Source organism: Conger conger, chromosome 8 (assembly GCF_963514075.1).
Source record: "Conger conger chromosome 8, fConCon1.1, whole genome shotgun sequence".
Classification (NCBI taxonomy): domain Eukaryota; kingdom Metazoa; phylum Chordata; class Actinopteri; order Anguilliformes; family Congridae; genus Conger; species Conger conger.
The window spans coordinates 10,969,791-11,092,872 of NC_083767.1; the positions used below are offsets into that span (position 1 = coordinate 10,969,791).

Here is a 123,082-nt window from a genome sequence, read left to right on the forward strand (position 1 = left end):
GATGACAGAGGCGAAGTTATGGATTGCCAAAGGGTCGTCCTTTTGCAAATCCTCGTCACTAAACACAGAGACCTGATCACTCCCAAGGCTTTTTTCAGTACTGTTCAGATTTTGTTCTTTGTCATGATCTATCTCTGAACCGCTGAGTTCTTCCTCACTGGAGAAGATGTCGATCACAGCCACTGTTATATCGTGTTCCAAGGCGGCTAGGCTAACAGTAACAATACTGAGCTGTTGTCCATCTCCTAGGCCCCCATTTAGGTTTCCATGGTTACTGGCATCAGATGATTCACTTTGATTGTCTTCCGCAGTGTTAATTTTGGCACCTTCTGCAGAATTCTGGATTAAAGGAAATACGTTTTGAATATATAATATATGAAATATTTTTGATTTCTTAATCAAACATATGATGATTAAATATTTATGACAATATTTAATGAGATGTATGACACATACCTGTTTGCTATCCTCTTCACTCTCAGAGGAATGACTTGCCTCCTCTGACTAAACATGAAAAGCAATGTATTCATTTTGAGTAAGGGCCCTGAGAAGGGTATTCTTCATTACATTGCAATAAATCTTCACTGCAGATCTAGATTTTTAATGACTACATACTGAATTTCCTATGAGCTTTCTAACTGCTGCTTGAAGCAAAAGATGAAGTACTTCTACTATTGTCTACATGCAGGGTCTGCATACACACACAAACATACACACACACACACACACACACACCTGCACATGCACACACACACACACACACACACACACACACACATTTTTAATGAATATATTCTGTACCTGTGTTTCTTCTGAACTTTCCAACTGTCGCTTACTCCGGTAAGTCTGGAAAGAAAGAAGAGGCAGAGCATTTTTACAAGATAAAAAACATCTTTTTATATTAATTTGCAGTATATGGTTTGATTACAAACAAATAAAAAAGGTGTCATATTTGCACTACTTACAGGCAGAGCTGCACCTAGAGCCAAGATGCTAATAAAAAAAACTGCAGACTTCATACTGGTGGCCAACCCTGTGCAAAATAAATGCATGCATGAATAAATATAGTCTATCATATATATATATATATATATATATATATATATATATATATATATATATATAAACAGTCACGCTCAATCTAGAATGCTACATGTAAAATGTTAAAAACCGAAAATGACAGATAATATCTGTATGCCGCTTAAGACATGCCACCAAGACATGCATTTTATAATTAAGATGAAAGTCCTACATTTCATCACCTTTATTGGTAAGAATACTTAACTTTCCCCCAAAAAGGGAAAACCTAATTGCATAATTCCAGAACTTACCCTGAATTGCATATGAATATGTTTGTTCACCACTTCAGAAATTTCCTATACATTAACTTCAGTAATAAAACCAATCAGATAGTAGAGACCATAGCATTACCCATATAAATTCAATTTTCATCATACTGACTGAGAATTGGTTAAGACATGTTACGCAAATGTAAAATCTTCAGATTCAGGAGGTATAGATGTATGGCATCTTATTCTGCAGGTTAAAGTTGTACCATCACTGCTTACAGTATAAAAGCATCACCAAAGACAATCTCACAAGATTACATTTGTTTGAAAATGTTTTGCTGTGTACCGATTTTACTAAATATAACACATTAATCTTATAATATTGAAACTACGCACTAAGAAAAAACCCCACAACAAAGCAATGCATTAGCAAGTACAATGGACACAAAATTACAAAATATAATGAATAACATAGAATACCGTAACTTAAAGATATCTGATATTACAATATCTGCAACATCTCTACCGTCACAGTATTCAAGAACACTCTTACCTTTGATGAATTAGTTCCTTTTATATGTCTGAATATGTATTTCAAAATTCTGTCTTGATGTGATTTCCCCAACATAAAGATATATGCTGTCAGTGAAGAATTCCTCCACAGGCTTTTATACTCTGTTTGTTTGGTGACCCTTTTCTCGTGCCACCTTCATGGTGTAGAACGCCTACATTTCCTGCTGTCATCGGGAAGAATTTAAAAGAAACATATGTGGTTTGAAAATTATTGCTGCCACATACATGTAATTGAATCTTTTCAAAAATGGTAATGTTTAGCTTTCCAAATTTACACACTTGCATGAGTCCTGCCTCTGCTTTGTATAAAATAGCATATACCACTGCTGAAGCTACCACATCATTTTCAAACCTCACACCAGCCCAAAGTATAGCTTCAGTCAATGTACACACAGCTTTGATTATCTTATACTCTTTTCTCATTTTGTTGTATTTGAAAGTGAATTAATTCTCAAGTATCAAGTGTATTTATGTATTACATTCCAAATGACATGAAAGATGTGCACACGATTATTTGAAAGGACAATCTATCAGTCACCGCAATACAAAGACAAGAAGGTCCAACTGAGTGTCACAGCGAACATGTGTCTTTCATTCTGGGCCCATTGTATTGTTAACAGACACTGTACCCTTAATGGGTTCTCCTTAGCTGACATGCTTTGCTGACGGTAAAAGTCACTGATTGTTCATTTGAGTTTCAGTTCCATTTTGAAGAAAGTGACCTCGTGGTTGTAGAACGGATATGGAGACCAGGATATTTTGATCCTTAATCTGGAGTACTGTCATGCCCGTGGCCAAAATTATTGACAATAATGTATATAAATGCAGTTATGTTCAAATGTATATTCCTTCCGTTTTTCAGAAAATGTGTTCAGAAATGTAACACATACACAAGCACACGCACATGCACGCACACACAGTCATACACACGCAGGCATGCACGCACACGCGCGCACACACACACTCCTCTTCTTTTCGCTTCTCGGAAGACCATATTTGGTCCTCTCGGTGACTTCCGTTGACATTTCATGTTCCAGCCTCTCACTTATGTCAGTTCCATGGGATTTATTTATTTCATGCAATTACACGCGACCACACAGTGCTCCGCCTATTTCTACGGAAGTCATTTTCTGCTTATTCTAAGACTGCGTTCGAAAAAGATGCCGGTGAAATGTTGGAAGCTTCGCATCCTTTCCAAACTTATTTGGCGAAGGCCTGATTGCAAAATTTAGTCCAAATCAACAAATATATGGGCTTTTCCAAGATAATTACAAAGCGAGCTGCGTTATATCCTGCAATTTCTCCCGGAGGAAGAATGGAGGAATGTTAGTGGGGTGACTGTGGTTTTGTCTCCGTCGGATGTGGCTGTCGCTGAAAGCCAAAAACATACACAGCTAACGTCAGACTTCATGCAGCACAGACGCTTTGTTACCTAAAAGATGTTCAAATTCAGTCTGAACATACAGATATAAACCTTCTTGTTTATCATTTCTTTAAAAACCATGTTAATAAAAAAGTTAATTTTAGTTTTTGGTCATTTTTAAACCAAAGACTACACACACACAGACTCACAGGCCTATTGTTGAGACCCTGTGCCCTCAAACAAAATAAAATACATTTTGGTGTCCCAGAGCTCTATACAGTATTTCTCTTAACATAAGGGACATTTCAATAAAATGAAACTTTTTTTTGAAAATATTTTCACTGCAACATGTTTTTGTCACCCAAGATGGTAAAAGGTAAAACATTTTTTTTTTTTTCTCCTGGGTCACAGAAGGTTAAAGGCTCAGAGCAGCCCTCTCATCCACGATCCAAAGGCAATATTTCTCAGATGTTTTGTTTTGCAGTTTTTGATTGCTGCCCTGTGGTCTGTGTAGGCCCTGTGGCAAAGCTGTGGGTTGAGAACAGACTGATGCAATATTTTTCAGCGTAGGTCCAAAGACAGCAGAAGAAAAGCACTGAAAGTGATACTAAACTCAGTCTATAGGAACCTACATGTCTTGTTAAGCAATCTGAGACTCAATGTAGTCGCATTCCTCTGCGGTAAATTTAAATTGATTATAGAATGTGCTTGTTTAGATTTTGTTAAGATGTGGATATTAGATGGTAAAAGTAATTTAAAGTTAAAGGAAAATATGATTGTAATTCTCAAGCATGTGGTAATAACTCTTGTCTAGCCGTTTGTATTTCATTAGCCAAGATGTTTCCGGATCCAGACAAACTGTTTTTCCCATTTGAGGTAAACAGTAGGTCTTCAAAGTATCAGTGTTTTACTATGTGTGTGAGTGTGTGTATGTGTTAAGTAGTAAGTACTCCTGTGTTATTGATCCACAGAGCAATACATTATGTCAGTGGTTCTGGGAAATTGTGATACCTACTGTACATAGCCGATATAAATACACTCCCATGGCCTTGGATGAACCTAGAGGCAGCAGTGTATAGCCTGTGTTAGTTCAGTAGTGAGTCCAAATGGACCTTTTTCACTTTCAGCAGAATAGGAGCAAAGTATCATAAGAATAGACCACATGATGACCAGCTATTCAGTTTATCACATTCTGTTCAGCACTGTTTCAACTTTCTATAAAAAATGAATGAATGAGTGATATCAGTGTTGCATTTATCTTTAACTTCTGCCTATGCCCCCTTGTTCTTCTGACAGAGCTGAACCTATAGTTCACATGGTTCATCCATTTAAATTTAATTTAAATTTAAATTTAATTTAGACCACAAACCATTTTGGGGGACATTTGCTGGGCTTAATGTCTTCCTCAGGGTGTTGTTTCCATAATAATAATTGTAGGCCCGATTACAACAGTGTTCTTCCTTATGTCAGTTCAGGAGGACACACGCTATAAACACCTCCTCCAAACCCAGGCTTAACCTGCTTCTGCCTGAAGTCATGGGCATTCTAAAATTATTCAAATGAAATTAAAATAATTTGAATAAAAAAAGGGAATTCAGTTGTTTAAATACTGTATAACATATCGGTTGCCAGTTTCTGTTTTAATATGCAACTATTATTTGCCTGTGACTTAGCAAGGGAGGATTAAACTTGTCGGTTGGCTCTGTAAGAGTTTACTTGTACCTTACTTTATAATATTAACTCAAAAGCCAGGGTCAGCCAGAGACAGAAACAGTGGTATACAAATATAAAATAAGAAATAGTTGATGTTCAAATGAAAGAGATTTTTTTTAAGTTATATAAAGTTATATAAATATCATCCTCCTGGACTGTAATGTAATTCTTCTGCATGATTCAGTCCGCTCCACATGATTTGCACATATTCTTGTTTTTGTCCAGCAGGTGGGGCTAGAATCCAGCACCAGACAACAGTGTAAGTTCAAACGTGAAGTCAGCATCAGCAACTCGTGACATCCGTGCATGACAATTTCAGCTCAATAATTTCACACTAGATTATTACCTCACTGCTTGCTCTCTCCATAGCCACTCACCTCAGGAGCCTGGATATAATCGTGTGTCTGAATGCATTCCATTCTACATCACAGAAATTTTGGAAATGTGAACTTAAACTTGGTGGTAGTGAACTCCAAGGTCAGAGATAATAGACAATGGTCATTTTTTAATATTTTTTTTTAACAAAACTTTACAGTGTCATTTATCTCAAATCTCCAACAAATATGGCTGTCCAGGGAGCTTCACTTCTTGTCCGGCGGTTGACCAGAACATGTCGCTGAATGTGGGTGCCAGTGGTTTGGTGGGCGGCAGTGGTTCGGTGGGTGGCAGTGGTTCGGTGGGCGGCAGTGGTTCGGTGGGTGCCAGTGGTTCACTGTCGCTTCTCAGCAACAAGGTCCTCGGTTTGAAACACAGCCAGGACCTTTCCGCTTGCACATTCCCCACGCACCCACGTGGGATTCCTCTGGCTACTTCCCACAGTCCAGAGAGGCTAATTGTAGAGTCTAAATTGCCCATAGGCATGTGTGTCTGCGTGAATGGTGTGTGTGCCCTGCAAGGGATTGGTGACTGGTACTGGGCATGTTCCTGCATCTTGCCATCAGTGCCCTGACAACTCTGACCAGGAATAAGCCTGTTAGATGATGCTTAGATGGATAATCGATGCATGTCACTGAATGCAACGACCAGTTTATTCTGAACATCCTGTATCAAACAGAAAATGCATCAGATTTCACGCTGATAAGTATGAAGTTAAAGACTCAATGATATATGATCACTAGCACAGTCAAACGTGGCTTGCGCTTGTCATGGATTCCAAACACGTATCCCCAAAATATCTTAATTGAATGAAAACAAGTCCCCGTTAAACCCTTTTTTCACCATTGCATGTACTGTACATTGTTTCACCTACAAGGGAGCTGTGTCCTTGTGCAGTGAAGCGCTATCACTGAGATACCGAACCAGTGTTTTGCAGTTAACTCTCCGTCTTGGCAATTAAGTGTGTTATGTCTGAGCGCAGGCTGGAATAATGAGGACATTAGGAGATGTGTATAATTAACGTTTGAACCAGAAACCTTTCGCTGACTTCACTAACCAAACCACCCGGGACTCTGTAATTATGCACTCTTCCTGGCACCCAAAGTGGTACTTATCTCTGCAGAAATCACTGTATATCCAAACACGACTGCAGACATAAAACCACGTTTGAATGGCTGAGGGAAGGTCGGGACACGCTCGGTCGATCGTACAACAGGAAGAGCCGAGATCCGCAGTTGATTCACGTGCACATCGCAAGCTGAAATCGATGTGCGCTCATTCACACATATGTGGAGCGAATACCTCAGAACGCGGCCCTACCTAGAAACACGCCCGTCTCAGGGAAGCATTGTGTTGGCTAGACAATGCTGTTGACCTCGTAACGACTCACACCTCACTCTGTGCAACACGGATCGCAGTAGGTCCGGTGAGCTCATGGGACTTGTCATACACATGAAAGCTTGAATCTCACTGAGGTGTCCGATGCCTAATGCCCCACATTTACTGCGCCCAGTCATCCTGCATCGACAGCATATCAGACCATATACAATGACCATATTTACTTAACCATATTTACTCCCTGATGAGGAGACTTGCACAGGTGGTAATTTAAAGGAATTAGCAATGAGACAAATGTGATTTCTTCTCAAAGGTGCCTTTGTCTGGACGCAGAGCTACACTTATTGGTTAATCATCAACAGGAAAATGCTAACGTATAAAAGGGCACTATCGTATCACGGACCCAACACATTTCCATCCTGGACTTCAGTAAAGACTGGAAATAAGGTAACTGGACATGTACTTGTGTTTTTATATTCAGTGATGGACTAAGTTATAACTTTACATTCAGATTTCTGACTGGATTAGAATTAGAATAGTGTTAGCAGATGAAAGGAGCTGGAGTACTGACATGTTCATCATTACAGTGTTGTTTTTCCATCAGTCAGCTTGTAACATGAAGTGCATCATCTTCATCGTCTTTGCAGCAGGCATTCTCCATGTGAGTAAAACACCATAGCATTCACACTTATGTGAACTAATATACAGAATAAGTTATAACAAATGACTGAGACACACAACTTTGTCTTTATCCCTGCATCTTTGTAGGTCAACGCTGATAAGGTAAGACAGATATGGATTCAAAGCCCATGTTAGATCCCATCCAGGGAACTCAAAGCTGAATAAATGGCAATCATGACTTTGACTGTAAGAGGATCTAATTGGCCTTCTTTTCACCCTTCAGAAAATAGCACTGATCACAGGCTTGAATGGAGGGCTGGGGTTGGCTGGTCTGAACCCAGGGTTAATAGTGGCTAACCCAGGGCTAGGAGTAGCCGGAATCAACCCCCTGCTTGCCGGTGGAGGTATAATTGCACAGCCCCAGTTTGCCCCGGTAAGCATTCTTAAGTCTACACTTAAGTTTACATTTGGCTTAAGCTTAAGTCTCGGATATTCAAGTGATTTCCCTTCATACTTCATGTGAAAAAACAAACATTTTTTTTAAATATCTGCAAGCTCACCTTGTCTTTCCATATCTGAGATGTCAAACTTTATATACTGTATATTTGGAATAACTAAGCTATTATCTCAAGTCAAACTTTATTTAATTGATATAATATAATAACTAAGTTCTCTTCCTCACAGATGTTTCCTGCGGCCCCCTACTTGCCGCCCGGGGCCTTCCCCTACTTTCCGAGGTTTGGATACCCCCAGATGCAGCAGTTCCTCAGACCTGGTTTCCCTATGAATGGGGTAAAGACAAAACACGTCATATAAAAACAGAGAAAATGTGTCTTTAAAAGAAAATTCATGCTATTCAAGAACACCGTCTCAGCTGCTTAATTTGTCGCATTTTGATTTTGTTCAAATTGATTTAGTAATTAGGGCTCTTAAGAAAAAAAAGTGTTATTTTAAAGGAATATTCTCAATGACCTCTTACAATCTTCTCCTTTTCAGGGATTTGTGCCACCAAATAACTTTGGAGGTCAACAGGGAGTGATGCCTGGCCAGCAACAAGCGGTGGTAGGAGAAAAGCTTTCTTTTTAAGGTTCTTTCTTTGTTTATGGTAACACCTGAGATCTAAGCCCTCCCCCCACTCCTCTCATTGGCAGGGGCAGCCTTACTACATCGGTGTGCAACCACCAAACACCTTTGGCCCTCAACAAGGAGTGAATCCCATCCAGCAGCAAGTCATGGTAAGGTCACCAGCTTTTCCAGTCAGCAGTGATTCAGCACCACCACAAAATCCTCAAATGACCCCACTCAGCTTTCTTTGATTTGGAAACCATGCATGTTGCCATATGTGTCATGAAATGGGTTTGCGCAAAACTTCAGCACAATTGAATATTTTCACACCTCTGCAATGTGCCAAATGCTCCCAGTGCTCATCAACTAGGCTTCCTCACACTACTGTACGTTTTCCTCAGGGAACGACTGGCAGACCTTGGAACGCCAACCAGCAGCAGGGACCTGCTGAGACGGCTCCAGTAAGGAGGTACAGGGTACGTGCTGACCTTTCCCTGCCTAACTCTTTCAAGAGCTCTTTCAAGAGCAGGTTTTCTGGAATGTTCTTTCAAACTCAGGGTTCTAGAACTCCATTACATTTCATCACCAGTAGTGATTGTTACATCAGCATTAGAATCTTCAGTTATGAACATTCCAACTGCATACAGTATTTCCCATCTCAGGCCTTAAAGGGTTATACTGTATTCTGTATTTCTGTTTGCTTTTACTGAAGACTAATACACTCATGCCCTTGTTTCAGCGTACACTACCTGTGAAGCCCTGTGCACATGTAGAAAATAAGGCACAGGTATGATATGTATTATTATTTGCTACATTTATTATTGTTTGCTATAGTTTTGCTTTATTTTCCACCCAGATCGACAGATGATAAATGACTAATTTCACAGGAGGAAGTGAGAATGTTTTAATTTTTCTCATTTCCTCTGTGTAGAATCCCCCAGCCACAGTTCCACCTCCAACTCCAACTGAACTGCTGCCTGTTCCCAAACTGATTAAGATGGATGATTAAGTTTTTACGGTGAGGGTTTCCTGTTGAACGTGGAAAATATTTTGTACAATGTTTTGACTCCTGGTTAAAAACAGGGCAAAGATGTATAAAAATGAAGCAGCTTTTAAGTATCTATGTCAAATATTTCTTTTCTAATTAATAGGAAACTCTTTGAAACAACTTCACAGTTCACTGTACAGAAAGGTTTGCCAGAGGGATGTATTCGTTCTTCACTGGTGCTGAGATGACGGCATGAAGACTGCATTTAATTTAACCATGTAATATCACCGCTTCAAATCCAATGTTCTGAGAAGAATTACCCCCTAATTCTGTTCTTTTTGCAAAAGAAACAAATAACACATATTGTAGTGCATTTGCACATTTTTAAATGCAATAAATTTCATGATGAATTACAAGAAAGGTGTGGCCTCAACTGATAAATGATCTTTTGATGTTTGGTGTCATTGTGTGAAGGCTGCTTCCACACAGCTGAAGAGTTCAAGTTAATAGATCTGACAGTGTCTGAATCCTGTGCTCCCTAGCTCCACATGGTTTCCCACAGGTTTATTTCCACAGTACAAACATCTCCTGTCCAAGTATACCAGTTTCCAACTTCTACCGTGTACATTTTAGATCTGGCCTGAGCTCACTGCTGCCCTCTGCTGGATGATGGAGCTATTGCTAATAAAGTGGACATAAAGTGTTCAGAACAAATTTGCGTTCTTGCAATTTTCACAATCCATCCATCCATCCATTATCTTAACCCGCTTATCCTGAACAGGGTCGCAGGGGCCTCCTTGCTGTGAGGCGGCAGTGCTACCCACTGCACCATCCGTGCCGCCTCAATTTTCACAATGCATATGCATATCATGTATGTGTATAGATTCACCTTTAAACCTAATAACAATTCCATATATAACATAACACTTGTTTTCCGTTGAAAAAGTTCATTGAAAAGTTACAGCAAACGCGTCCTATAAGACGCAAACTATACCTCCATCTAGTGGCAAAGGGAACTGAATAAACATAAACCAAGCAGACAAAAACCATGCTCATGCATTTTGTATGAGCTATTGTGGATGTTTTAGTAGTATTAAAAACATTGTTATGATAGCAATAATAGTGATATTATTTCATTTCCATACCTGTAAAAATAATGAAATAAAAATAGTTAAAATATTAGGTATATGTGCAATGAAGATGGTAATCACAAAAAATAAATAGTGTAAACGTATACAGTAGGAAAAGAAAAATTACATATACTATGTATTCATAAACAAGGACAATGTCACCACAAGATAGATTTCCTCAGCTATCTATTTTGCCGATTTTATTTGCACCTTCATACATTGAAAAACATATGTACAGTATGTTTTTATTGTATACTGCTATGTCACTACTCATAGCTGTCTCAGTATTTGACTCAAATGCTCTCAAATAAAGAATTACTTTTATATATGAAGTGCCATCCTGATCACTGTGCACTGATCAGCGCCTGCCAGAGCCTCAGTTTCCACCCATCAGGTTGTACACCCAGATAAGGCAGCACCCACACTTAGGCCAGTCTCCACCCTGCTCCCAACCGCACATTACTTCAGGAAAACACACGTCACAGCTGCAGCAGACCCTGCCCATATTTCTAATCACATTGCCGTGGGCGACCCTGCTCGCTAGGCTAGGACGGTCTCTCCTCAGCCCAGTCCGGAGGTTATTCACAGCGCACCAACTACCTCTGTTACTACAGAAGGCACAGCACACACAACCTGCTTTTGATGAAACGTGTACTGTCTAACACTCGTGCACAGTATATACACATTAATGAAATTATACTCAAAGGCATCGCCCAGGGTTGTCATTTTATATGTCATATGTTGTAATTTTATGTCTGTGTTTTTTTATTTATTATTATTATTATTATTTATTTTTTTATTTTTTTATTTTTTCAAATACTGGAATCTTTGAGCCACCACTGTGCTTTCGTCAGTCCGCCATCTTTCAAACACTAGGGGAGCGAGCACATATAATCAGAAACGTGTATCACTAAAGACTACTGGAAGCTTGTGGCACCTGGAGTGTTATGCTCCACCTGAAACATGTTTTCTTGCAAGTACGACATATCTGTTTTTATGTATTAAAGACATGCCTTGCCAATTAGAGCAGTACCGTGTGGTATAATGGCTGGGAGACTAGGCTTGTAACCAAAAGTTTCCCAGTTTAATTTCCATTAGGGGCATTTCCAGTGTACCCTTGAGCATCGGAAGTACATGTATCAGGATGGGTAAATGGATACTGTAAAATGTAAAAGTTGCAATGATCAAAGACATCTGCCAAACGGCAGCAATGTAATTTACAGTAGCAGACACCTGGACGATAAATGGTATGATTATGAAAGGGTGTCATTTTGTGAGTAAAACACGGCTGCACTGTGCAGCTGTCTAAATATTTCAGCCACTTCCTGTCTCCTGGGTAACAGACTACTGCATGTTGTACTGTACGACTGACTGTCTGCACGTGTCTGTGTGAACAACTCATAGACTACTGCATGTTGTACTGTACGACTGACTGTCTGCACGTGTCTGTGTGAACAACTCACAGACTACTGCATGTTGTACTGTACGACTGACTGTCTGCACGTGTCTGTGTGAACAACTCACAGACTACTGCATGTTGTACTGTACGACTGACTGTCTGCACGTGTCTGTGTGAACAACTCACAGACTACTGCATGTTGTACTGTACGACTGACTGTCTGCACGTGTCTGTGTGAACAACTCACAGACTACTGCATGTTGTACTGTACGACTGACTGTCTGCACGTGTCTGTGTGAACAACTCACAGACTACTGCATGTTGTACTGTACGACTGACTGTCTGCACGTGTCTGTGTGAACAACTCACAGACTACTGCATGTTGTACTGTACGACTGACTGTCTGCACGTGTCTGTGTGAACAACTCACAGACTACTGCATGTTGTACTGTACGACTGACTGTCTGCACGTGTCTGTGTGAACAACTCACAGACTACTGCATGTTGTACTGTACGACTGACTGTCTGCACGTGTCTGTGTGAACAACTCACAGACTACTGCATGTTGTACTGTACGACTGACTGTCTGCACGTGTCTGTGTGAACAACTCACAGACTACTGCATGTTGTACTGTACGACTGACTGTCTGCACGTGTCTGTGTGAACAACTCACAGACTACTGCATGTTGTACTGTACGACTGACTGTCTGCACGTGTCTGTGTGAACAACTGACAAGTGGCAAATGAACAGTGACAAGAGACAGTTTCTCAAAAGCAGAAAAAAAAACAAAAAACATGTTACATTTCTGTAATGGTTATGAACAAACAAGTAAATAAATAAAATGCCAAACCCAGATTTGATGCAGCTGTTTTAGAGTCATCAATTCACAAATGATTCTCAAATTCTAAAAATGATTGTTATACATTTGTACAATGGTATGATTTGACAGTCATTCCTGCATCATATACTATCAGCTGGCACACAGCTTTTGTTTGTGCTCTTTAATGTCACTGTTACACATACTGTATCTTAGGAAAGAAGCATATTACCTTCATACAAAGGGGGCTCATTCATGACAATGCGTCAAATGTCCACAATGATTATGTGTCAAAGACTTATGTATTACTCCTGAACAATGTACTTTTAGAAACATTGAATATGTATAAAAGCTGCAATCATGACCCTCATTGGGGTGGGGTGAAAGGTTGTGACAAGTCTTGGGGCCCACAGCTAGGGGGGCCCACATCAGGAAAGGGCCCTTAGCAGGAGAGGGCCCACATGTTTTATTAAAAAGGGGGTCCCAGATGAATATTCTTTCAGGGGGCCTGGAATTCCTAGCAACATCCCTGGTTGCTACCCCTCAATATTGAAACCTTTGGCATGACTAAATGTTTGACATATCATAAACTGAAGTGTGAAATATTTCATAAACACAAATACACAAATACATCTTCTGGGAGCTGTCCGTCTGTGAGGTGTTTGAGTCATGTTGCAAGAGAGGCTTAAATGTTGGGAATTAAATGATTTAAAAAGTGTGATCTGTGTTTTAAGAAGCAAACAAGCTGTTGTGGCATTGCTGTCTTAACTGGGATTTAAATGAAGCTGGGATGTGAAATGTGTTTTATTACAGAAGCTACAAGGTTGCCTGGTGTCAGTTTCTGAGATTTTCAATTGTGATAGAAACAGATACTCTACAATTCCAGTACAGTATGAAGCAGAATGATACATCTATTATACAGTGGGGTCCAAAAGTCTCAGACCACATTGCAAATCTGTTTGTTTTTTTCACAGCATCCTGGAAATAGAATAATACATTTTAAAATATATTAAGAAATTAAAGTTACTTTAAAGTTTTGCAAGAACTACTTGTAGACCAAAGAAGAGCAAGGAGTGCTGCACAATCCACAATCACCTGACCTCAACCCCTGTCACTATGAATATACCCTTTAATATGAATGATTACTACTTGCACACATTTTCAATCTAAAATCTATCACAATAATTGTTTACCATGAAATATCATCATCATGCTCTATTTAATAACACAGTATAAGTGCATCAATGAAAAGTAGTTTTTGTGACCTACACTGAAGAGCTTGTACAATTGAGACAAATCGGATTGCATACTTTCCAAGTATGGCATAATAAGTTTTATCAATCAAAATTTGCCACAATAGAAATCTTGTTTAATGCAGATGTGGATAGAGTAATGCTTGTGTTTGAGTAATACTTACGTTTAGCATCAAAAAACAAATGGGCATCACTTTAAACATTACAATTGTTATCAAATTATAGATTATGTGGACTATATGAACATTTCAATACATTTTGTGAATATTTTGCTATACTACAATACTCTACTTGGAAGAATATTGTTTGTTATTTGTCTGTTTTGAAAATTCCAAGTTTCTCTTAATCCATCTTGCGCAATAGGTCACAAATTCACACACTTTTGGTTTCCTAACATTTCACTTCACCTCAAAAAGGAAGGCAGACAAAACACATGAATCCAGAAAAACACTGCATTGTGAAAGTAATGCATCATTCTTTTGTAGCGGCCATGACAAACTGATTCAGTTACAAAACAAAAATAATGCCATTAAGTCGTAGGTATTGTTTTCTGAGCATGGAAGCTGATTGGCTGGTCTTCATCAGAAATAATTTAAAAGGCCGTCACATTTGATTCAAATTCAAAACAAACCTACCTTTGCCAGAAATTACCCTGTGTTGCTGTATCACTTCAGGTAAAAAACCTATGATGTAGCACACTTGAAAACTAAAATGTTTGACTTTGGTCTTTTGGTTTATTGTGGAAATCATTAGTGGGAAAAGACATACTCTGCTTGTTTACTAAATTTTCACTGTTTTAACAGAAAGGAAATCTTTACACCATGAAGGGAACAATCTTGCTGATGTGTCTTGTTGGACTCTGTTCATCTGTTCCGGTAAGTGAGAACAATATCATTTATTTAAATGTTTTCCTGTGCTGGCACTATACAGTAGAGAGGAAATATTGATTACAGCAGGTAATTGAAAGCCAGTGAATTGGAAGCAGAAAGGAAAGCAGTTCCTTCAGCACCTGCGAAACCTACCTGTGTTAAAGTGTATTGGCGTAATGCATAGTCAGTATTGTACAGTGCAGTACTGTGACATTAATATCAGTTTAATGCATATCCTCTTCACAGCTCCCCCCCCCACGAACTGAGCGCTCCTCCAGCAATGAGGTCAGTGAACGCATATCGGCTGGAAGTCTGTCCTGATGCTATAGGTCAACATCATGTGTACCCTCTCAGAAAAAAAAGGTTATTTGGCATTCCCAGGGGGCCGCAGTGTCTGCAGGTTTTCGTGGTTTCCTTTCAACCAGCTGCCAATTAAGGCCTTGAGAACAAGGCGTGTGGATACTTTAACCAATCATTGACTTGCATGAACCACGGGTGCCCAGAACACCCCAAAAACCAGCAGACACTGCGGCCCTCCAGGACTGGAGTTTGACACCTGAGGCATAGAGGAATACTTTTTAGTTATTTATGGAACCCTCTATCATGGGTGTGAAGTCTGAAAGCTTTTTGAACCTTTTTTCTGAATGTGTACTGTATGTTAAAAAGGGACAGCAAATACATTTTGTGAATTACAAGGTTCTATCTGCGTTTTGAGTGCTTTTGAGATCTTGAGCTTCAAAGATACCAAAATGAATGGGCTCCAAGCATATACAACCTTTTAAATACTTGAGACAGTATTTTTGCGTAAAACGATTTGCTGTTGTGTTTGTTTTTTCCTCACAGCTTTATAACAGATTTCTACCGTACCAAGTTCCTTCCCCGGTGCCATCCTACTTCCCCTCTTCAGGCTTCGGGGGCTCTCCCTTCGGGTCCAACCAGGATGATCTGCTCCTGACTCTGTTGCTGCTCACTGCCCTCACCCCAGCAACTACCGGCTAACGCTTCTGCTCAACGTCTCTCTTATCAGACACAGAGACTAGCATGTAGCTGACTGTGATGGTAATAAATAAATGAATAAAATAAGACATTAATAGCAAGCGTGTAGTGTTGTTTTTCTATCCATCTTTCAAAAAAGTGTTTATTGGTTGTTTGCTTATTGTTTATTGTAGCATATTCCTTCCTGTTATATGGTTATAGCAGGACAAACATGCTTGTGTTGAATACTGAGCCTTGTGAACTGAACCTTATATTTTAAAACTGTCAAAAAATACATTGGCTAGTTTGATCAAATACAACTGTCATTTTTAATCTATCATTCAGTACTGGGAAGACAATTGCAAATGTTAGTTTCAAGGAGGACAATATTAAATAGTAAGAAGGTACATGTGTATGAACACGTGATAATTACAGATATTGGATAGTAGAAAATAGGCTGAAATTTTCAAACCTTAAATTAATCTAAAACCCCTAGGTTTCAAACTAATGCTAAAATAAGTGTTTATGCATAGTTTGCTTTATATAGTATGATTCATACTGAACAATTAAAACATTTTTTTTTTTAAAGATTCAAATGTGTTAAAAAGTATTCTATGGATTAAATAATAATTTGAGTGCATTACTGAAAATACAAAGATCTTTGAAAAAGAAATATTGTTAACATATATTAATTTCAAATTAAACATTTCAGCAACTGACTTGTGAATTTCAAACTCATCCAAAATACATAGCATAACAATATACATAACACTGCTGTGGTTATATGTCTGTGTTTATTTGGAACTTGTAGATTTAATACACTCCAGGAAATGTTGCTCCTATTGGCCAAATCCTGCAATATATGAAAGGCCTTTTCCCTCAATAGGTGGTACATTATGTGAGACCAGAATACTGATGTAGATTTTCTTTAAATAGCACAAAGAAAGATTTCACAATGAGACAGTAGAAACAAATACTTTGCACCAGCTTCTCATTGCTGATTGGTGTTATTAACTTATCTGATTCTTATGGTGGATTATGGGATTTGAAGTTCTAGACAATAGACACAATGCCTCTTCTGGCTATTTACAAGGGCAGCTGTTCCACCGCAGGCCTGACTCACGGTCACTCAGACATGACACTGCAGTAAAGTCTCTCATGGCTTTGAGGCTACCAGGGTAGAGCAGCCATCAGCACATGTAGCAAACTTCCACACCACTGTTATGGTGAGGAGGGAGGTTATGTAACCAGGCTGTTTCAGTGTCTTCTTCATTGAAGTACATCTGTCACCCTCACATTAATACATTCAAACAATGGACTGCAATCACCTGGCAAATGATTAACTTTTCAATCACACCAAAGCTTTAATGTCTAATTTGTTCTGTGCAGATCTATTACTGGATTACTGCAGACCAGTTATAGTCATTAATTAATTTGATATTGTGTCTACAAGAGGAACCAAACTGTATATGTTTTTTTATACAATATAAAAATTCTGTCAAAGTCAGGTCACTGACATAGTTTGCTTACTACTGAAGCGGAGACATTTCTGCACTGTAATTGTGACCACACTTCTAATGCATTAAAATGGCTTTGGGCTCAATATCATACCAGAAGACAAAATGTGATTTATATTAAATTAGATATTAAATATGAATTCTATTTCATATTTATGTGGAGTTCAGTGTTTAACCAGAAAAGCTGTTGATTACAGGGGAAATGTAAGTTAATGCAGCCCTTTACATAGCTCATGAAAGATGGGAAAGAACAGTAGCAAATATATAAACAAACACACAAGCACATGCTGACGAAAGCACATTGCTAGATTAATGTTGTTATTTGATGTCACAAGCCTGGTTAAATTGTTTGCCACACCCGAAGTACGCTCAAAAGAGACCAAAGAGGGTGTAGTGTACACCACACACTGATAACAAGCCACATTAACAAGCAGGAGATACACCTGGCATTGAAACTGTGCCGGCCAAGAGAGCGAGATGCCTTATTATTCAGCTGTTACATCTGTTCTGTGAGTTAATCCTGACTGTTCGTTGAGCTGGTATCAAGGCTGGAGTCAGCGACTTGTCTGCTCTTGTTCAAGTTTCTGTTTACAAGCCACTTCATCTAGGGACTGCTATCTTAGTTGAAGCAAAACTCCTCTTCAGTGCAGCATTAAGATGTCAAAGCTTACTTTAAAAAGTGTTTAATCGTATTAACTGTTCCGATAACCCGAAAGTAAAAATAATAGTCTGTTAGGAAATATCTTTTGGATTCCAGTTGCCCAGGAATCACCAGAGGTAAGGAATTGCTGTTTATCTGAACTGTGATGAACCGTCTGGTTTAGTTACTGTTAATTGCTTGATTTAAGATAAACTGTTCCATTGTTCGGTGTTATTTAGATTACAAATAATAACAAGGTACTGATGCTATGATATATGGAGAGCATTTCCATTTAATCTTTAATGTCATTTATTGATTAATACAAATGATTCAAGCCAGCAGTTTTATTCTTCCTGGTGATAAAAATGAAAAAGCACTCAAGACCAGGCTGAGTGTACTATTCTTGAAAATCCATGAAACAGGAGCAATTAGACTTCAGCTTGGATTGATTTTTCAGGTGTTATGAAACTGCAGTCGGCACCATGAGGACCAGTGCTCTTCTCCTCTTATTCCTCTGGATTACTCTTCCTGGAGCTGTGAGTATTTTGCCAACAGCAGATGCATTTGCCAAATAAATAAAAAAAGTTACTTTATATGTAGGCTTTTTTTCATTTTTATTTTTTATTCATGTCTGTACCATAATACAATACAATACAATTTCTGTAAAATAGCAGTATAGCAGAGTTACCTTACCTTAGCTTACGTTAGCTACATTGTCCAACAGCATAGCTAACATAAGATGGAAAACAGCAAAAAACTACTTAGAGCACTGCCAACATATTTAAGGTGTTGATATCCACCCACTTTAATTATAATAAATTTAGTGCCAAATTTAGTTTTAAGAGTGCCTAAACCATTTATCACTGGATAATCTGACTTCAGTCATGTTCAGCACCCACAATGCTGCAAATTGTTTATTCGGCCAAAAAGAGGCAGTTGAAACTGTGTTAAACATTTAATAATTCCAGATGGTATGGTAAAAACTAAAAGACTGCTGGGAGCCCACAGTGTCATAGGGTTCCTTTTAACAGGACAGGGGGTGGGAATTTGGTGCCCTGGGATAAAAAATATTTTCGTATAAACAGCCATGAATCTCGTTCTAAAACTATATACAATAGTGCATTGGGAAGGTACACAAATAGGCATTTGTGGGAAAAATCACTTTCAGAGCTGTGATGTATTAATTCTGCCATATTTCTGTCACTGTTAGCTTCCAGGCCGTGCTCGTCGGAGACACTCCGATAGTGAAGAGGTGAGTAAGAAATGTGCTCTGGAACATAATGGAAGTGTAAGGACTCAGGAACATACAGTAACATCAGAAAGGAGGAATCGTGTCTTTCCAGATGAAAATTTACAATAGCATCACAAGTGCTCTTTGCACTCATTTGTTAAAAAAGAAAAAAATTAGGTACAAGGAGTTGCAACCACTATCCCTCAATTTTGCATTTTTGGTCAAGCAAAAGCTTTTACAATCACTTTTTTGTCTCAGCACAGTATAATTTGAAGACAATTTTGAGTATATACTATATCTATAATTGTATGTTTTTCTGTTTTTCAGAGAGCACACATTCTCCGGCTTTCAGCGTTTTACATTCCGAGGCCTGCACCCCAATATTACGCGGTACCCTGGATGTATTACCCAAGATATATTCCCCAGCCAATACCAGTACCAGTACCAGCACCGATTCCCTTCCCAGAGTTTTTACCAGGACCGATGCCGTTACCAGAGATATTACCGGCACAAGTGACCAGCACCACGGCATCCCCTACGACACCATCTAACGGACGAGGAGACATTTAAAGATCTGCCATCTCAGAGAAGACATCTAATTTTCACATTTATATTAATTAATCTATTTATAGCCCAAGAAGACGGATTTATAAACAAGAACCTGATAATGACATTTTGATGAGTCTACATCACTAAGGTTTAGTAAAGAGCATTTATCTGTTGCAGAGAGCTGGCACACTTGAGTCGCTCTGATATTGTCACATGTGCATACAAGTATATAAATTCTGTTGTCAGGTCCTGAAGGGTAGTTACATGAATATTAATGAGGGATCTTGATTCATGAAAATACATAATAAATATTATTTAATTTGCTACTGCATCATGTTTTCACCCTGGAGCATTAGAAAATGATTAGTGAATCTGAACAAATGAGCATATGAACTTATGTGACAGCGTTTCCTGTGGACATCGACCATTGTGTTTTGTGTGTTGTCTTGTAAATGTAAACATTAAATGTCTGCATTTATATAGCACCTTTATCCAAAGCGATGTACAATTGATGTTTTTCATTCACCCACTCACACACACACTTACACACCAACAGCGATTGGCTGCCATGCAATTGGGGGTTAGGTGTCTTGATCAGAGACACTTCGACACACCCAGGGCAGGATCGAACCAGCAACCTCTGACAGCCAGACTTGTAACAATTTAAAAGGAATACAGTAATACAGTTAATGTAAAAGGAAGACATCTCTCACACACTCCCTCTCAAACTGTGACCCATTATATTTACTATTGCTGAGATAAGATATAAATGAAAAAACAGACCACTTTGGTCACAAACTGGACGTCTCAGTTCCTTGTCAGGATAGGAGGAGGACACAGCAGAATGTAGCATGACACCATACCCTGCTGTGTGATTACATGTCTGATGTGGTCCGCACTTGCATAAATTCATTACTGGATTACTGCAGACCAGGAAGGTGCTGAGTAGTGAGAGTGTAATCCCCCTGCCAGTTCCCAACACAGACAGGGAGCGGGTCATGACTGCTCTCTGCCCAGCCTCATTGCAACACACTTAGGACAGTTCATTGTTCCCAGAATGCTGAATGTATGCATGTAAAACATTTTAAAAATGAGCTTAAAATCTTGATTTTATGGTGAAAATGAGTTGTTCCTTATACTGTGATTTGGGTACCCTGCAAATGAAAAACACTTCATAAATAAAATAAAATATGGTTATAAGAATGGGTTTTATTATATCTTGTGAAAACAACAAATTGCAGTTCAATTGATATGATTACAGTTACATTTCATTAATATTATATATTCTATAAATTACATTGTTACTAGACTTCTGACAAGCTGTTATGGAACAATTGTGAAATATAATTTTCTGATATGTTCATTATAAGCATATTTGCTTTAACATTTTTGTCACTTGCTATTGGTAGGGAATGAGCAAGTACAATGAGTATGTTAGTCAGTTAGTTAGCTAGCTTTCAAGAAGGCCAACACTGATTCAGGAATAACTGAATAAGGATTTTCCCTGCTATTAACACAGATTTATGCCAGTACAGTAAATGAAATAGAACCAAGTTACAGTTTCCGATTGAACTATCTGTATCAATTCCCAGTCATGTTTTATTGTTAATTATAAGGACAAGGCATTCTCGTGAGGAGACTTGAAGAGTAACTGCTGGTGTTAAAATATCATACCTACCAAAATTACTAAATGACTGTCAATGTTGATTTGGCTCTGAACTCCACAGTTATAGATTTGTAATCATGCAATTCACATATGGCTAAATAGTACAGATTCTCAACTTTTATTGAAGGCTATTTTGTCTTTGCTATTTTGATTTCACCATATAGAAAGTTAAGCACTTGATATACACAGCACCTAATTTCAAGGCACCAGAATGTTTGGGACGTATTCATGTTATGTAAATGAAAGTAGCTAGGGTTTAATATTTTGTCACATATCCTTTGCATGCAATATCTGCTTGATGTATGTGACCCACAGACATCACCAGGTCCAGAATATCTTTTCTGATGATGAACTGACTCAGCCAGTCAAGAATTTTTTGACTTTGGAAATTAATTTGTTGCTTTAGCAGTACATTTGGGATTAATGTCTTGCTGTAGGATGACAATGAGTTTGGAGGCACTTCAACTTGAGCAGATACAGTTAGATGTGTCTGTACCCTTCAGAATTAATTCTGCAGCTGCTATCAGTAATGACCTTGTCATGGAAGACATGAGCCAGTACATGTAACAGCCATAAAACCCCATTAACGTAGTTTCATAGATGAGGGACAGGGTGGTTGGATCTCGAACAGCTCCTCTTGGCTGCCACACATTGCTCACGTCATCACTCTGATACAAGTGAAACTTGCTTTCGTCTGTCCACCATTTTCCCAAACTTTTCCCGCAGTCCTTTAGTTACTTCTTAGCGAGCTGTAACCTGGCCATCCTGTTTTTGTGGCCAACTTGTGGTTTGCATTTTGCATCTAGCCTCTATAGTTCCGTTTGTCTTTTGCGGACAGTGGTCAGTGACACATCCACACCTGTCTCCTGAAGAGCGTTTCTGACCTGTCAGGCAGGTGTTTGGGGTTTTTCTTCATTATGGTGAGAATTGTTTTGTCATCAACTGCAGAGGCCTTCCTTGGCCTCCCAGATCCTTTGGGAATACTGAACTCACCAGAGCTCTTGATGTTCCAGATAGTTGAGTTTGGTAGCTAAAGCTTGGCCTATGACAGTTTTTATCTTACTGCTCAGCCTCATAACGGCTTCTTTGACTTTCATTAGCACAACCCGGGTCCTAATATTGACAAAGGCAGACTTCAAAGGGAAGCCTAGAATCAAGACTAGATACTTAATTAAAGCTCTCCCATATAGTACCTGCACTAATGAAGCAATTGAACACACCTAACAATTCAGAAACACCTGTGAAACCATTTGTCCCAAACATTATGGTGCCATGGGATGAAAGGGAATATGCGTAAAAAGTGCTGTCATTTCTACATGGTGAAACCAAAATACATATTCATACCCTTGAATAGAACGAGAATCTGCACTTAAACTGCATGTGAATTGTTTGATCACAAATTTAAAATAGTGGAATACAGAGGCAAATGAAAAAAAATCCTTGGTGTTAATGTATATTTCTTTACATGGTTTTGGATTCAGAAACTGAAACTCAGCAGGAGAGAAATTATGTCTTTTAAATTGTCATAGAATTCAGCAAAATGTGAAAAAAGAGAAAAACCTGCTGGTCCACTGAAGCTAACACTGTCTATTAACTGCACTGTAATGTCTGATAGACTGTCATGGTTGAACCCAGTTCTCTGACCCTCCATTGACCTCAATGTTTGTTTTAAAAGCCCTCTACTGGAGGATGGTAGCAACTGCAGGTTAGCAATAGAGCTGCTTTATTGAGTTTCGAAGGTAACTGTCTGCCCAGTCAGACATAGGAGACACAGATCTAATTTTAAAGCAGAACTCAATTCCAGTACAACATGTTATCTTGTGTCCATTGGGGTGGAGACAAGCTGACATGTAATGCAATTAAATATCCATTTCTGGAACTTAACATACTGCCACAGTTACTGTATATTATGCACTTTGTCTGTCTCCGTGTAGATCCACAGACAAATGAGATGCAAGATTTTTTTTTGCTCTCTACAAAGAATTTGCTGCACATAGGATTAGACTTTCAGGCTGAGTGTCTGAGATTTAAAGACCTGAAATTGTAGTGTTTGCACTGTTGGCCTGTCTTGGGTGGGGGAGGGAAGTGCTTGAGAAGGAGATTGCTCTGTAGACACTTTCAGAAACCATCCAAATCACTTTCCTTTAAGTCAGTAGGGCAGGCTTTATCATGATCTTTTGTAGAAATGTAACTTTTCATTAGATTCTGTAAATAGTTCAGCAACTGTACCATGGGAGAGATGGGTTCCGCTAAAGCAGATGAGCACAAACATACAGGAAAGCCAAATACACAAAGGAATAAGATGCATTTTGGGGAACTTCAAAGTGTGAAAAGCTTAGCATAATGACATGTAGTGTAGTGTGATGACATGTGAATGCGTCTGGATCAGCAGCCATGACACATGGAGGGAAACCTGCAAATGAAAAGCTGTCAGCTTTCAACAGACGTGAGACATTTCCTCAACGGTCACGTGACTGGGCTTTTTCAGAGGGACATGGTTTAAATTCTGACAGAAATGGTACAAGAACTCAAAAGAGAAACTCAGAAAGACACCTAGGCTCTGACACCTGCACTTACATCAGCTGTTGCTATGAGGCTGAAGGATACAGCACAGGTAACAATATGATTTCAGTATATTAGTATATATAGTATATTATTTTATGCAATATGTAGTATGTACGTTCAAATACAATAATTCATATTTCCTTGAATAGGTAGCGTGGACTGCCATGAGGCCCATGGTTTTTATTATGTGTCTTCTTGGACATACTGTTGCGAGGCCGGTAAGTACCTTCTTAATGGGAATAGTAAGGAGTATTTTGTTAATATGGCATCCATGTCTATCTTTGAGTGTGGCCAAGGTGGCCAACTCTCTCAGCTGATCATTCACAATGGGATATAATGGGAAGGAATTAGTTGGATGATATGTTGACAGCACTATATGCTCGAAATGTAGTCAACTATAATTAGTACTGCCATAATAGAAATTAAAATGTGTTTTGAAAATATATTTGTCATGAAATTAGGAGAAAACAGGCTACCTTAAAAAAACCAAATGATATTGTTTTGCTCAATTTATTAATTCATGAATGTATTCATGAATTAATTTGCATATGTTCAGATAACGCTCCAAATGAACACAGCATTGTAATCAACAGACCAGATATATATCCATTGATATTCTGACATTACCACCTATACTATACCTCTATGAATTTCTATATGCTACTGGATATACTGACATCAGCTGTGCAGTCATTTCAGTGAATATATACTGACATACTTGATCAACATAGCCACTCAGGCTGTATGATTGTGAACTGTATGAACTTGTACAGGCAGTAATTAAAATACTGCTATTCTCTGCACATAGGCAAGGACAAAGGCAACACCTGAGAAACCAGCAGCCCAATCTCTTTTTCCAGGTTTTCTCCAGGATCAGTTAGCATACCAAATCCCAATGGAAATGACTCCACAGGTATTCATCACTATGCTGGGTCTCCACTAAAATGTCTTCCTTTCATAAACCTTGTCACAAATGTTTTTTTGTTTTTTTTATCTCTCAAATCTGAATACTTTCACTGGTTACTTTCCAGTTCATCAACTTTGATCCTGTGACTGCTTTATATGACAACTTTCCATTCCTTCTGAATACACCACAACTCCAGTTTCTCCCACCAGACAGACAGACACAGGTAATTCCTGTTGCTTTCTTTCAAAAAGCAAGTTTAATTGTATTGTGTAATGTTCTCTTGGATTATGTGGTCATCACTAACTGTGGCTTTAAATGAAAAATATATATCCATTTTTCACAGATATTACCAGGTTTGAATTTTATGCCATTTCCACCAATAACTCCACAGCAGTATGGAGTGGTAAGTGGCAAAAACAATATATTTCTATATATACATATATTTGTTTTCTTTGTATATACAAAATAAAAAGTAAATGTGTGTCTTGTTCTTACAGATCAGATTTCATTATCTTGTGTATGAGGGTATTTAGATCTTGCAAGTATAACAGAAGAAATGTTGTGGTTACAGACAGGACAAACATTCTTTCCAATGATGACACAAACTGGCCCATTAGCAGAAACAGATGTGCAGACACAGGTAATCATACTGAAATGACAAAATGGATGGATCTGTATCAACGTATGTGCTTTAATCCAGCCCCTCATTCGCTCACTTTCCTCCACAGCTTTTCAGCATAATAATTCAGCCAGGACAAGGAGTAAGTACTCTGCCTCATCGTGACAGACATTTTAAGAAATTATCATTAAATAATGAATTGAGGATACCAGCTTACACATTGATTTGAGTATTATATCAAAAATGTATTTAAAAATACGTATTTTCTTTCAGGCAGGATCAAGTTCTGAGGAAGGACGTCAGACTTCTGTAAGTAAAAATATAAAAAATGTATGCAGTAGAACCTGTCCTCATATTCATAAAACAAGGAAATAATGCTTGACTTTAATTTAAAGGTGAAAAGCAATTATTATATAAATACTGTTATTAAGTGTTTCCAGTTTAGTCATCAGAATAAATTCTGTGTATGGAGATTGAACGCTGTTGTTTTTCCTTTTTGAATTTCAGATTATAATAAACGGCATGCCGGTGATTCCTGGAGGGCCAAACATGGGTATCAAAAACGAGGAGGAGGAGCCTACTGAGGAAGCTCCCGGACCCGAGGGCATCCTGCCAAACCCAGAGAACCCTGAAGTCCCGGGCCCCGCCCACCAGGGGAACGGTCCGCACACTGAAGCACCGGTGTCTGGGACAGAGACCGTCCTCGTGAACGGCCCTGAGGTGGAACTGCCCTCCGGCGTCCTGCAGGACGGACAGCAGACAGCCACCGCGGCCAACATACCGACTGTAGCCGATGCAGCCAATGCAGCTGAAGCAGCCAGCGCAGCTAAGGTCAGAACAGGCAGTCCCTGTGATAGGCTGGACAGCTTTGGGGGCCAGAGGATGCCGCCCACTGCAGCCCCCCCGGTCCTCAATGAGGTCACAACGTATTCACCGCTACCTCTGGGTGGGAGGCGAGGGCTTGGGAGGAAGAGACTCAATGCAAGGCAGCGCAACAACAATAACAACCGCCACAACAACCATAACAATAACCATGACAACAACAACAACAACAATGACAACTACAACAACAAACACAATAACAAGAACCACAACAACAAACACAACAATAACCACGACAACAACAACCACAAAAACAACCACTACAACAACAACGACAACTACAACCACAACAACGACAACTACAACAACAATAATGACAACTACAACAACAACGACAACCACAACAACAACAATGACTACTACCACAACAACCACTTCAACAACAAAAACCATGACAACAACCATGACAACAACAACTACCACAACAACAACCAGGACAACAACAGCTACAACAACCCCAACAACAATGACAACAACAACAGCTACAACAACCACAGCAACAGCAACAATGACAACTACAACAGCAACAACAACAACAATAACAACAACCCTCGTGATGACAGAGGGGCCGCCTCAGTCCCCATTCATCTGTGATGTTTTCGGTTGCACACACCTGTACATTAGTATGATAGTATACTTCATGTGAAAAATGTGGTGAATTTTGTTGTCACTCCTTATTTAAGTTTATCAGTCTTCATATGCTGGATCATATGCTGGGGATACGTAATGTGTTTCTATTTGTTCTTTGTTTAGTTTTTTCCCAATGTTATTGGCCAACTGCAAGTGAATGTCTACAGTTTTAAACGCAGAATTTAATAAAAATAATGTACAAAAGCATCACACTGATGTGGCAATTTTGTAACATGGAGGGATGGGAACTATGCCATTTCCCATTCTCTGCAAATAACCTTAAAAAGCCATAACAAAAATCTAATCAGGCTCACAATCACAATAGTGACACCACAGCCCATTTCAGGTTCATGCTCCAAGTTCAAGCATGTACAGTTGGCCTTGACTAGTGGGCCTTATCATGTGAACACTACTGTACCCATGCAGCTGATTCATTTCTTGTGAGTAATGAGGAGAACATATAGCAACCTGGCCTTATTGCAAACCTGCAAAGTCCAGATTTCCACAGAACATATTGTTACTGACTACTTTTTACTTTTTAAGAAAGATCAATATATGCTGAGGATGAGTGTGGTTATTTGCACATCTATGCATTATAAATTATTTACAGTACCTCATCCCTCCCTTCAGTATTCATTAAACATGTTTCAACTGTTTGTAGAAGTTGCATTAAAGTGACTGCACTAGACGCCCTGTCATATGCAGAAATTCAAACTGTGTCATTGCAAGTGCACTGCAGTTAAGGAGATTGCGTACAGTGCCACTGCTCATTTCTCAAGTGACAGTACAAAGCACCATGTTGATGTTACTTACAGCATGAGGTCAGAAAAGACAAGCAGGAATTGCCTATTTGGTAAAATCAACGCTATTCAAACTCTACCCCATTACCAAAATGCTGAGACCCACTGCACTCGAAATATATATTTTGCAAGAGCAGTTGATGTAAGCTTCCAGGGTGACTTACAGTACAGCTTGTAGTGCAGTACGTACTTACCATTTCATATTTGGATATTAACCGAGATTCAGGTTAGTAACAGTACCTTTTATATGTGTTCATAAACCTGCCTGGTTCTAGTTCAGCTGTACACTGGTGAAGAGGGCCAGCACTGCTATGATTCAGGTTAACCCAGAAGACTCTCTTTAATAGGATTAAGGGATAGGGCACAGTGCTGACAGGACAGAATGAAAGAAAGCTGGGCTAGAGGGAGTAATCCTTGCTGTTCCACTGCTCAGGACTCAAGGTGAACCAGCTCTCAGGAGAGGAACAGCAATGAGGCAGTCTGAAAAGTCTTCAGCAGCCAAAACCTCTGGAAAAATTGCAGATTCTCCACGTCACAAAGTAGATAAGCACCTTTAAGTGAAATATACTCATGTATGTGAGTTTCCTCCCCAGATACCGTTTATTCCGTAGAATATGTTCCCTGCTGTATTTGTAACCACCCAGGCCCAAATACCCCATCAGAACAGTACCGGTATCTGATCTGTCTTCATATTGGAGAAAGGTAAACCCACTGTGGTATCAGGTGTCTAATCCCTGAAAATCCAGACGATGCACGAGCAGTCAGCCATTAGAAATCAGATGTTGTTGTCTGACGGATACTATATGTGACCAAAGTTGGCAATATGAACACATTTGAATGTTGGGGCGGGGCCAAACATCAGGTGATGTCATACATATTTATGAGGGCAAAAGCATCTTCCATGGTACTGACATAATGATGACAAACCGGCACAGCAGGCAGTGAAGGACATTACAGCAGGCATGAAACAACAAAGTGCTGATTACCTTCCTCTATCTGCCAGCCATAAGTCTGTTCACTATAACTCTAAATGGGATAAATCACTCTCATTTGCTACAGACCTGAAATGCCAAGATGGTAGAGGTGATCCCAGTCTTCTCACAACCGTGACATGGCTGTGATACATTAAGTGTAGGTTCAAATGTATACAAACCACCACAGTGACCCTATCATACAACCATTCAACAAAGTGCCTCATTCATATTCATGAGCTCTCACCGAGGTGGGGCTAACGGTGACTTTGCTGCCACCATTTTGATCCATCTCCAAATCCTCAAATCCCACTCAGGGCCAATTAAATCCTCTAACAGACCAACAGAGCTATTCTGAAGCCGGAGAACAATATGGAAAATTATCTACAAATGTGATATTTTTGGGAGACTGAGAAATTCTGTGTGCATCTGTCAGGGAAAATGGTTGTGTATCAAGGTATGTTTGTCTATGGGAATGGATCTTGACATATAGGAGACTGAAAAAACCAGAGAGAACTGGATTACGCTGAGTGCTAGCATTAGGTGAGTGAGCTTTTTATTTATTTAAGTTTGTAAGTATTTATTTGTAAGTATAAATTTCAGTTATTTCACGTCTGATATATTAGAAGCGTTTGCAGGCTTATTTCACTGTTTTTTCTGTAACAACTAAAAGTAAATTATTGTTCGTGATATATGCAGTTAAAAATATGATCAAAATGGTTTAGTAATTGGATTAATGTTTATTTTGATAGTTTGGTAAAAATGATAATTCCTAAAACCAATATACCAATACCAATATTTTATGATAATACTACTAATAGATTGCACTTATATTGCACTTATACTTAAACTTTTCCCATAAACAAAATGAAACTCACGGGTACATTTCGTGCTTTTGCTTCATTAGCAAAAGCTGAAAATTGCAACTAGAATTCATGTGTGATCAAATTATAGAATTACATTCAAGGTTTATAATTAGGTGCCAAAAAAAAAAAAATGGCTCTAGAGGTTTTTTGTATTTAGGAAATTAAGCAAATAATAGAATGAAATCTCAATGATACTCTGTCCTTTTTTTCTGAACAACTTCAATAGCTGTCCAATTTTCCTTAGAAACCTGTGTGCAATATTAATTAGCCACTCAGGCATAGCCACAATTTCATATTGGAATGTCATTGTTTATGCCTCTGAGACAGGCCCTTACCTCCCATGGTACGGCTTGGCTTGGTTTGTATTTGGTAGGAAAGAAGGCGGAAGATGTCCTGGATTAACACACAGCACACTCACCTCATCGCCCCTCGGGTCGTCCTGCCGGCCATGGGTGAAGAAACTGAGGAAGACAGAGCGGACAAAAAGTGAGCGCTGGGCTTTTACAACTAAACTGAACAACTGCAGAATTAGGCCTTATATATATATATATATAATATATTCATGTTATTTGATTTTTTCCCCCCCAGAGATGATCGTCGACCCTGCCCTGGTGCTCTCTTTAATGTGAACAACAGCAATAACAAGGATGAGTAAGTACAAAATCTCCAAAATGGTCCTTTAGATGGTCTATATGTACTGTGTTCTTCATAGGATGACTTCCTGTGGCTATCACAGCAAAGCCAGCAGTGTAGGCTACTCGTGTTGCCTAGTCATGCCAATCACTTTCTGGATTCTGACACTTGGAATTACTGTTTGGCAAAACCCAGTTTTCTACATTAGAAACAACTTCTGGATTCTCATAGCCACATGAATAATGTACAATATATATGGACAGAATTACATACAAATAAAGAACTGGATATTCATTCTTTCTTTTTTTACAGAGATGAGAAGAAAAACAAAAAGGAGAAGAAAGAAAAAAAAGAGTAAGGCATCAGTATCACTGCTCTGAAAATAGTTCCCTTAGCTCCCTCAGCAATCAGTCCAGAATATTGGTAAAAAATATCACAAGCATTCCCTTTTTCTCCCTACAGCAAAAAGGAAAAGAAAGAAAAGAAGGAAAAGAAGAAAAAGAAGGAAGAGGAAGAAAAGGAAAAAGAGAAAGAGAAAGAAAAGGAGAAAGAGAAAGAGAAAGAGAAAGAGAAAGAGAAAGAGAAAGAGAAAGAAAAGACGCAACCGTATGTTGATGAATACACCACTTGTACATCCTTAACTTTGACAGCAATACTTTTAAAGAAGTTCCAACAAAGTACTTGTACAGTTCAGTGAATTATTAAATACTAATCATTTCCCTATGAGAGTCTCATTTACTTTGAAAATGTATGAATAAATCTGTTTGTTTTATTAATTCATTTATTCATGTTTACATGGCAGGCCAAAGGAAATCTTTGTGATTGACCCAGCGGGCAACATGTACTACAACTGGCTGCTGGTCATCACCATGCCTGTATTGTACAACTGGGTCCTGATCATTGCTAGGTAATGTCAAAAAAAAATTTATTATGCGGCCTGCCAAGGCCTTTGATTGAATTAATATGCCAGCTTAGACTTTTTATTTGGAATCCAATTGACCACTAGAAACAATTAGCAGTAAAATATCGCAAAAGGAAACTTACTATGTACAAAGTATATCTGACAAAATGTTTTAGCTCTTCAAGGTATATAATTCACATTCCCAAGAGCACAGATGCAAGAACATATCAGTGATATTCCATATTTATGTGTGTGTATGCAAACACTAAAGCTGCATTGCTGTGTCCATCCAGAGCATGTTATGATGAGCTACAACTAGACTACCTGATCGGGTGGTTCATCGTAGACTTTGCAGCAGATTCACTATATGTGGCTGACATGGTGTTCAGGACCAGAACAGGTGAGTTCATTGGCAGGAGAACTCTGCCAGACCAGACACACTTCCTTCCGGTATAGTTGCATTGGGTTGCCTGTACTACCAGCATAGCCCTCTTTGTTGGGGTAAATTCCAGACAATATCAGACAAATTCAGACAAATCCAGACAAATCTACCAGACAAATGTACTGCAAGTATACATTTCATGGCATACATTTTATTATTATTATTATTATTATTATTATTATTATTATTATAATAATAATAATAATAATAATTATTATTATTATTATTATTAGTAGTAGTAGTAGTAGTAGTATTCTTTGATTTATTAATATTTGTTTATTATTCTTCCTCTTATAATAATAATAATAATAATAATAATAATAGTAGCAGTAGTGGTGATGTAGTCTGAGTTAACTGAATATTGTTGTTTTGCCTGTCCTCTTTCTAGGATATCTGGAGCAAGGCTTGTTGGTCAAAGATGAGAAAAAGCTACGAGACCGATACACAACCAGCCTGCAATTCAAATTAGATCTGGCTTCTATGGTACCAACCGACTTTCTCTACTTCTACTTTGGAATGAAATACCCAGAAATCCGTCTTAACAAGTTGCTTCGAGTGAATCGCATGTTTGAGTTCTTCCAGAGGACAGAGACGAGGACCAACTTCCCCAACGTCTTTCGGATCTCCAACCTCGTCTTGTACATCGTGATCATCATCCACTGGAATGCCTGTTTCTATTTCTCCTTCTCAAAGGCCATTGGGTTTGGAGCAGACCCCTTTGTCTACCCCGATGTTTCGGACCCAGAGTTTGGGCGTCTGATCAGAAAGTATGCATACAGCATGTACTGGTCTACCCTCACCCTGACCACCATCGGTGAAACCCCTCCACCCGCTGAGAACTCTGAGTATTTCTTTGTGGTCGTCGATTTCTTGATGGGTGTGCTGATTTTCGCTACCATTGTCGGTAACGTCGGTTCCATGATCACCAATATGAATGCAGCCAGGGCTGACTTCCAGGCCCGAATCGACGCCATCAAGCAGTACATGAGCTTCCGAAAGGTGAGCAAAGACCTTGAGAAGAGAGTCATCAAGTGGTTTGACTACCTGTGGACCAACAAGAAGGCTCTGGATGAGAGGGAGGTGCTCAAATACCTTCCTGACAAGCTGCGGGCCGAAGTTGCCATCAACGTCCACCTGGACACGCTGAAGAAGGTGCGGATCTTCGCTGACTGCGAGGCGGGCCTCCTGGTGGAGCTGGTGCTGAAGCTGCGTCCGCAGGTCTTCAGCCCGGGGGACTACATCTGCAAGAAGGGTGACATCGGGAGAGAAATGTACATCATCAAGGAAGGGAAGCTGGCGGTGGTGGCGGACGACGGCATTAAGCAGTTTGTGGTCCTCAGTGACGGAAGCTACTTCGGCGAGATTAGCATCCTGAACATCAAGGGCAGCAAGGCCGGCAACCGCAGAACGGCTAACATCCGCAGTACTGGCTACTCAGACCTCTTCTGCCTTTCAAAAGACGACCTGATGGAGGCGCTGACGGAGTACCCCGAAGCCAAGGCCATGCTGGAGGAGAAGGGGAGGCAGATCCTGATGAAGGATGGGCTCCTGGACCTTGAAGTCGCTGCCCAGGGGCCCGACCCTAAGGAGATGGAGGAGAAGGTGATCAAGATGACCAGCACCCTGGACGTCCTCCAGACTAAATTTGCGCGGCTGTTGGCGGAGCATGAAGCCGTGCAGATGAAGCTGAAGCAGCGCGTCAGCAAGCTGGAGAAGAAGATCACCATCCACGGAGGCGTGGTCTTCTCTGAGATGGTGACCCCGGAAGCAGTGACTCACACTGAGGCAGGCGAGAAGAAAACAGAAACAAAAGAGGAAGAGAAAAAAGAGCCAGGAGAGACAAAGGAGGAAGAAAAGAAGTAGTATTCATTTATAACTGAATCTCTTGAGAACTTTTTATTGTGCTGCTCGTAACATGAGAATGTAAAATGTATTCAGTACATCAGTTTGTAAAAAAAAGAGAGAAAAAAATGCTGTAATTGCAACAAGTTAACGGTTTATTTTAAAGGGACCACTGATATGGATGAAGGATGCCTACTCAGTTTATTCACTGAGCTAACAAGAGCTGTCCAAAATAACTGGATACGAGTGAGAATGAATGCATCAATAGCTTGCTATTTGGATTTTTAACTATGGACCTTGAACTGCTTGAGCATCACAGCCAGTGGAGAAGCAAAATGTTGTTTGTATGAAATCATGTATGTATTTAAAATCTTCTATAAGCAAATGAATGCACACAATACACTACTGTAAATTTGTCAAGACAACTTCTTCTTTTTTACTTGTAAAGAGGGTTTAAAAAACATCATTAGATTTATCAAAACATTTACTTAATTTTACAATGTTAATTTAATTCAGCCATTTTCCTTCATATGCCATCCTGTTTTCTGTATAGGTATAGGTGCATCACAATATCTGCCACATTCAGCACCCCAGTACATTTTTGGTCGACTTTTCAAATAAAGTAAATTAATTACTAATCATATGAATGTATATGTAAGCTTTCATTGAATCAAGTGAACATTGTCTTATTAACCACTGTAATTAAAGCTAGAAAAAACGCTAGTGTAAATAAGCGTACCATTAAAAATAAATTGGCCTTTTAATTTCCATTCTAGCACCCCATAAGCATTTGGTAGTTTTTAAAGTTGATCATTTGTATTTTTGATGGCCGACATTTATAAGCAAGACCAATGTTGCATGTATATTATGAATGTGTGTGTTGCACACATGCATTCTTTACCTGTCCATTTATTAAGCTTTATGAAGCTGTATCTAATTAAACAACTTGAAATGGGAAATACAGTGATTTGCAACCCAAACCTAGTCCTCACCAAGTGCCCCCCCCCCCCCCCCACACACACACACACACACACACAAACACAAATTGCACTTTGTCATCTGGCATTCAACCAAAGCATGCCAACATGCAGAAGCCTTCTGAAAAAAACTGAAAAGTTAACGTTGAATCATATCAAAAGATTCTTTTTGGCCTTCAAATTTGTCTAAATCTAACTTATGTACACTTCTGGAGAATGTCGTGAACATGAGCCCCCGTTGAGGAGACTACTCCATCGTAGCTATCTACGTAGTGACATTTGATTTGAGCATTGGCTGGTTAGGTTACGAAAGCGTTTTTCTGAGCAGAAACGTTCCTCAGTCTGACACGTTGCAGGTGTGTGCACATGTGTCTATCGGGACTCGTAGTTTTCAGTATATACTTTTTCAATAGAAGACTTGCTGTAAGGACTCCTCATCCCAGGATTCATCTTCCGCATTTGAAGTCTGCGCATGGGCAAAAGAGGGTTCCACAGATGAGTGTGTAGTAAAGTCTGGTAGGTATTTTCTTGAATGGGAATTTAAATTTGCTAATAATTTGCTGAAATATTGAATGACACCGTCCTCCGGGAAGTGGTGACGATTTACAAAAGTCACGATATATGATATTGTCTCAGTTTAAACACTGTTACTTGGCCGTCATAGCAAATCTGCTTTGCTTGCAGACTAGCTATCTTGTATTGATAACCTAGCATTTGCTAGCTAGCTGTTCAAAATGTTAGTTAGCAGGCTAGTCAATGCGTGCAAGTTTTTACTTTATACCGTGCTAGCTTGATTACTTATCTTATTAACTTCAAGGTATACCGCTGTAAATTGACATGCTAGCTACTGTAAATCACAACCGGTCAGCTGCCGGGCAGGCAAAATTACAGTATACTAGCCAGCTAGTTAGTTAGCTGAACTGGTCAGACTAGTGCTCGATGAGATGCTGAAGTTAACTTAACTCGTTTATTTCATGCAGCAATGCTTTGCTAACATACGCTTTGCCATTGCTGGCTGGCTATTGAAATTGATCTCAGATTATTACACACATTCCCTAGTTAAATTACCTATGACTGAGCATGTGTTCCGAGAAGGTGCACGCTAAGTCAAGTCGCACTGACCAGCATTGACGTTAACTAGGTTAGCCACCACCACCGTATGGTTAACCAGCTGATCTGCTAACTTATAACATGGTTTCTAATGTACGAGTTTGGCATTGACGTGAATGTCAATGTAAACCTGTCCGGCTAACAAGCAAAGAGCATATTGCACGTGCTAAGACCGAGGAATGACGTTAAATTATATTGATCCCCCAAAATTCCTAAAGTCATTTCTGCATTAGACTAGCTACTAGGCAGCTAGATTTGTTACATTTAAGTATAATTTTGCCCAACGTAGTAGCTAAGTAGTTAACGTTGCCCCATAAAATGCAGGTATTCGATAACCAGCATTGGGTTGCAACACGAGTTATTGCAGCAGTTGGAGTCAGCATATTGACATTTGAAGGGGTATGCTGCTGTCATTTTGGTCTAACTGAACCATATTATTAAGTTGAAAACTTACCGGTAGTCCAACTTGCTCTTGTAAAAGTGATGGGGAATTAACTTCCTCTGTATGCTACATAATTGGCAGATGCTGCTGTGATAAGGAGCCTGTGGATGAATTAAACTCGGTACTGTATTCCAGATTCAGCGAGAAAACAACTTTGAGGATTAAACATGTTAAAACGTGACTGCACAATACATCAGTAGGCTCTTTTAAAGCAGTATGTAAGAGGTGGCGGCGACGCAGATACACAACGTCGAAGGAGTTGGAATTTTGCTCTAATATTTGCAGCCACACTCATGGAGCCTGCCTGGCGTCAGCAAGGCAAGGGGAGGGGTCGGGTTCGGGGCAGGGGCCAAGCCCAGGCAGACACTGATGCCAACAGGCTCCAGAGAGAGAGGGGTCCCCAGCAACCTGTCAGATTGGAGAGCGGCCCCTGGCCAGCGAAGAACAGAGGAGTGACCTCACCAAGTGGAGCAGAACTCCCGCAAAATAAAGGTCAGGCTTCCTAATCTTTGTTAATTTCAGAAAATCTCAGGAATTAACTGATATTTGGGATTCTCATGTGCCAATTTTATTAATCTGACAGAGCTTTCGAGCCAGTCCAAGTTTGAGGAGATTCGGAAGTCCAATCAGGCTGCTGCCCAGAGGTTTGCCGGCAGTCAGTTCTCTTCTTCGGATGAAGATGACGAAGAGGGGGACGAAGAACAGAACGGAAAGCATGGAAAGATTGTAGCCTCCACGTTCACCACCTACACTCACCAGACAGGTGCAGTTCGGCCCGTGTTTCCTGTGCTTGAGTGCTAGAGGTGTTATTTTACACTGAGTGTGAAGTTACTGTCCGTAGGCTGTGAACTGTAAGAGATTCCTGCGAAATCTAATAGAATATCCCATCAAAATAAGGAAGTGTACACAACTGGCTTATGAGTCACTCTAAGCTTCACCAGAAATCACCCACCCTTACAATTTCCTGCACTATGTTCAACAACGAACATTTCTTGAGCTTAAGCTCAACTCTAAACCCCAGTCAAGCTTGCAAAATGAAATAGCCAGTGGTGTTACAGACTGTGTTTCTTCACTTAATTCAGGTCAGCTACAAACAATGTGTGTGACAGTGGGCCAGTTTCATGGACGTAGATTAAGTTTAGTCAGTCCTGGACTAAATTGAGTTTTGTCTGGAAAATCTCCATTCAAAATTTAATCAAGTGTAGGACTAGGTGCATTCTGTGTCTGTGAAATTAGCCCAATAAGAGATATCTTTCCTTAAACTGAATAGTGAAAGGATATGTATAAGAGTGAAGAGAGATATTCTGAAAAGATAAAGCATGAATGTTCAATGTTTGTTGTTCTCAGGTGGAGATGCGACAGACTTGGAGCGCACCAGGCAGTACCTGAATGATGCCTTCCAGGCTGGTGCCATTACCTGCCTCATCTGCATAGCTTCTGTGAAGAGGAACCAGGCGGTACGGCCAAGTCTGTGCAGTGTAGCACCTTGCTGCAACACAGATTACATTACATTATGCTTATTTAGCACACTGATTTATCCTGAGCGTGTGTAAGAGTTAGTGGGGAAAGTGGGGACACCAGCCATTGCACACGGAAGCATCCAGAACCCCCAGATTAGGGATCACCAAATCATGGTCCTCGAGGGCCGAGAACTGCTGGTTCTCCACCCTCCCTTTACCTGGGGGTCAGGTGTGAAGACAGTCTGGCCAATCAGAAGCACTAACAATTCAGTTAATTTCCCAGGAGAAATTGAAAAGAAAAGCAGGGCTGAATTTGGATTCCAGGGCCAGATTTAGTTATCCCTGCTCTAGATGTTCATCACATCTAATGTATTTGATTTGGTGTCGGTGGACTTCCACTGCTGCACTGTTTTTGCCTGATTTCTTAACCTGAACTCTCAGGTGTGGAGCTGCTCAGGATGCTACTGCATATTCCACATCACCTGCATTCAGAAGTGGGCCAAGGACAGCGTTTTCCTCGTCTCCTCAGTAACGGACGAGGATTTCGGAACGAAAGAGCATCCCTGGCCGTGGTGAGACCCCTAGTCGCCCCTCAAATGACTGCGGCTCCGTACACTTTAAGAGCAGCTTTGCTAAACTCTTTGTTCTCGTCCCTGTGCCCAGCCCTAAGTGCCGCTATGAGTACAAGCCCCAGCAGACGCCCAGACGGTACTACTGCTACTGTGGGAAGGTGGAGGACCCGCCCTTTGACCCCTGGCTGCTGCCCCACTCCTGCGGCCAGGTGTGCGACAGGGAGTACAAGCCAGTCTGCGGGCACAGGTGTCTGCTGCTGTGTCACCCAGGTAACCAGTAATTATTGACACGTGAGGGCAGGAAAACGTCAGATCACATGCAATTAAAGAACTGGGTGTTAACTCAAGCTATGTGCTACACCTATTGCTTATTAATGGATTATTGCTTATTGTTTGACCTCTCAGGAATGTGATTGCTAGATTTACCCTGGATTAAATGGCAAGTCAGGGTATAGACTGGAATCTCCTCTCGGACCTCATTATAGAAAAAGGAAAGTTCAAAGTATTTTGGCTATTGTCGTTAGTCAACAAAATCTGCTCAAAGTGTTGTGAAAGTATGTTGTTGAGGAGATTTGTCAGTGGTGATTGAACATTGTGATGCCTCAAAATACACCTAATAAAAGGGGTTTAAATGTTTATGAGTCAGGTCTCGAGTGAAGCTCTTAGTCTAGTGGATGGCTATTTGTCCTTGGATGGACCAGCCGGCCCCTGTGCCTGTATTAAGTGTATGTCTTTCTCTCTCTCCCCTGTTTATTAGGCCCTTGCCCACCCTGCCCAAAGATGGTGTCTGTAACGTGTCTGTGTAAGAAGGCCAAGCCGGTGCCACGGCGATGCAGTGCCAAGGCCTGGTCCTGCCAACAGCGCTGTGGGAGGGTTCTGCCCTGTGGCCAGCACCCCTGCCAAAACTCATGCCATGCAGGTAAGAAAGGCAGAGCACCTGCCAAAACTCATGCCACGCAGGTAAGATATGCAGCACCCCTGCCAAAACTCATGCCATGCAGGTAAGAAAGGCAGAACACCTGCCAAAACTCATGCCATGCAGGTAAGAAAGGCAGAGCGCCTGCCAAAACTCGTGCCATGCAGGTAAGATATGCAGCACCCCTGCCAAAACTCATGCCATGCAGGTAAGATATGCAGAACACCTGCCAAAACTCATGCCATGCAGGTAAGAAATGCAGAACACCTACCAAAACTCATCCCACGCAGGTTGGATAGACAGTACCCCTGCCAAAACTAATGCCAAAATTAAGTTTCATTATTGTGTTGCTGTATTTTACCTGAGTGTGTGCTATTTCACAAACACATCCTCTCAATTTCCTGTCTCTTTCTCTCCCTCTCGCTCTTTCTCCACTCTGTTTCCCCCCCTCTCCCCCATCTTTTTTCATGTCTTTCTCTCTATCCCTTACTCTGTGTCTGTCCCTCCCCCTCCTCTCTCTCCTTGTCTCTCTCCCTGTCCTCAGGTGACTGTGAGCCCTGTCCCAGGATCAGTATTCAGCGCTGCGTGTGTGGCAGGGAGGTGTCTGAGAGACTGTGTGCCAGTCCTGTCTGGCACTGCCCGCAGGTGCCAACCGCCCGCCCCCGCATCGCCTCGCCTTTTTAACATCTCCTGCGTGTTCGCATAACTGCCACCAACGTGACGGCTGACTCTCTCTGTCACGGACCTGGAGGAGTGCTTAAATTCACAAATACTATTATTACCCAAAACAAACTGCAGCAGACGTACACAGGCTCTCAAGCATATGCAGACTGTACCGTATGTGTCTCGCAGACCTGTTTCAATATTAGTCTACATTCAGGTCTCAAATTATTTTGCATGGTCTTGTACCTGAAGGTGAACTTTAGAAAAGCATTCTCATCCTGTCAACTGAAGAATATATTATCTGCAGACAGGCTGCTATATTTCATTCCTTCAAATTTGCACAACAAATAGGTGGGTGGGGGAGGGATATCATATGCCAGTTATTTACATTACAGTCACAAATGTGTTTTCATTATCATTACCGGTATTTTACTTTTTCCTTCTCCCAAACTGCTGATATTTGCGGTTGGTCTGTTTGGTCACCTTGCGCTCCCTCTGCAGGTGTGTGGGAGAGCCCTGCCGTGCGGGAACCACACCTGTGAGCAGGTGTGTCACTCCGGGCCCTGTGGAGAGTGTCCTCGCTCAGGAAACCGGGCGTGTCCCTGCGGAAAATGCAGTGAGTGCTGAGCATTCTGGGTATTCTGTCTGCTCTAAAATGCTTTGAAGCTTTATTTAGTCACTCTCACGCTGCATGCAATGCCACTAAACTCTTGTGCTCAATGTAGCCCGTTGTTCAGTTTTAAATTGACTGTCTACATTTCAAGTGGTGGGTTTTATGACAATATTTTACGGGCTGTTTTCATAGACACAGATTAAGCTTCGTCCTACACTAAATTGAGGTTTTTCTGAAGAATCTCCATTCAAAATGTAATTTAGTCTAGGACGAGGCATTATCGAACGTGTAAACGTACGGCCTGATGTGTATGGAGGAAGTGCCTACTGTACATTATCAAACGTGTAAACGTACGGCCTGATGTGTATGGAGGAAGTGCCTACTGTACATTATAAAATGTGTAAACATAAGGCCTGGTGTATTTAGAGTGTTCTCTGCCCGGTATGGAGGAAGTGCCTACTGTACATTATCAAACGTGTAAACGTACGGCCTGGTGTGTATGGAGGAAGTGCCTACTGTACATTATCAAACGTGTAAACGTACGGCCTGATGTGTGTAGGGTGCTCCCTGCCCTGCACGGAGGAAGTGCCTACATGCGGAGACACCTGCGACAGGGACCTGGACTGTGGCCTGCACACCTGCTCCATGCGCTGCCACCGTGGGCCCTGTGAGACGTGCCGGCAGGTCAGACGCCCCGCATGCCGCATGCCGCATGCCGCATGCCGCATAGCGCAGAACCAGCGCTTACAGCACTCATAACATCTGAATATAAGAAACCACCGAAATCCACTTAACTCTGTTGGAGCAAGGGTGTCCATTCTTATCCAAAAAAAGCTGTTGTGAGTGCAGGTTTTTGTTCTAACCCAGTACTAATACTCCTGATTCTGCTCATCAGGGTCTTAATCGAAGACCATGATTAGTTCATCAGTTGTAGTGCTGAGCAAGCTTTTCAGACGAGTTTGGACACCCCTGTGTTAGTGGAATCACAATGAAGATTGTTTCATTCATTTAGCTATCTGCTCTTATGGTATACTGTGACATCTTGCTCACTCATTCACCCACACTGTTTGAGGGGCTTTATATATTTTTCACCCTCTAATACAGGGCTGCCCAAACCTGTTCCTGGAGATCTACCGTCCTGTAGGTTTTCACTTCAACCCTAACAAAGCCACACCTCATCCAACAGCTTCAGATCTCATTGAGCTACTTAGTAGGTATTAGTAGAATCAGGTGTGCCAAATTAGGGTTGAAGTGAAAACCTACAGGACGGCAGATCTCCAGGAACAGGTTTGGGCAGCCCTGCTCTAATACATTTCTGCACATGAAACTCAAGCATCTCTGCTTCTAAGCAGTGCACTTTTTTTCTCGAACCACTAGATGGTGCAATATTACTGAATTCCTGTATTTACTTTTTAAGACATTTTACAATTGTCATTGGTACAAGCTTTTATCCAGTTTGACTTTAATATGGTAATAAAAGCTCTAGAGCTTGTGAGTCTAAGTTACAATCAAATAATTGCCACTTTCAAGATGCCTGCCTCAAGACTGTATATTTAATTGTATCTTTAATCACAGGGATGTTATTCTTGGATCTTCAATTGCAATGAACCGGTAAACACACTGAGTACCAATTCGGCCTCTGTCTTCACTGGATTAAGCAAGTGGTCTGTGGAAGGAATGTTTGGAAAGCCCTGAGATCATACTGTGAAGTGGTTCTTACAGCCGTGTCCTGCAGCTTTGTTGAGTCTTCTAGTCAAGAGTGACTTGTAGCTCCTTGAACCTTCAAAAACTAAGAAGAATTTACAATACAGAATGTGAATACAGTTTACAGTGGAATATAAAGCACTATGGACAGTTTACTGTTAAGTCAGTTGATCAAAATTTGTATTTGAGTTTCACTTCAGCTGCATTATTTTGAGTCCCCCTTTTGCGTGCCGTTTTATTGGGCTATCCAGCCAATGACATATAACCCTGCTGAATGTTGCTACATGGCACCTTTCACTCTGAAGTGATATGAAAGATTCTATGAATGCAGTTTTTTGTTGTTGTACTCACATGCTCATGGGGCTGTGGTTGATGTCCCTGTGTTTACCCTGCAGGAGGTGGAGAAGCAGTGTCGCTGTGGTAGATACACCAGACACATGCCCTGTCATAAGGAATACCTCTGTGAGTCCAAGTGCCCCAAGACCCGCGGCTGCCAGAGACACCAGTGCAAGAGGAAGGTGAGCGCGTGAGACTGAATCCTTCACTAGGAAGTACCCACCCGACTTGAGTCAAACACTTGTTTGATTTGGATTCAAATACTTTTCTATGCTTAACTGAGCTTGCCTGGTGTGTTGAAATGCTCTCAAGTAGTGCAAACCGGTTCTCTTGGTAGGCTTAATTGTACCAGGCCAGGTCAATAAAGTATAGAGAAGTATTTGAAACATGTATTTGGTTTGGTAGCCACTTCTGAAGGGTGGCTGTGTGCATGGTGGTTACAGTGGCTTCGCAGCCTGGAGGTTGATTCCCAGTCGAGGCATTGCTGTTGTAGCCTGAGGCAAGCTGCTGAAGCTGAACCTGTTCAGCAAACACTCGGTTGTATAAACGGATTGTAAATGTGAGCAGGGTAAGATGCTCTGGATAAGAGCGTCTGTTGTCTGTAATATAAAATGTAATCTGCTGGTTTGAAAAGTAAGCTTGCACGGCAAAAAGATACAAATGTGCCACCATTTTGTCATCTATTTTCAGGTACATTAGGTATCTTTTTTAGCTATGCTTTTCATAATGACATAAAATTGTATGCATTTGAATCTCTTTGCCGTGCATGTGTAATTGCGTACCACTTATGTCAGGCCCTGCTCCTCCGCCTGTGTGTATGATCATTATTAACAGGCCTCACTCTCTCAGAGTGCTCTGACAGACCTTGGGTCTGTTGGGTCTGCCTGCTAATTAAATGTGGCATCTCTGCTTTACAATCCCACCTGCACCTGGTACATTGATGGATTGACTTGAGTGGGCTCATTCACTCCTACAGATCCTTCATAGTGATGTCTAGTTATATTTCTGTGCACAATTTAATGTGTAAAGTCTTTAAAAACCTGTACGTGACTTTACAAGGAATTACACTGGTGTTGATGGTGCCAGGCACTCTGAAGGGCATTGTGGTCGGTGTCCTCACAACTGTATTGAAATACCCTGCCTTCCTCACTTTTAAGCTGCTAAAAACTCTGCGGAACCGGTGCAGTGTAGGTGCAGGTGAGTTTGAGGCGTCTCATTGGCCAGTTCCTGTGTGTTTTCACAGTGCTGTCCCGGGAACTGTCCTCCGTGTGACCAGAGCTGCGGGCGCAGCCTGGGATGCAGGAACCACAAGTGCCCGTCTGTGTGTCACCAGGGTAAGATGGCGGCTGCAGCTCTCTGCGTTGTCAGGCCTGAGGAACGCTTTTGTCCGTTTCTTGTTTTTGACCCGTTGAGCTCGCAGTGATGTTCTGAGCCGGTCCGCTGCGGCCCGGCCCAGGCCTGCTGTTCTGACCGGAGGCCCGGAAAGCGCCGGAAGCCGAGCGGTTAAGAGACGGCCGCAACCCGCGGAGCTTCTGCTCTGAGGCCCCGGGCCCCTGCCCTCTGTCCTCCTCCGCCGATCCAGATGAAACCCTGAGGAAGTCTCGGGTCCTGCCAGAGAGCGCCAGCTGGCAGCGCTCACTAATTCAGAACAATTACTGCTGGACGGGGAGCCGGGTTTGGGCCAAAGGGTTTTAGGACGGAAGCTAAGCTGGTTTTCCACTCTCGTGATGGTTAACATCAGGTCATGGATTATCCTGTATCAAAATATTAAAAAGTTATCCAATTTTCCAGGATAGGCGGGATGTGTGTGGCTCGTGAGATTATTCAGGATTCTTAGTTTGAAAAGTTAAAAGTCCAAAGGGTCCGACGCTGAGACTGGTTGAGCGATTCTGATCTGCGCTGTTTTGGTTTGCTGTTGCTTCTCAGACAAAACTGTAAATAATGGATCGGTTCCCAGAGTCCCGATGAATATTCAGTTTGCAGATAAAGGGAAACGTATGAATAGAATCGGCTCATTTATATTTCATGTGATATTTCATTTATTGACCTTTTGCTGTGCTTCCCTGAACTAGATGGGTTCTGCAGCGAAATGAAAAGGATTGTTAATTGTTAGGATGGTAGACCATGGGTCTTTCTCATTCTTTCCTGTGTCAAGTCTGTTGATGTGTAAAGGGCAAACTGTTTTGAAAAAATGTTTTGTTCACAGCTAGACCAAATGTCACATGTACATCAATATTTAATATTCATATTGATGTTGCCTGGGTTGTAATCTTCCACATTGTGTTTCTCTGAATTCAGTGGTTACTCTGGGCATATTTAGAAGGTTATTAATTGTAGGGATAACAAGTGAAAACTACTTTTGTTGTGAATACTTAAATGTAATTAAAAATTGAAAATTAATTGATTTAAAGGAGAAAATAGATATGTGGTTACAATGAAATAACTGGCTCAAGATTAAAGACAAATTGAAACACTGATTATTTCTAATGGTGTGATAAAGGACCCTGGGGTTTATTGGTATTGTGTTTGGGTCACTGATTGTGGCCACTCATATGGTCGAGTGTATCTTGAATGAGCTTTGTTTGACGGGTTGATTAACCCTTTAAAGAGTAGGTTTTCTTTTAGAATGTCTGAATGTCAGTGTTCTAGAACTTGAGCAGTTATTGTTACATCAGTGTTAGAATGTTGGCGTATCTGTGTGACCTCACACGGTAACGGGTTGTTGGTTTGGTTCGTCAGGTAGCTGCTACCCGTGCCCGGAGACGGTGCAGGTGAAGTGCCAGTGTGGATCCACGGCTCTGACGGTGCCCTGCGGGCGGGAGAGGAGCACCAAACCCCCCCGCTGCAAGGAGCTCTGCAGGTGAGGCTCCGGCCTGCCTGGGCCTGACTCCATATCGCCCAGCCCTGGTGTCCCACACTGACCCCTGTCACCTTACATCAGAGAAATATCCTGATCGACAGCTGTGGCATGTACTGACCTGGCTACACCAGGCTTGATACGGTGCTAGATCTTATCTAGCTTTTAGTTAAAGTTAGCATTCTATGTTACGTTATGTTTAAACAGAGCACGGGCGTTTGGATGCTATGCATTCAAATTCCATGGTGTTTTCCCCCTAGCAGTAGTTTGAGTTGAGAGAATGATAAAATCTTTGACCAAGACGAGGCAATGAGAAAGAAATCCAGTATGCATTGATTTTCAGGGACTCAGTCCAGTGCTTCCTCTCGTAATGAAGAGGAGGAGAGACTGCTCTGAAGGTTGCGTTGCCCTCGGCGGCGGAATGCGCAGGGTAATTAGAGGCATTGTGGGCCGGCTCGCGTCTCAAGGGCGGACCTCCAGAACGCACGGCAACGGCGACTTTAAACCTGCCCTTAAAGCGTCCGGAGCGACAGCCTGATTTACCGCTGATTTTAGAGGTTCCGCCTTTATTAGGAGGGAGAGAGGGGCGGGCAGGGGGAGAGCGGGGCCTTGCGGGCAGGCATGGGTTCTGAGGTGTGTAGTTTGGATGGACGGATGTGGGTGAGGTGTCTGAGGTGTGTCGTTTGGGTGGGTGGGGTGTCTGAGGGGTGTCGTTTGGGTGGGTGGGCATGGTGGGGTGTCTGAGGGGTGTCGTTTGGGTGGGTGGGCATGGTGGGGTGTCTGAGGGGTGTCCTTTGGGTTGGTAGGCATGGTGGGGTTTCTGAGGGGTGTCGTTTTGGTGGGTGGGCGTCTGTGGGGTGTCACTGTGTCCTGATGGTGAGGTGCGGGCCTCTGCTTCTTGTTCCTGACAGGAAGCCGCCCACGTGTCACCACCCCAGCCGGGAGAAGCACCGCTGCCACCCCGGGCCCTGCCCGCCCTGTCGACAGCCCTGCCAGTGCACCCTGAAGGCCTGCGGGCACACCTGCCCCGCGCCCTGCCACGACGAGGTCATGGTGAAGACCGCCGATAGGGTGAGAGAGGAGCCGAGTCTCTGTGTCATACTGTATGCCACAGGTTTGGCCTACTCCACTGGCTATGTTCCCATTGAAGGCATGCCAATGAGCCTGCATTTAGCACGTTTACTTAACTTCTCTCGCCCAATAGGTTTCATGTAGGCTAATTCAAGCGGTCTTGTTTCTGGTGAGCTTGTGGCAACACTCTGCTCTGCCTTGCTTGATATTTATGCCGTGTCATTTTTCAGTTTATTATAGCTAACCTGTGCCAGCCAGAGGCAGATGGGCTCCCATTCTGAGCCAGCTTCTGCTCAGGGTTTTGTTACATTACCAGCCAGGGGCTTTTGCCTTGCCACTGTCACCCAAGGCATGCCCTTGGGCGGGTTCAGGCCCGGATTTCTGTAAAGCTTTGTGACAATGCTGTATAAATGGAATGTAATTGAATTGCTAGCGCAGTGTTTTAACGTTAGCTCAGCCAGCGTTGACATGTCCCTGTCAGGCGTGTCCCTGTCATGGAGAGTGAGCTGGGGTTGGCTGTGTTTTAGGCCCAGCTCGCAGGTCCGTGGGAGCAGCCGTCAGAGCCTGCCTTCGTCTGCAAAGCCCTTCCCTGCCCACCCTGCCTGGTCCCCATACCCACGTGAGTGTTTCGTCCGTATCGGCACTGACAGGGCAGCCTTTGCGTTTGCCGTTAGCACTACCGAGCTTTCTAGGCCGACGCAAGTATCTCATCCGTATCGGCACTGACAGGGCAGCTTTAGTGTTAGCCATTAGCACTACCAAGCTTTCTAGGCCAACAACCTACGCAAGTATCTCATCCGTATCTGCACTGAGAGGGCTGCTTTAGTGTTAGCCGCTAGCACTACCGAGCTTTCTAGGCCCACAACCTACGCAAGTATCTCATCCGTATCTGCACTGAGAGGGCTGCTTTAGTGTTAGCCGCTAGCACTACCGAGCTTTCTAGGCCCACAACCTACGCAAGTATCTCATCCGTATCTGCACTGAGAGGGCTGCTTTAGTGTTAGCCGTTAGCACTACCAAGCTTTCTAGGCCGACAACCTACGCAAGTATCTCATCCGTATCTGCACTGAGAGGGCTGCTTTAGTGTTAGCCGTTAGCACTACCAAGCTTTCTAGGCCAACAACCTACGCAAGTATCTCATCCGTATCTGCACTGAGAGGGCTGCTTTAGTGTTAGCCGTTAGCACTACCAAGCTTTCTAGGCCAACAACCTACGCAAGTATCTCATCCGTATCTGCACTGAGAGGGCTGCTTTAGTGTTAGCCGTTAGCACTACCAAGCTTTCTAGGCCGACAACCTACGCAAGTATCTCATCCGTATCTGCACTGAGAGGGCTGCTTTAGTGTTAGCCGTTAGCACTACCAAGCTTTCTAGGCCAACAACCTACGCAAGTATCTCATCCGTATCTGCACTGACAGGGCTGCCTTTGCATTTGCCGTCAGCACTCCAGAGCTTCCTTGGCCCACAACCTATTAAGCCAACGCCATGTTTGAACATGGAATTAAAATGTGTTCCAACATATACTAGAACTACTGTGGCGCAGGTACAAGTGTTTAATTTTACAGCTGTCTTTTTCAATGGAAAGAGTAATATATACATTATAAATAGTTTTGTAACTTCCCAGTTCAGGTACAGTGTGAAAAGCACTACTTTGTCTCAATGTACGCTGATTGTGTTTTTCAACGTGAAGAAGCAAAATTACAGTGCCTTCTCATTATTTTCTTGCAATATGCGGCACCTTAAAAACACACAGCGGGAGCGGTGACATTCCTGTCAGGACCGCGTGCAGTCGAGTGAGTCCAGGCTCGGCCGAGACCACTATGCCTGCGGGTTTGGAAGAAGCATAGTTTTACAGAAGAGGAAAACGGCAAATCAATAAACAAGGCATCCCACATCTCGCTCTGAACTCAAAACAAAATAAATAACTTTTCAGCTTTTTATACAAAAAGCACAATTGCTATTTTTATAAGCTGTTTATATTACGGCATTGCCAAGGCCTGTGTGATAACTCATAGTGTTACTCACAGTATGTATTTCAGTCTTACTCCTCAGTCATCTTCCACTTCCAATGAATTACCTGTTCAAAGCATTAAAAATGGTTAAAAATACATTCCACAAATAGGCTCGATTTTCAAATGGAGATTATTTCATATTTATTTTTCCGCTATTCAGCTCAGGTCATGTATAAATGAAAAACTCTTATGAAACTCTAAGGAACAGGCTTGGGAGGCAGTCTTGTCTGGTGAATTGTTCCTTATCTACCTTGAGGACTGCATTTTTTATGTTACAGTTCAGTGAAATGACACATTTATTCACATATTTACTGACCTGGCTTATTTGTTCTGAGAACATGATGGTAAGATTTTCTGTTGCTGTTTCTGTTGCCCCTTAACTGGATCAAACTAAAGCCATACTGCACTAGAGGCTGCACAATCCAGGCTGCAGACTCTGATTAGCCCAGATTCTCAGATGTGTGTAGTCCCTTTCCTGGGTGATGAAATGATAGTTATATTGAACTTGCCCGTTTATTAGACTGTTTGGCTCAGATTAGCTCATAGTTTTTTGATGCACGCTTTTCAAAATGGCCGTGTCCTTTGCAATTTGGTTGATTATGCAGGAATGAAGGCGAAAGACTGTTTTTCGTTTTTAAGCAGTTCGTCTATCTGTATGTGTTTGTGTCTGTATGTGTCTGTCTGTCTGTCTGTCTGTGTGTGTGCAAGCCTGCCTGTGCTCTTTGTGTGGGCTGTGCAGAAATGCTCCCTCCGTGAGCTGAAACAGCGTTTGTGTTTTGTCTCCACAGGGCCTGTCTTGGGAAACACGAGGTGAGTCCTCGGCCACACGTGTGTTTGCGAGAGCCGTCCAATCGGCACTGTCAAAACAATCCTACCCAGAGGGCACCACTGGGGCATGTAACAGGGTTCTCTTTCAGAACCAGCCCGTACTTACGTTTAACGTAAATATAGCTTTATATACAGCTTTGAGGTAAGTCACTGATGCGTGAAAGGACACAGATCTCCGTAAATGTCAAACATTTAGCCTGTCGGATTTAGCAGCTGACTTTGGAGAATCTTTTTTAGTGCAAGCAGAATCTCTGAACTACAAAACAAAAGCTGCAGTCGTCTGATGTTCTTCTGATCTAATCATAACCAGGCACTGTAGCGTGTGGCTGTGTGGCGTAGCGTTAGCACGACGTAGCGTGTGGCGTAGCGTTAGCACGACGTAGCTCAGCTGAAGGCCAGGTTTGTCTTATCCTTTTGGAATGTTCATCTCCTTCTCTCCCTCACTCGCTCACTCAAGGGCTTAAGCTGTAAAAGTAGTCAGTCTGCCAGACTGTTAAAAGATAATTAAATAAACTCTGCGTTCTCTTGTCTTTTTCTCCACTGGGTATGTGTATTTATAATTAAACCTGGCTGACATTGCATAAACGTCCACTTTTTTTTTTTCTTGACTACTGAAATTTTCAAGATGTTGCAGTTTGCTGTTGAGATTCTTCTTGATTTTAATATGTTTAAAAGCCCATTTTCATTCTAGTATTACCTGGTAACGCTTTATCTAAGCATTTGCATTTTGTACATTCAACTTATTTTCAGAAGGGTGTATTGTAAGGCAAGTTGGCAGAGTAGTTATCAAGTTAATCCTTTAAAATGAAAACCCATGCTATTTATTAAAGTCTTTCAATGACAAATTACCAATTTGCTTGGGAACGGTTTACAAAGACCAGATACCCCAGTGTTCAATCCTAAGTCTTAGTAGAGATGTGAACTTGGCAAACCAATTCTGTCGTTGCTGACCCTCCTTGTACTGTTTGTATTACCCATTTTGGACATGCAGTAGCCAATGCTCATTTATAGGCACTACAATTGAAATGGAAACGCTGCTATGCATAGCCTTGGTCAACATGCTGTGCATAGCCTTGGTCAACAAGGGACAAATGTCAGGGCTAAAGTGCGGCGATGAGAAGACAGGAGAACAGCAGATAAGATCCTGACAGCTGAGGTTGGGAACGCGGACGCGAGCTGTCGCGAGCTGTTCCCGCCGGCTGCAGATAGTGCTACAATGGTGCGCGAGATAACGAGCGATGTCTGTTACATATGCGTCCGATAAGAGAAAGGTCGCTGCCCGCTTTTCATCCACCAGCGGCGGTCGGCATAATAGTTCCGCTTTGTTTTCACTTCTTTTTGATCACATTCGTGTGTCTGAAATGTCATCTCCAGGGGAGGGAGTTTGGCAGCACAAGTGCTTTGCGTTTTGTCAGCTCTGAATCTTTTGCTTTGATGCGTTTTAATTGTAAGCATATGGGTTCTTAGTAAAAGTAAAAGCAGCAAAAACAGGAATTCTTGGGAATAGGGTGCCAGTTTGGTTCTCCAGTCCTCTGTAATGCCATTCCCCACACTTGCAGCAGATCAGAGGAAATCAAACAAAGATGAGTATCTATCAACAAACCAATCTCATATCCAGGAAGTGAAAGCTAACTGGGTTCCTGGCCATTACCTCTGATTAAATAACTTTTGCACTGGATAATTGTCTGTACTTTTAAACTCGTACCAATAGATTGATTGAGTATGAACAAATGTACTTTTCATGTGTGCCTAGCTGTATGTAACAGTCTGCATTTGAGTATTTGTACAGTAGTTGTGAGAAGTGTTTCTACCCTCGTGAGGCTGAGATTTGGTAGGCCCGAATGAGTTTCTTCCTGTCATTGTTTTATACTTTAATGGATATCAGAATTATTCATTAAACTCCATCAAATCCATCTCAGTATCCAGGACAACAAAGCAAACACAATCAGCCTGAAGACTTTCCAGAACATTGAAGTGCTCTTTTATCAGGGGACCTGAAGGGTTGAATTAGAAGTGGTGTTTTCATTTGCGCATGAAATCCCTCAGTGCTTCTTCTGCATATGTGCACACTTAATGTGCCTGAACAAGAAACTTTCCCACAGCAGTGTCCTAGTTTTGGTGCCTGGGCGAGGTCAGCCGGAGGTTTAAAACATTCAAAAGTTAATAAAGTACAAGGGAGGCTTTGTTTTACTTTGCCGGAGACTTAATTAATCAGACGTAGAAGAGCTGCAACAAGCCCTTTTGGTGGGAAGAGCATTAAATGGCTGATTGGTGCTTTTTAATCTCTCGCATTCAAATTTGTTTCCCAAAGGCAACACTTGATAGGCCTAAATGCAGGGTACTCTGAGAAAAGGTATACCTCACCTGCGGCCTGTTGTTAAATGCTGTTATCGTTGCGGAGAAAAGAGAAGAAAAAGCAATTTACAGTAAAAGCTGCTGTCCTCCGTGGAAAAATTCATTTAAATAGAGTCGTGGCCCTTTTAAAGACCCGCTCACCTTCCATGTCCTCTCTCTCTCTGTGCGGCCAGAGTTTGTCCAAGTGTTCTCTGTGTTGTACTGTACACTCAGCTGACTACAGATGTGCTGGGAGGGATGGAGAAGGACATTTTCAGTTTAAGCCAGGATCAGGTCTTGCCTTATTTTTCAGTACGTTTTTTGATTGAAATATTGCTAATGCTAACCTAGCCATCTTTTAATTTCTTTTTGTTTCAACATTGTGTTTTTGCACTGCGGACTTGCTTCAGGTTTTACAGCTGAGAAATCTACAAGTTACTGCCTTATTTAGCTGGTTCTGCAACTGCAATCTACCCAAGCTGTTTTATTGTTTGCTCTATTCGATCCCTCATTACATTTTAGCTACCGTTCATTTTATCCTCAGTACTACACTGGGCCAGTGGAGGATGGTCGATACTCCTATAACTCTGTAGCTGGGTTCCTCCAGAGATTTCTTCCCATTGGGGTGTTTTTCTCCCCAACACTGAGTGTTTTTTCTTCCCACTGAGGAGTTCTTTGTTTTTATCTCCGTTGCTTGTTTTTTGGGGGTTCAGGCCTGTTTTTAGGTTTTTTTGCACAATTCCACTGTAAAGTGCCTTTATAACAGTGCCTCTGTAAATAGCTTTGTACAAATAAAGTTCAGTTGAATTGAATAGTTGTACGACCTGCATTGTTCCGCCTTGTGATTGGGTGTTTGGTCAGAGGCCTGTTGCCGGCGTGTCGAGCGTCTCCAGACTTTGTGTGCTCAGGAGCGCCTGGCTCAGCGCAGCGTGCGGCTTTTCAGATCCCGCCGTTTAGTCGACTCAATCTGTGGCGGATTTGTTTACACAGGCTGTGTGACCCACAGCCATACGGAGTAACCACACAAAGAAAATCCAGGCAAACCTGTGTGTGTTTGTTTGTTGTTCCCCTGGTTGATTTCTGTTTACGCTGATGTCGTACCATCTGTGGAATTGAGCCTGTTGCTTTGTTTTTGTCCCGTGAGGTTTTTTTTTGTAGTTTTCAAAAATACTTTTTTGTACCATAATTATGTGTGTTAAAAAAAAAAAAAAACACAGATGCAAGGTCCATTCCTTAGACATCATGCGTTTCAGTAATGGACAGCCTGTCAGCCAATGAAGTTTATTCTCTGTTCTTATGCGGATGTTGAGTCTTTGTGCTTGTGCTTTCAGAAGCCTGCCGTACAGGTCTGTAGTTGTATCTCCTCCTCACGGCTGCTCCTGTGTTCCAGGTGAGTCCCCTGCCATGCCACGCGTGCGGGCCCTTCTCCTGCGGCAGGGCGTGCAGCCGCCTGCTGGCCTGCGGGAACCACGCCTGCAGCCGAGAGTGCCACCGCGTCACCGTGCTGGACGGAAACGACGGCGCGCAGAAGGTAGTTCCACCACACTGTGTGTGTCACGCTCAAATACCGCCACCGGTAGTTTCTATGGCACAGGACATCAAGCATCAAGACATCTCTGCCTTTCTAGAAGTATCATAGCCACTTTTAACAGACGATGCTTTTGGAGCCATCTGTTTTTAATTGGGAGATTCTGCTGAGCCACTCGTCAACAAAAAAAACCAAACTTGAAAGTGTTTATTTAGTTTATTTCTTTTTTTTGTTTAATGTCATGCCTTGTTCTATTTAGATCACTCTTGGAGCTGTTTTATTGGTTTTGAAAAGTCATGTATTTTGAGTTGGTGCACAGTTTATTGTAGTTTCAGAAAGCATACTGTAAGCCTCTCCCACTGATCTCCCCCGCTGTTATGCTGAAGTTTTCAGCCTTAGCGGGGTCTGCTGTGGCTCGGCCGGTTCGCCATACGTACCCAAACGCGGGGGGACCGGGGTCGTCTCTGACGCAAGCACGGGGTTGCTGAGTAAATGACTCCGCTGAAATAGCCTCAAACCCAACACAGGCCTCACCTTCCCGATTTAGAACGTGTCGGGAGGAGAGCCGTGCTAACAGCCCCTGGAACTCCCTAATCTGCTGCTTCACTTTCCCCCAACACTCCCAGCCTGCTCCGTATCAGGGCTCTTACTGTAAGTGGGTGGGAATATTTACATGCTCCTTTTCCGATTATGACAGAATGTGACTCTGTCAGAGGACCTGTTGGAAAATGATCTGTCAGAGGGTCTGTTGGAAAAGCATCTCCGGTGTTGCGCTAAAAAGGGACGGTGCTCAGTTACGGTGAGGGTTCCCAGTTTCTTTTTGCCAGACAGGTAACGGAATGCCAGGAGAGTTCAATTTCACTGTGAAGATACACACTCTCACACACTCTTCAGACATACCAGTCAAAGTCAAAGAACACGAACAGGAACACAAACACATTTCAGTTTTGACTGATTTCAGTTTGGTGGCTGTTACCTGTATCGCGGTTTGGCAGTTGATTGCTCAGCAGTGTTTCCTGCCCATTGAGGGACTGGCGTCAGTAGAATATTCCTCCGTACGAGGTACTGTACGAGCAGGGTAGGAGATTACACGACCACGTGGTTCTGACCCAGCCATGCAGGAAGGGGGCTTCTGGCCCGGGCCCCCACACCTTCTAAAATTACAGCTCGTTCCCAGGCCAAGGTGGCGTGATGTTGTGCGTCTCCACCGTGATTGGACAACCTCCGCACGTCTTGGGGAGGATCGCTAACGGAAGGACCGGATTTTGGATGCCGAGCGTATCTCCGGCCGTCTCGGAACTGGGGTGGCACGCATCCGTCTCGTAATCGTCAGGAACACCCCCCTGAACGGAACGGAATGCTCCAGCCTCTCGTTCGGTGCTATCTGGAATATCAGGCGATGAGTGTTTCCAGCACAATCGGAAGTTTCCTGAAACTGGCTGGGTTTCAGACGGTAACACAAGAGAGACATGGAGGTGAAACTGAGAGGTTCAATAGTTCAAGGGGTGACCCTTTCCCGGAGCACTAGCAGATAGCAGTATGAACTTGAGAATACAGTGTCAGCCCAGCAATGCTTGCTATTTTCCTACCACTAAAGTGTGCCTAATGCTTAATTTACCTAAAAACTTGATGGTACCTAGCACTGTATCAAGCCTGTTTCTGCCTCCACTACATGACCTGGCAAGTTATTCCACACAGTGACCACTCTGTGTGGAATTTATCTTTGGCTAATTTCCATTTGCTGAATTCCTTTAATAACCGTGATAACTGTGAGTTTATTGTTGCTGGCATTGTTTGCTGCAGTGCATTCTGGGAGTGGCCCAGGCCTCCGGTCGCCCCTGGGACGCCAGGGGAATGTCAAGCGCGGCATTAGCATTCGTCCCGCTGGGACAGCTCAGCGGACGGTCCGGTCGATGGTTAGACCGTCTTCCTGCGGTCACGGTCTCCCCGTTCTCCTCCGCAGGCAGGGAGGGAGTGCCAGAGATGCGAGGAGGACTGTGGATGCCCCCGGCCCTCGGGGTGCCCCCACCCCTGCGCCCTGCCCTGCCACAGCGAGCCCTGCCCGACCTGCACCCAGATGGTCCGGCTCAAATGCCACTGCAAGATCAGCACCCTGTTCATCGAGTGCCTGTGAGTCAGAGCGACCTCCATACACACAACCCAGCATCTTACCAAATATGGATTCTGATACTTTTCTATGCTGTACTGATGTATTGGAACCTATGAGATGCTATCAAAAATGGCAAACTCCATCTTCTGGCTTGATTGAATCCAAAACAATGACACATTTCACCCCGGTCTGGACCACACACAACCCAGTGCAACATATTACGCAGCCCCACACAACCCAATGTCCTCAGATGCAAACCACAGACACAAAACAAAGTGAAGCTGGGAATTATTCAACAGTGCTACACTTGCTGCTTTTCTGAGTGGTTTTCTGTTTTTGTGGAGGGAGCTGGTATAACAGCTCTTTTTTAAGTTTTTTAATTTTTTAATTTTAATTTTATTTTTTTACCACGGGCAGCAGTAACATGTAGACAGCTGATGCCGTTTCTGTAGGGATGGCAGTGTGGGCGATTTTGGCTGAGCTTAAACAATGTTTGTGTTATGAAATGTTGTTATCAACGGTTTCCTTTTGAATTAAACATGAGAGCTGACTGTGTCCCCGTTTGTCCTCTGGTATTAGGAAGTTGACCACGTCTGATGAAGACACCAAGAGACTCCTGGGCTCCTGTAATAACCAGTGTCCCAAGCAGGTTTGTTCGGGATGGGGGGGGGGGGGGACTCGCAGGTCTATTTATGATGCGCGTTTCCAGACCACAGTCAGCACATTTCTCGACCTTCTCGCCATCCTCGGGGGCACGTTTTGGGGTCCCTCTGGCCTGTGTGAAGAGGCCTGTCAGAGGGCCGGAGCAGGAAGCCACACAGTGGAACCAAACCCACGTGATGTGGAAGTGGAATGGCTGGCCTGGCCTGGCGTTCCTGGGAAAAGTGAGCGCAGAGTGCGCTCCTCATCCCAGGTCATGACAGTCGGACCTCCATGCGTTCTGTTCTGCCCGGCTTTCAGAACACGGCATACCTACGAGGAATGGGAGCTAATCCACAGTAATTGGGAGGAAGCAGGGTTCTGTTCCATTAACACTTTGCACACCAGGTTTTTTTGAATGTTTTCTCCAAGATTCTATGTCAGTTCCACGGTTTTCAATTACCAGTAGGCATTGCTGCATCAGCATTACTGTGGTCAGTTAATAACACACATTTGTGATGGTCACACCTAAAAGGGTTCATTGAAAGCCCCCACACAAACAGCCTCTTAGGCCCCATCCCGAGTGGGGGATGGAAGCCATTACTTGTGTACGTAGTAATCGATACACCGGCATTCCGAGCTGCGTTTGAACTGACGGCAGTGCGTCTTTAAAACATCTCCTGTTAGCAGCTTGCTTATTCTTCATGGCTGCAGTGAAGGACAAGCCCTGGTCTCCTACTTCCCCACTCTGCACAGGTTGAGTGTGCCGTTTGCGGTCTGCTTCTTGTGTGTCATGCGTATTCAGGGGGGTTCTACCCGCCTTATGGACCAGTGTGGCCAGTATCATCACATGTACAACCTGCTATTTCCGCCGGGGAGCCACAGGGGGTGCTGGCTTTTGTTGTTGCTCAGCACTTAGTCGATCAATGAAAGCAGCTAATTACATGGTCATCTCACCTCACCTTGTTTCTTGGCTCTGAATTGGTTGCTGATTTTTAGGGTGAAAACAAAACCCTCTCCAGGACCAGGGTTGCCGACTCCAGCACTAGTGTTTGTTTAATGGTTAAATGGCCATTACAGAACATTATAGGCATTTTGCAGATGCTCTTATCTAGAGTGACGTACAACATAGTGTATAACCATAACCAGGGACAGGTGCGCTGAAGCCACTTGAGGGCAGTTCCTAGTAAATTAATTCCAAGTCTCTGAATTCTGCATAATTAACGACCATTACATTCACTTAATCCATTAAGACTAATGCTGGTTCATAGTTCCTGGAAAGTATAGCACATGTAAAAGCAGATAAAATGATTATTAGGGGAAACTGGTTTCCGGTTATTTTGCCCTCAGGGTTGCGAGACGTAACCAGATCCAGAGAATCCAGAGAATCCAGTGAATTTCTCATAAGTACAATGGGCCATTGTGCTTGTGCAACCCAGGGCCTTGCTGTTTGGATCACAACCTCTGTGTCTGATTCTAAGCATATGGCATCAGATTTTCTCCAGATCTCCGTTGTAATGTGTTTGGTTGTCTCTGTTTTTTTACTCTGTGTCCAACTGCTAAAGCATACCTGATGTGCAGTGCAGTGTTCATTCTCATGGGCCGAGTCATTTCAGATGAACCCTTTAACTGGCTCACTTCAATAATAAGATACGATATACTTTATTGAACCATGAGGGCTAATTTGTCTAGCTACTTGGGAGCAATCGACATTGAAAGTCAAGCAAGCAGTGGTGTCATTAAAGCTTGTGCTTATCAAATATTGAAAATGGCGGCTTGTATTATTGAGTTCTACAGATGTTCTCTGCGCAGAAGCTATCCAGCCTGCTGTATTAAATATGCCGGCGTTCTTGGTTAGTAATCTCCACCTCGTGTGTTATCCTCTTGCTTTCAGCTGACGTGTGGTCATCGCTGCAGGGGGATATGTCACCCAGGTAACTGTGAGGAAACCTGCAATCAGAAAGTCAAGATGAAATGTCCCTGCAAGCGGATAAAAAAGGTATCCAATTACGGTTTTCTCTTAATATTTTTGGTGACATTTTTTGTTTCTGTTTTTCCAGTAATGGGTGATCACATAATCTGACATCCACAGTGTGATTTTTTTTTTTGTTCCCTACGGGAAATGCTGTCCTAATAGTGACTCATGGAAAGGTCCAGAAAAAGAGTGTAAACAAAGCGGTCCTGACATTGCCCGTTGTAGCGCGCTCCCGCTTGATCTTGAGACAGCTGTGGAATCCCGAATGTGTGGTTTTCAGCCGCCGGCCGGCGGGGTTCCGTACGAACAGTAGCTCTGGGACAGCCAAGGTCACTGGACACGTGTTGGGGCTCTAATGTCTAATGTTCGTCTGTGCGTATCCCGCAGGAGTACCCGTGCTCAAAGGTGCGCCAAGACCAGCCGTCGGTCGAGTGCGATGAGGTGTGCAAGGCATTGCAGAAAAAGGCTCTGGAGGTATTTCAGCTCTCCGTAAACGTATTCAGCAACACTTGTGAATGTCATTATCGATTCGTCACTGATACTGATGGATGGGATGTGGGTTGCTAACCCTTTGAAGAGTAGTTTTTATTTTATATATTATCATTATTATTTTATTTGATGTCAGTGTTCGACAACCCCATTGCTTTCAGTAACCAGTAGTGGAATAAATTGGCATTTTAAGAGTAGTCTGTCAATAACCTGACTGTTACAGTAACATTCCAATGTTGAGTTAAGAACATTCTAATCACATATCTGTGATTGTACACCTTAACACAGGGTTAAAAACCCAGGCTGCCCAGTGACACAATGGCACACACTCTGGGAGTGTGTTCAGACGTGTGAAAGTAATGAGCTTCACTGGCGTCATTAACTTGTACTCATGATTACTCTGGTGCTCCAGAACAGATGAGAAGCAGTATTACTGATGTAGCTTCACGACCTGGTTAGTTTCTCGCCCTGTGTGAAAACATGTGTAATGTTGTTAAGCTTTACTCTACCGCAGTTTATGAGATGCCGGCATGCTGTGCGATTGTGCGTCTTATGTTTTCAAGTACTACACTGAAATTAAGAAAAGTATGATTTTTCAACAGATGAAAGAAGCTGAAGCAAACGCACTGCTTGAGGAAGAGAGGAAGAAGCAGCAAGTGAGTAGATTTTTTTTTTTTTTGAGCAAATGTTTGCATTTACATTATTCCAGCTGGGAAGACAGGGTAAAATGCATACAAACGTATAGGGAAAAGTGAAAATAATGATAAAAAAATGACACATTTAGCATTCAGGATAATCGCAAGTGAGTTTCTTGTACATAGATATCTTAGTCTTTTGTTACACCTCAATGTTATAAAGAACAAACTTGGAGAAGACCATTTGGTTTGAAGTACTACTGCGTCCTCTTGAAACAACTGGTGGAAAAAAAGTGCTAATGGAAAATTCAATTCACGCAAGTGCTACGTTGCTGCTGCCTTGTTTGCGAGCGTGTTGAATCCATTTTTAGCCCGTGGTATGCAAGATCTGTAATACTCAGCCCTAATTGTTGACCAACTGTTTGCAGATTATATTTAGATAAAGTAGCGAGGATTGTGAGCATGACATTTTCACAGTATATGGCCTGTCAATCAAACACGTCGCCCCTCTGGCACATGTATGTTGCACTGTCATATTTACCCATCCGGCATATTGCCCATCTTTTTCATGCTGGGCCAATCCCAGTAAGTTACTGTGATTTTGGACAATATGTCCAATATTTTACAGATCCCACCTTAAATTGTGTTCATTATAACTAGTTGTCCCAGTAGCACTGTTATATTATACATTAAAGAGGTGTGCTTATTGCCTGTCTGAACATCTTTCATGAAAAGCATGTTACATTGGTAGCAGTTGCTGTTAGCGACTCATTCTCCCTGGGATTGGAAAATGTTTTTTTTCTCCTCCTTTCTCAGCGGGGAATCGGTAAAAGAATCTGCCGTTTTCCGCCGCTCGTCTGTTTGTGGAGGTGACAGCACGACCAGGCTGCTGGTGTTTCTGAAACGGTTCCCCTGACTAACCGTTCCCCTGCTCGTTATGCTGACACAGAAAACCTTCTCAAGTCGCTGTCCAGCTGGTCGGAGGCTAATGCTGTGATGTCACCGGCAGAACCCTAACCACTGTAAGCCATCTCTGACTGAAACCACCATTTTCCTTTTCAAAAGCAGCATCACAGCATAATTATCACTCGTGGCTAGAAAAGAAAATGGTGGTCTTACAGTTGGAGATGATTTACAGTGGTTAAGAGTTTTGCCTGTGACATCATAGCATTAGCCACCAACCAGCTTGATGGCAACAGTTAGCTAGAACAAATAAGCAATGGTCGAACAAATAAGCATCCCATTAGATAAAAAAAATATTTAACAAGCGTACTTTTAGAATATTTTTAACTATTGGGAAGATTCCATAATTTTTTGTTCTTTGAAATACATGTTAAATGAAAGCGGAAAAGTTGACCCTGAATTCAGAAGATTTGGTGGGTTGTGTGAACCTCTACCAATTGACTATCGCCTTTCCCTGCTGCCTTCTAATTTAGCAGCTCCCCTGCCAGTGCCTTTCCAGAACACTTCACTCTGTGTTTTTATCAAATGAATTTAACAGCGCTCCACGCTGTGAGGGAGGAGAGGGGAGGAGGGAGGAGGTGGAGGAGGTCAGGCAGGTCTTCTAGAGGGCCGCAGGAGAAGGGCTGACCAGATGAAAACTGTTGTGTCTCTGTGTGTGTGTATGTGTGTGCATACACGTGTGTGCGCGCATGTTTGTGTGTCTGTGTACACGTGTGTTTGTGTTTGTGTGTGTGCACACGTGTGTGTGCGCGTATGTTTGTGTGCGTGTGTATTTGCGGTACAGGCGGAGCTGGAGGCCTTCGAGAAGAGGCAGAAGGGACGGAGAAAGAAAACCCGCCGGACGGCTGAGGTGGAGACTGAAGAGGGCGTCTGGCAGAAGTATAAAAAGTACATAATGGTGCCGGTGTGTGGCGCTCTGCTGTCGGTGGCCATTTTCTATTTACTTCAGACCAGCTAAAGATGACCTCCCCTCATATGTGTGCTCCTTAAGATGGTCGCCCTGGGTATATGCATATGGGTATGTCATATGCAGCTGGATGAAACTGATCATGCTGAGCCGTATTAGATCCAGGGGTTTCCTTTAGGACACTGTAGCGTACACAATAAGCCTTCCAAATATGTCAGACTGGAAAACCAATATGACAAGTCAAGCACTGATGATATCAAGTGCAACCTTAGTAACTAATCTGTGTGATTATTTTGATGATGAGGAGGACTGAAACCATGTTCTAGATAAACACCTTTTTGTTATTGCTGATATTCATGTTTATTTGATTATAAAGAATACTTAAGATCGTAGTTATCTGAAAAGACAACATAACCTGTAACTGTAAGAGATTAAATGGGGGAGACAGTGTTATACTTCTGATAGATGTATAACAGTTGTGTTGAGCTGACCTTATGAAGTGTATCCATTATATTGAGTTTACATTCATCGTTTTGTGAATACCTTTGCTGACTTAACCTTGATTGAAACTTAACTTTTTTCTTTCTCCAAGCATACACGTTATGATGTTGTACTTAATACCCCTTTGAGTGTTGCTGTATAGAAAGATGAGTTTGAATTACTTCCTTGGAATTGCAACCCAGTTGACCAGTTTTCACTTTAATAAATTACTCAAGTTCTGCATCTCCAGTTTGTATACCTGGAGACAATTTGTAAACTTGGCAGCGTTGTATGAAAACGCTCAGGACCATCTTGCATTTCAATTTGAGTGCAGTGTGTCTGTATGTGCTTGATATATTCAGGCTCTGCCACTAAGCATAATAATATTTTATTCCCGGTAATGGTTTGAAGTTGTTTTAAAAAAATGAAATTTCATTTGCAGCATATTAAGTGTAATTTTTGTAAGAAGAGAGACAGAAGAACTCTGGAGGAAGTGTTGGCTGTTCAGAAATGTAATATAACTCTTATAACTTAATAAAACAATCTTTCTAAGCCTGAACTCCTGGTCCTTGTTGTCTTTTCAGGTTTTAACTGTCCAGTAAATGAACAATTATTGAGGTCATAGCCACCAACACCGACGATTGTGACAATGTGATCATCAGTACTGCGTGTCAAGGAGTCTTCCAATCAGAATTTTCTATGCATGTTTTTTTTTTTATCTCGTTTCAATTATCCGTATCCATAAATTGAATTTCTTATTTACCCCCCACCCTCCTAATAATACAATAATGCTGGAAGTGTTGTGGGTTGGGTCTGAAAGCGTCCGGTGAGGGTGGAGTTAACGGTAGTACCCAAGAAGACCCCCGGGAGCCTCATGAACCAGCGGAGTGCAAATTGTATATTTGCAGATGCCCCGTCCCCTGGAATGGTCTCATGACGCGGGAGGGAAGGCAAAAAGCGAGCGCCAAATGCGTTGATGAGAGCCGCCTTGTCATGTTATCAATGCAACAGTTTTCACTGAACTCTGGAGAGCAATGCCAACACGTCGGTCTCAATACCGCGGTAAGGTCATAGCTGTACAAACTTTCCCACTGAAATATTGATGATTCAATTTTGGTCAAATTTACGAAACCATCGGAATGGGACTTGCTATAACTGTTCTAGAGGAATCTACTTTCCTCCATACAGTATCATATGGGCATAATTTGTACAATACGTGGTAGAAGTATGAAGCAGTTTTCAAAGTATAGCTAATTGTTTTGTACGTCAAATGCCAATGTGTGTTGCTATATTTTCGGGTTTTGAAACATTTTGAAGGATAATTGTGATTACTACTTTTTAAAGGCCTAATAAGTTAATTATAGGCTCAATAGCTGTTTTTAACTCTAAATAAAAGGGGACAAGGATTGCTGCTTTGGCTAGTTACTGAAAAAACCACATAAATCTGCAGTGACTCTTTCAAAGCCAGCAGAAATTCCATTTATTTTGTACCTCTTTCATCATTAAGAATTTGGTTATTTATTTGCAATATTAATGTTGCGTCGAAATATGTATTACTCAATGGAAGTTCATCATTGACGTAAAGTTTTTAAAAGTGTATTTAAAGATGCCACACGGTAAAATAAAACTCATCACGGGTGATGACTAATCATCGGTGCATGAGTTGCGTTCCAGTTTTTCTCTCTACGCTGACGTAGTAGTACTAGTTAATTAGCAGCATAGCCTATTGTGTTGCTGAAGCCCCATTGCTCCGGAGGTTAAATCCGGTGAATTGTTTTGAATTGTGTGAATCTATTTTAAACGGAGGGTGAGAAGCCTCGTCTCCTCACTGTACCACCACCTCACACCTAGTGTAGACACGAGCTCTCCGATTGCCCTTCAAGAGCTAAAAATATTCTTCTTCCCAAGATGAGATTTCAGACCTTCATTCTGTATAGTGCCACTGTCATTGGAATGGAAAGTCTGAAGTGAAAAATACCTGTTTAAAAATAGACAGCAAGACCGGGGGTCTCGTAGGGCGTAAGGGACTATGGGGCTATGGCACTGGGTCCTAGCGCAAATTTACGAGCCGTAAAGCAACGCATGACAAACGTGCGTTGCAGTAATTGCATTGTGACATAGGCTAGGTGGTGTACTTCTCATGTAAACATATTCCTTATACTTCTTGTTTAAATGTATTTTTCATCAGTATATTAGTAAATGGAAAGATTGGGTTACACCGCTCCAGCTGTGTAATCCGTTGTTATACCATGTTTTATCCTGTTGTAGTAGTTTGTAGTAGTTGCTCACCTAGAATTCAGTTATTTGTAAATATGTTATTTTTGACAGTTGGATACGTCTATGCGCATTGTGGTGAGAGTGTTCATTCGCCAAATTATTTCATAGTCGATAATTAGTTATTTAAATATGTTGAATAATGTTTGCAAATTAGAAACAAATAAAAGCATCAAGTGGTGGGCTATGCGAAATGGGCTATTGGTACGTTGCGATTCTCTCTCTAGGACCCAGCGGCATACCGCTCAGTTTGACAACGTTGGGAAGATCTTCTGTCTAAAACTCGTTATCAGAGATGGGAGAGGGCATTGGTTGCCTTCTGCTGAGACTCAAAGCATGCCCTTTACTGTTTTCCAAACTCTCCTCCAATGTAAGTTTTAAAACTATAACCACGTTAGCTTGCCGCGTCAACGCTACAGTGCGTTATTAAAGGCTGTTCTAATAAAGACAAGAGTGCAAGAGTAAAAGGTTGCTGTGGCATTGCTGCCAGGTAAGATGCCGAATCTTAAGTGATTTTCCCAGTATTGATGTTGTTATCGTTATTTGTTTGCTGTGCCATTAACTTTGTCGTACAGTAATCTATTAAGAACGACTATAGTTCATGCTTGAGCTCTGCGAAGTCCTTCATATTTTCATGGTCATTTTAATGCATTGCGAATTAATTCTGTATCATTCGATTACCGTTCACAAATGAGGTTGTGTAGGCTATAAATTATCCGACTTTCGCGTCATATCTTGACAGAATTAAGCCTATTAAACTCCAGTATGGGTAGCTTACGTGATCTAAACCTGTCTTCATAATTCCTTACATTTCACGTTTCTAGGCGCTACCAGAGTTTGTTTCAACCCTGCTTTACAGTAGTTGTGTGTTCTCTTTGGATTGAGTGTTCACCACCTGTCTGAAGCAGGTGTTGGGGACAGATGAAGACAATATGGGGGATGCTTGTTCTCAGAAGCTGGGATCTGCCAAGTACCTTCGGCTCCTCCTGTTCATCCTGATCCCCTGTATATGTGCACTCATCTGTTTACTGGTCATCCTCCTGGCTTTTGCAGGTAAGCAACCCTGGTACTTGTACAACTCTGCGTTGCATGTTCCTATCAGTAGACTTTTTAATTAAAAAATGAAACAATTAAATTAAACCTTTATCTTTACAGGGTAGGTTGACTGAGCCGCACACGCTCATGTATAGCAACCCTCTTGATTTACTTGGTGTACTGTTGGTTTGCATCCCTGCTTACTGGTAGCCTATGATGTATGGTGAATATGAGAGAAGATAATTTCCATTACGTTTTAAATATAGCTAGCTCTGTTAGAGAATAGTCAATGCGGCATACATGGTGTCATGCAAGGAAAGGGAAAAGTATTGACTGTATGTTTGGTTTTTATAATGACACCTCTCAATGCATAGTACAGAAAAGACGGTGGAGGAAATGCCTTTGGATTGGATGCACATCAAAGTTCGGAAAACTGAATGCCGTGGAATGAGACTTGTGGTGTGCCTGTGGGTACATATCTCAACAAGTTCATATTTGTGTTGCTGGAAAAACTTTAGTGGCTATATTGATTTTGTATTAACACCATAATACTTAAAGTGTATGTTTACATTTCTCTGGTTTGAGACTATAAACGATATTGCTGCATATTATGCACTTAACGTAAATTTGTTCGAGATTTCCGATTTCTTGTTTTAAAAGCAGTATGAATGAAAATATGTGCTATACATCCAAGGAATGTGTAAAAAAAACATACAATTTCAGCGTATTGCCTGTTTTTTCCACATATATTAACTATGTATGTATGAAGTGTACTGTGCTCAAATAGTTGATTTACACACTATGTGTATTTCCAGATCACACTGTCAGTGTAGGGTTACATCTTTTCTACTCAACTACTCAAGTCTGATAATATATAATATGTTAGTGTTGCAGGTTTTGCACATCTTTGTGCTAATTCAGTTGAGCCCATTCCTGTGGAAACATCATTGACAACACTTGAATGTTTGAAGTTTGAAGTTGTGTCATTTTAACACACCCTTTCTAAGAGTGAAGAATCCAAAATAAAATCAATTCTTTAAAAGAACAAAAACGAGTTGAGCGTCAGGAAGTGAGTGAATTGAGAGGTAGCGCGCATTTGCACTGAAACATCATCAGCGTTGTACTGCTTTGTCATGCGGGAGTCATCCTTTTTTTCCCCTCCTACTCTCGGGTGGGAGGTAGGAATTGTGCAGGATATAATACTCCCAAGTGCCCTGGGAAGGATTGTCATTCAAACGCAGAAGTCAGTCATATTCTAAAAAAGAAAGCGTTAAACACCAACAAACTGAAATTGTGTTGGAGTCTTTACTGCAAGCACTTGCTGTCGGTAGTGTGTGTATGTATGTAACAGAAAGCCGTTGTCTTTTCTCTGGGGATAACTGAAATATTTAGTTGCGGCAGTATTGTAGTTGCTTCTCTGTTTTGGCCATTCATATTTATAACACTGTATTTTATAACCTTGCACTCAAAGAAAATTTCCCCGAGTAACATGGACATGTGTATGTAAATTAGACATACATGGTTCAGTGTATGTTAAAATGAGACTTGACTGTTTCTGAGCGAGACAAAAATTTAAATTGCTTTTTATGGACATAGAAAAAACGGCTGACAAGAATAACCACGTGCAGTTTAGGACACCGTGTGAATGAATCCTTTGGATTTTGGTTTCATGGTCCGGAATTTGTGAAAGTAAAAAAAAAAAAAACAAGTAGGGAAAACAGTAGTAGAGTGCTCTTGTGTTCTCTGAAAACCTGTAATTAAGACATTGGCATATGAATCTGCTTTGGTCAAAATTAGATATTGTTAGCTGCATCTCAGCAGCATCATATGTTGTATAACAGCGTCTTGACTGACGAGGGCACTTTGTAGCTTCAGAGAGGGTGAGTTTGAATGGCCCTTATCCTGCTCCATTTTGATTGGACCACTGCAGAGGTAGGTGGGCATGTCTCACAATAACAGGGTAAGTTTAAAAACAGTGTAGAAAGGAAAGGACCAAATGCATTCCTATGCAAAAAATAGCATTGCTAATAAAAATAAGAGCCCATAGTGCCCTGCAATGACCATATTTGTCATTTCCTCCATGTGTCATTATTATGCAGAAGAAAGTTTTTTTTTCCCGTTTTCTTTGCTGTCATCCACAGATGGCGTTGACTATGAGGCTTTGAATATAAGCTGCAGATATCTAATTATGTCACCAGAAGTGTGTGACTCACATACAGCATACAAACAAAACTTATAAAACCACAAGACACACATTTATATTCCCAAGGCAACACAGATCGTGGCAGCTTGAAAGCAATCGGGTGTGTATAAGCAACATGGGGTGAAATTTGTCAAGCTTTTTAAGTGAGGAATCTTGGGAATTGCACATACAGTACCTCATTCGGCTTTATCTGGCTGACATATTTTCAGTTATTCAATGTGGTGAGTTTATATAGGACTATAGTTTATATAAGGCTATATTTTGTCACAGACAAGAAGTGATGCAATGACTGGACTGTTGACATGCGGTTAACATGGGCCAATAGTACAGACCGAGGCATCTGTTGTTTCCTCTCACATTAGGATAAGACCTTATCACACCAAATGTGTTCTTTTACAATAGTGGGGGATAATGCTTCTGTTGTTTGCGTTTCTCGACTCAAATGTATGCCATTTCCTTCTCCCTCAAACAAGAACACATTTCTTCAGACCACTAGTCTATGTGTTGTAGGACACAAGTTGGCGAAATCAAGCTCTTTTATTTGTAAAGGATATCTCGCTGTGGAATATATGTTTTTGGACCTTTCACAGTGCTCAGCACACAGTCAAATGAAACTGCAGTGACATATCCTGGTGGCACAGGCAGACTGCGGGCACCTTATCAACTGGAGGGGTTGTCTTTGTCCGATACGACAGGTCAAACGAAACCCCCTTCCGTCAGCTCTCCCTCCCGGGGAAATGCTATGGCCAGCTGTACGCTCCTCGACCAGTCACAGCTGGCACCAGTATAAATTCCGTACTAGACCTTGAGTGTATTACTGCACTGCAAACACGTACTTCAAAAGGAGGCATCACAACTGCCCCTAATTGCAGGGCAACAAATGGCACAAATGGCATAACATGAATGAATTTACAGCTCAGCAGCTGTGGGTCTTCACAGGAAAGCAGTGAGAGGTCAGTTTACTGGACATAAAAAACAAGAAACACAACAAAAAAAGCACAAACAGACACCCTGGAGGGCAGGCGTCTGGACATCTAAAGACATGTCCTGCTGTCTGCTGCGCATTCCTGTTCTTTCCTCCTTTCCTTTCCAGCCACCAGCTAAGCCAGCCATTTCAGAAACTATTAGCCTCTCAGATTTGTCTCCCTGACAAAAACACTGTTTTCACAGGAACATGTGTATGCGTGACTGTTTAACTCTATAAGAACCCAAATATCTGATTATAATGTTATTAACTGAAAAGTGAAAGCAATGGAGTTCTAAAACACTGATGTAGAACATTCCAAAAAACTGCTCTTCAAAGGGTTAATTCTTGTGTTAGCTCTGTTCCGTTCTCCTGGGACCCTCTTGTTGACTCAGCATTCCTGATTGAAATGGATAGCTTTCTCAAAGGTACAGCTTCACTTTCCCTGAGGAGATTTGAACCCTTCAACCTCCCATGAGTCATGAGTTCTTATCAACACAGCTATCCCCTCCCCCTCCCCCTCCCCTCCAAGATAGGCCTGTGTCCTGTTCCCCATATCATGGTTGTGAAGGTGGAAAATATCAATATTTTTTTAGATGACGTAGTTCAGTTTAAGTCTCAGATTACCCTGTATTTTTGATTTGTGAAATGTGATGTTACAAAGTGACTGGATAAACTTCTCACATGCTCAATGCTCAGTTGAAATGACTGACCATTCGGCCTTATAACATATAGTAGGATAACGAGGCAGGAAGCGATTGTTGAAACATTGCCCCAGACACACACATGACTTCAATAATTGTTTTGAAGACAGTTTACTTGTTGTTTTGTTTTTATTAGAGGAGCTTACATTTGTCATAAAAACTCCTTCCATCACAGTGAGTAATTCAACAGATGCTGTCTGTCAGGGAGCGCATGGTGTGGTATTTATAAGTCTTGTGGTCACTGGCGTTTTTAGACACAGCTGTCGGAATATTTATATTTAGACACATCCATACATAAATGTATATGAAGCTTTAATATCCCTGGTCCGGCTGTATGTATTACAGTAGGTTATTGGGAGAACTGGCAGTAAGTGCTTGGTGAAATGGCACCATGAGCTGTGTTTACTTTACTTGTCTCTGAAATTTACTGTTACTACTCAGTGTCAAATCATGGGTTTAGCAAATGTGTTTGGCCAATTATATTTAATATTTTGATAGGTCCTCTTGTCTTACATTGGTTTATTTGATTCTACTTTCTACCTTTCTGTATTAATTGTAATTTTAATAATTAACTTTGTTCAAGGAAACATGCAATGCAAAATATATTACACAGATGGTTGGAAACAATTCTTAAATTCTGGGTTTTTTTCTTGGTTTTTTCAGTAGCTATTGCTTTAGAACAGGGTTGTCCCACCCTGTCTACCATCCGGTTTTAATTTTAGTTCTACTACTTAACTGCTCAAAGAGAACCCTAGCTGTTGCATTTAAGTGTACTTTGTTAGGGTTAGAGTGAAAACCTACAGGACTGTAGATCTCCAGGAACAAGGAAGGTAAATAATGCGATTGCACTGTATCCCCTCTTGTGAACACAGGTATAATCGGAAATGGCATCCTGGAAACCAGCGAGACGGACACGCTCTCTGCCAGTGAAAGTGCTCTTACCACAGACATTCCCTACGTGGTACTTAACACGGGATCGCCCAGGGCGACCACAGAGAGGGAGCTGAACACCCAGTCCCTGCTGCTCCACACCAACCGTGACCAAACCAGCCAGGGCATGGGCCACTGGCAGCCTCGCTCTGAAGACTCCTCCCGGACGCCCGCCCCTCCAACCACGCCCGCTGAGGCTTACACCAGCGTCCCAGAGTGGGTGACATCTCTGTCCACACTGACGCCTGCTCCGACCACCCCCCAGGACAGGGCCACCCCCTCTCCGGAGCAGGGTAAGGCACCAAGAGGACCTACGAGGCCTCCAGGTTCAGAAAGTAAAAGTCCTCCCCAGTGTTTCGTTCCAGTTGGGAACCTGGATTTGCTCATTAGTGCAACTCTCCAGCCAGGAGGTAGAACTAATTGGTGAAATCAGCTGGCCGAGCACATAGGTGGAAGAAACACGTGGCAGGACCTTTACTTTCTGACACCTGGATTGCCCTGCTCTGGTCCTCAAGCAAATGCCAGTGTATTGCTACTTTCACCACACCTGCACCAATATGTGGACACTAGAAACAAAGGAAAAACAGATTCATATCTTTCTTGACCTTGCATGTAAAAACAAAATTTTTTCATAATTCAGTTTTTAAGATCTGTTTAGCCATTCACTGCTGGGTTATTTTAAGTATCTTACCCAATGGTGCCACAATATTAATGGCAAATATTGTCCCCATTCTGTGTTTACACATGAGGAATAATGGACTAGAAAAAGAAATGCAATTGAATTAATTGTATGTGTCTTTTCTCCCGTCTGACTTTGGGAAAGAAAAAACAAAATATATGCTCTTTGCTATTTTAGCCCTTTCTCCTTCTTTAAATTTGATTCCTGTTTGTATTTGTTCTGCTCCAGTAATGTAGGCTGTAGCAGTAGCAATTATCATTACAGTACAGGAAGGTTGCATTATATTTTCTGTGCATGTCCTTTGCAAAGAGGCAGTGACTGGAATTCTGATATGGTACCTCAGTTGTCCTACAGCGTTGACCTCTCCGGTGAACGGAAGAACACGCTGCTTCCACGGGATGGTCCAAACGCTATAAAGATAAATCACTACACAAATATTCCTGAATCATTCACTGCTGTGAGAGCAGCAGTATCCTGGGAATTACAATGAACCTATCAGGCAAGGTAGCAACTGCTGCTTAGAGGAAAGGTAAAGCTTTCTTTTAAATTAAATTCACAGCAGCAATTAGACAGTCCAAACAGTACTTTCCCCTGCTTCCTACCTGCTGATAGATCCATCCAATAAATAACATGTAACTGAAGTATGTAAATGGCCTGCATGTATATACTGCTTTTATCCAAAGTGCCTTAAAGTTAATGCCTCTCATTCACCCATGTACATACACAGCAATGGCGATAGGCTGCCATGCAAGGTATTAATCAGCTTGTCGGGGGCAATTGGGGGTTAGGTGTCTGACTCAGGGAAACACCCAGGGCAGGGGATCTTACCGGCAACCTTCCGACTGCCAGATGACCGCTCTTATAAGTTAATGTCGCCCCCATGTATGGGCAGTTAATGATTTAGTTGTGTTTTCAGAATAGTTTGTAATCGATTGTATGGCCTGCATTTTATTTATATATTCATATGCTATGGCTCAGAACAGTACTCTTGCATTTCAGGGCGTTTTGTTTTTAATGAAAATTCATAAAAGAATCACCTCAAACACTTTGCCCCATACAGTACAGGGTAAATATTCAAAGCGATTTTCCATATTCTATTATGATCTGTGGATTGAATGATTGGATTTCATAGCTACAATCCACGAGGAAGAACCATCATCACAGTCAATTGAACAGGCACAATGGTTTAGGAATGTGTTTAATGGTTTGTTCGTAAGTTTTGTGCTGGGTGGAGACGCTTATGCAGATTCATCAAAATAATGCATTTCCAAGGCCCATTAACTCTGTGGTGTGCACTGATGTGATGAACTGAATTATATTACCAAATGAAGACAAACCATATTGTATTCAATTCATAAACCTGAAGTAATATAATCTCATAAGAATGCAGTTGACTGTTCAATGCAAATTGCAAAAGAGGTACATGATGTTAATAAAATTCTGTTTACCTGCTAAATAATCTGGCTTAAAAAACATAACTATGGTGTTTCATGACCATGTAAAGTAGAAAAGCCTAATTGTCAGATTTAAATGTGTTTATGAGTTTCTGTTCTTGCGATAGTAAGCATAATGCCTTTCATCTCAAAGTGCTTTAAAGTGAAGGGGAAAACACATCTGAACTGTCACTCATACGTAAACCTTGTCTGGGCGATGATCACTTTTTTGGCCTGAACACTTCCCACCCATCAGCTGTGATGAAAAGGGAAATTCATTTGATAGTTTATTTGATACCCAGTCGGCCTGCTATGAATGCTGGGGGATCTTTGATGACCAGTATGCCAGGCCCTTGGCTGTCGCATTCATTCAGCTTTTCCCATAATTGCACATAGGGATTGGTTTCTTCTCCCCTTATCTAGAGGGAAGACTACCCACCCACTAATGCCTGACACTTCGAGCAATAAGCTAATTCTGTCAGGTCTCTCATCCAAGCTCAACCAACGTCAGCCCTGCCTAGCTTCCACCCACTAGACAGGAGAACAATGCTGTGCAGCATAGCTGTTGGCTCATTGTCTGCGTTACTATTTGTGACATTGGTTTTCTAGCATCTTCTCTGCTCGTTTTAACCTTGCATACTGCTCAGGAAGTTCTTCACATTCATAAAATGGCCGCGGTTAATTGTTTTCCTGTGGCTTGTAGATGCCTGCTCTGACATCAGTGAGAGCCAGTGCCACATGCTGCCCTACAACCAGACCAGCCTGTCGTCCAGCAGTGCCATTGTGAAGAGCATCGAGGTGGAGATGTTCCTCAAGTTCTTCAGCTATCTGAACCGCCTCAGCTGCTACCGCCACATCATGCTGTTTGGCTGCAGCCTGGCCCTCCCAGAATGCATCAGCGAGGGTGAGGAAAGGTATGCGAACAGGTGACACTTGACCGCCCTACCTCCCACCACCCCCAGCCTTTAGTACAGTGGTAGCCTGGAGTGTGAAAGAGGCGTCCATAACAACATTTTCATATACCGCTGATACTTTTGAAACTACATGAAGATATTGCAATAAATTTACAATATAGTTAAGCCATTTCAGGTACTGGTATTTAAGTAAACTGCAATAGTACTTTGCTGAAAAATTGATGTATCCTTATATTTTCCAGAAAGTCTGCCTATGCATTGCATGCAGTGAGCGCCATAAGTCTTAGGACAAAGACATATCTTTTTTTCTTAGTGTATTCCACTTCTATACGGGGCAGTCCAAAATACTTGCTTTCGATTTTTGGGTGTGCATTTTGCAATATGGCTAGAACTCGCAATATGGCGATAATACGGCTGGGTTTGTCACAAATTCTGGAAGCAAAACATATCTTAATCACACTTGAGCGGTGTTGTACATTGTGAGGGAGGGGGGCTTCTTCGGTTTTTGGCCATCAGGCAGAACTAGAGTCCAAGGGGAGCTTTGCGTAGGCTGAAAATAACAAAGTGAGTCACTGAAATGAGTGTCCCTGTTAATGCTCGGGTAGACACAGACAGCATGTTGAGAGGCTCACAGTATATAGGGCCTAGGCGTCCCTGGCATAGCATAGGGACGCTCAAAGCAACGCAACTGGCCTGAAATGGACATTGGACAAAGACTGTCATTAATACTTTATGTTTGAGCAAGGTAGTTGTATATTCATACGCATTCTAAAAGATCTACTATCGATCTATCTTACAAACATGATGAATGGGTTCGAGATGTTTCACATTTAGGTGAATCAAATGGATGGTTATATGCTACAATGGTTACTAAACGGTTGGAACATCCAGGATAATGGCAGCTGTAGAGGGGGTATTAATTAATCTTGTGTACAGTACAGTATACATGTACAGTCACAGTTAAGTGGTGTTGCTAGGCAGGAGGCGTGTGTGGGTGGGATGTTGGGGTCGTGTACGATTGAACATTTATTTAGGGTCACACAAAAAGTTCAGGAACCTCTGAGCAATCAATCCAGAATTATATATGCACATGCCCATATGTTCAAGCCCACACCTACACCCACATTATGCTTAAAACATTAAACATTAACATTAAAAGCAGTATGTGAACCCGCTGACTCATCGCGTGTCAGTGGTGTCACCGTCCACGCTAGCGTCGGACCGAGCGCTGATTCTCCCCCCTGACCCCTGCTTTCGCCCGCGTGCAGGCGGCTGGTCTTCCCGTGCGTGTCATTCTGCGAGGCGGCGCGGGAGGGGTGCGAGCCCGTCCTTCAGATGTTCAACGCCTCCTGGCCCGACTTCCTGCGCTGCTCCCAGTTCACCAACAGCTCCACCGCCGGGGACGGGTCTGCGGTCTGCTACAGCCCCAAACACGTGAAAGGAAAGCCCTGTGAGTGCCGCGCTGCCCGCCTGCCAGTGTGTGGCCTAGGAGAAAAGGACATGATAACGGTTAAATTATCTGCGTTTTATCAAAAGCACTTTACAATTGATGCTTCTCATTCACCCATTCACACACACACACACACACTCACGCACCAATGGCGATAAGCTGCCATGCAAGGTACCAATCAGCTCGTCAGGAGAAATTGGGGGTTAGTTGTCTTGCTCAGGGACACACCCAGGGCGGGGGAGTGAACCAGTGAAACGGTCTGACTGCCTGACGACCGCTCTTTCCTCCTGAGCTAATGTCGCCCCTCAGAACGATAACTGATGGGAACGGCAGTGGCATGAATGAACACTGGCCAAAATATCCCCATGTGTGAACACTTAGAGAAAACGTTACAGTGTGCGAAAGAGCTTCCGCTTCAACAGGTTCCATTCGGCAGGGATGTGTTCTGGCTGGGCTCACATCTGAGGTCATGTAATATCACAGTTATATCAATCTTGGGTTCTAAACGCTCCCTTTCTATCAGGAGAGACTTTAGATACCAGACTGCCAGCCGGTTGAGATAGGAAGCGGTGGGGGGGAGGCGAAATTGGCCAACTATTTGTACTAATACCGTCTGAGAGCCCATTCTGTTGTTTCCGCAATCACTCTCTCATATCAGATATTGCTATGGTGCTCTTTACTGTAACCACATCACTGTGGTTAAAAGCAACAAGGGTGATATTTAATGGCGATTTCAGCATGGTAGTAATAAAGTCTTATCTAAAAGCTAAATGTTGGGAACATTCCAGACTTTGAAAGAAGGGAAGTGCCTTTGCCTTGCCTTTGCCTTGTGTCCAGCTATAGTGCATGCGGATGGAGTAAATGGCAGAAAGATACTTGAACCTTATTGAATGAACCGGTTTGTTTTTCCACCACAAATCTGCCTTCAGAAATAGTCGTAGTTGACGTCAAGTGCCAGACCGCAATGTGCCCGTGGCTTTAGGCCGCACGTTGTGAAGTAGGGAGAAGCCTTAGACATACTGCTCCCTCTGTGCTTTACCACCTGCCTGTTTGTTTGTCTTTTTTCTTTTTCTTTTTTTCTTCTGTTTTCCCTTCCTGATGGATGACGTCATGGCTACCTACCCGCCAATTAGCACAGGGTATCTTGTTGATTCAGTTCAATTTGGGATTCTAATTTTCAGACTGTTAGATATAGGGTTGAAAGTACCTGTTAGTAATTTAAAAATATTTATTTTATTTGTAATATGGGGTTTACACCTGCAAATTAAAATATAAAAATTCCATCCTTTTCTATTTGTTTTCTTTAAGTGATTGCAGTTATTTTGTGTTTTTCTTGGCTCCTAAACCAGAACATAAGACCTCACACTGCACGCACAACATAGCTTTAGAGAACATTTCAGAACATGCACACAGTCTTCACAGTAAATTAACCTCGAGGTTAATATCTAGAAAAGCTTCTGGCACTGCATTTTACACTCAAACAAAACCTCAAATGAAAAATGTCCTTCTTGTTTACTACTGGCTGAAAAAAAGACGCAACCCTGAGATTACACTAAGTAAGCGGTGTTAAAGTGTGAATTGCATTGTTTCCGCTTGGTGCTAGGAGGAAATCCTGATTCATAATGTTGTGATTCATTCCGCGTATCTTACAAACCCTTGTTACACATGGATCTTATGTGGGCAGGTCTAAAATAATCTTTTGTAGTGGATTTATCTTGCGGTGTGCTTTGAGTTTTGGCACAGTGAACCGGCCCATGAATATGTGGTGTGTTTGTGTGTTTGTTTTTCATGCTCAGCTCTGTGCGGGGGGCGAGATCACTTCCTGTGCTCCAGCGGGATCTGCGTCCCCAGGAAGCTGGTGTGCAACGGCTACAACGACTGTGACGACTGGAGTGACGAGGCAGAGTGCTGTGAGTGCTGCCACGGCGACCGCGGAGCTGACACACCGCCAGACCCAAAACAAACCCGCGTTAACACCCGTTTCACTCTCCTGTTCGCACTCCCTGTTCTCTAACCTTTCTCTTTTTGTGAAATGAGACCAAATGGTAAATGGTTGGCATTTATATACCGCCTTTATCCAAAGCGCTGTACAATTGATGCTTCTCATTCATACACACACACATTTTACATTTACAATTTAGTCATTTGGCAGACGCTTTTAATCCAAAGTGCATAGGTTCTTCCACAAGTTAAAGCATCACATCCATAGCTAGTAAAATACACATGAAGTGCTGTTCTAAGCAAATATATAGTAATTGTAAGTGTGCGTTTTTAGTCTGCGTCGAAATAGGGGGTGGGATTCTGCTGTCCGCACAGTGGTAGGCAAGTCATTCTACCACTGAGGAACACACAAACACCAACGGCGATTGGCTGCCATGCAAGGCACCAACCAGCTCATCAGGAGCAATTAGGGGTGAGGTGTCTCGCTCAGGGACACTTCGACACACGCCAGGCAGGGATTAAAATCGGCAACCCTCCGACTGCTCTTACCACCTGAGCCAATGTGGCCTTTAGACCTGAGTGCCACAGTGGCCTCGGACCTTGATGCAGGCCTCAGTTGGTTGCAGTTGCACACTGGCCAAAGCCAGGTACGGCCAGTACCCGAGGGAGCGCCATAATTGGGCCGCCGCTCCGAGGGTGGAGGGAGGGATTCAGCGGGGAGGATCACCAAATACCGGAGCTTGGTCTCCGTCCGGCTGCCAGGGGAAAGGGTCATAGTGGTGTTTCCTCAACTAACGTGGGTGATTGAAATAAGCAGGGTACAATTGGCAACCGAATTGGAAGAAAAAGGGAAGAAAATCAGAAACCAAAATAAGAAACTGCCAATGAGGTGGCCACAGTTTGACTCATTTCAAGATTTGCCAACAGTATAAGACAATTTCACGAAGCACAAAGTAAACAAGCTAATATTTACTACTTATTCTAAGTCTCATTATGAGACTAAATCCCTTGTTCAGACAGACCTTTTTTGCAGTGTGTACTTTATATCAAGTATATTTCAAGCAAAAGGCCTATAAGTACTGACAGTCATGTATTCCATGGTCAGATGAATTACCAGGAATGTTTATAATGTTTCAGTGTTTTCATAATGCAGTCGTATACTTTCCCTGAGGAAATTGACCCAAATGGCTCCTCTGTGTCTCCAAGGAGGAAGGTATACAGATATAGTACTTCATCTAGTGTTCTCCGCCAGGGAAAAATCTTCAGTCTCTTTCAATCTATTGACATGTACCTCAGAGGGTTGCATAAATAATTGAAAAGCCCCCCCCCCCCCCCCCAGTTGATTAACAGTTGCTTATGGTAGGTTGATGCAGTGCTTAAGTGCATCCCTCTATTCTTGAATCTCTATATTACACAACCCAAATAACACACTGCTAAAGCAACATTGTTTGTGTGTGATTGTGGTGCAGAGATAGAAGCTGGCCTTGAAAACTTTTCGATTGATAGGTTGACATTAGAAGCAAATTCCAATTTTCCTGTCATCACGGCTCATGCCCTTTTCCACTGTATAATTGCGAATAATTATTTTGCGTGTTCCCCTGCCAGGCGACTGTGCCAGCCCCAAGCTTTGGCATACGCTGTCAGGCATTGCAGATCTGGAGCTGCGTTTCAGGAGATTAAACCCTGAACCTTGGCACTTTCCTGAGTGTTCTCCTCCTGGAGGCTCTGCCAGACTGCAAATATCATCCCTGACGTTGGTGTGAAGAAGTTAAACACAGAGGTCACCCCAGACTAAAGCCGGGGGGAACGAGTCAGGGCCCGTCTCCAGCCCCGGCCGGAATGCTCCGGACAGAGAGGGACCTTATTTACTGCCGAGACGTTCGACTCGGTCACCATCTGAACCAGAGTAAACATCAGCACTGTAACACACCCATACATGCCCTCTGGGAGATGTTTCTTTTTGTAAGGGCAACCAAGTTTTCTGACAAGCAGCTCTGATGGGAAATAATTTGTTCTGATCCTTCATTTTGCCTTCTACATACAGAATGCATCATGGGAAATGTGTCTTCATTTATTTAGTAGAGATGAAGGGAGTGAGAGTGTTGGAGTTGTGAGGGATTCGGTTTGTCAAATGATTACATTTAATATTTATGGTGCGAGTGTTCATATGAGCACTTCTGTCTGATTAATGAGGTGGTTGAGGCTCACAGTAAATCCAGTTAAAATGGCGGAGGAATACCCTGGCCCTCAAGGACGTATTAAAAATAGAAAGCGTCATGTCCTCGATGTCCTCTCCTACCGTATATCTTCACTTCAAAACTGACAGATATCCATGGCATATGGCCTGGCGCGTTTCTGTGTTAATGTTTTTAATATCTACCGCGATCGGATTTCAGTTTGCCACCGCCGCAGCCAAGCTTCTTCTTCGCTAAGACGACGAGGAACAGGAGGAAGGAAATAATCAATGTTCTTCCATTTCAGAGGAAATGGGCTTTGAATCATCAAAAAAGTGATATTTTGGACAGTTGAACTGCACAGTCCTGTCCAGTATTACAGAACCAAAAACCCACACACTGGCAGTTATGAGCCCACATCAAATGGAAACGGTCCCCAAGTGAACACTTAAAAGACGTTACTCATCTTTGAAAGCCACAGTTTTTTCTTTTTTCTTTCTCGTGGTTGCTAAGGGAGGCTCTGTGTTTGCCGGGTTCTGCTTCCAAATCCGTTCTTTGAGATGTGAGCATAATGTCACGGATGAGTCAACGCCGCTCACTCTTTCCAACACCTCATTCAGGGAGCGAGGCTGAGCGAGGCGACGGCAGTTTGAAATACGCCCAGGGCCCCTCGCACGCGTGCGGCTAACCCCCCGCCACATTCTCTGTGTCTCCAGCTTGCGAGGGCGAGCAGTTTCGGTGCGGCACGGGGCGGTGTCTGAGCCAGGGGTTCGTGTGCGACGGGTACGACGACTGCGGGGACCTGAGCGATGAGCAGAACTGTGGTGAGTCTCATTTCTCCCACCCCCTCTCCCAATCCCCCAATCCCCACTCCGCCCCCGTCTTTTCAGCACGTGGCTGGAAGCCTCCTGATCACCTCCGGGATTCATCTCCAGTGAATATCCCGGAACATTCCGCCGGTGGGGAAAATGGTGGGTGTTCAGCTACGTAGAGGAAACCCCATTGTTTCCCAAGCATTGTTCATTTATCAATTCCTCAGCCTGGAAACAGCCCACTCCTCCTACTCACGTGCTGCTACTCACATTCAAAGCTTTATTCCTGTGCTCAGTTTCTCCAGTCCTCTCTCTATAGCCTAGCACCACGCCATAATCTACAGCGTACAAAACCATACATTGGTACATAATGGCACATTGAACAGATGAAGGCACAAATCATTGCATTACGTATACAGGCAAGGCAGTCAACACAGGGCTCTGTGGCCATTCAGTCCCCACACGTCTGTCCGTCATGTATCTGAAATTGACAACTGCAGTCTATTTTTGACAGACGCAACAGACCGTCGCCTACGGTTAGAAATCCTAGCCCTGCCCACCGTCAGCCTGCTGTAATAGCTTATGTATTTGACCTACTAAAACAGCACATTATGGGTCAGCAAAATATAGACCTTGAGAAAAATCAATGGTATAATTTCAGTCGAGCCCACTGATTTATGGATGCCCAGATACGATTATTTAGCTATATTTGGAAATGTCTCAATATGGTTGTAGGTTCACATTTTAAAAGTATAGTTCAGTTTTGTTTTCTTATTTATATATATTATTTCAGTTTTACTGTATGGTTTGGATTAGCCCAGGGAGTTTCTGTATGCAATATACATGTTGGATGTGTCCGATATTTCTAGAAGTTTCTGATGACCTGCTGACTCCTGGTTGAAATTTTATCAGAAGGACCTCTCTAAACATCCAGGCATTGGGGTTTAATCCCAGGCGGTTGTTGGACCAGGGTCTTGGGTCGCAGTGGGTGTGGTGTGCGGGTGATCTGGGCTTTGGGGTCCCAGCTGCGTGGAGGAAAGCCGCAGAGCCACGACAGTTGCATGGAGACAGAATTTAAAGAATGCTCGCTGCTCACACAACTGTCAGTGTGGGGCAGGATCATCGTTGTAGTCACCACTCAATTTTTTTTACTGTAGTATTGTTCCTTTATCACTGTTCCACAGACTAAAGTTACTTAATTTACTTTAATTATTGATTTGCAATTCTAGGGTGACTAATTGATGGTGTTTGTGCTATTCTCTGATGACCATCTCCCTTCTCTTACAAATAGAAAAATAGACATTTGAATATTATTTACCTTCACAAGCCCAGTTCCTCTAAAGCATCCAGAACATTCTTTTTTTTTCTGTCACATCTGTTGCGTGGGTGTACGGACAGTTGGGTTGCACATTACTTACATCGACCCTTCCGTTCGGTATTTGTGTCTATGAGAGTGTTGAAAAGCAAATGGCTGACGTCTTGGGGCTGTGTTTCAGTCTGTAACCTAGCCAAGGAGCACAAGTGTGGGGACGGGAGGTGCATCACCAGAGACTGGCTGTGTGACGGGGACCACGACTGCCTCGACAAGAGCGACGAGGTCAACTGCTGTGAGTCTCAGTGCAGCACACCGTGCCATCCACTGTAATCATATGATTAACACCAGCACACACAGCTTTACTTACAGAACATTGGAAAGTTCAGTCAATTGAATCCATGTATGTCTGTTTTATCTATAACACTCCTTTAAATTAAGACCACATCCGTTTATTTCTTAAGAAATGCAATATTTCATAATCCATAATCTGTTTCTGACTTGACCATGACTTTGTAAACCACAAAGATGACATGCTGTAACACTCAGAATCAGGCTTATTCATAAGAAAGGTTTAATATAAATTATGTAATTTGCTGTCAAGGTGAATTTTCATCTAAGCAGAATGGTATGAATGAAATATAAATGAATAAAACGATTATAGAGGCTGTGGGTTTATGTAATTCATTCTCTGCTCAGTAGGGAGAGCTGATAAAAAGTGACCTCTATTTAATTAAGATAATTATTTCATTCACAAATGCCCTCTGGCTGTTCTTGGTGACATTGCGGTTCCTCCATTGTGGTGACATTGAGGTCTCGGTCCAGAAAGTGAAAGTCCACCCCACTATTTTGTTCCCATCATCTGGATTGGCTAATTGCCTCAATCTTTCAGCCTGGATGTACAACTGCTGTATTTAGTGAAATCAGCTGACTGAGCTAATGGGAGGAAGAAACACTTGGTGCACTGCAAAAACAAAAAAAGAAGTTTGTCTACTTGAAGCAAGCTAATATTTGCTACTAAAAATATATAAAATATATATATTTGAGTCTCATTACAAGACATTAAGACAGAGATTTTTTGCAGTACAGGATTTTTTCTTCTGACCGCTGGGCTCTGTGCGTGTGTTTCCTCAGCGTGTAAGAGCCAAGGTCTCCACGAGTGTCGCAGTGGCCAGTGCATCCCTGTGGCCTTCGTCTGCGACGGGGAGGAAGACTGCAAGGACGGGAGCGACGAGGCCAACTGCACCCAGCAGCAGAGTGAGCACAGCACAGTGTTAGCATCTGAGATCCTGTTCCACAGGACGTGTATTAGCGCCTGAGATCCTGTTCCACAGGACGTGTATTAGCGCCTGAGATCCTGTTCCGCAGGACGTGTGTTGGCATCTGAGATCCTGTTCCACAGGGGGTGTGTTAGCATCTGAGATCCTGTTCCACAGGGGGTGTGTTAGCATCTGAGATCCTGTTCCACAGGACGTGTGTTAGCATCTGAGATCCTGTTCCACAGGACGTGTGTTAGCGCCTGAGATCCTGTTCCACAGGGGGTGTGTGAGCATCTGAGATCCTGTTCCACAGGGGGTGTGTTAGCATCTGAGATCCTGTTCCACAGAACGTGTGTTAGCGCCTGAGATCCTGTTCCACAGGGGGTGTGTTAGCATCTGAGATCCTGTTCCACAGGACGTGTGTTAGCATCTGAGATCCTGTTCCACAGAACGTGTGTGAGCATCTGAGATGCTGTTCCACAGGACATGTGTTAGCGCCTGAGATCCTGCTCCACAGGGGGTGTGTTAACATCTGAGATCCTGTTCCACAGGGGGTGTGTTAGCATCTGAGATCCTGTTCCACAGGACGTGTGTTAGCATCTGAGATCCTGTTCCACAGGACGTGTGTTAGCATCTGAGATCCTGTTCCACAGGACGTGTGTTAGCATCTGAGATCCTGTTCCACAGGACGTGTGTTAGCATCTGAGATCCTGTTCCACAGGAGGTGTGTTGGTGCCTGAGATCTTGTTCCACAGGACGTGTGTTAGCCCCTGAGATATGAGATTTGAAGATTGAATAAAATACAGCTTGTCATGTTATATATTTGGGGCCAGATCATGCCATGTGTGATTATGAAATATTCATGTGTTATCTTTAACAACTGTTAATATGGTCCTATGTCTAGAATCACCATGTCTTCTGATTTATGCGCTGTTATTTTGGCATCAATCTCAGAGGCATCTTTTTACAGGCCAGAGCACATGTAGTCCTGGACAGCCAAGCTGCATCGCCACCACATGTTCCCAAGGTTGCCATGGAAATACCCCCTGCGACAGCCGCACCAACGGCTCCAACTGTAGTAAGTGACACTTTGACACTTTGTGTTTTACTTATTGCTATTGTACAACATCAAATGTCTGTTGGTAAATTATACATTGTACTGTAAGAAAGGTGTTAGCAATGGGTCAACAATGTCCAAGAACCTGTGCAATTTAGTGTAATGGTTCGTACTGGGCTGATACCTTGGAGGTTGTGAGTTCACATCCAAGGTGCTCCACAGGATACTTGCTTTAGTTAAGCATGTGTAACTGTGTAAACGCACGTACAAATGTAAGCTATAGACTAGGTTAAGGGTAGGCAATCCTGGTCCTGGAGTAAGTATTCTGAATGGTGAAATGCTGAATGCCTCCAGAACATTTATTCTAAATTTTTAAACGTGATTAATTAAAATTATCCCAGTAATGTAGTTCTAGGTATGGATAGAGGAAAAACCAGGACCATCTCTGGCACTCCAGGACTAGGGTTGCCTACCTCAGAGGTTGCCTGGTATGCATTAGGATGTCTTAAATAACATCTCCCCCTGGTTGACCTGGTTGTGTTTGTCTCTCCAGGTCGGTGTGAGCCCATCACCTTGGAGCTCTGTATGAATCTGCCCTACAACACTACCAGCTTCCCCAACTACCTGGGCCACCAGACACAAAAGGAGACCTCCATTAGCTGGGAGTCGTCTCTCTTCCCCGCTCTGGTTCAGACCAACTGCTACAAATACCTCATGTTCTTCGCCTGCACCATCCTGGTGCCAAAATGTGACCCACAGACCCATCAGAAAGTCCCCCCTTGCAGGTAGCTCTTCTACAGCTGCTGCTACACATGAGAAAATGTAAATCAAGTGAGATGTGGCAGCTGTGTCCACCTTGCACAATGTTATCTGTTCAGTTGTACATTGTATGCCAGACCTCGGCCAAATATTTAATTATTCTAGGTTAAAATACTTTTCTGTGTTTGATTGATCTTGCAGTTGCAATTGTGAGGTTCTTGTGAGTATTTCATAGGTTCCAATACACCAGACAGGCTCAGTAAAGAGTAGAAAATTATTTGAATACAAAACAATTACATGTTTGATCCAGGTCTTTTCTATATTTATATTATGGACATATATCTTATTTAAAATGCATTTGGTACCAATACTTTAACAAACCTGTTAATATAGTTAATATAGCCGTTTTGAATGTTAATTACTTCAACTACTTTTGAGAGCTGCTGGTTTAGCAGTGTCTGAAAAAAGCATAAATTAAGAGAGGAACAATGAGAGGAGGACAAATACAAAGAGAACATTATGTCTTTGTGTTGTTCAATAGGAGAGCCTGATGTGCTTTTGATTTGAGAACAAACAATGAATTATCCCAATGTTGATTTGCTAATTGAAAAAAAAAAAAACCTAAAAGACCCTAAAATCTGTTGCTCATAACTAAAAATGTACTTGAGAAATGTTTGTTTCTATGGTAACTGTAGAAAACCATAGGGATATGCAGTCTTGAGTGTCTTGCTGTAAAGTGCCTGCAGTTAACAAAGGAAGTCACTAATTTTGGTATCCGTCTGTGGTCAGGTCTTTGTGCCGTAACTCCAAGGAGCGGTGCGAGTCTGTGCTGGGGATTGTGGGATTGCAGTGGCCAGAGGACACGGACTGTACCCAGTTTCCCGAGGATGGCCAGGGGAACACCACCTGCCTGCTACCAGACCCTGATGTAGAAGGTCAGGGCTCACATTCAGGATACCTCCCTTTTCTGTTTACCTCTTCAAAATAACTGTGGAGAAAGGTGGAAAGGTTCTTAAAGGAGAAGGGGGCTTGTGTTATTCCACCAAATGCATACACACGCATTGTGAAAATGATTTGTGGGGTGCTAGTTCATATAATGAGTGCTGTGTTGGGCTTGTTTTTAGCCTCATGTAGCCTACAAGACCCCAGTAAAGCTTTTACTGGAATAAAAAGCTGCATTTCCTTTCTCCTTTGTTCATTTTTCATCAAATGGCCTCTGTTCTCCAATTCATATTTTAGAAATCCAGAGTAGCCTGCTGATGTCCTTTGTTATTCTTGGCTTTTTCAAACTGTCATGATGTGTGAACGCCCCAATCCATGACAGCTGTGATCCTTCTGATGTTGACATATTTGGGGTGAGAAAGTTCTCACTATCTGAGCTGCACACAGGTGCTAATGAGCACAGTTCAGAGCCTTGCCACTTCAATCTCTGATAGCATCGCTAAGTGATCATTTCAGTGTATTCAGGACAAACGAAGGAAACCAAAACAAAATAAATAGTACTTGCTTTTTGCAGTTTAGAGTTTCACTATTCAAATCCTACCAGTTGATAGTGGCAGCAACATTTTGATAAAATCCAGGATTCAAGCGCTTGGTTGAACTTTGTGGAAGCTATTTTACGTACTCTCCATCTAGATCAGACAACAAGGGATTTCTTTCTGGTTTTCATGCCAAATGTGGGCCTTAATTATTTAATTAGCTGTAACACTCACATCATCTGACATTTTAGCTGCATTTCTTGATAAGCACATGAATGAAAACTGAAGACTGGTCCTGTGTCCCTATATGAACTTACTGTGTGAACCCATCTGTGAGTGCAAACCATTGTTGGTGTTTAAGAGCCAAGGACCGGAATTGGCCACCTCTGACCTTCACATTGTCTGTTTGTGTTGTCGACAGAGTGCTCGCCCAGTCACTTCAAGTGCAGGTCCGGGAGGTGCGTCCTGTCGTCCAAGAGGTGTGACGGGCACATGGACTGTGACGACGACAGCGACGAGGAGCACTGCGGTGAGGGAACAGACCGGCGCGGCACACGGCGCGACACGAGCGTCTCACAAGGAGGCAGCGGCAGCTGGTGACCAGCGGGGGCCCTCAGTCGCTCTTCACCGGCGCCAGTTAACCTCGCTGCGTATCTTTAGCTTTGTCCCACGCGGGCAACAAACGAGAGAAATCAGAATGAGTCCTGCGTATCTGAGGCAGAGAACACTTGACCCCGGTTGAAGCGCTTGAATCTCTAATAGGATTTATTGTTTGTGTAAATAGATTTACAGTTACAAAGGCAAAAGGCACTGTGATAAATTCCCAGAGTGTCTTTGGAAGAGACACAAATCAACTTGGACAAGAAACTTCTCCAGACAGTCACACCGGACTGCGCGGACTTTGAATTGAATTGACCCAGACTAATAATATTACCAAAGGACGCCCGGTGCTCTTAGAATGCTAAATGGCTGCCTTCGCTCGCTGCTTACCAATGTTAATATGCAGGAGAGGGGCTCATTTTCTCCTTTTGAACATAGGCGGCTGGCGGTCAATGTCACTCCGTTCTTTTGGATGCTCAGAAGTAGCTGTACCCAGCGCGTTTGCTTTAGTGGCAGTGTCTGAATGTGGTGTGTCATTGCAGTGGAAGTTAAATTAGCAACCTTAATTTAACATAATTTAAGCAATTTCAGTATTGAGGTATGATCTGCTTGAGGGGCGAAATCTTCAGTTTCTTCTTGAACAAAAAAGCAAATGAAGTGTGCTGAATTATTAAGTTGACGAAGAACGCGAGTCACGAAGAAACAACGCGTCCATTATCGCTCAGAGGAGGACGGAGCACTTCTCCGGCGTTTACTTCCTGACCTTTCCTGTTACCAGGTTGTAAGGAGAGAGGATTGTGGGAATGCCCCAGCAACAAAGCCTGCATCAAGCACACAATGATCTGTGATGGATTCCCAGACTGCCCGGACCTCGCAGATGAGAGGAACTGCTGTAAGTGTGCCGGCATGGGGAACCAGGCGAGGTTAAACACAGTCTCCCGGGCTGTGGGGCTGTGGGGTTAAACACAGACTGTTAAACACAGTCTCCCGGGCTGTGGGGCGAGCTTAAACACAGACTGTTAAATGCAGTCTCCCTGGCTGTGGGGCTGTGGGGTGGGGTTAAACACAGTCTCCCTGGCTGTGGGGCGAGGTTAAACACAGTCTCCCGGGCTGTGGGGCTGTGGGGTTAAACACAGACTGTTAAACACAGTCTCCCTGGCTGTGGGGTGAGGTTAAACACAGTCTCCCGGGCTGTGGGGTGAGGTTAAACACAGACTGTTAAACACAGTCTCCCGGGCTGTGGGGCTGTGGGGTTAAACACAGTCTCTCTGGCTGTGGGGCTGTGGGGTTAAACACAGTCTCTCTGGCTGTGGGGCTGTGGGGCTGTGGGGTGGGGTTAAACACAGTCTCTCTGGCTGTGGGGTGAGGTTAAACACAGTCTCCCTGGCTGTGGGGCGAGGTTAAACACAGTCTCCCGGGCTATGGGGCTGTGGGGTTAAACACAGACTGTTAAACACGGTCTCCCTGGCTGTGGGGCTGTGGGGTGAGGTTAAACACAGTCTCCCGGGCTGTGGGGTGAGGTTAAACACAGACTGTTAAACACAGTCCCCCGGGCTGTGGGGCGAGGTTAAACACAGTCTCCCGGGCTGTGGGGCTGTGGGGCGAGGTTAAACACAGACTGTTAAACACAGTCTCCCGGGCTGTGGGGTGAGGTTAAACACAGACTCCCTGGCTGTGGGGCTGTGGGGTGGGGTTAAACACAGTCTCCCTGGCTGTGGGGTGAGGTTAAACACAGTCTCCCTGGCTGTGGGGCGAGGTTAAACACAGTCTCCCGGGCTGTGGGGCGAGGATAAACACAGTCTCCCGGGCTGTGGAGGATATTTACTGCTGTGTGAATGAGACAGGGCGGAAGCAGGGCAGTCACAGTGCTGTGTAGGGTTCACTCAGCTCTTCACTCTGTCAAGTCCTGGGGCTTCTGATCTGCTGCATGTGTACCAGGGAGGGTAGATATACCTGGATAGTGTGTGGGAGGTATCTCTAATTAAATTGCATGCACACATGCACGTGCTTACACACACACACAAACACAAACACACACGGGCAGATACATGTAGTATGATTATGGAGACATCTCAGAAACGTATTTAAGGGTTGTTGCAAACAAACATTTAGTCACGGAAGTTGTCCTTAATTTTCTGTCCTTAACTTCAACAAGTTTAACTGTTTAATTTAAATGTAAATTTCACAGCACAGGAAGCTTTTTGCATGGACAGGTTTTCAGATATCTTGTTAATTGCGCTGTTCCCTGTCTGCTTTAATCCTGCAGCGATCTGTGATGATAACGAGCTCGCCTGCAACAATCACGAGTGTGTACACCGCATGCTGTGGTGTGACGGCAGGAAGCACTGCTCGGACAGCTCCGATGAGTGGGACTGCGGTGAGAACGGCCTGTAGGGGGCAGCGTTTCAGTAACACCGGCTATTCCAGCAGGGCCGGGAGAGCTGTCCTCTTGCCTTTCATTTCAACCCTCATTTGACACACCTGATTCTACTAATTAGTAGCTCAATGAGATCTCTAGCTGTAGAATGAGCTGTACTTTATTAGGGTTGGAGTGAAAACCTAGACTGGAAGCAGAAATCACCTGTCCTGTAGTACTGTGAGGCCACTATTTGTAGCCAGGATGACCCGGATGCACCATGAGTCAGCCAGTTCTGCTGAATCTTCTGTTTACTGTTCAATGACAACAAACCATACATTTCATTTGTAATTAACCCAGCTCACATCAATAGCCTTGTACTTGTGAAGACTTTGATCGCTGGAGTTCCTTCTTGGTGTTCATGGCCCACGTCTCTCTGCAGTGTCTCTGTCCAACAGCACCGCCTCGGCGCTGACCGTGCACAAGACGGCGTCGGAGTACCAGGTGTGCGCTGACGACTGGCACCCGCGGATGAGCCGCCTGGCCTGCAGACAGATGGGTTTAGGGTAAGGTCAGTAGCTGATTGGGCCTCTGTGCTGATGGGCGGAGCCCTGCGTGCTGTACGCAGTGAAAACGAAAGGCCCGGGAGCCAATCGGCTGCTTCCCTTAGATTACATTACATTACATTATTGGCATTTGGCAGACGCTCTTATCCAGAGCGACGTACAACAAAGTGCATACCCATAACCAGGGATAAGTTCGCTGAAAGACCCTAGAGGTAAGTACAATTTCAACTGCTACCTGTACAACAAAGATAAGGACAAGGGCCATTTTTTTTTTTTTTTTTTTTTTTTTTGAACAAACAAACAAACAGAGCAAAAGTCACCAAAGTTAACTATCCAAACACTGCTTACCTAGCCAACTAAAATACTGATACACAAGTCACAGAGACAACAATTAAGGTTCACAGGGAGGTAGGGAGGGATGGGGAGAGGTGCTGTTTGAAGAGGTGTGTCTTCAGCTTGCGCTTGAAGGTGGGGAGGGATTCTATAGTTCTGACCTCAACGGGGAGTTCGTTCCACCACCGTGGAGCCAGAACAGACAGTAGTCGTGAGCGTGAGGTGGAGGTTCTGAGAGGGGGAGGTGCCAAGCGGCCTGTGGAGGCTGAACGAAGAGGTCTGGCAGGGGTGTAGGGTCTGATGATTTTTTGCAGATAAGCTGGGGAAGACCCTTTAACTGCTTGGAAGGCTAGCACCAATGTTTTGAATTTGATGCGAGCCATGACAGGCAGCCAGTGGAGGGAAGTAAGCAGGGGGGTGACGTGTGAGTATTTGGGAAGGTTGAAGACCAGACGAGCTGCTGCATTCTGGATGAGTTGGAGGGGTCTGATGGCAGACGCTGGGAGGCCAGCCAAGAGGGAATTGCAGTAGTCCAGGCGGGACAGAACCATCGCTTGGACCAGGAGCTGGGTCGAGTAGGGGGTGAGAAAGGGGCGGATTCTCCGTATGTTGTATAGGAAGAACCTGCAAGACCGGGTCACCGCCGCAATGTTCTCGGAAAGGGACAGTCTGCTGTCCATCACCACGCCGAGGTTCCTTGCACTGGGTGACGGCGTGAGTGTGGTATCCCCGAGGGAAATGGAGAGATCCAGATGGGGAGAGGTATTAGCAGGGATGAATATCATTTCAGTTTTACCTGGGTTGAGCTTTAGATGGTGGTTGTCCATCCAGCTCTGGATGTCCCTCAGGCAAGCAGAGATACGGGCTGAAACCTGCGTATCAGACGGCGGGAACGAGACGAAGAGTTGGGTATCGTCCGCATAGCAGTGGTAGGATAGCCCATGTGCAGTGATCACAGGGCCAAGGGAGCGAGTGTAGAGAGAAAAAAGAAGCGGGCCAAGGACTGAGCCCTGGGGAACTCCTGTGGCGAGGGGCCGAGGTGTCGATACCGAACCAGCCCAGGCAACCTGGAAGGAGCGACCAGAGAGGTAGGACTCAATCCAGTCCAGGGCTGTGCCACAGATGCCCGTTGCTGACAGGGCAGACAGGAGGATGGAGTGATCCACAGTGTCGAAGGCAGCAGAGAGATCTAGAAGAATGAGGACAGAGGAGAGGGAGGCTGCTCGTGCGGCATGAAGTGACTCACTGACGGAGAGGAGCGCAGTCTCTGTCGAGTGGCCCGATCTGAAGCCAGACTGATGGGGGTCTAGCAGGTTGTTGTTAGAAAAGAAGGAAGAAAGTTGAGTAGAAGCGGCTCGTTCGATGAGGGATGTGGGATGTGTCCCAATACTAGAGAAAATGTATCCTCCTTTGCTTCACTCGTCTCCTCCTCCTATTCAGAAGTATGGGGGGAGGATACATTCTTTTCTAGTATTGGGATGCACCTCATGCATGCCCAGTGCTATTCCAGGAGGTCTACCGTCCTGTAGGTTTTCAATCCAATGCTAATTTGGCTCACTTGATTCTGATAATTCTCAGCTCATCTTTAGCTGTTGAATGAGGTGTGCTTTGTTAGGGGTGGTCAAAGTGAAAACCTACAGGACTGTAGATCTCCAGGAACAAGGTTGGTCTGCGCTGCGTTAGTCCCTGTGAGCAGTGATGTCAGATTTGGTGGACAAACTGTATTTGTGCAAAAAACTGACCTATCAGATCTGTGTCACAAAAACAGCTTTCATATCATCCCCACAGTCAAAGACAACTTCACTCACTTAATTTGATTAAGCACATTTTTTTCTTACCTGAACATTAGGGGCAACATGGCTCAGACAGTAAGAGCAGTCGTCTGGCAGTCGGAGGGTTGCCGGTTCGATCCCCTGTCTGGACTGTGTCGAAGTGTCCCTGAGCAAGACACCTAACCCCTAAATGCTCCTGACGAGCTGGTTGGCGCCTTGCATGGCAGCCAATCACCGTCGGTGTGTGAGTGTGTGTATGAATGGGTGAATGAGAAGCATTAATTGTACAGCGCTTTGGATAAAGGCGCTACATAAATGCCAACCATTTACCATTTGATAAGTATTGCTACCAGTCAATATTTTAACAGCATTATTACACCATGAAAATGTTTAGTGTCATCACATTGAGCTCTTCCATGTTTCTATTTCTCTTTGAGTTGGGCATGCTAGCATCAGTGCTACAGTCTTGATAGAGACGATGTGCATACCCTTGTCATGTGACTTCCCGTGTGCCGCTGCGTTCCAGAGTCCCGACTGCCGTTGAGATGCTATTGGACGAGCCCAGCCAGCCGGGACGCAGGCGGTGGCTCCACGTCCGTCCTGATTGGCTACAGAAGAATGGGTCAGCTTTGCAAGCCATGCTGGAGAAGAGAGGGTAGGTTCCTCACACTCGTTAAGAACACTGTGTGAGCTATACTTGTGCTTTAACACTTTGAAGAGTTGTTTTTTGGGGAATTAAAAAAAAAAACTCATTTGTGTTCATTTTCATTGCTTTCAGTTACCAGTAGTGATTGTTACATCAGCAATGTTTTAGTGATAAGAACATTCTAATCACATATTTGTGATCTTACACCATATTTGTTCATGAATTTTAGTCAGTCATTCTGGCCTTGCACATGAAGAGTGTTTGTCTGATGTTGTGACTCACATTTTTAAACAAACTGGCATTTATATTTAAAACTCCCTGTATGCTAATAGAAAGCATTTCCCCAATAACTACAGAGGACACACTAATGTATAAAAAGAGATTTATATTTACTAAGCATATGACTCAGTCTGTGTCTGTTATGGAAAAATTAAAATTCCCTTATTTTCTCATCTTTTCAAAGACATCCGTGTCACTCCCGTAGGAAAATATCTCTCCACTGCACAAAAGAAGGTATGTGTGAGTGTGTGTGGCTATGTGTGTGAACACTTTCTCAAAAACATTAATACATACACGTGACTGGAGTCCTCCATGAATCCTCTTAATGAAGGTTATCTTATCTAGCAGTTACATAAACCAGTTGCGTAAAAGAATCCCTATTGTGTTGGAGGAGTTGATGATGGGTTCTCTCTCTCTCCCTCCCCCCCTTCTCTCTCTCTCTATCTCTCTCTCTCTCTCGCTCTCTCTCTCAGACTGTGGGCGCCGCCCAGCAGCGCGCATGTCAAAGCGGATCCTGGGCGGGCGCACTAGCCGGCCAGGTCGCTGGCCCTGGCAGTGCTCCCTGCAGAGTGATCCCAGCGGACACATCTGCGGCTGCGTGCTGATTGGCCGGAAATGGGCTCTGACTGTGGCCCACTGCTTCGAAGGGTGAGTCAATGTGTAGCAGGGTTAGCATTGAAAGCGAAGGGTGAGTCTCCTCAGAGTGTCAATGTGTAGCAGGGTTAGCATTGAAAGCGAAGGGTGAGTCTCCTCAGAGTGTCAATGTGTAGCAGGGTTAGCATTGAAAGCGAAGGGTGAGTCTCCTCAGTGTGTCACTGTGTAGCAGAGTTAGCATTGAAAGTGAAGGGTGAGTCTCCTCAGAGTGTCACTGTGTAGCAGGGTTAGCATTGAAAACGAAGGCTTGTAGCAGGTTACCGTGACGATGCTCCCTGGTCATGTGACCCTCAAATTCAAAGGAACATCATTGCTCTTGGCTAGAGGCGATCTGTGGGTAGACACTAATCTCCAGTTGGATATGTAACTCTCCACTCTAAACTAATCTCCAGTTGGATATGTAACTCTTGATTCTAAACTAATCTCCAGTTGGATATGTAACTCTCCACTCTAAACTATTCTCCAGTTGGATATGTCACTCTTGATTCTAAACTAATCTCCAGTTGGATATGTAACTCTCCACTCTAAACTAATCTCCAGTTGGATATGTAACTCTCCACTCTAAACTATTCTCCAGTTGGATATGTCACTCTTGATTCTAAACTAATCTCCAGTTGGATATGTAACTCTCCACTCTAAACTAATCTCCAGTTGGATATGTCACTCTTGAATCTAAACTAATCGGCAGTTGGATATGTAACTCTTGAATGTAAACAAATTGTCCCTCAGCCGGGAGAGTGCGGACGTGTGGAAGGTGGTTTCTGGGATCAACAACCTGGACCACCCGTCGCCCTTCATGCAGACCAGAAAGGTGAAGAACGTGATCGTTCACCCTCGGTACAACCGCGCTGTGGTGGACTACGACATCAGCGTGGTGGAGCTGGACCATGAGGTGGAGGAGACCAGCTACGTTCGGCCGGTCTGTCTCCCCCACCGGGGGCAGCTGCCCAAGCCCGACACCTACTGCTACATCACCGGCTGGGGTCACATGGGCAACAGGAGTGAGTACAACCCTTATCCCTTTCTCTTAAGTATATAATATATAGACACCCAATAGAAGCCTATGAGAAAAAAATCCTGCCACACAGGGCACCGGGAAGTACCGGGCACTTAGCTCACTGCACATGCTCAGTTGTGTCCTCAGTCACATGTCTAGTCTCATACACAACAAGGAAAGCACTGGGTTATTATGTGCCTCTGTGGATGAACCAATGAAAAACACTTGTGCAGCTGCCAAATGAGGGACCAGAGACGCTTTGATAAGAGCTACTATATCAACAGGAGCATACAGTGGATGACTGAATGAAATAATGCAAGATTTGCTAATTGTTTCTAGCATTCGTTTCTACGAACAGTACGGCTAATGCTAGCACCTGGCCAGTCTCTGTCTAGAACTTGTCCGTCTATATAATCAAGCTGGTCACTTAATTCAGCCATGAGTAGAGGTGTCTTAACTTCACTCTTCTTCTTCTGTGGTTAGTGCCTTTCAAGCTGCAGGAAGGGGAGGTGAGGATCATCTCACTGGACCAGTGTCAGTCTTACTTCGACATGAAGACCATCACCTCCCGGATGCTGTGTGCTGGGTACGAGTCAGGGACTGTGGACTCCTGTATGGTGAGTGCTCTTGGCATGTAGCTCAACTACAGACTAAAAAACAAACGTTTATATATGGACAAAGTTACTGTGATGTCACCCATTGACTTCCCATAGGCTTGCGAAAAGCATTTTGAAGCCACAGAAGTGTACTTTTCATGTACAGATTTTGTTCAAATTAAAGCGAGAGGAAATGGGGGGGGGGGCGGTATTCTGGGCAGGCTCCAGGTACAGCATGATTGACAGGCTGGGGTAGTGGTCTCCATTCCTGGTCCTGGAGAGCTAGGTCTGCTGGTTTTTGTCTTTGTCAACTTAATATTCGCAACCAAGTCAGACTGAAGAGACCAAGTGAGATGAGTTGAGTAATTAACTGCTTTAATTGATCAATTATGCACCATCAGGACCAGGAATGAAGATCACTGATCTTGAGGGACTTCATATGATTCATATGAATGTAGTTCGATAGTGCCCTCTTGTGGAGGCAGAATGATCATACATAATTCTCTGCTGTTTATCCACATCCAAAATACAGTCTAAAAGTATCTGAATGCTCAAGGATTTTTTCACCCTTTTTCTGCGCACACACTTCCTCTGTGTCCCCTAACAAACTGCTCTCCTTCCTCCTACACTCACAGTATGTACGTAATGTAGGGAGGCTAGTGCAATTTTTCTCACGCCCACTCCCAAGATGGTTGTGCTGAATGTAACCATTCCTGCTCTATAAAGCATTTGACAGTGAAAATAATAAAATATAAATATATATATATCTATATATATATATATATATATATATATAGAGATATGTAATATATGTCCAAATTGTAAATTGTACATTGACTCCTATTACTGCCAGCAGATTCTGCATCTGTTTGATGTTTTCAAAAATAACATAACATCACCTTGTCCTAAACTGTACCTAATGCATTGTTTACCAAAAAGCAAGATCTATCACCATATCAAGCCTTGTCTTGAGAACCCCCAGTATTTTTGCGTCTACTACATGTTGCGAGCTATTGCACACGGTAACCACTCTGTATGAATAAATGAATGGCAGTTATTGTCCAAAAAAGATTATTATTACAAATCTGTTTCTTCCATAGGGCTGTGTTTTACCTGTTTTGTTGTGTTTCAGGGTGACAGCGGGGGTCCGCTCGTGTGCCAGGAACCAGACGGACGGTGGAGCCTGTACGGACTCACTTCCTGGGGCTCCGTCTGCTTCTCCAAAGTTCTGGGGCCCGGCGTCTATAGCAACGTGACCCACTTCGTGGAGTGGATCGAGAGACAGATTTACCTGCACACTTTCCACCTCACCTAGCTGGGCTGTGCGGTGCGGGAGGTCTGTCATCGCTTTCTTTCTTTAGTCATGGGTGGAGGGTGTGTGAGCAGAATCAGCGGGGAGGTTTTCTCCTCCTGTGAGGGACTAAAGAGGGATCTGGGAGGAGAGGAGAGGAGAGGAGCAGAGCCCTGAACTTGGGGTACAGCTCTGCTCTGGTTGCCCTGAGGGTGGAGATTGAGGACGTCTGCCATCATCGTCACTGTGTTCTGTGGCTATTCAAAGAGGAAGCGTCTCACGGATACTTTCGCTGTCTTAGTTGTTGTTCTGTCTCTCTGCAAAGCTGCAAGCTGTGTAAATGCATCCCATCTATTGTGCATTCCACAGAACAGTAGTCTTTGGTCTACTGGCTCCCCAGGACTGCACACACCACACACATGCACGTAGATACACACACACACACACACACACACACACAGACACACACATGCACACTAGATATGAACGGGATGACCTTGTGTGTTTGTGTGTATGTGTGTGTATGTGTGTGTCTGTGTGTGCATGTGTGTGTGTGTGTGTGTGTGTGTGTGCAAGTCATTGAATCAAGGAAAGGCAAAAGGAGGAAGCACAAGAAAATTAAAGTAATGGTTTTCTAATTTATGTCTGATAGCTGAATTCAGAAACTCAATTTAACGCAACATTTACGCATCCAGGCTTACATTGCGATAAATGATACAGCAGTACCTGTGTCTGTCTCACTCAGCATCCTGTATGTATTTTAAATCACAGTGCTAAAGCTATCCACACTGGGTGTACAGGCGTACACTGATAATGAAAATCACATTATTATTTATGTATATCCTTTAACACTTTACAGTGAGTGGGGGGAGCTCTTCTCAACCAACAACAGTATGTGGCATCCATTTGAGAGATGCACAGCAGACGTTTTACTGTACATGTTCGTCAGAATGATCACCACAAAATGTACGCACATACACACTAGGTTCACAGCTACAGGCATTCTTGTATGTGTGGAGACCTATTTTTAAAAAAATATTCAGGGTCTCTAGTGAATATATATTGCATCTGCAACTTTTGTAAAGCTGCAGAAGAGGCAATCATTTATCCCTTTTATTTTCTTATCTTTTTTTGCCGTATCAAATTACACAGAATACACCTTTTTTACATTTCATTCGTACTGGATTTAATAATCCATTGACATTCATTGGTATTTCAATATTTTGGAATCACATAAAGACATTGAGTAATGTAACAGACTGACTGAAAAGACCCCAAATCATAAATACGTGCCACTGATTTCTCTTTCGCACACAATTGAGTGACTGTTACCAGTTTTTACAAGTAAATAGCTGCTATCTGCATCTGAGCCCCAGTGAATGCCAGATTCATAAACAAAATAGCACATTGATTTCTTATTAGTTGTTATTATTAAATACAGTATTTATTAAATACAAGTGTCTTCATTCACAATAGGTCAGCCTTTTGGTACAACCTCCTGTAAAAAGAATAGGAGTGATAGTGAGTGAGAATGCTACTGACATTAAAATTTCAAAGGGAAAACTCGCGATAGAATAGAATCTGCTGTTTTAAGACGACTTTTTATATTTTACGGTCATTATCATATTTAAATATCATATTCGGGAAATCTGGTAGAATTGCTCATAGAATTAAAGATTTATCAACACAGAAAACAGATTAGACATGCATATTGTCTTCACACTTTTTTTCAGTAAGGCATAAATATTACCAAAAATATATATATTTTATTTTGAACAACCCACACGTCAACTCTTGCTTGGTATCTTTGAAGCTGTTTGTATAGTACCTGCATATTGCTTTAAAGGACCAGCATAACCAGTGACAATGACTACAGTTAAGTCAGCGTATCGGGTGCTTACATGAATCATTGACTGACCAAATATGTACATTAAGGATTCATCACTTTGGTCATACACATACAGTATGTTATAGATTGTACAATATTATAATTGTGAAAGCTAAGCAAGTAAACAAAGTCGTTTTCAAGCAAAGGCAAGATAAGCTAGTATAGTAGCACAGCATAGCATTGTTAGGACTGTGAGTGATAATTTCCAGAAGCGTATTGTATGTGTCAATATTTTTCCACCAGTGCAGCTACCAGCAGTGTTGCAAATAGAATTGATTTAATCAAAGTTTCATTATTCATCCTTTACATTCATTCAGTTGTGTTTGAATCTGTGTACGTTACATTAGCAGCGATGCTACAGTATGTATGGCCAAGACAACTGGATGGTTTGTGCCAAAGTCAAAAAGCTTTTTGTTACTTTTGTGTGTATACAGTACGTACTTGTGTGGAAAATACTATTCCTCTCCAGAGAGAAGATACTGATATTAGAATCTGTGTTGTGTGCACTTGTGGGCACGTGTGTGAGCGTGTGTGTCTGGCTGTGTACTGGGCGTGTTGCTGTATGTGTGTGTATGTGTGTGTGTATGTTTGGTGTATGTCTATATCGATGACTATATGCATACTATTATGCTTAAATGTTTCAGTGTAACATTCCATGTAAAGACTTGTTGTTTGTAATTTTCTAAAGTATTTTTATACAGCTTTTGTATGTGCGCACATGAACTGTTTTGGTCCCAAACATGACTTTGGTATTTTTACAGTTTGTTATCATTTCAATTGTAAATGACAATCTTATTTGAAAAGGCAAAATGTAAAAGCAGCAAGCATACCAGACTTGATTTCTATTGAATAATAAACTTTGTGAACACAAATGTATTAATAAATATGTATTTTGTGTGACTAACTGAAAGAATGTTTTATGTACCAAATATTTCCCTATGATGCACTACAGACATAAAACCACTTGATGGCAGTATAGAGCCATTTTGGAGTCTTTACTTTTGTCCACCACAGGAGACAAAAAATTGTCATAAATTAATAGTAATGTTTGATTATTGACATTTATTTTTATTTTCTATTTTTTTAGATCATTTAAATGTTTTTGCCTCCCTTAAGTAAATGTGTTCCTTTTCCAATTATCTGCTGCAGTTGTCTTGTTGCTCTTGCTTAATACCCTAATGTTGTTTTGGTCTAATTAGCCTACTTTTGTTTTTCAATAGAAACTAACCATATCCTAGTAACAAGGCAGAATGCATACTTAAGTTGTTCCTGAATCTCATATAAATTGCTGATCATCTACACAAAACCTGTGTTCTAATGTTACACCGTCAGTGTCACCAACAGCTACAGGATGTCTTGCTTCTGTGATTACTGTACAAACTCTTTATTTTGGTTATTTGGTTAAAACAAAGGCCATCCTGTTTCTCCTAATGATTCCTTGTGGAAAATGAAAACGGTAGGAGAAGTAGGGTGTCAGAAATTCTGAATGGCTTGTACATAGGCGTTCTCTCACTTCATGTACCTAACCCATGTCAACCTGCTAATGTTCCTCAGAACCATTGGACAAAATGTCTCTCAGCACTTAATGCTGTTAAAGCCTGACACATAAATTCAGCTGTCCCATCTGTCTCTGAACCAAAAGCAGGGTTATTACTCTATGCATATATGATTTTTATAAAGCTTCAGGGTGGTTCTATACCATCATTTTCTGCTTGCAGAAACACTTCGAGTACTCATCCACATTTCAGTGCTTCACTGGTTTTTAGCCTTTGTATTGATTCTGTTAAACTATAAATCTGGAAATCTATCATTTGTGTTACCATAAGGTCGCTCCTCTCTATGCAGAGTGCATATTAATCTCAAAGTATTCTCACTTCTAGTTTCAGAGTCCCAGCATATTTTAACCATTTTTCTGCTGGTGGGAAATCACATACCCACACTTGAGGGATTTCATGACCATGAGATAATAAGGTTCTATCTGCTTTTTGAGTGGTTTTGAGATACCAAAATACCAAGATCTTTGGCTTCAAAGATACCGAAGTGAATGGGCTCCAAGCAGATGCAACCTTTTACATTTTTCCCTATAAACAATGTATTTATGACACTAACATTATAATTATAAGGTCTTGCTTCTGATACACATCTGTTTCCATCAGTCATGGTGCCTTAGGGTCATTCCCCTCTCTGCAGAATGCAAGTCTGACTTAATTGTATTGCCTCTTCAAGTTTAATTTCTCTCTGCTTACCGCTGGTGGGATATAGCTCCTTCTCCACAGGCCCACAGTTCAGGTGTTGATTTGCTTTTAGTTTTTGTGTTGCTTTTGTTAATGATTTATCTGAGGTTCAGGGTTTCCGTAATGCAAGTCTTCTTCGTATCCCACCTCTGAACAAAGTTGGGTTTACTTCAGGAATACTCGCCAGTATGGATGGCTGAAACGTGGTGGATGTGGCTGTGTGAATAAGGGTCGCATACTGAAAATGGTACTTGCCTTAATCCAGGCCATGGCTTTGCAAAACTAGCAGTAACTAGCAGACACACATGATGACAGTGCATAGAGTGATGTTACTTTATAACGGTGAACTCTGACTGGTGCACGGTGGGCTGAAAGCCTGGTAACAACTGCAGAAAAGAAGTGGAGTTACAGGGAAGCTGTGAGAAGCTGATTTCGTTAGACACTCAAATCAAGGAGTCACAATTTGATATTTAGAAACACAGCCCATGGCTAGATCTACCTTTCTTGGCCCTTTTCTTTCATTTCATTTCATTTCATTTATTTATTTATTTATTTAAAACATCTGTACCCTCTTCGGTCTATGGCCCACCCTCTTCTGTGGACACTGTTTGTGTATGCCTGTGGTTTGCGCTCGGCCAATCAGCACAGGGATAGCATAACTGCAATTTAGATGTGATGTGACAGAAGTGGTTTATGGGATCAGTTGTCATTCAACAGAAACACTTCGCAGACAGACTCCAACTATGGTGCGGTCGTTCCATCGTATTTAAACTCGGAAGAACTCGGAAGGGATTGCGTATTTCACCAGCAGTTTGGAAGGGAACGATCACCGTAATTACCTGGCATCTGACATAAGGCATTTGATCATACCTGAGCAGAACACCGGTTTATCTGCTTATCAATCGGTGACGAGATATCTCCTTCCCAAAGCCTCGACACACACTCAATACCCTGCATCAACAAATCAGTGGTATCAAGTAAAAGGCAACATGATAAATAGCGCCACTGGTTCAATATTGCTAACAATCTACTGTATAGTATGCTGAGCTCAATGCCACTCCATAAAACTGCGCTGGATATCGATCTACAGTACAACAGCCGTGTTTTGAGCGAGATGGTAAATTGAAGCAGGCTGGTTAAACCAATATACTGTGCGCGTATACTAGCGGTAGGAAATCCCAGATCATATTATCACATTCATTGGTGTCAGTGTTCTTTCTGATACTTGGCTGTTGAGCACATTGCCCGCAAGATTTCTGGGTGGATAATGCACACTCTGAAAATAACGTGTTAGTTCCACAGGTGAGGGTCAAGATGATGTCAAAATACCTTTTTTTCCTTCTTTAACTGCGACCGGAGAGTAATTTATAACCGTGAATATCTTGTCATGCATGGCACCAGCGTTTGGTCTGAAAGACAGTGTGACATTGGAACTTTTTCAAAAGACGAGTGAAGTAACCATGACAACAATGGGTGGAGGTGACCTGGGCCAGAAGACTGAAGCACGCAGTCATGGAGCCGAGGCTTCATTTCAAAGTGATAAGTTGTTTTATGTTATTTTCTTTCATTTATTTTTTTCCATTCCTTGTTATTTCACTATAGCGAAGTGTGTTCCCGGGGAAGAATTAGTCTAACTACGGCTTAACCTTGCAATGGTACCTCATTACTTCTAAATGTTTTCCTTCTTTGTTTGCAAGGAAATTATGCAGGCTACAATTTAGAATGACTTTTAAACTCCTGGTAACTTGCTAATGCTTTCAATTTTTATGTTAAAGTTGAAGTTTCTTGAAATCAGCTAGTGTTATCTGCCTTGCAAAGACCAAACTCATGTTTGGGAATATTTATTCTCGCAAATATGTTTTTTTTGCAGATTCCAGTCAACCATAAAATGTATTCATAGAAAAAAGTAGATAAAATAAGTTCTATAAATAATAAATATCCATATAACAAAAAACACCAGAGAATACTTAATGAAGTGCAATGTAGTAACTGGTCAAAACTGTAACTTGGTGAAAATAAAAATGTAAATTGTGTAATGTTCATAGTTTGGCCATCGGTTAATTCTGGACTTTGAAGAGAAAATACAAAATTGCTGTTGCATTTGTGATACGTAGCCCTGCCCAGAGGTACAATGGAAGTCATTTGTACGAGGAATTAGGGACAGAGAACATCACGGCAGTGGCCCAAGCATGTAGGTTCTTCCTGTACAACTTCTGGATAATCCATCCCTTCCTCACCACCTACTCCACTCAGCTCATTGTCCAAGCAATGGTCCTGCCCCGCTCTCTGCTTGCTGGCTTTCTGGCATCTGCCATCAGACCCCTACAACTGATCCAGAACGGCGTGGCTCGTCTGGAGTTCAACATGGCCTGATACTCTCACATAACCCTCCCCCCCACTCACTGAACTCCACTGGCTGCATGGCTCGCATCAAATTTAAGACATTGGTGGTTGCCTTCCAGGCAGTTAAGGGATCAGCCGCAGCATACATCCAAACGCTTATCCGACCTTATACACCTGCCCAGACCCCTCTGTTCCGCTTCCTCTGGACGCCTGCTGCCTCCCCCTCATCGCACCTGCACTTCTCGGTCACGACTGCTGTCTGTTCTGGCCCCAGGGTGGTGGAATGACCTTCCTGTGGACGTCAGAACAGCACAGTCTTTGACCACTTTCAAGCGCAGACTGAAAACTCACCTCTTCAGGCTGCACCTTTCTCTCCCTACCTCACTGTCGTAATTTGCCACATATGCTATGTGTATGCTATAGGTAATAATTTCACTTGTGTTTCATTATTTTAGTATTCGGGGTGTTCTAGCTGCCAACCGTGGTATTGGTACTTGGATAGTTATCTGATTATTGTACAAGTGTTCAAGTTATTATCTATGTAATCACTCTAGGACTTGGAACCATACTCTTGGGTATTCAGCACACTTGTCCCTGGTTTTGATTTGCACTTTATTGCATGTCTGTTATTGAGTGTCTGCTAAATGACAATAATGTAATATCATGTGAAAAAAACAGCTCTAACAGGTACAACTGCTAGCCTCAATTACTTAATCGGTCCTAACATTTACACCATCTGACATGTTAGCTACATTTCTTAATGAATGAATGCATGAATGGCAGTGGAAGACCATTCTTGTGTCCCTGTATGATATGGTTTTACTGTGATCTAATCTAAGAGTGGGCTAGAAATGTAGCTACAATTTCAGATGATGTAAATGTTAAGGATAAGTCTTTTAAGGCCAGAAGTTGGCATGAAAACCAGAAGCAGATAGACTTTTTCCCAACTGCATTGATGTGTTCATTTAAACAAGGCAGGATATTTGCTTGCTTTACAAATATCTTTCACTTACCATTCTGTGTACCATTTGTGGACTGATCTATGACAAATGAATATACGCCACTGTTATCAAGTATTACAGCTTGAGGATACAGTGTTTTTACTCAACTTAACCATTTTATTTAGTAAACCTCTTACCACTATGCCACCCTCCTTCAGGGAAAACAAACTTCTGTTTAAATGTGTTTAAATGCTAAAATGTGTTTAAATCACTTCATCTGCGCACATAGCATATTAGTAACTGAAGCAGGAAAGTAAGTGTCCTCCACTAATTATGCAAATCTGTGAAGGAGAACAATATGATCACGAGCGATGAAACCATTGACTGCCAGACGGTACTGTCACACTCCCTGATGAGAACAGAGTTTTTAATAGCACACCTTGACTACTTATTGACTACTTGGGTCAGCTTGGGTATGTACATGACATTAGCGACGCTGATTAGAATCAGTCACAGTCCTGTGTTCCCATACACCCCTCAGCATTCATTATTCACAGTCAATGCTGTGGAAAATGGTTGCCAGACTGGAGCATTACCCACGCCATGCTTGACAATATAATGTAATGCTGTTGAAAAGCATTGATAATCTGAAGAAAGCTGTCCAATAATCGATTAAGGGAAGGCATCCTTTTCCACAATGCCTTTAATTAGCCAGCACTGGAGAAAGTATTACAAGTGTTACAAACAAGAGCTGAGAAGCATGGTGATTCAAACTGTTAAAAGCTATCATCACAAAGCAATAAGTAATAATATCCTCCATTTTAAAATGCATCAGAATGTAAAAATCAGTTTCAATTTTAAAAGAGATTTTTAAAAAGGTTCACATATTTCAAGCCTGTCTGTGAAGATTTGCTTGAAACAAAAAGACCAAGCACTATTGTCATGCAATGCACGGCAGAATATTGTCAAAGCAGCACTCCAGTACACAGAATAAATCAATATTCATTAGAGATTAATTAGCCAGCAGCTCAGAGATTAGCACCCCAAAGAGAAAGCCTTTTATGACAGCCTCCCTTCATTTTAAAGTTGTTTATGTTTTACATTTTGCATTCCATAATGGGAAAGGGATATTTGTTTATTATCCGGCATACTACAATTGACTGAGGATTAGTGACATTTGCTTTGTTTTTCTGTCATCAGTACATTCCATTATTAAATGTCCAAAATGATGGCCTCTCCCCATTTTGGATAAATTTAATTCATGTTCTGTATGCCTGTATATCTTATTTCCCTATTTCAGCAATATCACAAGCTAATATCTTATGGGAAACATTGCAATAGACATAGCTAGAAACTACTTTACAGGAGAAAATAAGCTATTTATTTGTGAAAGCCCATTCCTTGTGTATTGAGTACATGAAATACTTTATGGCAATCTGATTATGCATACCGCTGTGATACCACAGTTTCTCTGTCCCGTACAGTTAAATACTTCAGCAATCTAGATACGTCTCGGTCAACTCAGTCTGGTTATTTACTTGACAAGCTATTTTTATTGCAGTCCATGTTCCAGATTTGGACAGGGTCTGGGTTTTACTCAGTGAGGTTATCCGGCTAATACAGTAATCCTGCTTTGTGGAACAGGCCCCAGTTCTGTTCTACATGGCCATTGGATCGTATTCATGAAGAGTCAGTTTTCCATGCCTGGATCCCTCCAGACAGGTTTGTGGTTCTCCCCTCCTCCCCTCTACAGCACATTAATCACTGCAACAAGTTGATGAATGCCTCCCTCTCAACAAATCAATTTAACTTTTTCTGTTCTTTTGCAGTAGAGGGTGATAAATTGTAGTTTACGTCTGCAGTTCCGTCTGCAGTATTCCACAAGTGCACAAGAAGATGTGCATAATAGAATGCTTAAGTCTAATAGAAATTCAGAAGATATTCCAATGCACGAATACAAGCCAGATCACAATAACAAGTCCTTGCTCACAGGTGTATGAAATAAAAAAGTACCATGCAAACATGACAAAGCTTTTATTCAAAAAAGTAAAAGAAATAACACTATCATCGAAGAATGGCAGTGCATGACTGTGAAAGTGACCTTACATCAGTGAAGTTCAAGGCGCATTTGCAGGAGGAAGAAATGCATTAAAAGGCACAAGAAGCAATTTTATGCCCTTGCCCTGTGGTATTCTTCCATGCTATGTTTGTAGTTTTCAACATACCTGCCCTTTTGTTCAATGCCCTATTGATTGTATTGTGGTTTTCTAGAGCTTGGAGATATTTTTTAATGAACAGGTTCACATCTGTCAGTGATTTAAACATGATGAAAACATTGCGATACTTATAACAGTTTAATGGAGGTACTACTACTACTACTACTACTACTACTGCTACTGCTGCTACTACTACTACTACTGCTACTACTACTACTACTACTACTACTGCTACTGCTGCTACTGCTGCTACTACTACAACTAATGCTGCTACTACTACTACTAGAAATTCAACAGTCCTCCCACAAATAAACAAGCGAACAATGCATTTACTTTAACATTGATAATCTCAGAAATTTATGAAATTGGGTTTCATTTGATGTAAAAGTTAAAGATTATGGTTAACGAATATGAATATGAGAAGCTCTTTCAGACAAAAAGCAATCCTAGCAGAGTAATGGGCTGGTAATAATGTGCTTTCCTACTTGAGTGGGTGGTCTCACCATTTTTCACGTGCCCTTTTTTTCAAAGAGGAGCATAATATCCAGCCTTCAGAGATTGAGCGAAAGAATAAGTAATAAAAGGCTATCATAGAAGAACGCCAGTGCATGACTATAAAAGTAACATCTGTAAAGTTGAAGGCACTCTTGCAGGAGAAGAATCCCTTGAACTTGAATGCCTTTTAATGAAGAAATGCATTCAAAGGCTTTCATGTTCAAGAACTGTATTGTAGTGAGTCCAATTTTATGCCCTTCCCCCGTGGTATTCCTCTATGCTAGTTATAGTTTTATTTATTTTTTCACAAGATCTGACTTTTTGTTCAATGTGCACCCTTTTGATTGTTTTGTGGTTTTCCAGAGCAAGGACATATATTTTTTTAATAAGCACCATTTTTCACTGAAACACATTTGACAGTTAAGTAAATATGATGGATGAGTGTGAAGAAACATTGTGAACCTTATTTTACTAGTCATTGTAGTAGTGAAGTGTCCCTGAGCAAGACACCTAACCCCGAAGTGCTACTGATGAGCTGGTCGGTGCCTTGCATGGCAGCCAATCGCCGTCGGTGTGTGAGTGTGTGTATGAATGGGTGAATGAGAAGCATCAATTGTACAGCGCTTTGGATAAAGGCGCTATATAAATGCCAACCATTAGTAGTAGTAGTAGTAGTAGTAGTAGTAACATTTAAGCTCAGAAACTGAGAAACTGAATCCAGGTATCCACGTTTGAGCACAAGTAACGCGTATGGTTAATTAATTTTCAGGCAAACTGCTAAATAAAATCCTCGTGGAGTAGTGGGCTACTAACACTGTGCTTTCGTACTTGAGTGGGTGGGCTCATCGTTTTGCACGTGCCTTCAGAAATTGATATGGCGAAAAGCGCAATTTTGCAACTCAATGGGATTCAACAGAAGTATTTCCTATCGCAGTATACAGATTGTTCTTGATCATTTTGTGCACAGAATTATCTTACACTACGTCTGCTGTACGCTGCCGAGTGCGTATCCTCCAGTTTTGCGCATCGTTAGAAACAGTGTCAGAGACTCCGGAACTCGTATTCTCTTTACAAATTGAAAACTGAACTATATTCTAAGATGCAATCGTCAACTAATGGATCTAACGTGACAGGGAATTTTACCAATCAGTTTGTTCAGCCACCGTGGCGAATTGCTTTATGGTCAGTCGCCTACAGCTTCGTGTTAGTCGTAGCAGTCTTCGGGAACCTGATTGTGATTTGGATAATCCTGGCACACAAGCGAATGCGCACGGTCACCAACTACTTTTTGCTTAATTTGGCTTTTTCTGATGCTTCAAAGGCTGCCTTCAACACTCTTATTAATTTCATATATGCTGTTCATGGTGAATGGTACTTCGGTGACTCTTATTGCAAGTTCCACAACTTCTTTCCCGTCACTGCAGTTTTTTCCAGCATTTATTCGATGACAGCCATAGCCGTTGACAGGTAAGGGATTATGTTTATCTTGAAAACTGAATTTCAGTCATGAGGGTGCAGGACATTACTTTGACTTATAATGCTGATGTCATATGCAATGTATGTGAAACTGGTTAAAGTGCAGGTTTTATCCAGGGTAGAACACGCAGTCTCACTAATGAATATTTTACCCCCGCAGGTCGCGTAATGTTTTGTTAAATGTGTTTTCTGACCTTTTTAATTCGATTTCATTCAAATACATCTAAGCCAAATGCATTTTTCTTTTTGTTTAAGTCTGGAGACTGAGGTGGTCATTGCAGAGCATGGATGTGCTTTTCACTTAACCACTTCTGTGTGGATTTTTATGCATGTTTGGAGTCATTGTCCGACTGGACAATCTACCAATCAACCAAATCTCAGCTTCCTAGCAGAGACAAGCACAGTTTCTGCCAATATTACCAAGTACATTGTTGAATTAATTGTGCAAAATAGTACCCTTGGACCTCTGGCCGCAAAACATCTCCAAAATATCAGTGACCAACCTCCATATTTAACAGTAGGTATGTGACGCTTCTCCTTGTATGCATTCCTCTTTTGCTGCCAAACATGTTGATAGTGTGTACTGCCAAAAACGTTCAATTTTGGTCTCATCTGACCAAAGCACTCTCTTCCAGTCATAATTCTAGTGAGGTTTGACAAAGTCCAGATGCTTGGGTTTGTTTACTGCGCTGTTTGTGCCACCCTCCCAAAGAGTTTGTTTCTATGGAGGTGCCATTTTATGGTTCTTTTTGAGACTTGGTGACCCCAAGATCCAACCAATCTCTGCAATTTTTTAACTGTGATCCCTGGGTCCTTTATGGCCTCCCTCACCGTCCTCTTTCTCAAGTGCAATCCTTCCATACTGTATGCTTTACATGTTTTCATTATTTCCCTAACAGTGTTTAGTGGTATTTTTACCCATAATGGTCAATTACCATCTGTCTCTTCTGAATTGACAGTCTTTTCCCATGTTGATGGATGATGGATTTTTCATGCTTGTTACCTCATGTTTTAGGAAGTGATGGAATGACACAATATAATTTTTTTAGACTACATTAAGTCAAATTGTATTTCCAATTTCACATTGTTTGATTTTATTTACAATAATTGTTCATTATTTTGTCACTTATGATTTTGAGAAAAAAAATATTACTTCATAAAATGAGAGTAAATGTATTGAAATAAAAGTAAAAGGTATATAGTTTTCCCGTATGTTTGAACATACATTATCTGTGTTGTTTATTATACAGTATGCTGCATTTTTTATCGAGGGTGCCAATAATTATGGTGCCCACTGTATGTACTGTATGTATGTACTGAAATGTCATTGTAATATTTCATGATGAACAAAGTGATGGATCGCTCTCTCTCTCTCTCTCTCTCTCTCTCTCTCTCTCTCTCTCTCTCTCTCTCTCTCTCTCTCTCTCTCTCTCTCTCTCTCTCTCTCTCTCTCTCTCTCTCTCTCTCTCTCTGAAATTTAAATGAGCCTCACATTACAATAAACTGCTTTGTGGTTGAAATTGTTCTCAATTTATTTCTGTTCCAGTGCTCATGGTGTTCCTTGTGGCTATATTTAATGAAAATAATATATCAATATTTTGAAGATAAGCTTTAGAAGGATACGTTAATTAATTTGTCTAGCATAGTAGAGTATTTTACTAGGTATAAAAACAGCTGTATTCAGCCTGACATAGTTTGCCTGATACGGATGTAAATACCCTCAGAGTAAAGATGTTCATTGTTCCATTTCAAATTCAATGGTCTGGGGTACAGAGACAAAGCAACAAAAAATGTATCACTATCCAAATACTTACAGACAGCACTATAGATAAATGCAATCTGTGTAATTTCCTATGGTTACCAGTGTCCACAATGTGAATATAATTTAGTTATTTTAAATGCTATTTGTTTTGAAAGAACACAGAAAACTGTTGTGAATGACTGATGAGAGTATAGAATGAGGCACATTGTGGTACGTGCTTGGTACAGTAAACATGCCTGTTTGGCTCCAGTGAAAAGAGAATGTGATATGTCTGGTGTGCTTTATAATGAGGCACCACAGAAGCAAATAATATGTACACATTTTATGTCTAATTTAGTGGGGAAAAACATCTTGTGAATTCTAATTCATATGTTATGGAGAGCAGATTGGACTGCTGGAGGTTCAACAACAAAACTAGAAAGAGAGCAGGGGGATCACAGCCATCAAAACTATTTCAGAATGATGTTTGTGGTCTCATACCTTAAAGGGCTAACAGTGTTTGTGTTCCTGCTGTGAAGGTATATGGCCTTTATCCATCCTCTGCAACCGAGACTGTCAGCGAAGGCAACTAAAGTGGTCATCGTGTGTATCTGGGCACTGGCCATTGTGCTGGCGTTCCCCCTCTGCTTCTACTCCACCACCATGAAGATCCCCATGAGGACACTGTGCTTTGTGAAATGGCCCCGGTCTTCTGCCGACTCCTTCATGTGAGCACCTCCTTCTTCTTCTACTCTGAAATCTGTCATTCATAAGTTCAGGAACTGAGTACATTTCTATTTTTCTCATTTGCAACTGAGCGGGCAGGTTGAAAGTTGTCAGCGTAAAATGTCACACTTCCACAAAACTAAATCCCCCCAAAATTACACTTTCATCATTTTCAAATGATCACTCGCTGTCCTTGGTTCCACTCTGCAGTTGTTTAGAAACTGTGGTTGCACAGAAGCTAATCTCAGAGGGCAGATGGTCATGGTGAAATAATAATTAATTATTTAGCTGATGCTTTCATTCAAAGCAACATACAGATGATTGGACTAAGCAGGGGACATCCCCCCTGGAGCAATGTGGGGTTAGGGGCCTTGCTCAAGGGCCCAACAGCTGCATGGATCTTATCATGGCTACACCAGGGCTTGGACCACCAACCTTAGCCACCATGAAAGAGGCTGCCTCGACATCCTGGGTGATCCCAGGATAACATCCCTGACCATCTGGGAAGAAGCCTTGCTGTGGCACAGATTGACACATTAGGGAAGTGCTGGATTCGATGGGTCAGATTTACAGAGGGGGGTCTGTAGAAGTGTGATGTTTGACAGACGCTTTCTCTCTCCCTTCAACCACTTTCACTTCAGCCCCACCTTCATCTTGGGCCCACCTTAAATGTGCTGATGTGTTGCAAAATAGTGGTTACTCCATGACAAGTGGGTGGGGTTATCGCTCTTAACTGCACTGCTTTTTAAGCTACATGACTGGGACCCGCAAGGTCGGTGGTTTGATCCCCGGTGTAGCCACAGTAAAATCTGCACAACCGTTGGGCCCTTGAGCAAGGCCCTTAACCCTGCATTGCTCCAGGGGGAATTGTCTCCTGCATAGTCAACTGTACATCAATCTGGATAAGAGTGTCTGCCAAGTGCCATTAATGTAATGTAAGCCAGGAAAGAATGCTCACTTCCTCCAGTGTCCTGTGCCAACATTTCTACGTTTAACATTTTATCAATATTTGTGCAAAATATTTTCTTTTTTTCAATTCAATTGGTTTCTAGCTTGTATAAGGTTATCCTGAGATGTTCTCTCCTTCTGGTTCAGGTACCATATCATCGTGACCGTACTGGTGTATATACTGCCCCTAGTGGTGATGGGAATCACGTACACTATTATTGGAATTACTTTGTGGGGTGGCGAGATCCCTGGGGATACAAATAAAAACTACCATGGGCAGCTTACGGCAAAGAGGAAGGTAAGACATGCCTTAATAATAATAATAATAATAATAATGATAAAGAACACATGACATAGAGATAGTGGACATACAGGTTGTTTTTTTGTAAGATGATGTGCAGAAGTATTCAGCTGACCTGCTTGCATTCTAATTAACTGAGCCCTGGAGTTCTAATAATAAATAAAAAAATATATTAAAAAAACTTTTAAAAGTTAGCTATAAGGTAGTTATGATCAAAGGAAATATTCTAGTAATGTTGTGAATTATGTAGCCCAAAGGTCTGCAGGAAAATAATTTGTACCTATGATTTGAAAATTGTGTTGCCTCAATTTAACCATTTGGAGAAATTTCCGGGAATATAATCTTTTCTGCGAAGTACCTTTGGTGATGTGGATTTTCCGGCAAATCAAGCAGCTTTGATGCATAGTTAAAAGGGTTCACATTTATCAATTTTATTGTAAAAATGGCAAAGTAGACTAAACATGACTGTATTTTCTTTAATACCAACGTAATAATGGAATATGCCAGGATGTTGTTGATGATCAGTTGGTAAAAGTTTGCTGTCTTTTCCTTGAAACTGGTTTGTTCATTCTCCTCAAATCTCAAGTTTTGAGTTTTCGAAATGACACAAACAGACCAATATCCTGGGGCACAGGAAGCTCATTTTATGTGCTGTCTGAGGTAACCGTGACTAAGGCAACCCTGGTTGATTGTGTGGAAAAATCAATAGAATGTATTGCATTTTTTGGACAATAACACTGGCTTATTGCTATCAATTTCTTCAAGAATTGCGACTTATTATATTCATATATAAATAAATGAAGAACTGAGACATTTTTGTGCTAGACAATTTCCGTATATTTTACTTTTTGTTGCATTATCCATATACTGTGTACAACATTGACAATGCAATATTGAAGGGGCAGTTAATTGGCTTGACAGAAAAAAGAACAGATGTGACAGATATAGATATGAATATCTTCAAATGAAAGCCCTCTCAATCTTCAAATTCAATGTGCTGGAGTACAGAGCCAGAACAACCAAAATTGTGTCACTCTGCAAATACTTACAGTATGGACTGCACTGTTTATAGTTTATGGTGGACCTGTTTACATGCATATATTAAAGTATAATACAACTGGGTAAGCTTATACTGATATTTTATTCATGTCTGCTAATATGGTAGTTGAGAGTTTATCTTATTAGCTCATAATGTGTGGCCTAGGAGACAATACTAAAATATTTAGCAATCTGGTCATTCATTCATGAGCCTCAGACATTTTTCTACCAAATGCCAAATAAAGCATGCTTGTAGTCATGTTGGTGGTTTGGAGTTGACAACTACGTAAGATGAACTAATGGCTGTATTTTAAGTTATTGTGCTTTTTTTATTTGCCAAAATACAAATGTTAATTGCAAACTATAGTCCATCCTGCTGTACATGAATACTGGCATTTGTGTAGTTAGCTGGTTAATTGTTGTAATATACACTCACTGAGCACTTTATCAGGTAGACCTGTACACCAGCTTGTTAATGCAAATATTTAATCCTATCCTGTGGCAGCAGCTAAATGCATACTGACATGGTCAAGAGGTTTAGCTGTTGTTCAGACCAAATGTCAGAATGTTGAAGGAATGTGATCTAAATGACTTTGACCGTGAAATGATTGTTGGTGCTTGACAGAATGGTTTGAGTATCTCAGAAACTGCAGATCCCGTGGGATTTTCACACACAACAGTCTCTAGAGTTTACAGAGACTGGTGTGAAAAACAGCAGTTCTGCAGACAGAAACACCTTGTTAATACAAGAGGTCAGTGAAGAATGGCCAGACCATATAAAATGGTACTACACTTCCCCTAACCCCTAAATACTCAAACAACGAGATTTTCTGATTGTGATGGTTGCAGCCGGCTTTAGCTTCAGTAAGACTGAGTGCAGTTAACCTTACTGGCAGCAGGTAATGGAGGAAATCAGCCTTTGTGTGCCAGTTGCATACAAATTGGTCAAATGATCAGCCCTCACGCCGGACATTCACCTTTAGTCTGCAGTTGTTCGTCCCCTCCCAACTTAAATTGGATGTACGCTCGTGTATGCCTGATGTTGACAATGGGTGCAATAGTCAAACATTGGAAGGTACTAATTATGACAGATGCTCATTCCCAGCGTTATTTCAACACTAACAGAGTACATATGAGACCTATAGGGACCAATAAGAGTTTTTTTTTACTGTCAAGTCAGTTGCATAAAAGTGTGACCTCGTAATTTGCATCCTGCGGAACTTGCTTGGGCTCGTATAAGGCTGAGGCAAAGCAGACACGAAAACTATTTTTTAGACGGAGAAATGTGTTCTCATTGATTTGTTTGCTCAAAACAAAGACATGTTATTGTACAAATGTAATAATTAAAACATAAATCAATAGAACAAGAAGAAAGCTTGAATTGCCGCTGCTATCAACATCACCTGTTAGGTGTAAACTAAAAAGCTGGACATTTTGTTAAAGCCAAAACTTGTGCAACTGATTATTCAAACATAAATCAATATAAAAAGACAAAGGCTTGAATTACTTCTGCAGTCAATATCACATGTTAGGTGTAAACTAAAAAGCCCAAACTTGTGCGACTGATGTAATATTTATGCCTGACTGAATGTCAAACGTTCACATTTTGTTCTGGGTAAGATGTTTTTATGCAATGCAACTGACCTCAGTTTTTTTCACACTGCAGCCTTTAAATGACTGTGATTCAAATAAGAACCAGAACTGGCTGGATTTGAACTTTGAAGCAGGCACATTAAAGTTGAGAACACCAACTTTAAAGAATGAGTTATTTACTAAATCATTTACTAAATTCAAGTAATGATACATGCATGTAACTTGATATTTTTTTGTGAGCAAGTACATTTTAAATGATTTACACATTAATCAGTGTCATTGCATATAAAATAATCATTTTTAGTGTTTTAGAGCAAAATAATTTATTCTAGTCTGATTCACAAGCTGCTTATGAATATTTTAAATATTTTAAAATATAGAACACTTTTAGAATATTTATATTTCAGCACTCTTGATAATTAAGTGGAGGGAATATTTTCATATTAAATCCTTGTTAGTCTTTTGCACATTGTCTCCTGTTCTTGTTGTACTATATTTATTGAGCCTACACAGTAAAACCTTTTTGAACCCTAATTGAACTCTGTCCAAGTACAACAGGCACTATACTGCATGTACTGTACTCTGTAAGGGTTGACTTAACACTGAACATACTGTGTACTGCATACACTTGCTATCAAACCTTACCATCAGTAAAAAAACATTTACGCTAAGAAAGCGTATTAAAAATAATAAAGCTATGAATTTGAAATGCTTGCATGTGAGTTGGCTTTATACGTGGCATGAAAAAAACCTTCTTATTCCTTCTTTTTCTTCTAAGCAATGTGTTGCTTTTAAGAGTGACATTATGATATTCGTAAACTTGCAAATGCAGGCTGTGAGGTAATTTAAAGTGATGAAGCGATGCTGCTTGCATACTGCTCCGTTCTTGTCCTTGGCAGCTCTGGGCTCAGTTGTTTGGAATGCATGTGGATGTCCATGGCCGCCTTGCATAAGGAATCGTCTTCATCTTTCTTTCCCTGGAGAGACTGCATTGGATGTCTGGCATTCATTATAAATTGATTTCATTAATTCCTTTTCAGGCATATTAATATGGAATGAGGCCTCAACATTCCCCCCTTTCCCCCTGCAGCTTCTCACAAATTTCTCCCCTGTGGATCAATAAAGGATATCTATCCAACTTTTGATAAATGTTTTTTTGGCATCTGCAACAATACAAATATGAATTAATGTGACATGCCAATAGTTTTTTTTATTATTGTAAAGGTCCCTGACTGCTTGCTAAGAAGTCAATGAATAATAGATTTTAAGGAAGAACAGCATGCAACTGAGCTGATTAACCTACAATTGAAACAATGTTTTAACTCTGTTAATTCACGTATATTACACAATGACTACATCAGTGAACTTCCTCAGTAAAATAATAGAGTCCATATGAGTCCAATAGGAGCCATGTGTAATGAGTAAGAGTCGATTTAACACTAAGCATTTTCCTGGGTGCCACATGAAATGAGCAATGTAGAGGATTGATATGGTAATTCGAGTTGCCATATGAACACTCAATAGCTTGTCCTTTATGTTTTCTATATGCATAAGACAAAACATTTTAATGCTCTGTGGTAAACTTTGGTCCTGCGAGCCACATTGTTACAAATAATTGAATTAATAAATAAATTGTTCTATTAAGTTATATTGCAGTACACTTCTGTTTATTATGCACAAAAAGTAGTTTGTGACAACTGAAAAGCTATTCTTTATGATTGTACTTTGGATTTTGAAAGAAAGAAAATTTCACGTGTTCATTACTCTTGTTCTCAATTTTTTTTAGAAAGAGGCAGTTATGGCTCATTTATAGGAGGAATTTGTTTGGCACTAAAAATATTTGAAAGAAAAAACAGCTGTCACTACCCTTTAAAGCTTTGTGAGAATACAATTAAAAAAATATGTGGAAGATTTTCAATTATTTAGAAAGCTGATTTGCTTTGATATCCGTCATATGATTATTAAGAGTGGCAAATGTACGTTTGTAATATTCCCAGCTGTTTTCTAATATGACAAATCTTAAAGTCAGTGCTTGCCACATTTTGTAACTAAATACAACCATTCCTTACTCATAAAATCCTAATTTGATGTACATTCCCGTTATTTTTACGACCTGCTGCAGGTGGTGAAAATGATGATCATTGTGGTTCTGACCTTCGCCTTCTGCTGGATGCCGTACCATGTTTACTTCATCGTCACTGGACTCAACAAACTGCTGAACAGGTGGAAGTACATCCAGCAGGTCTACCTCCTGGTGATGTGGCTGGCTATGAGCTCCACCATGTACAATCCCATCATCTACTGCTGCGTGAACAGCAGGTGGGCACTGCGAGGCCTTCCGTCACAAAGACACACTACTAGGGAGAGGGGGTGTCTGCAAGACTTTTTGGTTTAATCTTTCTATATGACGGTTGCTCTTCTAGTTGTGAATTCCCACTCGTACTAATGAATGTTGAATGTTCTGTAAATTGAGACGTGTAATCATCAAACTGACATGATTGGAAAATCTTTTTTGAGAGCAACCGACAAATGGTGGACATGAAATCCAATAACACGACATTAAACAAAATGCGTCCCTGCAGCACGCTGCATTCCGTGGCTTTATGAGACTCCAGTGCTCGGCTAGTGATCCTCGGGGGAATTTAATTATCTTGCTTTCCTGGAGTGGAAATAGTATTACGACGACTTTCGTCTTTCAATTTTCCACTTATTTCAGGCTCTGAATGTAATTTTTTTTTGAGCCCCCGCATTGTGATTAACCACAGAGCCTAATGAACTTGGAATAAAGAGGGTTGTCAGTTGAGGGTTTAAGCTGGCTCAGTGGTGTTTAATTATACCGAAGGACAGTAAGTCAGAGGCACTTCCTGACCGTTTGTGACTGTCCCTCTCTCTCTCGCTGTTTACAGATTCCGGGCCGGGTTTAAACGTGCGTTCCGTTGGTGCCCCTTCATTAAAGTGTCCACCTATGACGAGCTTGAGCTTCAGATGGCCCGGTTCCACCCCACGCGCCAGAGTAGCATGTACACCGTTTCCCGCCTGGAGTCCAGCACCGCCGTGGCGTACGACCCCGTCGCCGGGGACAACCCCCCCCAGGCCAGGCTGAAAAGCTGCCCCTCCCTCCTCAGTGGCACCAACGGTTTCCCTAGCAACATGGGGAGGGCTTCCACCAGCTCCAGCCTGTGTAGCCCCCATGGCACTCCTGCCGAAGACTTGTCCTGAAGACCGGAAGGTTCCTTGCCAAGCCTATTCCAATTAATTACAGTCGAGGAGCTGTACACACTGGTGAGATGATGCTGTGCAATGTATGTTTGCCTATGTGCATGTGTTCAAAGCTGCTGTTGTATACAGTTGGGTATAAAATTGAGACATTCAATATTTCAATAGTATTTTACAGTAGATAAGAATATATATGATCTAGCTGATAGACACACTGACACTTTATAGCTGCTATTGCCTGTACAAATGCAAATGCTTATTTTCTATTTATTTTCTTGTGTAGCAGAGGTGTTTCAACCATAATGTCTTGAACTGAATTGTGAAGTGTTGGAATCAAATGAGACAGTGCAGTGTTTCCCAGAATGCACTGCTAGTCTGCTGGCTTTTCTATCAGAATCACCTGCTTAGTGTAAAATATTAAAATGGGTTATTTTGACCCTGGATGCTGGTTGGCTGAAACTATGTTCTACACTGAGTATAAATCACTCCATTACTTACAAATAACATTACAAAATAAATCATTTGTGCCATTAATAATTGTTTCTATATGTTGTAACCGTTTAAAAAAAACAATATGGCACTCAGGGCTGGATGAAAAAACATACTCTTCAACGAGTTAAATATAGGTCCATAGAAAATAATAACCTATAGACACAAGTGGTTCATAGTAAAAAAAAAAAAAAAAAGCCCAAGTCATTCAATATTTTTCTCAAAGAAAGTGGGTGAGGTCATCTTGGATTAAGTGCATGCACACATACATTTTGTCAGTAGATGGTTTTCAATGTACTACCCAATGATCTTCTCTGTTCATGAAAGTATCATCGTCTACTCAGTGAACATTTAGTTCTTTCCTAGCTGCCTCATGGATTTACCAGATGCTTTTAGCTCAGCAACACAAATATATCATCCATCAAAACAAATCAAACCTCTTTAGTGGATGGGCTACAGCAGCAGAAGACCAATAAGTTAAACAAAATAAATAAAATAAAAGAAAATTAAAAAACGAATGAAGTGCTCATTGAGTGTATCTCTCAGACATGTTACAAAGGGTAAGATGAATTGACTCATTACTTTAAGATTATGACATGTGGTCTGGTGATTATTTTTGATAAATTAAAATGAGCCCCTTAGGTATCGCCCCTTTCTTGGCACAAGCTTGAAAATGACATACCCAAAATAAAATGGTTAGCATTCTTGAACCCTGGTGTCTTCTGAAAGCTAACCCTTGCGGGTTTGTTTAACACGAGTCTGAAATAGTCTAAATATTACTGAAACAAAGTTACAGAAGCTCGAACATCATTTTTTTTTCTTCATTTTTTGTTTTTGAGTGGATACAGATGCTTGTCCATGTGGCTTAGAAAGCCAATGGAGACAAGCCACAATGCTGGACAAATCTTGTTTCAAACGTCATGACAACATCGCCAAATATGAGCATTCTGCATTGCTTTTTGTAAGCCATGTCTAGGCAGGTTTCCAAAAACGGCATGTGGAGACTCATGGTAAAAGGACACATGGTAACAAAATGATATTATAGGTCTTATGAGGAGTAAAATACTATATATTGTATACAGAATTATCCTGGAAGATGTGTACTGAAATGCTCCTGAAAAAGGTTCTCTCACTTCCCCCCTGCCTGTTACCCCCTCCCTCTCCCTCTCAACCACCCTCTTCCTGCTCTCCCCTGTGGCAGTAGCAGACCCAAAAAAGAACTACAATAATTACAATAATAGTAATAATCAAGATATTACTATAATTAGTATACTAATATATTGATTGAGGCTCATTGTTTGAATTTTTTGTCAAATACCCAACCCCTGTCAACAGGTGAAACACATTCAACAAATTCATATGCAATTTATTATTCAAAAGCAGGCTTGCAGAACTTTAAAGATGCAGTCAATTAAAATTAGCAAGGGATTCTGCAGGTCCCGCTGATGTCACTGTCGTCAGATTAAAAATAATTCCAGTAATGACCTACAAAGTTTGATGAGAAATTTGTGGATTCAGCTGAACTTCGCATTACCAAAGCGAGGCACCGGCAATGGGCCAGTGATGACTGTTCACAGGAATCCAGGCGAGTATCGATAAGAGTGATAAAACCCCCCTTCAGTTTCCCTGATGGCTGAAGCCTGATGTAATTGGGTGACTGTAGAGGCAGAGTCGTGTTACTGCAAAAGCCATGGGTCCCTGGAACTCATGTCCTGGACTTGGGCTACCAGAAAACAAAGGAGGGACTGAGATGTGTAGAATCATGGAAGATCCCACTGCAAGCACAGTGTGAGAACTGGAGTGGTGAGAGAAGGGGAGAAGAGGATGGTGAGACGGGTGCGTGGGGGTTGGACCCAAAATGCACAACTCAGAAACAAAGGTTAGATAAAGTCCCGTCAGGGCTTTATTCGGGACGAATCCCAGGAGCGTAGTCAAAACAAGCAATGTCCATACACGTAGATCCAGCCAAACAAATATTAAACAAACGAACAGCACGGTGCCGAGGGAAGAGGCAAACTCGTAGTCGGTAAACGTGCAGGGAGGTCCGGTAGCAGGAGAGCTGTCAGCGGGGCAGATGTACAGGCGGACGGCAGGCAGAGTCGTAGTCGAGGGCGATGCGGAAGTCGAAACCATAAAACAATCAGCGAGGCAAAAGTACAAAGACGGTAGGCGAGGACGTGGTCAAAAACAAACAATGGTCAACGAAACAGAAATCAATAACGATGGTCGGTAAAACAGGCTTGGATCTTAACGTGTAATCAATAGTAATAAATGCTCAAGAGTTGCGTGGTAAACAGAGGCAGACAATTTCGCAGTGAACAGTAGCGCGACTGGGCTATAAATGCAGGTGTAGACAGGTGTAGACAATTAGTTAGAGCGTAGCAAGGAAATGGAAAACAGGTGCGATGGATGACAAGTTTAACAAGGAGATTAGTAATCGTTAGTAATAAACCTATCCTGCCCTAGCATTAGTAAATTAGTAAATGACATGCACGAGAAACGTAAGGTAACATGAACACATGATTAGTTTGTTAGTTTCTACCCAATCCTGATCTAGCGTTAGTAGTTTTAGTAAATAGACAGATGGAAACAATTAGGGAGTGAATGACAGAAAGAGAGAGAGAGAGAGAGAGAGAAAAGGCGGAACGCAAGGTTTCCGGAAAAACATGTAAAAGTGTATGCATAAACAACGACCAGTGAACGTAACAATAAACATGCATCAAAACATAACACAAAGAGAAACTAAGACGATAACCACTCAACATAACCAGGTAATATAATCGTACGAAAACATAACTAGACATGACAAGAAAATAAATCGTAACGAGACATAACTAAACATGACAAGAAAATAAATCGTAACGAAACATAACTAAACAACATGACGAACCTAGACTAACATAATACATGATAAGACACTACGAGACTAAGACAACATGAATAAACATAAAACATGGCGAGACAGACCTGAAACGTGACAGATGGTCCTCACAAACTGTCCATCTAGGCTGCTGGGCTCCATTAGAGGAGTGAGGTGCAGTGTGGTGTTTAAGAGCCATCGTGGTGCTTGCATTGGGGCTGGTGGAGAGGGAGGCCCAGAAACAGGTTGTTTCTCCAGTACCTGATAACTGCTTTTTAAGCTGGAGATAATACGGCAGAGAGAATAGAGGAGCACCTTCCAAGTCGACCTCTGCCCCGGAATACGGTACTATCCAAGGCTGGGAGCTAAGCAGAGCAGCTTCCAGCTAAACTCACGGTACATCCATCTGAGCCAGGGCATGCTCAGGACGAGGCCATGGAGTGGTAGTATCCAGCTTGCAGCAAACACCAGGAGCCACCAGTCCAAGGGAATCCAGGAGTGTCTCTTCTTCTGTTGGACAGTATGTTGCTGGGTGGATATTCGGCCTTCCAGTTCAGCAATCCTCTGGCTCACTTAGAGACAGCTTGAACAAAGACTGGGAGCTTCCATCTCCATATCCTCAGGCTTGCTAAATTAATAATAATAATAATAATAATAATAATAATAATAATAATAATAATAATAATAATAATAATAATAAGGGGCGGCATGGATGGTGCAGTGGTTAGCACTGCCGCCTCACAGCAAGGAGGTCCTGGGTTCGAATCCCCGTCGGCCAGGGCCTCTCTGTGCGGAGTTTGCATGTTCTCCCCATGTCTGCGTGGGTTTCCTCCGGGTACTCCGGTTTCCTCCCACAGTCCAAAGACATGCAGGTTAGGCTGATTGGAGAGTCTAAATTGCCCATAGGTATGAGTGTGTGAGTGAATGGTGTGTGTGCCCTGCGATGGACTGGCGAGCTGTCCAGGGTGTATTCCTGCCTTTCGCCCAATGTATGCTGGGATAGGCTCCAGCCCCCCTGCGACCCTGTTCAGGATAAGCGGGTTAAGATAATGGATGGATGGATGGAATAATAATAAGAAGAAGAAGAAGAAGAAGAAGAGGAAGAAGAAGAAGAAGAAGAAGAAGAAGAAGAAGAAGAAGAAGAAGAAGACAAAGAACAGCAGTAGACAGCCAGAAACTATAAGTCAGACAGATACACATAAAATGCTCATTTTATTTGGTGATAAAAGATGAAATGATTAAATTAAATAAAAGAGAATAAATATAAAGGCTTAGATTTTACTCAAGTAAAAATGGGAAAAATGTCTGTGTTTTGAAGTGGTGGTTTAAATGGATTTAAAAGACAAATTTTCAAAGCAAATAAAAAATCTGCAGCTCTCAAAGCTCTCTATGATCTGCCAGCATGACATTAAATGTGTGATTGAATTTTGTAAGATACTGATGTTTGAGACATACTTTCCATACTGATTGACAATAAGAATACATGGTTAGCTTACTGAGTCACATTGAGATATTATACTGCATATCAAATCTATAATTAGATCAGATTAGATTCGATTTGATTAGAAAATAATTACAGCCAACCCCCACCCAATTCCTGCTAAATAGAAATATAGCATCATATTTTCTGTAGCAAACCTTTCTCTGATTTATTTTTCTACGTATGTATCTCTGAAAAAGATGTTTAGACTGTGAGATGCCTGGGACAGTTTAGAAAAGGCCTGATTGCGTCTGCTTTGTCTCTAAAGCACCTCATAATACATGCCATAAGACTACCGTGTACTGCATGCTGACGGAGGCAGCAGCCTTAATCAACATGTCGCTTTACTTCAAATAAGCAGCTTTTATGTGCTGTGATATAAGCAATGGCCCAAGAGAAGCAAGAACTGGACACCATGGAATGACTGTGTCCTCAGATAAAGCTCTTTCTCACTTACTCCACTGCTAAGTACACTGGATGTTTCCCACTACTACTATTTTAGTTTTCTCCCTTATTTTCTCACTAAAAAGTGTATTTTGTTGTTATTATTATTATTATTATTATTATTATTATATATATATTTTTTTAGAAGTGTGCCATTTGGAAACCTACAGTTTGAATGTATGCCGGCCAAAGGGAGATTATACCGCATGTACAGCTTACTTTGCATCAATATGTTTTATTAATGTTTCATTTCCTCAGTGCAATGTGACCAATGTGATATTGTATTTTTACAAGTACCCTGTTCAAGAACATTTAAAGATGTATTGCAGACTGTTTCTATTGTCAGCGAGCTGTGTGATATTTCTGTTAATATTTGTGTTGGGCTTTGGTGTGATTATAAAGCTCATAATGCTGTGAGCCCATATTATTCAATGGATGCAGTTATGGATTTTCAATAAAGACACCTCTAAGTGTCTATTGTGTGAGTCATAAATAGGATGTTTATAGAAAATTAAACAATTCTAGAGAAGTGACTGTTGTTGACAGTTCAGTACAATGGCCTAAAACTGATCCATAATTAGTGCCTATTTTTTTTCTTCACAACCAAAAGTTGGATGGACATTTTTGTCAAACCCATCAAACTATGTTTGTGAGGGAAAGAATGAACGCATGTACAGTATTCTTCATCAACCAAAGGCATTGCTTTTATGTACATATGAATTTTAAAATGTATCAAATATAGTATATATATTTGCTGTCATTGGTCATACACTATGTAATGCTGAATATGTTAATATTGTGAATAAGTATCTATATAGATTTAAACAGGAGCTATCAAAGTTATTTTGTATCATATATATGAGATGTTTTTGAGTCCATATTATTGTCAATATTATTAAACATTGAATGTATAGTAAATACCATATTTTCACGTACGTTGATGTACATTAACACAGTCCACTAATTATGTCTTGCATTTTCGTGGAAAATATTTAAACAACCTTAGTTTTCTTTACTTCTCACAGTTGTCATTGTTCTGAAATGTGATGTGCATAAAAAATGAATGTTTATTTCTTGCTGGGAATAATATTAGAATGGCATTTTAGTAAATATTGCATGGTGCTTTGGAAATACACTCGCTGAACACTTTATAAACCTACTTATTCATGCAATTATCTAAATAGCTAATCATGTGGCAGCAGTGCAATTCATACAATCATGGAGATACAGGTCAGGAGCTTCAGTTAATGTTCACTACAGCCATTAGAATGGGGTAGAAATGTGACCGTGGAATGATTGTTGGTGCCAGATGGTTTGAGTATCTCAGAAACTACTGATCTCCTGGGATTTCCACACAGAACAGTCTCTAGAGTTTGCAGAGAATGGCATGAATAAAAAAATAAATAAAAACATTCAGTAAGCCGCAGTCCTGTGGACAAAAACGCCTTGCTAATGAGAGAGGTCAGAGAAGAAGGGCCAGACTGGTCAAAGCTGACAGTAATGCAAATAACCACACATTACAACAGTGGTATGCAGAAGAGTATCTCTGAACGCACAACACATCAAACCTCTAAGTGGATAGGCTACAGCAGCAGAAGACTTAATAAGTCTAAAACATAAGTCTAATAAATACCTAATAAAGTGCTCACTGAGTGTATGTGTTCAAAGTTTCCTGTGATGAAAATGTGATTCCTGGTTCTATTTGGATAATTTATATGAAAGATGTTCTACAGTATGCACATATGTTGATGCATATGTATTTGTTATAGAATGCAATGGACAAATACTACAGCTTTTTTCACCATCAGAAAAGTAAATCCATGGCACTTGGTACTATGGGTAATAATGGACAGTAGCTATGCTGCTCAGAAATATCCCTCTTGAGTGATGCATCCTTATTCAAAGTAAAATACTGGCAAGCCCATAGCCAAAGGCTGATTCATAATGCTGCTGATTACATACATGTGTTTAAATGAGGTAGTCCCATAACCCCAGTCTGAAACACACTTACGTCAGTGTTGGTTTTTGAACCAACCTAAGCTTTGAGGTTTACAAGACTAATCACTGAGCTATTATCTCTTAAAATATATTTACTTTCCAAGTAGGTCCTAGGTCATACAGGGTCAGAACAAAG

At 42.0% G+C, this 123,082-nt stretch overlaps 4 protein-coding genes across 10 annotated transcripts; all 4 read left to right on the forward strand.

Annotated features, from left to right (window-relative positions):
- Positions 1-25,986: 25,986 nt before the first annotated feature.
- Positions 25,987-33,452, forward strand: cnga1b (cyclic nucleotide gated channel subunit alpha 1b). The gene is made up of 7 exons (XM_061251910.1): positions 25,987-26,390; positions 30,202-30,264; positions 30,559-30,600; positions 30,709-30,852; positions 31,049-31,153; positions 31,441-31,547; positions 31,978-33,452. The coding sequence occupies exons 1-7, from the start codon at positions 25,987-25,989 to the stop codon at positions 33,450-33,452; spliced, it is 2,340 nt and encodes a 779-aa protein (XP_061107894.1).
- Positions 33,453-34,888: 1,436 nt separating this feature from the next.
- nfxl1 (nuclear transcription factor, X-box binding-like 1) lies at positions 34,889-61,610 on the forward strand. 2 transcript variants are annotated; one of them, XM_061252879.1, is made up of 24 exons: positions 34,889-34,924; positions 36,246-36,452; positions 36,544-36,723; positions 37,308-37,417; positions 37,862-37,992; positions 38,084-38,262; positions 38,750-38,911; positions 39,453-39,553; positions 40,073-40,187; positions 40,744-40,868; positions 42,284-42,406; positions 43,468-43,558; positions 44,964-45,084; positions 45,993-46,152; positions 46,680-46,771; positions 48,952-48,973; positions 52,716-52,856; positions 53,551-53,652; positions 54,817-54,983; positions 55,543-55,612; positions 57,497-57,601; positions 57,965-58,051; positions 58,669-58,722; positions 60,449-61,610. In XM_061252879.1, exons 2-24 carry the CDS (start codon positions 36,254-36,256, stop codon positions 60,620-60,622), a joined length of 2,811 nt encoding a protein of 936 aa, XP_061108863.1. In that variant the 5' UTR covers positions 34,889-34,924; positions 36,246-36,253; the 3' UTR covers positions 60,623-61,610. The 2 variants fall into 2 exon arrangements, with proteins under 2 accessions (XP_061108863.1, XP_061108864.1); XM_061252880.1 differs by lacking the exon at positions 53,551-53,652.
- A 2,031-nt stretch (positions 61,611-63,641) lies between these two features.
- Positions 63,642-97,320, forward strand: corin (corin, serine peptidase). 6 transcript variants are annotated; one of them, XM_061253284.1, is made up of 22 exons: positions 63,642-63,815; positions 64,231-64,378; positions 69,104-69,454; positions 71,977-72,199; positions 73,456-73,637; positions 75,434-75,547; positions 78,469-78,723; positions 80,061-80,171; positions 81,011-81,133; positions 82,106-82,213; positions 82,746-82,977; positions 83,741-83,886; positions 84,851-84,958; positions 85,808-85,921; positions 87,296-87,406; positions 87,828-87,951; positions 90,583-90,711; positions 91,166-91,215; positions 91,455-91,629; positions 92,365-92,636; positions 93,116-93,249; positions 94,361-97,320. In XM_061253284.1, the coding sequence occupies exons 2-22, from the start codon at positions 64,258-64,260 to the stop codon at positions 94,541-94,543; spliced, it is 3,366 nt and encodes a 1,121-aa protein (XP_061109268.1). In that variant the 5' UTR covers positions 63,642-63,815; positions 64,231-64,257; the 3' UTR covers positions 94,544-97,320. The 6 variants fall into 6 exon arrangements, with proteins under 6 accessions (XP_061109268.1, XP_061109267.1, XP_061109270.1 ...); XM_061253283.1 differs by having other exon boundaries at positions 64,234-64,378; XM_061253286.1 differs by having other exon boundaries at positions 64,234-64,378; positions 78,469-78,576.
- An 8,415-nt stretch (positions 97,321-105,735) lies between these two features.
- On the forward strand, positions 105,736-115,678 carry LOC133135129 (neuromedin-K receptor). The gene is made up of 5 exons (XM_061251911.1): positions 105,736-106,103; positions 108,393-108,581; positions 109,675-109,825; positions 114,582-114,778; positions 115,366-115,678. The coding sequence occupies exons 1-5, from the start codon at positions 105,736-105,738 to the stop codon at positions 115,676-115,678; spliced, it is 1,218 nt and encodes a 405-aa protein (XP_061107895.1).
- Positions 115,679-123,082: the final 7,404 nt, after the last annotated feature.

Bases quoted from the DNA above. Each gene is read 5' to 3' on its own strand.
- cnga1b (XM_061251910.1), top strand. From the start codon at position 25,987: ATGCCGGTGATTCCTGGAGGGCCAAACATGGGTATCAAAAACGAGGAG. The intron at 26,391-30,201 runs GTATTCACCGCT...TTTCCCCCCCAG, and splicing joins GTCCTCAATGAGGTCACAAC to AGATGATCGTCGACCCTGCC. The intron at 31,154-31,440 runs GTAATGTCAAAA...GTGTCCATCCAG, and splicing joins TGGGTCCTGATCATTGCTAG to AGCATGTTATGATGAGCTAC.
- nfxl1 (XM_061252879.1), top strand. From the start codon at position 36,254: ATGGAGCCTGCCTGGCGTCAGCAAGGCAAGGGGAGGGGTCGGGTTCGG. The intron at 36,724-37,307 runs GTGCAGTTCGGC...TGTTGTTCTCAG, and splicing joins CACCTACACTCACCAGACAG to GTGGAGATGCGACAGACTTG. The intron at 37,418-37,861 runs GTACGGCCAAGT...CTGAACTCTCAG, and splicing joins CTGTGAAGAGGAACCAGGCG to GTGTGGAGCTGCTCAGGATG.
- corin (XM_061253284.1), top strand. From the start codon at position 64,258: ATGGGGGATGCTTGTTCTCAGAAGCTGGGATCTGCCAAGTACCTTCGG. The intron at 72,200-73,455 runs GTGACACTTGAC...GCCCGCGTGCAG, and splicing joins GAGGAAAGGTATGCGAACAG to GCGGCTGGTCTTCCCGTGCG. The intron at 78,724-80,060 runs GTGGGTGTTCAG...GCTGTGTTTCAG, and splicing joins TTCCGCCGGTGGGGAAAATG to TCTGTAACCTAGCCAAGGAG.
- LOC133135129 (XM_061251911.1), top strand. From the start codon at position 105,736: ATGCAATCGTCAACTAATGGATCTAACGTGACAGGGAATTTTACCAAT. The intron at 106,104-108,392 runs GTAAGGGATTAT...CCTGCTGTGAAG, and splicing joins ACAGCCATAGCCGTTGACAG to GTATATGGCCTTTATCCATC. The intron at 114,779-115,365 runs GTGGGCACTGCG...CGCTGTTTACAG, and splicing joins TACTGCTGCGTGAACAGCAG to ATTCCGGGCCGGGTTTAAAC.